Source organism: Vigna unguiculata, chromosome 3 (assembly GCF_037176805.1).
Source record: "Vigna unguiculata cultivar grain cowpea cultivar isolate G323 ecotype 2 chromosome 3, ASM3717680v1, whole genome shotgun sequence".
NCBI lineage: Eukaryota > Viridiplantae > Streptophyta > Magnoliopsida > Fabales > Fabaceae > Vigna > Vigna unguiculata.
Window position 1 is genome coordinate 58,617,158 of NC_140794.1, and position 144,179 is coordinate 58,761,336.

Sequence of the window (144,179 nt, forward strand, 5' to 3'; positions counted from 1 at the left end):
TTCTCAACAAAGTAATTATATATGATAGATATATATTAAAATTAGACCAAACATCTTGATCATCAAGAATCTCTGTTATTTGTTCTTTTCAAATAGAACCATCAAGAATATCTGTTATTTGTTCTTTTCAAATAGAACCCGCATATGTTTTAGATTTAGCAAATACAACAAACAAATTTTGACATTGTGTTTAGATGAAATATTTCAACAATGCTAAGAAACTGAAATGCATTGTATTTGAATTGCTTGCAATTAAATTTTCTTCATTTTATAAATAACTTTTGGATAAAGAAATTAGAATACCTTACATTTCAAAATGTTGTTGGGTCGATCGGGTCATCCGAATCGTTAGGCATACCCGACACGTTTAGGTCTTTGAGTCCTCCCCACACCCGTAAGTCGCCCTGCCTGCTCGACCCGTGTGGGACATCGAGCCCGCCTGTCCTATTTGGGTCATCGAGTTTGTCCCACCCGTTTGTGTTGTCGGGCAGCCCAAAACATCTAGGTCGTAGGGATCGCCCAACTCGTGTGGGTCGTCGAGCCCGCCTGACTTGTTTTGGTCGTTAGGCCTGGCCGACCTGTTTGTGTCGTCGGGCTTGTCCGACCCGTCTTGGTCGTCATGCCTGTCTGATATGTCTTGATGTTTGGGCTCGTTCGACCTGTCTTGGTCGTTGGGCCCGTCTTGACCTGTCTCCACTTTTGTAGGAAAACATCATATCGGTCTCTTTTTATATGCGTCTCAATTTGATCCTATTATTTTGAAAAGTTTGATACAATCATATCCTTTATACTTTTCGTTAGTACTGTACTAACAATGTTAACCTTGTTTTTTTATGATTAACATGATATAATAAAGATTTCTAAATGAGAGTTTTTTTTTATTAAAGGTTTTGAATTTGATTATGTTGGGTCTTTTAAGAGAGGATCACTAAAGAGATACAACATCATAAGCCCAACGCACACTCACACATAAGGGAATGACATCACTTTTAACCAAAAACCTTTAGGTTATAGGTTTATAGGGAGATATACAACATCACTTGGATTCCCAACCCTCAAGTGTGAGTCTTTTCACATTGGTACTTCCATCTCATGTGGAAGCATTTAAGCCACAAGTGCCTCTTACTTGTATCGTCGTTCATCTTAACAAAACATGCTTACCTGACCCACTGTCAGGAAGACTTTCGATACAGGGACTCGTCTGAACCGGTCACCATACGAACCTTCCTTTCTGATACCACTGTTGGGTCTTTCAATAGAAGATCACTAGGAGATACAACATCAATGAAATATGAGTCTAACCCATATATAAGAAATTGATACCACTCTTAACAAAAAAATCTTAAGACTAGATTTATGGGTCTTCAGAGCGACTAACACTTGAATTCCCAACATATTATAACATATTAAACATTAAAATTACACTTAATTTGAATACATTATTTTAATTCTCAAAATAATTTTTTCAAAATCTTATAAATGGCTTCGTCGGAGCTTGCATTATTGGTGCAATATACATGTTTGTATAGTAAAGAATAAATGTTAAAGTGTTGAAAAAGGGTAATGTGGTAGGAAGTAGAAAGTTTATGAATTATATAAAGGACCTACACTGGCAATGCGAAGGTGTCTCTTTCAATTAATACAATGTAGAAGGCAAATTTGTTGAATCATCCACTGTTTTTGTACCCAAAAATGGTAGGAGCAAATGGCCAAATCCAACTCACACCAAGCCCTGCAACATCCAATTAGTGTACCTAAAAATAGTATAGCTACAACATCACTCGCATCATGCACCTGTCACTATATATCATATCGCAGTCAAAATCGTATCAACTACTTCTTAACTATTAACCCTATTCAATCAAACACATATCCTTGCAGAAAGAGGAACCCATTTTAAAACAAAAAACATTCCTCATCATTCATATCAAACAACTCAAAAAGAAACAAAAACTTACTCATACACAACCTGCCTATTTAATACCAAACACATTAGTACCACTAATTCCTACTTTTTAGCCCCATAATTCCTCATTTTGAACAATTCGATCACCTTTTTTTTGTTGTCTTCAAAATTATATTTTAATATCCTAACCACTTTCTATCATTAACATTCTTTTATTTTATTTGTAAATTGTTTTTTTCTTTATATTTATAAATAGTACTACATGTGTCACCTTTTTGTGCTTTTTTTCTTCTATTTGTTAAATTTTCTCACTCATACACACCCACAATTGAGCCGTAATTTTTATTTCACATCTAGACGTTTTATTCACAAGAAATTTAAAATTAGTGAATGAAGAATAAAAATATGCAAAAAATTTACTTACAATTTAGAGACCTAGCTTGTACAAAACAGTTATGAATACTGGCGTTAGTGGGAGCGGTTTCTATCAAAACGCGACAATGGAGAAAAGTTTTCAGTACGATTATAATTGTGACTTATAAAAACTTTGATGTTGACGTGAATAAAAAAAGATAAAATATGGTAATTAAATAAGACTTAAATTTATTTTTATTATTTATCAAAGATATTGTTTTTCCTATAGTATTTTTTAAATTATATATAATTAAATGAAGTCAAGCTTTTGATTTTATCCTCGTCTGGGCAAACAAAACCCAAATCCGTGAACTTTTTTCGCTCCTGAAATTGAGGGTCTGACCTTCCAAAATAAATAATTATTGGATTAGGACAATTGTCAAAAGAACATGATTAAAGAGATCAACATGTATAATTAGATAAATATTTAAAATAGAAGTATATAAATAAGTGATTGATACATGCACGTGGGATTCTTTTGAAAAACACAAAATACAAAATAATATAATGAAGTCATTTTCTCATAATGTGACATTACACTCCTCATGTAATTGATTATATAAAATAATCATGCATATATTTGTTTAATTTAACAAAATATTAGAAGTTAAACAAAATAAAATTTAAATTTAAATGGAGGTAGTTCTTAACCACCACTATGACAACTTTATTTCTTAGACCTAGAGAAATATAATTATTTATAAAATAATATTTAATAAAAAGGACTAACGGAAATTTTAACTTTTATATGATAAAATTTATATAATACACTATAAAAAATAAATTATTAAATATATTATACGATAAAACTTATTAATAATATGATAGTATAATAAATTACAACAATTTTTATTTTATTAATTGTGTATTACATTAATACTATTTTTTTAAAATTAAAAACTTTATATTAATATAATTTCATTTAATATTTTAATTAAAAATATTAATACAATAATTTTTTTAAAATAAAAAACATATTTTATATATTAATATTACAAATATAAGGAAGGAATTGAAAGTATGTATAAATTAGCTCCTAAGACATAGATTTACAGACTAGCTCCAAAGACATCCACTTTTGTTTTTTAATTACATAGTAATTCAAACAAATGTGAGTAGAACTTGATTGAGAATTATTTATCAATTTAAGGATGTAATTGCAAATTTAAAGTTTACCAACATAATTTAAAAATATATATTTAAGAATTGAGATATAAAATATATTTGACAAACTAATTGATAAATTATTTAGTTGCTAAACCGATAATTGATGTTGATAAACCAATTATTAAGTCATACGTTTCAAACTTTTACGATTGACTTATATAGAATTATATTTAGAAAACAAAATAATAAACTAGTTTATAAGTGCAAAATAACATTAAGAAAGTAGAATTATATAAGTTTGATATAGAAATAAACATTTTTATTTAAAAAAAAAAATATATGTCATTTATAACTATAAAATAAAATAAAAAATTGAATTCTTATTAAATTGTGTAGGTTTGATATAGAAATAAACATTTTTATTTTAAAAAAAATATGTCATTTATAACTATAAAATAAAATAAAAAATTGAATTCTTATTAAATTGTGTAGGACCTTTAATTATTTCTCTAAAAGTTGTATATATGTTTTATTATTTAGACAAACCATGCTCTAATAAATATTTATCAAATTTAATTTTTATATATTTTTTAAAAATTTACATTTTTTATTTCACAAATTGAATTACTGTTACATTAATTTTTTAATTTTTATGTCAATTTTTATTTGTATTATCGTTTCTTAGTTGAACTTGCAACGCTAAATATTTTTTTTTAATTTAAATTGTTAGACATTAAAAAATAAATTAATATAATATATATATATATATATATATATATAATGAGCATAAAATTGAAATAAATGATAATAGACTAAAAATGAAAAACAATAAAAATTAAATTAGCATATAAAAGAAATACTAAAAGAAAAATAAATCAATTTCAAGTTAATAATAATTTAGTAGATACTTCATTAGTCTTAAAAAAAACACTATAGTTTAAAGTGAATTATTCTCATGTAACTGAAATTTGAAAGTTGTGTCGATTGCTAATATAGTTTTTTCTCTTAGTCTTTTATTATATTAGAGGAAAAAATAATTATTTAAAAATATTTAAACACCTTATTGAAATGAGAACTAGATGGTTTATCATGATTAGAAATTACATAAATAATAAATTATTAAAACAATTTATTCTTAGACAACCATATATATATATATATCACTATCATTTTAAATGGAATAGAGCAAGAAAACAACGCATGGCCATTGGTGCTTGACCTTTCCTTTTGAACCACATGGGTCTCTACTGTTGATGCAACTTCTCAGTGAAGCTATATCATTCCTCTACTTCATACCTTATTCATTTTTGGAAATTTATTTATCATATATAAATAAATTAACACTGTTTCATTATTATATTTTGGATTTTTCTTTCTTTTCTTTTAATCACATTTATCATATTTATTACGTTCATCTAAACTTCAAATATACAAATATTGTAAAAATATTTATTAAATATCTTATATTTATAACATGTTATAAAAATACACACATGTATAAAAAAAATTAATTTTTTTCAACTTTTCGGAGATTGAGACTATATGATGATTGTTCTCTTGACAAAAATATATATGAATATATTTTTTGTTTTCTATTTAGTGTTAAAAAGTTAAAGTCACTACATTGTACATTTTTTTAAAGAAAAATGCTTAAAGCTTTAAAAATCTTTAAAACATTATAATTTGTTAGATATTGATGGATTTGATTTATTTTTAGAATTAAATATCTTAAGAGAAATTATAGATTTGAAAAATGACATTCTAAATTATGTAGAATAATAGATTCTTTTCCAAATGCATATTTTAGTTACTTCCATCCAAATTTTTCAAAGTTAAAGATAATAAAAGCTTATTTAACATCGTCAATGTCTCAACAAATATTAAATATATTAGCTTTATTATCTATTGAAAATGAAATATTATAGAAAATCAATTATGAAAATTTAATAAATAATTTTACATAAAAAAACTTGAAAAATAAATTTTAAATAAAAGACATATTTTTTAAATTTATTGTAGGTCTACCAAACTCTTAAGTCATTCCTTATAATAGTTATAACAAAGATGTTAGTTGGTCAACTTTATATAAATATAATCTAGTATGTCTTTTTGTCCCGTATGTTTCATCACTTTTTCTTGTCCAACACACACAATAACTAAAAAGAAATAACTTTCAAATTTTGAGACTTCTATTCTATTTTTCATTTTTAAACTTCAGCATCTTATCATTGCTATCATTTGTCTTCGACAATTATTTTCATTCGGTAGGGAATTGGATTATCTGTAAATATCTAGTTCTAACGTGATATTTAATTTAACATATTATTAGTATTATTATTGTAACAAATTCACATAAAGATATAAAATGAAATTATAAGGTTGGTCTAGTGGTAAAAGTTAAAAGAGAGTGAAAGAAATTTTGGGTGCAATTCTCTACATTAATATTTAGGAGATATATAATATTGGTTTGAATGGTTTGGAAAGAAAGGTGAGAAGTTGATAATGTCAAATTAAAATATATATAAGTGAAGGCAAATTTCTTAATATTATTTAAATTAGACTTAAACTTAGTTTGTCACTTTAGAAATGTCATACTAAAGAACAAAATTCCTTGCTTGAAGATAGTATAACTAAGAAAATTCATTCTTTTATCCACATCTAAAAATCCTACTTTTCTTGCTCCCTTCCTTATTTCATCCTTTGAGGTGTTTTTTATCGACAATTCTATCATCATACTTAATATTAGAACATGCAGTATTACATTTGTTTTCGGTAATTTGAATAAATTTGTGAAAGAAAGGCGAATTTTTGTAGAGAAAAATAAATTGTATGACTTATAAAAAATGTATTCTTAGTAATTTCTTTAACAGTAGAATCGATTCTAAGTGGACAAAGCGTCGCCTCTACCAAAAACATAGAAAAGTAGATGAAGCAAGTGTCTCTATTTATTATTATTATTATACATTTTATTTTAAATCATTTTTGTAACTAAAAGTAAAATATTAATCTTTTATTTTTATCAATTAAAATATTTTTTTTAATTTTCTTTTTTAGTTTGAAAAACTAATCACATTATTTACTAACTTTAATATCTTATATTTTTGTTTCTTATTATCCATCCTTTAATTCAAATAATTCCACTCATGTATCTCTATTTTCTTAAATTCACTCTTCAAAAATTCATCTTTAAAAAACATAAATAGGAAAGATTAAAAGGAAAGCATGAAGCAGCAATTTTGATTACACATCTGCACATGCTGCATTTAAGAAGGCATTTATGATGATTATTTAGCTGCGCCATTAATGATGCCAAATAATTGTATTATATGGTCCAATTGAATTTGGCTCAACTTTGCGGTCTGTGGCCTATGAGTTGATTAAAATTAATTTTAATAAATTATTGAATTATGTCTTTCAACTTAAATTTGATAAAAAAAAAAAAAAACAGTACATTGGTAACAAAATTAATGACGAACATAAGGAGTGCCAACTGTTTTGTATCTCTACAAAAATTAGTTCCACAAATTACAATCACAGACATAGTCTGAGCTTACTCCATAAGGTTGTTAAACCAACTCCAAAGAAAAGCTTCCCTCTCATTGTTTGTTTGTTTGTTACAATGATCCAACATAACAGAACTGCAAAAGGATGTGATTGAATAAATAGTACAAACAAAGATAGTGCAGAATTGGAGTGTGTCTGGTATAAGCAAGCATGGGGCTGAAGTTGTGGTACAGTGGTGATGACAGTAGAGACAAGTTTTTTATGATATTTTTGACCTAAAAAAGTGTGCAGAGGGTGGTAGGGGTGACAAATAGCACGAGTAGGCGTGGAGCGGTGGAGCCAAATAGGCACTATACATCAGATGTAGCCTTTTGTAAGAAGCAACAGTTTTGTATCAACTAAAAGCCCTGTTAGACCAAACGCTGTTTACGGTACCTGCAAGCTCACCCTAAGATGGATTCAACTCACTTCCTAAATTCTATCAAAAGGACAACTTTTTTTTTTTTCTGTGACAGTTTGCTTGTGCATGCTGGGGATTTGATTGATGTTATCAATGTTTTTTTTTTTTTTTTTAACTTCAAGATCATATTTTCGTTTAAAAGTAATTAGATAGTATATTATTTCTAACATTTATATAAATATTGAGGGTACCGGAAAAAAAATATTTAAAAGACCGAGTCATTGTACAAGTTAATAAGGTAAATTACATGTTTAAACAATCAATGGTAATTAAGTCAAATTTTAGAACGGCCGATTCATCGAAAATCAAATTTGATGAGAATCTATGACTATTTGTTGTCAATACTAAGAAGAAAAACGAGAATAACAAAATAGCAACTTATCTAGAAATATTTATGTCATGTCAATTTTAAGGTTGTGTGTTTTTTTTTTTTTATAAATTAATTTAGGAAAAGAGAGAAGAAGATATGGAAAAAATTAAAGAGTAAAATTGGTATTGTTTCATTTAGGAGAATTGGAGGTGATTTTAGAATTGATTAGAAAGTGAAGTTTGTGAAAATTTGTGATTGAATTGATCGATGTGATATTAAAAATTAATATAAAATGATATATAAAGGATTTAGAATTATTTTTATAAATTTTATTAAACGATTTAAATTATAAAAAAATGAACAATACAATATATTTGGTACAAAAATAAATTTAACATTTACATATTGAATATATATGTACGAATTAATTTATTTAGATGGAGATTTTATTTTCTTTTAATAGTAACAGAGATAAGTTGGTATTTTTTTCCTACATCACCCTCTAATCTCATCATGTATAGCAATATAACATTTCGTAAGAATCTTATTAATCTTTTATTGTCATTCCCCTCCATCATCGTGAAAGGAACTTGTGAAACACCTCTTATTTCTCACTTCTTAATCCTCTTGCACAATAAATATGTGAGAAAGAACATAGTGTAAAATCGTTAAAGTTCTAAGATAGTTATCCATAGTTTTAATTTAAATCTTGTCGTTTTTTCAAAAATGGTAAGAAAATATTAATAGTTTAATTTTATATTTTACAAATATGACAAATTGAGTAATATATTATACATTTTAAAATGTCACAAAAAAAAATAATGATTAAATAGTGTTGATTGTTATAATACCACTTTCGTTGATTTCTGTTATAATTTTTTCTTACTCTCCATGATAATTTATTTTTTTACAAGTTACTTTATTATTCTACATTATTTGACCACATTTCCACCTATCATCACATCCACCTTTTGAATTTAATCACCTTTATTTCTCACTTCATTCATTATTGTTACATTTTGTTCTTCATATCTACTAAAAATTCCAAACAGACAAAAACGTTGAGTGTTGTATTTGGTATTTGTGGAAGTCCACAAAAGAAAACAATTAAGTTCATTAAGTGTCTGAGTGAAATTGGTGCATGAAGTTAATAATTTTTACATCAAATTAGTGCTTTATACATTGAGACATAAATACACCCTAGTTAAAATTGAAAAAGTAGTGTTTGCTAACTCTATGAAGAAGAACTCGGATCAAAGTAATTTAGTTATTAAAAGGAATAGGAAATTGATCGAGATTAAATCTCAAACAATAAATAATATATTTTTTAATATTAAAATTTGGTTAACAGATAATTCAATTTTAAACTATTATTTTTTTTAATTAATTGTTTTTTTAATTCTCTTTATTTTTATATAAAAAGGAAAAAAATTAAGAAGTTAGTTTAGAATTTGATTTGACTTTTTTTCAATCAATTTCTTCTTAATTACAACTAAAAACTAAATTTTGATTTTAAAAAAATATTATTTATGTAAATATTTGATACTTTTAAAGTAACTTTAGGACCGAAAAAAAAGACCTTTATAAAATTACATTATATTCAAATTTTAAAATAGAAATTCACCTCATTATATTAGTAACAGAATAAAAAAAAACATTTTATTTTATTTACATTTTTAATTATATTAAAATCATACATAAGTATAATAATAAGTTAATAAATTAACCATGTATTTAGTGCAATTTATTTATTTTAATGTTAAAATCATAATTTCTTTAAAATATACTTTTTAAATGTTTTTATAAGAAAGTTTATAAATTTATAAAGTTTTTTTATATTTGTAATTTATAATAATTAAACAATTCATTTTTATATTTTAAAATTTTTAAGTCTAATTTTTGAATTTTTTTTATTTAATTTTTAATCAATACAACGCTCTCAAATAAAGTAAATGGATGTTACTTAATATATATATATATATATATATATATATATATATATATATATATATATATATTTATTAAAAATATAATACATTTGAATGTTTATTTAATTAAAACTAAAAACAGATTAGCAATATTTTATTAAAAATATAAAATTAGACAGAAAAGAGATAAATTTAATTACGATCTCTTAGAAAAATTAAGAAATTTAATGGCCGCTAATTTTATTTAACTTTAGTCTATGTTTATGTTAAATGAAGATTTTATTAAGAAATATTTAAGAATATGTATAATTTTTCTTAATAATAAAGAGTAAAATAAAAATTTTGTAAATGAAATTCTACATAGATCGAAACAAGATATGATGTACATAATAAATTAGAAAAACTATATTAAGAACTAAAATGAGTAAAAATAAATAAATATTAAAATTGAATATTTAAACATGTACAAAAGAGAGCAAGCATAATTTGGAGGCTTTTCCCTCAGCTTCCAAGGATTTTCTGTGCACTCCGAAATCTTTCAAATTTATACACTATCCATTAGGTAAAAATTAATTACAACACTTTTTCTCATCTCTAATGTATTTACAGGTTCTCCACACCTCCAAATTTAATTTAATCTCTACCCTCGTCTCTTTTACTTATTTCAAAAACTCACCCAATTCAAAACACATTTCACAAGAATCGGATTCGGAGAACCGATCGAAAAACCCAACGCATCTTGAAATTCGTTTTATATGATTCTCATATTACCAATCAGGTTTACATTTATTTTTTTAAAATTTTGTTTTACATTTTTTATATATTTATTATCTTTTACCAATTATATTTTTTTAATAATATTTTTGGTTTAATTATATTTTGAACTTATTTATGGTTTTACTTAATTATATTTTTGTTATATTTTTATCTTTTTGTTATTATGGTTTAATTATATTTTTGTTACGTTTTTAATTTATTATTTTTAAGTATGTTTAATTTTTTAAAATTTTTTGTATTTGTTTCGGATTTAAGTTTTCAATTTAATATAATTTAAATATATAATATAATTTAATATATGTTAATTGAAAATCAAAATCCAGTTAACATAGTTTTTTAAAATATAATTTTAAATAAAATTTAAGAATTATTTTAATTAATATAATTACTTTTTAAATATTTATTTAAAATAAAATAAAATAAATTTTATTCTTTTAAATTTTATTTTAATAAAAACTCAAAAATAATTTATTAAATATTTTAAATAATATAAGTAAAATTTATAATATAATTTAATGTATCCGGTTAACATATTTTTTTAAAATGTTTATTTTAAGTTAAAATTTAATAAATATTTTAGTTAACATAACTATGTTTTAAATATTTACTTAAATTAATATAAAATAAAATAGACTTTATTACGTTAAATTTTAATTTAATAAAAACTTAAATAAAATTTATTAAATATTCTAATTAATATAATTTAAAAATCTTATATAATTCTTTTAAAAATATACTTCAAACTTAAATATACGGAAAATTTACTTTTAAATTTAAATATATGAAAATTTTTAAAATATATAATTATTTTTTAAAAATTTATTTTAACTAATATAAATTAAAATGTATTTTATTATATAAATTTTTAATTTAATAAAAATTTGAATAAAATTAATTAAATATTTTAAATAATGTAATTAAAATTTTTAATATAATTTAATATATGTTCATTATATTTGGAAATTCGAATAACATGATTTTTTAAAATATTTTCTTTAAGTTAAAATTTAGTAGATATTTTAGTAAACAAAATTATCTTTAAAATATTTATTCAAATTAATATTAAATAAAATATATTTTATTTTTTTTTAATTTTAAATCTATTAAAATTTAAATAAAATTTATTCAATATTTTAATTAATATAATTTCAAATTTTCATATGATTTAATATATGTTAATTTATATAATTTAATATATGTTGATTGAATTTCTAAATCCGGTTAACATATTTTGTTTTAAAATAAACTATTAAACTAAAATTAAGAAATAATTTATTTTATATTAAATTTTTAAGATATTTATTTTAAATAAGAAAAAGTATAATATATTTTATCTTTTAAAATTTAAATTTAAAAAAAAAAAACCAAAATTTGTTAAATATTTTAATTAATATAATTAGATTTTAAAAACAGGTTAACATATTTTCTTAAAAATATTTTTGAATCGGAATTTTTAATTGATTTAAAAAAATGTTTCAAATTTTAAAATTTAGTAATTTATGTTTCAGATGTCAAAATTTGAAAAATTGATTAATCAGACTTGAAATTTTGATACATACAATAAATAATGATTTAAGATACGAAGATCAATACATATAACATAACGGTAATAATAATTACTCAAGAATATATTTGGTATCACAATAAAATTTGAGGGTGCAAAAGAAAAGTTGGAGACACAGGAAGAAACTCCGAATAGATAGACCAAAAGAAACCGAGCAGAAAAAAAAGAAAATCTCTCATTGTAACTCTTGGAGGCCCAATTTTTTTTTTTTTTTCTTTTTCCAATGTGAGTTACGATAACATAAGATTATTGAGTATACTTTTTATTATAAATTAAAATACATATTTTATAGTAAAATATTATTACTTTTTCAAGTAATCATTTTTAATTTTTCTTTTCTTGTCTCATTCCGTTCACCAGTTATGTTTTCACAAATTATCCACTTAATTGATAAAGAAAATCTTTTTAATTATATCAAAACACTAGAAAAAAATATCTCATTAACAATAAATTTTGTAAAAATTATTAATTATTAAAATAATCATTATTATGAATAAAACATTAAAATTGATTTCTAAATTTTGGTTTTTAAAAAATTTAGAAACCAAGATTTTAACTATCAAAAGAAATTAGTCACTAGACATTAGTCTCAAAATATTTTACTATCAAGAGAATTTGTTTCTAACTTAATTTCTAATTAATTAGTAACAATTTTAGTGACCAATTATAATTTTTTATTCATAATAGTGACTATTTTAATAACTAGTAATTTTTTATTTTATAAATTAGTATTTAAATTGATCATTGCAGTGACTAACAACTTTCGGTCATTAAAATTGGTTGTTAGTTTTCTGTTTAGAAATATTTTAATATAATTTAAAAAATAAATAATTAAAATAAAAAATATATTGTTACTTAAGTTTTCATGAACTTTTAATTTGAAGGGTTAATGTTATTTATGGTTAAATACTATATTTTTTTTATTACAATTTACTCTTGTGTCTCCCTTTACTAGGTATGAATCCCACTTATGTGCATGGGAAAAGACACAACAGAGATAACAAAAAAAACACTAGAGTTTTCTTCAAAAGTGTTCCTATTTTCTTCTCTATATTATCTTTTAAAACAATTGTGTTCATAAGGTTCGGAGATCCTTCTCTGCACTCGATTGATCTGATGGGTTGTTGTATCTTGGAAGAGGAACGCATATGATTTTTGATAGAGAACTGATTAATATTTATTAATTTATATATATGTCTTAGTACTATTATTGCTGTAATAATAATTATTATATTATTTAATTTATTATTATTATTATTATTTGAGTAATAATTTTTATAACATTTTCTTGTAGTGAAATGTGTTTTTTTTTCTTTTATCCTTATTGTTATTGTTCTTGTATGGAACCGAATTGCCACAAGAGTCTTTAATCCTTTGCGTCTTTTCTTCGCATAGCTCTGCTTAAACTGCTACTTAGCCATGCTTCTGGAGGGTGGGTACCTGCAGATACTTTGTCGCTCAAGTTAATAATACTTTAAGTTAAGGTTTGTGTAAAGAATGAATACAAAGATAACCCCTCATTACCTGCAGATACTTTGTCGCTCAAGTTAATAATACTTTAAGTTAAGGTTTGTGTAAAGAATGAATACAAAGATAACCCCTCATTACCTTCTTTGGTCACTGAACCTCCTATTATATTACCTAATTCTAACTTTGACTTTATTACCTTTATAATTGTTTTTATTCTTTCATAAATACGAATAAACCTCATGAGTACCTATCGTAACTGCCACTACACTTACTTTGGCCCCTCATTTGCCAATATTCTTAAATGCACTCTTACACTCTTATCCCGTATGGGATGTAGGTATGTATGCTTGAGGGATGTACATTTGAATGCCTGATACTTTCTCATAACTTAGGCTGGGATGTAAGTCTATATGTATGAGAGATGTATATTTATATGCTTAATGGATGTACATTTATATACCTGGACCCATATGTACTTACCCATGACTAAGGTCGAGATGTATGCATCTATACCTGAGTCCATACACACTTACCCGCCAATGTGTTTTTGTCTTGGTTGAGCCAAGATATTCTCGGTTCCCGCTGAGTTATTGTTTACCATCTTAAATGTCTATATCTTATAATCTCTGTTGTCTTTACTTTTGTTACTCATTTATTTTTAGTCTTTTTTTTTCGAACAATAATAGTTATAGTTTAATTAATAATGTTAATTTGAAATATAATTTACATAGTAGAAAATGACAGAGATATATGTGATTCTTTTTCATTGCCTTATTTCAAATTCTATAATTCGGCACCTGAGAACATTTCAATTCAAGGAAAGCTAAAATTTGTGCACACTGATATTCTAACCTAAAACTTTTCCCTAGGACTTTACAATACATGTCGAAACTCTTGTTTCATCATATATGTTGCTCTTATGAAGACTATTTTAATATATAATAATATACCATTAAATAATAATAATAATATAAAATTGTGTTCATATATTTATCAATCTCAAAAGGGAAGTCAGAGAGAGGAAGTGAACGATCTAGAAAAGATAATAATAAGAAAGAAAAAAATTAAGTTTAGAAAGCAATAAAAGTAATACAAAATTAAGGATAATTAGAAGGTTATTTAAGAAAATTATTTCTAAATTAGGGAGGTATATTTATTGAATATAGGTGTAATATATAAATAAATGTTAGAGCAGTGTTTGGATTGATGCTTCAGAATTTGAATGAAAGGTAACCATGAATGTGATTGGTGAATTTTCATCACAACAAACTTGCTTCAACCAAAAACCTTGAGGTTTCTCTTGTCCAAACCTGTGAAGGTGATCAGGTACTCTTTGTTGCCCAACTGAACCCTTGCACACATTACAATTCCAATTCTCTTTCCATTTTTACCATAATCTTCTTATGCCCTTTCCTAATTCTGTGAGACTTCATCAGTGCATGCAAAATTGCAAATGATAGTTATAACACACTGATTAGTATGCTTTAGTCTTTAGTGAGGAAAATCTGCTACCACATTACTCTGTTGCCATCTTGTTTTATTTGCTGATTTTCCTAAGACTTTCCGTTCCTCTGACCCTGTTCTTCAACAATGTCAGACAGGAACATTGTTCCCCCAAGATTCTTTATGTTTTGTGTCGTGGTTATTGCTACGTTACTTTTGGTTCTATATTCCTCTTTCCTCCTCCACCTCAGCGACCATTCATTCATTCCCAGATCAGTCTTGGAGCTTGTTTTTGTCAACAACACATCACATGATTTCAAACCCAGTTTCAAGAGGGAACAAATTACACCCCCTCCCTTAAATTCTCAAGGTTCAAAAGTTCAGCCACAAAGGTGTCAACTTTCTAATTCAAGCCAGAAATCAAATTCTCCAACACAGATGGGGAAGATGGCGTGTGACACAACCCTTGCTCTCTTAAGGGTGTTTATGTATGACTTACCTCCAGAGTTTCACTTTGGGTTATTGAATTGGAAGGAAACCGCGAACCAAACATGGCCTGATGTGAATAATCCAAAACTTGTCCCTCCATATCCAGGTGGGCTTAATTTACAGCATAGTGTGGAGTACTGGCTCACTCTTGATCTTTTGTCATCAAACATTGCGAAAGTTTTTAGGCCTTGTAGTGCTATTAGAGTGCAGAATGCAAGTCAAGCCAATGTGGTTTTTGTGCCCTTTTTCTCATCTTTGAGTTACAATCAACATTCCAAAATCCATGGAAAGGAAAAAGTTAGTATCAACAAAATGCTGCAAGAGAGATTGGTACAGTTTCTAATGGGGAGGGAAGAATGGAAACGTTCTGGAGGGAGGGATCACGTGATTGTGGCCCACCATCCTAACAGTATGGTTCATGCAAGAAGAAAGTTGGGTTCTTCCATACTCGTGCTTGCAGATTTTGGTAGATACCCTTCTAAAATAGCAAATATTCAGAAGGATATAATAGCTCCATACAGGCATCTAGTAAACACTACACCGAGAGCTGAGTCAGCTTCATATGAGGAACGTTCTACACTTCTATATTTCCAGGGAACAATATATAGGAAAGCTGTGAGTTTCTCTTACTCTAATATTATCTATTTAATGCATGATTAATGCTTTAATGTAAAAAAAAAAAGTTTTAGTATTGAGTTGTATAGATTTTTGTTGGATGGCAGTTTATGCTTAATTTGGTAATTGATCCATTGTGTGATGCAAAGGACAGCTTATAAGCTGATTTGAAAATGGCTATGCACTTTGGTCCATTAGTTTATTGTTTTTTCATTAAAATGCATAGAAACATTCACATTCACATTAACTGATACTACTGAGTTGAATAAAATCCAGTGATACTAATGTGAATTAGTTAATCAGTCGCATTCAAATAGAAATTCCAGGCACAGGTAGGATCAAGAGGCTGCTTGTGTTAAAACTCATCTGCTACGTTAAGCTTTTTCTTAGAATCGTAGCAGCGAGTAATGATGTGATTTATACTACCTTTCATCGTATTATAAATATTCTTGTAACTGATATAAATCTACCAGATGAGTGTTTATTCATTGTAATGCATTTGATTATCATGGTGAAACTCTTTAGGGAGGAGCTGTTCGTCATGAACTATATTACCTCCTCAAAGATGAGAAAGATGTGCATTTTACGTTTGGAAGCACAAGAAGAAATGGGATTCAGCAAGCAAGCCAGGGCATGGCCTTATCCAAATTTTGCCTAAACATTGCTGGAGATACCCCCTCCTCTAATCGCCTCTTTGACGCCATTGTGAGCCACTGTGTACCTGTGATCATTAGTGACAAAATTGAGCTACCATTTGAAGATGTTTTGGATTACTCAGAATTTAGCTTATTTATCCGTGCCTCAGATGCTGTGAGGAAAGGCTACCTGCTGAATCTTCTTCGTTCAATCAAGCAGGAGAAATGGACCAAGATGTGGGAACGGTTAAAGAATATCACACAACACTTCGAATATCAATATCCAAGCCAGCCTAGAGATGCAGTGAATATGATTTGGGAGGAAGTTGCACATAAGATACCTTCCCTACAGTTGAATTTGCATAGGAAAAATAGATACCAAAGATCTTAGCTTCCTGTCATGACCTCTGAATGCCAATCAAGAACCTATGAATAGGAGACTCAAGCACTTAGTTTTACTTATTTGCAACTAACATGCTTAGCTCCCTCCTTCCCTTGTCACAAATTTTCACGGAATCATTTTTTATCTTCTTCATGATTGTTGTTTTTCTTTTAAATTTTATGGGATAACTGAAACGAGATAAGGTACCAAGCTCTTTCTTCCTTCAGATTTTGTAAAAAGACTCAGAAACAATGATCTAACTGTCAAGTATCACAGCAAAGAGGTAAGTCTTAATTTCATTCACTTACCACGTACTTTTTTTCCTGATGTGCAAAAAAGTTAAAGGGTACAATATAATTTTCAATTGGAACTTCATCTTAATTTTATTTATTTGATGCAAGTATGGAATATGCATAGGTCATATGCAGTAGCACCTGATTATGCAGGAAAGAAAGTCTCCAAATTAAGATAAATTCTCATGTACATTGCAAACAATCAACATAACAAATAAATGTTTTTATGTACATATCCGATGTTACTTATTTAATCTGTGTGCCACGTGCTCGTGTTTTGATTGATTGTGCATATAATGATGTCTCCTAAATAAGTGGAAGAAAAAAAGGATAAACATCAGTAGAATGTAAGAAAGCATATATATATTCTTCTTCCCAAGGGGGCAAGATAAAGATGCACTATATTCAGTATTTGAGGACTAACAAGATCATTAGCTATCCAGCTATTGGTCAATTCCTACGATTGCTCTACTCTATCAGAAACAAAGCTGGCTCAGAGATTTGTTCAGCATTTCAGCTGCGACTTTTCAGCTGTCATGTAGACAGACACAAGGTAGAACTGAGAACAAATACAAAAAGAAAACGTAGTAAACCAACCAACCTTTGTAGAAACGGTTAAGAACGCAAAGAAGATTGTTTTGTCTTTGCATTGGGAATTCTCTTGTCATTTCTCAACATAGCAAAGGACAGAGCTGAAGCAGGTCAACTTCTGTTGTGAATTGGGTCTGGTCCTTTTCTAACTGTCCTTTTGTTGGAGTGATAAGGATCAAAGGTGATGGAAGGAGCAGGTGCCAACTCCACCTTTGATTGCAAATCCTCCACAGCATAAACACCCTTCAAGACACGAAAACTTCTAACAAATGGCAAAAGTCCCTGGTCCCATCTGAGAGCAAGATCTTTGCTTCTCAAGCCAGAAACCTTAAATGGCTGAGAAGCTAAAATCCAAACACAAAGCAAAACAAAGAAGCCTCTGAAACTCAAAAGGCTCATGTTTGTTCGAGTCTAGGTAGTGTGGTATGGGAATGTGGGATAGAAGAAACTTGTATTAGAAGCAAAGAGGAGATAGCTAGGTAATGTTTTGGCACAGGAAGTCCTCTATTTGATGTTAGTGATTGAAGGAAGTAATGTTGTATGAGAGTTGGGAGAGTAAAAGCATAAAGCATGAGAAGGGTTGAAGGAAGTTTTAGATTGAGCCCAATGATAAGCATGGCAATAGAAGGTAATATATAAGGGTGTTTAAGAAGACACTGACAGGTTTTGAATGAAAGTTAAACGGACAATAGCCTTGGGAAGCCAAGAATCTTTTCCTTCAGTTTCCCAGCATTCCTATCATTTGCCATTCTCTTTTTTACCAACTAAGTCTCTTCAACACTCTACTTTACTAATCGGCCACATCACCTCCACCTGCTGATGTGTCCATGAAAACATTTCTTGTCCAATCATAAGTTTAACATTCTGGTTATATAATTTTTTATTATAAAATTTAAAATACAGAACCTTAAATTCTAAAAATAAAAAAAAATATATTTGAAAATATGTAGTAGAATATTAATTAGAGTCTGACTTTTATCAAATTTTTACTTAAGATATCCTTTGTATGATTAGCTTTGCAATAAAGATGTCATTGAAAGTTAAACAAGATTCTTTTTATAATTTAAGATTATATTAAGTGTTCGGCCTTGTCACAAACCAAAAAATTTTATATGTTTTATTTTCTAAATTTTGACATGTAAACAAAAAAATCAACATAATTAGGTTAAAAGAATTATGTCTATTCATTTTTAAAGTTTAAGGATCAAAATATATTCACGTTTCATATATTGACAAATTTTAATCTCACTATGTTCATTCATTTTTAAAATTTGAGAATCAAAATGTATCAAAGTTTTATACATTGACAAATTATAATTTAACGTCAAAGTTCACGGTTAAAAACATATTTAACCCCGTACAAAATAATAACTATATAATTATAAAATAAAAAATTTATTTTGTAATAATAGCTATTAATAAAAAGATTTAATTATTCCTTTGATCCTCATTTTTGTATGAAAATCTCAAATTGGTTCCCCAATTTTTAGTTATCTAAATTAGGTTTTGATAGGTATTCCGTGAAAAGATCACCTGAGACATATAACATCAATAGACATGAGGTTAACCCACACACAAGGGATTGATACCACCTTCAACCCAAAACCTTAAGACAAAGGGCTTATGGGTCTTCATCATGCTCAACTTTATTATTTTTTACTTAATGTGGAACTTAGACTCACATGAATTCCCAACAGGTCTATATTGATATTTTTATTAAAATTGATTTTTTTGTTAAATATTTCTAGAATTACTTTTAAACTAGCTCTATTTAAAAGTATTTTTAACAAAATTAAATTTATTTAAATTTATATTTTATATTGAACTTTATTTAAATTTTGTTTTAAAATTTTACATTTATTTGTATTGATGTTTAATTACATTATACTTTAATATAGTTTTTTATTTGAATTTATAATACACTGACACATGATTTCATCTCTACGACATCACATTCTCAATGTTATATACAACCATTTGATAACATGTTTTTAAAGTTAACGTGGTCATTAAAAAAAGATAATTATTTGTAGGTGGAGAAAAATGATACTGAGTAATACTTATAGGACTAAAAGTATATTTAAACTACTTTAGCTTAGCTTGTGTTTGTTTCTAGGAGTGGATTTAAGTAAATTTGAAAAGAAAAAGAGGTGAAAGTTTGATTGTTTGGATTAAGGGAAAGATTGTGAGATTTGAAAAAAAAAATGAGACCATGAATGACAAAAATACTCGTATTCATGGGTATCTGCAACGAATAGATGGTATTCGCGGGTATTTATTATCCATGGGTGGTGGATAGTGGGTATTCTAATACTCGTTATAAACGGGTCGAGTGCAAGTATCACACTATCCGTACCTGCGAATATTCGTTACTCGCAAAAAATTAAAATTAACATTAATTTTTATTTTATTAAGTTAAATTTAACTAAAATTAAAATTTAATTTATATTTTATTTCATATGTTTTTGGTAATTTCTTAAAAATTTTATTTTAAAAATTTTAATTTTTTTTTTTAAATATTCGCGGGTATCCACATGTACCCGCGAGTTTTACAAAATTCATGGGTATTTCTTAAACGGATACCCCCATAGGTAGCAGGACAGGTTGCATGTGAATTTTTTTGATGTGGATAGCCACTATCTGTACTCGACCCGACCTGTTGTCAATTTAAAAGTTTATGAAAATCAATGGGTAATGTGATAGATATAATAGATTAAAAATAACAATTTAATTGATAAAAATATAATATTATCAGTTTACCTTTACATATAAAAGTAATTTCAGTTAAATTATAAATAATGTAAATTATACTATAATGAAATATGAGTGATTATTTAAACTGAAAGAAATCAATAATGATAAAAATACATTAAATTAAAATATAATATAATTTTTAGAATTTAAGATGAAATAAAATTTGGGGATTAGTTTAAATAAAATTAAGTAATAATTTCACATTATAAAATTATTTTAAATTGGGAGGTGGTTGTTTAAAATTAATATAAATTCAACCGGGTAGTTTTGTTATAAACATTTTTATTTAGATGAGAATAGTTTAAATAAAACTGTCCACATTGAGAATTGATAACAACATCTTTTGTGTGATGTTCAAATAACACTCCAAGCACATACTAGATTTACAAATTTATAATATTTTAACAAAAATTGTATTAACAAATTTAACCTAAACATAAATGTAACTTTTAACTAATTAAAAATTTATTAATCTATAATTAGTAGAGCACTAGCAAGTTACAGTTTCAATACTTTAAATTAAAATATAATTAATTAAATTTGTTATAAAAGTGAAAAGTAAAAAAGTAAAAAAAAAAAAAGACTAAATGATAATTGTATGGAGAGTGAATTGATTTTTCGTTTAAATATCGTCACTGCAAAGAAGATTACTTTCTCCCCCACGAACACGATAGGCACATACTATATAGGAAATTTATAGAAACAAAGACACTTAATGATTTTTTTTTTTCATTTATTCAAATGACCTTAAATTAGGAATCACCTAAATTGAAGAAATTATTTGTATTTGGTTTGTTTGTTATGTTAAGAGAGGTGAAGCGAATTAGAAGATGACATGAGCACTAGAAATAGCAGGTAGAAGAAGTTGAGTGAGTGATCTAGAATGGTAATGCAACGTAGACAAGAAAGGCATTAAAAGTAGAGCATTTTGGGAGAAGGTGAGGAATACCAACCATTCCAAATAAACATAACCAATAACTGTCTTTTTGTGTTCCCACCACTATCTTTAGAATTCCAAGCTCTTCTCTCCATGCACAAATATATTGCAGCCCAATGGAATATTCCTTTATGCTTTTTTTCTCACCAAAACTCTCCATTCATAGGGAGTTTAAACAAAACCTTTGTTAACTTCCAAATATCACCGATCATCACCCTCGTTTTTTCTTTTTATATATTACAAATTTATGCTTCCAATAAACAGGATAATTCACATGTTTCACCACCCTAAGAGGAAAAAGGAATCAGTGAGGGAAGAATAGGATCTTGTTCTAAGAACATGGTCAATTACTTAGATCCTCTTGTTGACCCACCACTTTAGAGCAATGTATTAAAGTAAAAGAAGTAACTGACCATTGTTTAAGGAAAAGAGAAAAAGAAATAAATGAGTTTTTGCTTTACAAAATAATCCTTCACCGTCGTCAGTAACAGCTTTTCAGTTCCATCATCACTGCTAATATAATTGCTATACACCTTATAACCATGCATATGCTTCTCTATGTTTCATCTTTTCATGGGTTCATTATACTGTAGTTTATCTTAACCCTGTGCTGAAGAGAATAGACTGTAATCACCACTTCTATTTTAAGAAACCATTTTGAAAACCAGACATGGAGCTTCTATATATCGCCTGAAACTTGTATGAAAAAATGCTTCTGTCGAGTCTTGGCTACAATGCAACAGACACGTGGTCCCTAAGGACTCAATGCAGTGACCCAAAATAAGTAAATAACCAGAAATGAAAGCACAAAGTAGGCAAAAGCAAACTGAAATTGGTAAGGAAAAACATCTTATTAATGTTGTATAAATCTGTCAATAGTGGTCCCTGTCCCCATGGTTGTCTCCTATTACTACAACATTGACTACAATGCTTGATCAACAAAAGGATAAAGATCTTTCGCAGTGCTCCATTTGTACTAATTCTTAGATATATATCTTAAATGTTAAGGAATTGGTAAATACTCGAAAGCTAAACTGCTACACATAAAAGAAGATAGACCTTCTTCTGGGGCAGATGGTCTTAAAGTATGACAGAGGAATAGAGTAGAAGTGCAACCTAGGGAAACAGACATTAGAACATGAAAAACTAACAGAAACAGTGATGCAGAAGAAAACAAAAAAATTAGACAGATGCTACTGCTACGAAGATATTTTGAAGTTAGAAGCACCATCGACTACCTAGTTTTCCTCGTTATGAAGTCTTGAGAACTTTGCTATAGTGGCAGATTTAAATAATTTTCTTAAAAGATGGAAAATGGAAAGTGTCAGAGTATTACTTAATTTCCCTTAGCTGCTTTGAGACCAGAGGATGTCCGCAGTAGACAAAAGACATTGATACTTAATGGTAACGGGAGGAGTGTAAAATAATACTCGCATTTTGCATAGCAATATCGAAGTAGATTACGCACTTCCAACCAAGTTTGACATGATTGTTGTGTAATAGCTATAAACAAACTTAGTATAGAAGCTTCTACCACGAACTGTAAACAACAATGGAGAATGCGCAAACAACACTTAAACTCAAATTACATGAAAGACTTCACAAACAAAACAGATGAAAGATAACGGAAGAAAGAATTACACAAAGAAATAACATGAAAGTGATAATAAACTTCAATCTGTCTCCAATACAAAGTGAATAGAAATTACAACTCAAATTTTTCATTTCAGGCAACTCTTGCTCAACTCTTCGGATTTTTAGTATTGTTATTATTATAATTGAATTACAATTCTCAGTTAAAAATAATTCATTTTACATGTTTATTTTTATTCGACATAACGTTGACAATCCAATTATTCTAAGTTTCACATTGAATATCATATAAATAAAAAAGTTTTATAAATTCATTATTTAAAGATTTTTCGGGTGTGTTTGTTGTACCTTCTATCTTTTGTTAAGATTTAAGTTAGAGATGATGTTTATATGTGTTAAATTCATGTATCCTTAGGTAAATTCTCTTAAAAAGACTTAGCACGTAACTAATTTCCATTAAACACCTGTGAACTTGATAACAATAAAATGATATTTTGCTAAAAACTTGAATCTTTTGTTATTTGTCTCATTATTGTTGTATCTCTTATGTTCTGTTAAGGTTTTGGGTTAAAAGTGATGATGATCTTTTATGTGTGTTAGATTTATGTCTCTTTAACTTATCTCCTAGGTGAATTCCCTCGAAAGGATCCATCACATGACTATTTTAACTAACTTCCATGAAACACTTATGAATTTGGTACTAATAAAATGATATTTCGTTGGAAACTTGAATTCTCTCTTGTCTTATTGTTATGATATCTCCTATGTTTTGTTAAGGTTTTGGGTTAGAGATGGTGTTAATCACTTATGTGTGTTGGATCCATGTCTCCTTCTTGTATCTCTTAGGTGAATTCCCTCAAAAAGACTCATCATGTAACTATTGTAACTAACTTCCATTAAACACTTGTGAATTTGATAGTAGTAAAATGATATTTTTTTAAAAACTTAATCCTCTCTTATTTCATTGCCTTCTTGTCTCATATATATATATATATATATATATATATATATATATATATATAGTATGACTAGCAATATATGTATAGATATGTATTTTAATACAAGCGAGGAAAGTCATTATAATCAATTCCTTCTCTCTAATTAATTATTTACACTATGTTCACTTGAGGGTATCTACTTTTTAGAGGGGTGAGGATAAATGATTTGGTAATTGAAGTGTTCATTTGTAGGGATTTAAGGGAGAGGGAAAAGAAGGAATTGAAGGATTCCATTATTTTCCCATCATCTCTCATATGCAAAGATTTGGAGATGATTTGTATAAGATAACTCTAATGTCCTCCATTATTTATTTATTTCATTTTCTTAATTCAAATTAATTCACACACATGTTTTCTTAATTTATATAAATTAATGACACAAATCATCACTAATAATGTTACATAATTATGATAATAATAATGTAAAAATATGACTTTTAAAATTAGGCTTATAACAATAATTAATACCCAAAATTCTACACTATTTATAAAAAAAATCTCAACATGTTAATATGTTGTATTTTATTATATTTTTATTAAAATAATTTTTTTTCCAATTTATTTATTAAATATTTTTATAAAATAAATCTAACTCATATAAATATAATTTTAGATTACTTCTAATATCACGGACAATTTGATAATCTTGTTTTTCTTTCAATTAAACTTAATTTTTTAATCTATCACATTAATTAAATCACTCACCAACTTTTGCTTGTAACTTGAGTAACTTTCACCTTAAAATTACTCACTTCCATCTCGGATCCTTTAAGTGAACAACACAAACTTCACCCTCAAATTTACTCAAATTCATTATCTTTCTCTCTCAAATTAATCTTCATAAATAAATACACCCTTAGTCAACAATCTCACCTTGAATTTTGATTGACAAGTATTTGAAATACTATCTTTACGTTTAAAAATCCTATTGCAACATATCAACTTAGAATCCACGTGTCTACAAACTAGATTTTATATTGTTAAGATAAAATAAAGATAAATTGACTTCTTCTCCATATTCGAATCCAATTTTCTCCTTAATTGTAAGTGTAGAGAATATATTAGAAGATACATACTCTAATTCATCACCGACAATTACTAAGTATATGAAATAAACTTGATACATCCATACCTTTTAGGACTCTAATTGTTCTCCTCATTCTAACTTTAGCAATATTCATCACCTTGATTTCCCAACGTTTTCACCCACAAAAATCCATCAATAATTACAAAATACTAATTGCACGTTTTTCAAACATAACATGAATTAAAACTATCTCATAACCTTAAGTTTGATAGAAAAAATGTTTAAAATAATACGATTGATGTTTGAATATATTAAAAAATATGTTATTAAAATGAAATTTATTCAGATAATACGAGACAAATATTTTTTATTTATGTTGTTGATTAAATATTTTGACGAGAAACATTGGTTATTTATTATTCGAACTAAATTTGGGTGAAACCAGTAAAAGAATGAAGTTTAACGTAATGGAAACCAGATTTTTAGTAATGCAAAAAAAAAAATGTTCAAGGAGGCCAATTCACTACAGTGAATCATATTTTATGAGTATAAAGAGGTATTAGTCTTAAGTTGTGGATTAAAGCAGCACAGAGATAGAATTTTAGAGGAATAAATTTTGGGTAGAAAAATGAAAAAAAAAAAAAAAAAAGAGGGTGAATATAACCATTTAATTTTGTGGAATGGCCAGAGGACCGAATTTAAACAAACTTAGGCCCAGAAAACAACAGTGAGGCCCAATTGGTTGGCCTGTGAACAAAGAAAAATTAGGTCATTCCTCCCGCTCCCAATTTTGCTTTTATGAAGTTTTCAAACTAACAAGACCAACAGCCACGTTCGCACACCATGGCGGAACCGGAAGTTGTCGACCCCATAGCCACTGACGCCGCCGTAGATATGGCTGTCGATAGTTCTGAACCCGCCGCCGTTGACTCAGCATCGAACGGTGAGCCCAACCAGAAGCGGAGTAGGGAGAACCACGATGACGAAGTAGACGGTATTTCGAAGAAGCAGAAGGTGGAGGCAGAAGAGGAAAGGGAACATTTGAACGGAGAGGATGAAGAAGAGAAGAAACCCTCGGGTCCCGTGAAACTGGGTTTCATAAATTTCGCCTCTTCCGTTGAAATGTTCGATTACTTCAACAATCTCCTTCATACTTGGCCCTCTTATCTCAATCTTAACCAGGTAATCCAACACTCGTGACAGAATTCGCTTTTTTATGTTTCCTATTTTTCTTGGATAAAAAAAATCGAATTTTTAATTTTTCAGTGACTACTGCATTTCAAACATACTGTGCTCTTACTTTGTCTTATATGGGTTTTGATTCATATGACTCAATATAATATGAGTGAGCACTCTGTTCCTTGCTTTCCTCGAAAGATGTGGCTTCATACATTTTAGTCTCTAGCACATCAAATGGCAAATATATTTGAATTGAATTAGATTGTGGTGCATTGTTAAATACAAACAAGTAATCCATTTAAAACCTATTGAAGTTGTCCAATCCATCAGATTTATCCTAACAAGTTTTAATGAATAGATGAGTGTTTATATATGAAACATCTTTATGCTAAGAAGGTGGTGTGGCTACACAAAAAGTTACTATATTGGATGATTTTTAGCTGAGTGCCAAGGGAGAAAGAGATTACGCAAGACATTGTTTCTTCAGATTTGGTTAAGGCCTTTGTTCTGTTTATTTATCATGTTTGGCTGATCGAAGTCAAATAGTTTCAGCAATGCACTGAAAACAGTTATTTTAAATAATGCATGGCCATTTCAAGATAGAACTGCATGCAAATGCATTGTCAATCTTAAAATAGAATGTTGCCTCAGCTATGTTTGTTGATAAGCAGTGGAAACAACCTTGAATAAACTATGGTTGTTTTTGGTGGCAGTATGAACATGCAATGTTACTGGAATTGCTGAAGAAGGGCCATACAGAGCCCGATGAAAAGATTGGTGGGGGAATCCGAGTTTTCCAAGTCCGCAACCATCCTAGGTGGAAAAGTAGGTGCTTCTTCCTCATAAGGGATGATGAATCTGTTGATGATTTTAGCTTCCGCAAGTGTGTAGATCATATTCTTCCCTTGCCAGAAGAGATGCAAGTGAAAGCTGATGCAAACAGGGCATTAGGAGGAGGAGCAAAAAATCACAGAGGAAAGAGTGGTGGTGGGAAAGGTGGGCATGGCCATGGGAAAAAAGGAGGATCTAGACATTGAGTGCAATGTGAATGTTGGTCTTTGTTGTATTTTAGGATCTAAATGTTCTTTGTATCCTTTACCACCTTATTTCATGATTCCTACATTAACTGTATACTTCAGAATTCATATAAATTACCAGCTTATTTAATGATTCCTAGTTATATTTTGCATAATTAAGCCAACAATGCAAGTCCTAGTTGTATTCTTAGGTCATTTATATTTGCAGTAAAAGGGAAATTGGAAAAGGCAAGGAAAGAAGGAAATAAAAGGAAAATCTTTGTTCATTGGGGACTAAAGATATTTGTCCCTTGATATTCTAAAATGGTTTCTATATATTTGATGAGCCTATTTCACTTGATTACATATTATACATATTTATTAAATACAAAATGTATCTCGATCTTTACATGTATGGTTTACACATTTGATTACTTTTTTTTTCAAAGTCCATGTGTAACACCATATATATCTTTTATAAAAAAAAAATAATGATTTTACATAAAGTACACCATTTAATCAAGTTTTTTATTATTATTTCTTTTTTACAATACGATACTATGAAAAGTTTCATATTCTATTGGTTTTATCCTTTTTTCTCCTTCACCAACTACAATATTTATCATTTTAAATGTAAAACATAAAAGAGATATATAGGATTTGACTAGTATGCACTATCGTAATATTTCGTAAAGGAACAAATGAAAAAAATAATAATAGATGTATGTCTTAAACATATAAAAAATATTTAATATTTTTCATCAAATAAGCACCTAAAAAAAAAGAAGAAAAATATCTTATAATAGAATTTATAAGATTGATACGAGTGAATAAAATAACAGTAATAAATTTATTTGTTCGACCCTGTAAAGTTGAACCCCTCTCTCTCAAATTATACTTTCTTAATATTTTTATCACCAGTTAATTATGCCAGTTTTTTTCTTATGCTAACCATAAACATTTTTCATTTATAAAAAAAATAAAATAATACAGAATGAATATTTTAAGAATTAATTGAAATTTATTTGATAATGTAATCATTTCTAATAAATTGATCTAATTGTTGATGAAATTAATATGTAACGTGTTAATATTTAAAGAAAGCTAAATACTAACTTGAATTCCGCATTTAATTTGACGATAATTTGAGATTGAAATATAATTTTCATTTGAGGAACTTTCTATCCACTTTTTCGTGAAAAATATTATAATACTTTGGTAATAAATTAGTTTAATTAATTAACTATATAATAAATTTGAGGTAATAAAATTCAAGCTTCTATATTTAAGTTAGAATTGAAGAAAGCATAGTGAAATATTTTTTACATGCCAATCAAACAAAAGTTGTGTTCAACACCATTTTCAAGATAATTAATATAAAAATAATTGTATTTACTGTATATGATAAATGTGATAAATTGTTATTGAATCATAACGAAAAAAAGGTATCGTAAATTCGAAGTTTTTACACCTAAATTTCTTTCATTTACGTGATTAACCGTGTATATAAATATGATTAATTTTATTTACAAAAATGATTAAAAATAAATAAACATGTTACGCAGACAAATGGTTCATAATGTTATAAAATTATTGGCTATCATATATAATTAACTACAAATATAAAAAAGAAAAAAGAATTATATGAAAGCAGCTATATTAAGTAGTTGTCTACTTCGTAACAGTTGGGGGAAAATAATTAGTGTTTTTCTTCTGTCCGTTACAGCTCAATGAATATGATATAACTGGTGAGTTAAATTCGTTAGCCTTCAGTTAGAAATTAATTAAAACTGTAGAATAAATCAATGAATAAATGAATTAGGGCATTCAAAAGGTAAAAATATATAAGCAGCTTTGTATCATTAATTATGGCCTCAAATCAAATATTATTAGTAATGATTATTGGTAGATGGAGTTGCAGAGAGGCAAATGATTATGATTATTGCTTCATAGTAATTTGTTAAACTTTCAGGTCCTTCTATTGCTTGGAAGAAAACGGGAAAACGTGCAGCATGCAACCATGAATATGGCCCAATCACCATCATACTCATGATTTAATTCAACATCATATCAATTACTGCAAACTCAGCATGCCTAATCGCTCATTCCCAACCAAATTTTGTTGAAACTGACTGCGAATTGATAATTGATACAAACATTTCCAGAACTTGATTAATTATGAGAGTCTATGTTAAGAAACCCTTCATGCAGCCACTATCTACTATATAGCTATAATATCTTTTCGATTTGTGCATAGAGAACAAACAATATTCATATAATGCTGCTAAAAAAAGAAAAAAGAAGGCAACAAAATTTAATTTTTCATCTGATCCAAAGGTTGAGATATTGAGCATTTAGAACCCTTGGATATTTATGCTGATAATTAAATTGATCTTGTAACTCTCACAGGCACACTCTTTACCATTAAAATGCATTCATGCACACAAGACGGCGCACATTCTCCAAGCACTTAATTGCTTCCATTTGTTACAAATGATACACTATCATCATCATTATCATCGTCATCAACGACGTCGTAAATTCATATCCATATTTCTTATATATATTGCTAACTTCCTTTCATATTCCCACACTGTTACATTACATCCCTTTGTTACTTCACCATGATCATGGATTCTCAGCCTCTTATGAGTTGGAGCTCTTATTATCAGATAGAAGAAAATCCACTTCCATTTACGTGTCAGTTTTCTTACAGGTAAACCATTCTCTTCTATACACCTTCCCATGACGAAATGTTAGCATGTTCGTTCACCTTTTCAATTGTACTTATTGGAATACCTTTTTCTCAGCGAAAACAGCGAAGTGTATCCTCCTCCTCCACTACACGATTTACCCATACAAGACTACCCCGTTGATGCCGTTCCTCTTATGGAGTTCTACCCTTCGGATCCTTTATACGAAACACTCGCCATCGAACCCACACCAACCCTGCGAGGTTATTATATACACGTCGACATCAACATCATAGTTTTTATATTTTACGATGATGCTACTACTACTATATTACTTGTCCTTATTTAGATGTTGGTTGTGTTGTTACAGCAGACTGTGATTTTTATGATATCGATAAGGGGCTTTCGGTTTGGAAAGAAGTGAACGCTGTGTTTGATTCGGAAGTCGATATTTTATTTCGTAAGAAGGATGAAAGTGGAGGAAGTTTGAAGGAGATGATGGTGGATGGTGGGAATGTTAACGAAGAGAGAGAAGAGAGAAGGAACCCTAGCAATGGCAGAAAGTTATCTCGGAAGACCATATCTGAGTACTTTTACATGCCAATAACACAAGCGGCCAGAGAACTTAATGTCGGGCTGACACTTTTGAAGAAAAGGTGCAGAGAGTTGGGTATCAGAAGATGGCCCCACAGAAAGCTGATGAGCTTGCAAACTCTGATAAATAATGTACAGGTACGTACGTTGTGTTTGTGATGTGTACGTTGTGTTTGATTATTTACTACACTTTATGGTGATAAAAAGAGGGTATAGCTATTTCCTAATTTTGGGGAATGGGGTGTGAGGTGCAGGAGCTACTGAAAGAGGAGGGGCCGGAGAGTGAAGAGAAGTTAAGATTTGCCATTGAGACATTGGAAAATGAGAAGAAACTTTTGGAGGAAATGCCAGATATTGAACTGGAAGATAATACAAAAAGACTTAGACAGGCATGTTTCAAGGCCAACTACAAGAAAAGGAAGCTAGGGCAGAGGGAACCACAGTGTTCTTCTTGGAGTGGCGCCATGTCAGAATATAATAACGAAAGTGAAGAAGAACTGGATATAAAGTATCTCATTTCTCAGTTAGCTTAAGTATGTGTAAGTTTCAACAATGTTATGAATGGAGTGTGGTTGGTTTCGTTTTTTTTGTTTGTGGAGTGGCATGCAGATGTGAGTATTGCGCTTCATACAACTCATTGCAAACGTATATTTAAAACTGTGATGAGAATATTTAGATCTTTCTGTGGGTAATGTGTTTGGATAATGTTTAGTAATGGCATTGTCGAAAGTAGTGAGTTATTTTGTGTGGTCTTAATTTGGAGTATGACGTTGCTCTGATAGAATTAAGAAGGGCACAGAGAGCAACATATATAGATGTTGTTTTCTATGTCCACCAGTACCTACAGTGTATGAATGCATGTGTGGATATTCTTGATTCTTCTGTCCATTGAAAAGATTCATTTGAATGTTTACGAGAGAAAGAGAGAAATGGTATAAATACACTGTTTATGATAAATGGTATGAGATTATTACCCAATACAATCATAAGAGTTGAAATAATGTGTCAATAAATAATAAATCACCGTTATAGTAGTATATGCTTGGTTATTTTCGAGGGAGTTATTTTCACACTGCTTGTGCATTTACTCGCAATAATACTCCTTTGGAAGTAAGTATATGACGATTTCTTCTAAGAATAGAATAAAAATAAAATGAATTATGTTTATGTCAAATTTAAAATCAATTTGAATACTTAATTTTTATAATAAAAAAAATTAATTCAATTTCATTGAGTTTGTAATTGATTTTAATTAATGAAAACGCTCAACTATAAGTAAACGGAAGTAAGATTTTTCTTCCGAAAAAAAAAAACAAATAGAAATAGGAACTGGTTCATGAAGGTATAAAAGTCTCTTTCTTTTTTCCTTTTTCCTGAAATCGTGATTTCCTTAAGCAAGGAATGTAATTTGTTACGAAAAAAATAAGGATGATGAAATATCATAATATAAATTGTATCCGTTTCCTATATAGATATGATTGTACTTGATCCAAGGCAAAAGCTCCCCGTGCATGCAATTTTTTTTTTTTTTAGATTAGGAAATCGATAGATTTGAAAACAAATTATGACTGGATAAGTTGTGTCATCTTCATCGATTTTATTGAGAAAGCGTGTTAGGGTAACACGATTCAATTTATTTACTTTTGTAATTTATTTTCAAATCCCTATTTCAATAATTTTTTTAAAAATTGCATGATAATGATGCTTTTGTCCTTAATCCATAAGGTTTTTTCATACGACAAATTGAATAGAGCTTCTCAACTTCATGATAAAATGTTTATTATTTATTATATATTTTTTCCTTAACTTATAAAATATAGAAACACATAATCTGATATTATCCTTTAATTTTAAATTTATAGAAGGTTAAAATCTATCATCTTATTTTTCTTTGATAAATACAGTTATTTACAACAAAATCAGTTAACAAATATTTTTTTTTTTAAAAACAGTTAATAATTATGTTATAAAAGGTAAAATGGAAATAAATTATGTACACAATAAAAACATATATTTTGTATATATATTAGCGTAAAGACGGACCTCTGTTATGATAGGGGCTCTCCCAATATTTTTTCCTTTTTTTTATATATATATTTTAAGAAAATATTTTTATATTTATATAAATTTAGTTTAAAAAACTTTTTTAAAATTTAAAAATGAAGTTTTGACTTTTGTTTGTAATTTTTTTTTTACTTTTTTATTTGATTTTTTTCTTTTGTATTTCCATCTCCTATTTTCTTTCTTTTTTTATCTTAATTTTCATCATTAACTTTTTATTATTTTTAAAAGCAAATTGCACTATGACGAGATTAAGGAGTTAAACAATATTTTGAACTAAATCATTTTTTCTTTTGATTAAGTTCATTTTTTATTTTTTTTCTTTCGAAGCTATATGTTTTATTTTTTGTATGTAGTTTTTCTATTCTCTAGGCATATCTCTATTTGTTAGAGATTATAAAATCATGCTCTAGTTATTTATCAAACTCTTTATTGTATAAATAGAGCTATTTTAGATTTTGAAGTTGAGTAAAGGAAGAACAATATTAAGAATATATATTTTAAAGTAAAGAAAGCTAATCATTTAGAAGTTGTTAATTTTCTTAAAATATTGATTCTTGATTTTGATATTTAATTTGAAATATTCATAATTTTATCTTTTCCTACATAAGACGGAGGTTGAATTTTTAGCAAACACTATGATAATCTATATAAATATTGCAACAAGTTTTAGTTCTGATTAAATTATTGAAGATTTTAAGTTATTGAAAAACGTAGAGGAACACTCTCATCAGAGGCACCTTTTGTTTTTTTTTTAATATATTATTATTGATGATAAAATTTATGTTACGCTTTCACATTATATATATATATATATATATATATATATATATATATATATATATATAATATGAAAACTTTTTTTTTAATTAGAAAAAATAATCTATATATAAAAAATAATCAATGGTAAAGACATAAATTATTTGTGAATATTTACGATATTATAGTAGTAGGTGATGATATTATAATATTACTAAATTAATATACAAGATAAATTTATATTTATTAAAAATAAAGTGAAATAGATATAGAAAAAAATAAAAAAATAACTTTTGATAAATAAAAAAAATAAGGAAAGAAGATAAATAGTTTTATAAAACACATCTAAAAGCAATTGTTAATTTATAAAAATTTAACAAAATTTAACACTATTGCAGTTGACCGGTGGTGCTGTTGTTACTGGTACAACGTTGTGCTGAACACTATAACCAAAAGATTAGGAGAATAAGATTAGCGACATAATTTGAAACTTAACCTCCTAGGTTAAAATGTCATTAGGCTACAATTAGACATCCTGAAAGGTAAAAACTCACTAAGGACATGTAAATAAAGCATGTAAATAAGGTATTTAATATTTTTAGATCATCTACACTTATTATAACACATAAAAAGTATCAAAAGGTTACTAAAAGATAACGGATTAGAAGATTAAGAAGAATTGTGTGATGACAGGTTAGAAGATAGAAGATTAGAAAAAAATAGTGAAATTAAAAATATATTTAATCTTATAAAAAATATTATATTAATTCCAATTATATATATATATATATATATATATATATATATTACTTCTTACATTAGTTTAATTCAACAAGGAAGTAACATTGTTTTAAAATAATTTTTATTAAGTGAACTTTTATATGTTAACTAAGTATATTTTTACATTTATTTGATATCATCTTTTTTAAAACCAAAATAATTAAATACAGTAATTAAAATAGTATAAATGTACATAATAAAGTTTAGGATTAAATATGTTTTTGTCCCTTAAACTTTTAGTAAATCTTAAAATTAGTCAATTTCGAAACTTTTAACTAATTTAGTCTTTCATCTTTTGAAACACGTGGATATAGTCCTTTTAATCAAATTTTGTTAAGTTTATTTGATATTTCAAACGCATTTCATAATAGTATTTGATTTAACATTAAAACAAAAATGTGTCAAATAGTATAAACAACTCAAATATAAACATAAAATGCGTATGGAACATCAAATAAACCTAACAAAATTTGATTAAAATGACTAAATCCATGTATTTTGAAAGATGAAGAACTAAATTAGTTCAAAGTTTTGAAATGAACTAATTTCAAAATTCACTGAAAGTTAAGGAACCAAAAACATATTTAATCCTATATTTAATAAAGATAAAAATACCCTTTTAAATTTTGAGACAATAACATACTGTTACAAAACAAGGACTTTGAAATTTTTAAAGTCTCTACTAAAAAGAAAAAAAATTCAATTAAATCTCAAATTGACACTTTTACTGTTCTTTCTTTTTTGTAACATTTTTAGATGTTTAACACTAATTTTTTTGTTGGTTTTTCTGATAATTTATACTTTCTTATGTTGTTTTTTTTAGATGTTTAACACTATTTTTTTGTTGATTTTTCTGTTAATTTAAAATTTCTTATATTTAATTATATTTAATTTTTAGCAACATTAAAATATAGTTATTTTATTATTTAATTAGTTTTTAACTTTTATTTGTGAATATTTAATAAAATATTAAATACAATGTACAATATTTATGAGCATTTTTGTCCTTTAAAGAAAATAAAGTTGCATTAATAATTAGGCTTAATACCAAATTTGGTCCTCTAATTCTATTCAAATTTTTGAAAAGACCCCTAATTTTTCATTTGTTCAATTTAGTCCTTCAAATTTTAAAATATATTCAATTTAGTCATTTCCGTTAAACTGACGTTAACGCCGTATCCGTACAGTGCCACGTGTCATGTTATTGTTGACTGTGCTTGTTTCCAATTTTGTCTCCTTATTTATAATTTTATCCAATTTGGTCTTCTTTTTTCTTAAAATGAAGCAATTTGGTCCCTCTCAAATTTGAGACAAAACTACTAATTAAACTTAATTACAACTTATATGTACATTTATATATACATGTTAAATTTTTTTAGAAAAATTTATATATCAAATCACTCCATCTAAATATTCAAATTATTTTATTTTTACATTTTTACATAAAAATAATCCCTATTTAAACTTATAATATTTAAAAAATATAAAAAAATGTAAATATAAAGTGACACTTGTAACGCTACAAATATTTGTCACATTTAACATCTAAAAATTACAAGTGTCACTTTACATTTACATTTTTAATATTTAAAAAAAATTATAAGTTTAAATAGAAATTTTTTTTTACGTAAAAATGTAAAAAAAAAATAATTTGAATATTTAGGTGAAAAATTTGATATATAAATGTTTAAAAAATATTTTATCATGTTTATATAAGTTATAATTAAGTTTAATTACTAATTTAGTCTCAAATTGGAGAATGACCAAATTGGATCAAAATTATAAATAAGGGACTAAATTGAAAACAAGCACTGTCATGTGACAATGATATGACACATGGCACTGTACGGACACTGTGTTAACATCAATTTAATAAAAATGACTAAATTGAACATTTTTAAGAAATTGAGGATTAAATTGAACAAATGAAAAATTAGGGATCTTTTTAAAAACTCGAATAAAATTAGAGGACCAAATTTGGTATTAAGCCTAATAATTATTACGTCAGATTTTATTTAATATCACACTTACTTGTGTACTTTTATAGAATCCAATGTATATTAATTATCCTTAATCAGTGCTCTTAAGGCACTGGTTAGCAAGACTCTTAAAAAAAATTTGAAAGGATAAATTAACCATAATGACTCCCACAATAATTAAGGCTTGACAAGTGACTCTCTTCTTTCAAGATCACTCTAATATCAAAATCCTTTTAGAATTACGATATTCTTCCGATCATAATAAAAATAAAAATGAGGAAGGAAATCAAATCAAGTACAACAAACATCTCAGAAAATATTATGTAAAAGAAGACCACATAACATATATTATACTTCCAAATATTTGAACATAATATACAAGTGTCACACATTGAGTATCTTACACTCCACACCCGTTACTAGGAAATGAATGTAGTTAGTTTAGTTATAAACAAAGTAAAAGACAAACCAAAAAGACTCATACTTAGAGACAGATCTTAGTATAGGTTTAGGGGGCTCTCCCCCATTTTTTTTTCTATGCATGTAAATATATATATATATATATATATATATATATATATATTAATTTTAATGCAATTGCTACTTTTAAAATTTTTATATATTTTTCGTGTTAAATATGTTTTTAATTTCTGAGTTTTAACGTAAAATTAAAATTCGTCTTTATCTGAAATTTTAATATAGTTTGATCTCTAAATGTTAGAAATGAACGGATATAGTTCTTTTAACCCAATTACAAAGTTTTTTTTTAAAGTATATATTTGAGTTGTTTATACTGTCTCACAGGTTCCAATATCTGATGAAAAGTATGTTTAACACATAAAAAAAATTAACGTAATTGGATAAAAGGATTATATCTATTCATTTTTAAAGTTTGAAGACTAAAATATATCAAAATTTTATATAGTGACAAAGTTTAATTTTGCGTCAAAGTTCATATACTAAAAACATATTTAACATTTTATCTTGGCACCCCTTAAGTTTGGTCTGAAGATCCACCAGTCAGGGGCGGAACTACATTATGACTTAGGGGAGCCACGGCTCCCCCATTTTTTTTTTAAATTTATATATATATATATATATATATATATATATATATATATATATATATATATATATATATATATATATTTTAAATTATATTTATATATTATTTATATTAAATTTATATTATGAAAAATTATAATAAAAGAGAGAGAAAATAAAAAAAATTAATGGAGACATTGATTTATAAAAGATATTAGGTTTTTTTTTTCTGGCTATAAGATCTTCCCACCATATAAATTGTCATGAAAGTGTCTGAAGAGAAATAAATACAAATAGATAGAGTGGGAAATAGAGGTTGAGAAACACATAGATTGGAATTGAAGTATACATTCTTCCATGATCTCTCACATATCAAGGTTAATATCTTTTTATGAGTAATATATGTTAAATTTATGATTCTTTTTAGGATGTTTTTCCCAAATTAAGTTTATTCCAAATTAATATAAACCCAAATTATGATTCTAGGGATTCTTTTATGAAATTGGTAGGAACCCTAATTATAATTTTTCCCAAATTATTATAACCCTTAATTATAAAATTTAGGGATTTTGTGTTTTTCGCTGCCTATGGTAAATTTTTTTTTAAGTTTTGAATTTATACAGTGTTGCTTATTTAATTAAAGTGGTATGAGTTTTGTTATGTTTTGCAATGTGATAATTGTGATTTGTGAATATAAATTTTATTTTTTCTAGATAGGCGAGACGTGATGAATTTATATTAGAAAGATTATGATAAAAATAAAAAAATTGATTCTTTTTTTTAAAGAGGAGGGTTTGTGATAAAGATGAAAAAAATGCATTTACATTAACTAAACTTGAGAAATTTCATGACAACCAAGAATTCAAGACAATAAAAAACAAATATCTAAAGTTCTTAGAATTACATATAATGAATTTAAAAATTCATTAGAACGCGATTCGAGCAAAACTGTCTCAAATTTGACAATATCACCAAATCAAATTGATGAGGTACGATCTAAAATGGTATTCATGGTTCGGTATCACGATATAATAGTGAATATAGTAATATCTTTTTTTTTGAATTCCAATATTATATGTGTTTGTTTTAAATAGAGAAAATGAAGAAAAAAGATGAAGAGCTTTTTTTTTAACTAAAATAAATTATATTTAACAAATCTAATTTGGCACTCTTACAATTTTTGTCCAAGTTCCGCCACTGCCACCACTGCTCATACTCGTATTCAATTCTAATATAATTTTTACAGGATAAACCAAATTTTCTAAATATATTTAATTGATCATTAACAACAAAAGATAATTAGTCTATATTTTGCAAAGTAATTTAGATGTTAACCAATGATTGTTTTTCCATACTCAAATGAAAGTCTATTTATAACATTGTGACAATTAAATGGTAAGGTAAACTTGTATATATATTTTTTTCACAAATGGAAAGACTACCATGTTAAGTGGATTTTTTTTTTCAATGATTCAAGGGTTGATAAAGAATGTAAGGATCAATTCCTCATCACAGGGACCACATTGATTATTACTCAAATAAATAATTATATATATATATATATATATATATATATTAATACAATATTAAAAGTTTTAATATAAATATAATTAAGGTTTAAAATCTATCCAAAAAAATAGTCTTTTATAGAAGGAAAAAAAAAATTGAACTTCCCCCTTTATAATTTGAAGGGTTAAATATGTTTTTGTCTCTCAAGTTTCAGTAAATTTTAAAATTAATCATTCTTCGAAACTTGATACTGATCTAGTCTTTCATCTTTAGATATGTGTTCCATGATAGTATTTGAATTGTTTACACCATTTGTCACACTTTCACTTCAATGCTAACTTAAATATTATCATAAAATATATTTAAAATTTATTAAAATTTAAGGTGCAAATTCATATTTAACCCTAATTTTAATAATATTTTCCATAGATATCGCCTGTTTCACTCTTCCACCCTGAAATTTCATTTCAATATCGTTTCTTTTTCCCAGTTCTTTTGGCCGTTGGTGTTGTAGTTTGTTGGTGATGATCACTGAAATTATCTCAAATCCATGTAATCGGAGGCCACTCTATTGATTCAGCGTAAAACTCAAACGTTGAGCATGAAATGGCTCTAGAACCCGTGATTTCTGCCATAAAATTTGTTTCCCAAAAGATCCAATTGCTCCAAATCCACGCTCACATTATACGCACAAACCTCATTCAATACTCCCCAGTTTCTACTCAGTTCTTGTCCCGTATAGCTCTCTCTGGTCCATTGCAAGATGCGAACTATTCCCGCCGTTTTTTTGAGCAACTCGCCCACCCCTTGGTTTCTCATTACAACACCATGATCAGGGCCTGTTCCATGAGTGATTCCCCACGAAAGGGTCTCCTTTTATATCGAGATATGAGAAGAAGAGGCATTGCTGCAGACCCTTTATCGGCTTCCTTTGCTGTTAAGTCTTGTATTAGGCTTCTGTATCTTCTTGGAGGGGTTCAGGTTCATTGCAACATATTCAAAGATGGGCACCAATGGGATACCCTTTTGCTCACCGCTCTCATGGACCTGTATTCGCAATGCCAGAGCGGAGGTGATGCGTGCAAGGTGTTCGATGAGATGCCTCAAAGGGACACTGTTGCTTGGAATGTCATGATCTCTTGCTGTGTTCGAAATAATAGGACTCGGGACGCTTTGAGTTTGTTTGATGTTATGCAGCGTTCGAGCGATAAATGTGAGCCTGATGATGTTACTTGTTTGCTTCTTCTTCAGGCTTGTGCTCATTTGAATGCCTTGGAATTTGGTGAACGAATTCATGGCTATATAACAGAGCGTGGTTATGGTGATGCTCCCAACTTATCTAATGCACTCATCTCTATGTATTCACGTTGTGGTTGTCTAGAAAAGGCTTATGAGATTTTTAAGAGAACAGGAAATAAAAGTGTGGTTTCATGGAGTGCTATGATATCTGGTTTGGCAATGAATGGATATGGGAGGGAAGCTCTTGAGGCATTCGAAGAGATGTTGAGAATTGGCATTCAACCGGATGATCAGACATTCACGGGTGTCCTTTCAGCTTGCAGTCATTCTGGAATGGTTGATGAGGGAATGTCAGTTTTTGACCGTATGAACAGAGAGTTTGGAATAACTCCCAACGTTCATCACTATGGGTGCATGGTTGATCTCTTGGGCCGTGTTGGCCTGCTTGATAAGGCTTATCAGCTTATTATGTCAATGGTAGTGAAGCCAGATTCCACAATATGGAGGACTTTGCTTGGGGCTTGTAGGATTCATGGCCATGTTACACTTGGTGAACAAGTAATTGGGCATTTGATTGAATTGAAAGCTCAAGAAGCTGGGGATTACGTTTTACTTTTGAATATTTATTCTTCAGCTGGACACTGGGAAAAGGTAGCAGAGGTGAGGAAATTGATGAAAGATAAAGCCATCCAAACAACGCCAGGTTGTAGCACAATCGAATTGAAAGGAGTAGTACACGAGTTTGTTGTGGACGACAGTTCACATTCAAAAAATCGTTTGATTTATGAGAAACTGGATGAGATTAATCATCAGCTGAGGATTGCTGGTTATGTTGTTGAACTTTCATCTGAGTTACACAAGATGAATGACAAAGAAAAGGGGTATGTGCTCTCACATCACAGTGAAAAATTGGCTGTTGCTTTTGGGGTTCTTGCAACTCCACCTGCCACAACACTGAGAGTAGCCAGTAATATCCGTATATGTGTTGACTGCCACAATTTTCTAAAACTTTTTTCCGGGGTTTACAACCGTGATGTATTTCTTAGGGACCATAATCGATTTCACCACTTCAGGGGAGGGCACTGCTCATGTAACGACCATTGGTAGGGAAATTATATACAGATGATAAAATCCGCCGAGTGTTACAGAAATGATCGCAAAAGGCAACTAAAATGTAGAATGGCTAACTTTGCTGCTGGTTATTTGTAGAAACTTGGTGAAATATTGGCTTAATTGAAATGCAACCATTAAATACAAGTGGACCTACCAAACACCAGGGGCCTGCAAAACATCAAATCTGCTATCCTGCAAATTTGTTGTTTGTTGGCATGAGAATTTTTGTTTTTAAGCTTTTGGAGAACTTTTTGCTTATAATGAAGGTCAATTGATATAGTACACTGAGCTACAGTCATTTGACCTAATACTATGGTAGGTTCATCCTGTATAACATGAAGATTTTTCTTGACATTGGCATTCCTCGAAGTGCTGACAAGGTTACAATCCCTGCTAACTGGATCAACTCTGACGATACAGCTTTTGTCCATTCAAAAAATATATATCAAAGCAACCTGTTAATGTCAAATAACAATTTTATATGCACTCCATTTAGATAACAGCATCTGACAGTTTTTTCTCATTTTTTTTAGTTAAAATTGCTCTCGTACTTCTGGCTAGTGACTTGAGAAAGAATATCATAAAGAATTTACTTGATTCTAACCAGGTAAGATAACTAACCGCGGACAATCTTGATCATGAAAACTATTTTAATAAAAAGAAATTACAATGCAACTCAAAATTCACGAGTCCAGGGATTAAAAAAACACCTCGTCATGCAATTATTTTCAAACTGCAATCTTCTATAAGCCAGACTATTTATATCCCTCAACTAAAGGGCCCATTTATCCGGTATCGATGACCGAAAAGTAAACTGCATGTTCAACTAGGCCAGAGCTTGCCTGGATTCTAAATGATTCAATGAAAAACCAAAAGCTGGTCCAATGCCGTATTATTCAAACATTTATATTTCTCCGATTCTACATTATAATGGTGACATCTTGGGAGATTTTTATCAAAACCTAAGCTTGCTATAGAGAACAGAGATGGAAGCTCCCTCCCGTTCTACTAACAAAACTGGAAGTAGAATTGACACTACGGAAAATTTGAATCCTAAGTTCTGGAAGCAGAAAAGATGCTACAACAAATCCGCAACCTAATTTCTCGTTATATTTATGCTCAAATAAATTCATAACCCAAGAAATCACCGTTGACAAAATGAAGTTAAGCAGTAACAGCTTGCTTCTGAGCGAAAGCAATCCCCTTCTCTATGCTGGCCTGGAGTTCTGGCTTAAGTGCTTCCAAAGCCTTCTGCTCATAGTCAGACAACCCTTGGAGGTCAGATGGAATTAAAGCCTCGATACCTTTCCTACCAAGCTTCACCCTGGAAGCAAAGAATGGAAGGTCAGTCAAATCTGATTGCACAAATGAGCACTCGTACACATCCCCATCTCCATCAAGTGCACGCAAAGACGATTCGACAAATCTAGCAGCTGCATATGCCATTGACAAGGTAGCAGACCCAGCACCTGCCTTTGCTTCCACAACTTCAGTACCAGCGTTTTGAATCCTCACCGTCAGCTCCTCAACCTCTTCATCAGTGAAACTCGCTGAGGGTCTTGTCTTTGACAAGAGTGGAAGAATGGTAATCCCGGCATGGCCCCCAACAACAGGGACATCAACATCAATCAGCTTCAGGTTTTTCCTCTGAGCCACAAATGTGTTTGCCCTCACAACATCCAGTGTGGTAACACCAAAGAGCTTTTTAGGGTCATAGACACCCTTCTGTTTCAAAACTTCTGCAGCAATAGGCACAGTAGAGTTCACAGGGTTACTGATAATTTGAATAAAAGCATCTGGGCAATTATCCGCAACAGCCGAAACCAAGTCCCTGACTATTCCAGCATTGATGTTGAATAGGTCATCACGAGTCATGCCGGGCTTCCTGGGAACACCGGCAGGAATGACAACAACATCCACACCATTCAAACAATTTGCCAAGTCAGAAGCTCCAGTGAAATCCCTGACTTGTGAGGGTGTGTTGCAGTGACTGATATCAGCAGCCACTCCCTTGACATTCGCAATATCATAGAGATGCAGGTCGGAAACTAAAGGGGACATCTTGATAAGAAGCGAGAGCGGCTGCCCAATCCCTCCGGCAGCCCCAAGAACTGCAACTTTGTACGAAGCTTGAGGCTGCAACTTGTAGTTGAAATTCTGGTTGTTTTCCTTCTGAGCCTTGGATGTAAAAGATGCCCGCAGAGCAGAACCACTTTTGTTACCTAAGAAAGAAAATTCTGACTCACATCTCACAGAGGACATAGCCTTGAGGCCACAGAAACTCTTCAAAGGATTTTGCGAGTTGAATTTCATCCCAAAAGACCTTGATTGAGGAAGAGAGCTTCCTCTTTGGCCAAGGGAACCGGTGGATCCAACAGTGAAAGTAGCTGCAGGTGCCGCTGCCATCTCAACCTGCGATACAAAAAAACGGCACGAGGTCCGTTCCATTAACCCACAGAAACCTGTTTGAAAACTAAAAAACACCCAAAGAAATAATAAAGCACAAGATTTATTTTCCAACAGATTTCTGTAAGCTAAACCCTAGCCCAACAAATTATTCAATATAAGCAAAAAGAAAGCAGGTTGGAACCTAAAAGCTCAATGAAACGACATGCAGCAAGGAAAGAGCTGAAAAGTAGCATGCATGGTCGAGATTAGTTAATGAGAGCATAATTTGGAAAGAAATTCCACATTGATAACAGAAGCGAGAAATGAAAAGCAGAAAAGGGGAAATAGAAGAGAATCACGCATGAACAGATCTGGGATGGGGGTGAAGGATTGAGATCTGGCGGAGAAAAAGAGAAAAACGTACCTGGGAATGAACGGTGATGAGAAAGACGAAGAGATTTAAGAAGCAAAGTTGGGTTTGAAATCTCCGCCTGAGGGATTGGATTGGTATGGATGGTGGAGGAATGCAAACACCAGCCGAATGCCGAATATATATACACACTCTACCCTTTACCTCACCAAACGCTAAAGAGAAAATTACTCTACTCACAAAACGCTTCTTCACTCTGCTGCCACGTCCTTGCATCACTCTTCTTATTTTACCAATTTTTTTATTTCTTTTATATCAATTATTTATGTATTAATTATTATTTTAATCTTATCAGTTCAGTTTATAGATTCAAAAATTAAAATGTATTTTTAAAACTCTTTTTAGTTTAACTGACATTCAAATTGTATTTTTAATTCTAAAACACAAAAATATTTCATTATTTAAGAAACGGCTAAAATCTTTTTTTTTTTTGTCTATTTCTAATTCTTTTCGGAAATTGAATTACAGTCTTAATTTTTATTTGGTTCAATTGAATTTTTGAAGAAGAAAAAAGATTTAAAGCTTAAGAAATCAACAATGGATTCGTTTTGATAAATAATTGCTTATATTTTTTCACGGTATCACCTAAGATAAAATTGTTTTTTACCTATTATTCAAACAAAGCATTAATAAATCCCACTCAACAATGTTTGATTTCGTGCTAGGAAATGGTAGTTTCCATTTAAGAGCTAATAGATATTATCGTATGCATAACATAATGGGTAAATTCATAACTATCCTTAACTTTAAAAAATTAATACTCAAAATTTATATTAAGATAATGTCTTAATTAATAAATACTTTTGAAATTAATTTCTATTAAAGATGTTTCAAGGTACTAAATTTCTGAATTTATTTGTGAAATTGTTTTAAAAGGTCATGTAATTAATTAAATTCCTAAATAGAAATTACGTATAAGTTGTGGGTATAAACTCTTCCGAGAGTATATTAATTATATAACTAAATCCAAAGTTGATAAGAAAAAATTAAGGCTCAATTATATATTTATACTATGTTTATTTGTTTTGTTTTATTTAATCACATTATTGGTAAAAGTTTCAAAAATGCATTGCTTGGTGATTGGTATCAAATACACGAAATCTCATGTATTAGAGTACAAACTTCGACGCTTGAATACAACCAAGAGGTAAAGGCCACACATGGTTAAAAGTATATATAATCAAAATAAGAAAAATTTGAGACATGTTGCGCTTATGGTTACATCACTGGCATGGACATATCATTAAATTTAGCCTCAAATCATTTTCCTAGGAATCAAAGCTTGATAATCACAACGCTCCTTTGCCTCTTTGGATCTCTCCGATTTTGGATTATTAATTAGGTGCAAACGTTCTGTTATCGGAGTTGCGTGAAAATTCAACCCTTTTTGCTTAAACGTACATATATAGTTATGATATGACTTAATCATAAGGAGACGATGTTCGCTAGGAAATACATAATGCAAAAAAAGAATTATAAATGTATCGGAGATAGAGAGATAGAGAGAGAGAGAGAGAGATGATGACTCATGCATTAAGTTTGTTCATCTCCCTCCTTATGGCACTGGCCCTAACTAAGCTCCCAATGGTGTTAATGGCCAATTTGAGATCTTCCAGAGGATTCCCAGGCACCACTGTCTTGTACAAATAGCTATCAAAGGTCATCTTCTGCACATACTCATCAGCACACATCTCCACAAACGCTTCCCTCGCAGGGTTGGACCTGTAAAACACCTTCTGAAGCACATCCAACACCTTGTAAGTGGGCCAATAAGTCTTATCCCACTTCTCCAAGTACTTCCTCAAGTCCCCTTCTTCCACCATCCTCTTCCCATTCTCTGAACCTTCAACAATTGCCTCTGCACACATTCTACCACTCTTCGCCGCAAAATAGATTCCCTCTCCGGAGCATTTCGTTACGTACCCAGCAGCATCGCCAACCAGAGCCACTCTCCCCAACAACCTTCGCGGCCGCGGATGTTCCGGGATAGGGTGGGCCTCCACTCTGATGATCTTGCCTCCCAAAATCTTGTCTTCTGCTCTCTTCCTTGTTGCTAGCTGGAACTTCTTGATGTCTGCCTTGTGTGTCACAGTACCGGTGCCAACGGCCACATGGTCACATTTTGGAAATACCCACCCGTAGAAATCCGGAGAAACATCATCGCCCACGTACATCTCCGCCAGGTCCTCGTAATACGCCATCTTATCATCCGGAATTTTCACCCTCTCCTGATAAATCATGCAATCAAAACCACACATAACATTAATTACAAGGTTGCAACACATATACAGTGCATCTTCCGCCATCGTAATGCATAAATCAGAAGCAACTACATTCTTTTTTTTTTATTAAAAAAAAGGAAATTACCAACTCTGAAGAAAATTCCCTACATCCCAGAAAAGAAAAACAGCATTCATATGTAAGGAAAAAACTTTAATGTAGTTTCTTTATTGTTATTTGTTCTGTTCTTTCACAACAAGTAAACATCTATTTAGTTTCTTGAGTTTTTCTTTCACAACAACTGAATCCATTACTTTGGCATCTACTAGACAACTCGATGAGTAGCTTTGGCGTGGTTCAATAAGATCATTAGCACTGGAGAGCAGATTTACTATGCTTCTGGACAAAATTGATTAACTTGACAATGTCAAGACCAAATTGACTATAATGGTGCCAATTTTAGAAACCAATTGACAGTTTACAACATGAGATTCATTTTGGTAATGACAAGAACCAAGAAGTTATAAATTCATCACAAGAAGTTATAAAGTCCCTTATAATTCTACAACTCTATGCAATGATGGTAAAAAAATGTGTAAAAGATGAAGAAAAAATATAGCAGTACCTGAAAGGCGATGGCGTACTCGTATTCACCAGCATCAATAGACTTGGCGACTTTAGAATTAGCGCCATCAGCACCAATGACGGCGTCAACTTCCAAGGTACGCTTCTCACCAGCCCCGCCGGTTTTGTTATCGTAGGAAGAGTAATGAAGAACGTAAGGGCTGCTGTTATCCTTCGGAATATCCATTTTCATGAACAGCCCGTTGATGATATTTGCCCCATTCTCCTTCGCCCGCTCTCTCAGGTAAGCGTCCAGCACCTCGCGCCGGACCATGCCTATGTACTCGTGCGGCTTAAGCGTTCTCCCGATGTCCACCGCCACGTTCGACGGCGATATCATCTTCATCTTCGTCACGCGCCGGTCAATGATGTCCAGCGGCAGGTCGAACTCCCCCACCATGCACAGCGGAATGGCTCCCCCGCACGGCTTGCAGTTGTCCAGCTTCCGCTCGAAAAGGAAAGTCTCCACGCCGCCCTTCGCCAGGGTCTCCGCCGCCGCGCCGCCAGCGGGACCACCACCCACCACCGCTACTCGTAGGTTCCGCCCCTGCAGCTTCGGGCTGAATTTCCCGGCCACAATCCTTAACTTTCGGTGAGATGGCGGGAGTCTTGGCTGGGCGGCGAAATGCGGTGCATCCGGCGAGGTTTGCCGGAGCCCGACGAAGGTTTTGAGAGCAATAGAATTCATGGTGAAAGAGTGGTGAGTGAGAGTGAGACAGTGAGAGGGGTTTGATTTTTTTTTTTTTATGTATGTGTGTTTGTTTGAGGGGATACGTTTGGGATTTGAGGTGATTTGTGAGCGTTGGATGGATGGAATTGACGGTGGCGATTTGATGTGGATAGATTTTAAGATGATGGTTTGTGGGAAGTGTTCTTGTCTTGGTGTTGGGTATTGGTTTTTATTTTGAGTGGCTGTCATGGTGCCACGTTATAGGGGAGAGTGGTTGATCTTTAATGCTCTCTTAAAACATTTCGTACTGTGCTTCGCACTTCATTAACTTGCTCCTGTTTTGACACGTCATCCTCACCTCACTATTCGTCCTTCAAAGCTAGCTAAACGTGTCACGTGCGAGAAGCAGAGTTTGTGTGAGTATCTGTGTTCCCACTTAATTTTGCTCCGGTTACTTACAAGTATGGAAATTAAAAAAAAAAAAAAAAAAAACATTTTATAATACGCTTTATAATAAAAGAAACTTCTTTTCCCATTTTTTTTTTCTCTTACCATTCTTTTCCTCATTTCACAAATGTGCTGTGATCTATAAAATGGAAAGGAACTTTTTGACTCTTCTTCTCTCCTACCCCATTTTCGCCTGGTTAAGCAACACAACACCCTAGTTTGGGTACCGTTTCCTTTTTCTTTTTTTTTTTTGTGATTTTCATTTTCTATTTATAACTCACAATATCTTGTGGTGAGTGGTTTTGGTTTGTCTTGCTTTACTCTTTGATGTTCTTTTGAGCTAATTTTTCTATTTCCCCAAAATTTTAGGGAATTTCTTTGGTTTTGACAATTCTTTCTGGAGTTTATATGAATTGCGAGTATAACAGGAATTTCACCGTCGAGTTTTATTTTCTATTATTTGTTTATTTACTGTTGGTCTTTTTCTCTTCATATATTTTATTTACAAATTATGTTATTTATTTATCATAACTCAGCCATTAGTTTTTGTGGGGAATTTATACTAGGTGTGGCCAACTACTTGGAGTTTTATGAAGTGCCCAGAAAGGTTGCGTTTTTGGTTTTTGTACTTCTTTACTTTCATCTTTTCTTTCTTTTTTTCATCACGACAAAATTTTCTATTTTTATTCTTTTATTTTAACCTTTTTTATTCATATGTTTTGAGAATTTATTTTATGGTCTTTAATTGCACATTCAAATTTGGTTCATGTCCGCTCCTGTCAAATCATAATGAATTTGCTTAGTTGTATATTCAATTTCATACTCTTTTATGCACAGGCAAACGTGTTTGTATAAAGTTATGTTTGTGCTTGATAATTGTCTCGCAATCTAAACTCGGTTTTATATTTTACTATCTATATTTCACTCTATTATTTATATTTATTTTTTGATGCATTGGGTTACGTTATTGTAATTAAAATTTCATTGTTATTGATATGTATGTTATCGTCTACTCATGGAAGTTAACAGGGCGGGTAAGGGACGGATAGTAACTCTTCCATGTTTTATCAGTTGAATAAATATTCGTCCCATATTCATATCTATATTCATCGGGTATCCGTTATAGGGGTATCCGCCTATTTTTTTCATAAATTAAAATAAAATTGTCAATACCCAATTTCGTATGAGTGAATAAATTTATTTTCAAAAAATAAAAATAAAAGTAAAAAATAAGGTGAAACAAAATTTTCTTTAAATATTTTCAAACTTTAATTTTAGAAAAAAAGAAAGAAAAAAAAGAGAAAAAAAAAAGGAGGAAGAGCCTAATTTGTTATTAATTTTTATGAGCCCAATAACTCAAATATTGTCTACCTTTGTTCTAATTAATAATAATATAATAATAATAATATAATAATAATTAGAAGCAATATCTCTTCAAATAGTAAGAATCAATATTATTAATTAGGATTAATTTTGTACTCTGATATGTTATTGATGATGATGGATTTTGTGCTCTGATTTGCTGCGAGTTGATACTCATAATTTGCTACTATCATGACCAAAATTTCTTCCTTATATTGTTCGTTACAGTTAAGGCTGAGATTGTGTTGATATTGCAAGGTACGCACTCTTTGTCATGACCGAAGAAAAATATTCTCTACACTTCTCTAATTCTTTCCCATCATCACTCTCACATACACACCTCATTTTTTATCTCTCTTTAAAAAAAAAACATATCGAAGGAGGTAGAAAAAAAAATAATTTGTACACTCTCTCTTTCTCTCTCATTACCACCTATACATATCCATCTCATTTTTATCTCTCTGAAAAACAGAAAACACAAAAATATTAGCAAATGAGACAAAGAATAAAAATAGAGAAAAGGTGAGGAAATATTGAACATTTTTTGAGGTAGGTCACTGCTAGTTGCTTTTTTTTTTCTTTTGATTTATTTTTATCAATTTTTATTAATACTTTTGAATCATTAAAAATATTTTTTCTCATTTCTTTGATGTATGTTCGACTGCTCGCGTCGCATGATACCCATTCTAGACTTTCGTTCCTTATTTTTTTTTTAAATATATATCAAACTAAGAATCAAAGATAGTTTTCTTTGTTTACTCTTTAATATTTATCTGGGTGCTCACGTCGCAGTGACATTCACGTTCACTTTTAAATAATTTTGAAAAAAATATGAAAAATTATAAAAGATTAAAAGAATCAAAGATTAAAAAAAAATTATTTTTAATGTCTGTTTGGCCTTTGGCGTTGTGTGACACCAATATTAACATAATACTAAAAATTTAAATAAAAAGGTTTTCAAAATTGTTAAAAAAATTAAATCATTTTTCAAATATTTTTCCAAATAGTTTTTCATAAAAAACTACGTAACCCTGATTCATTCTCCATTGACATGGAGATACGTTTAATACCTTCCCTACGCGTAACTGACTCCCGGACTTAAATTCTGGTTTTTCGTAGATCTTAGCTTTTTTTGTATGGTTTTCCATAGTTTCCTATAATAACTATGGTGGCAACTCCAAACTCTATTTTTACAAATTTTAATTTTTGGTTTATTGTCCCGTCGCGATTTCAGTTGCGACAAAAATAAAATAAAATACATCATTGTCATAAATTTTAAATAAAGTTCGTTCAAATAAACTCAAGTTCATACAAGTCCAAATAATTATAAAAGTAAATATAAGATGATGTTCAATACAATGGAAATTCTTTAATTAGTGATTTGATCAACAAACTCACTTTCTCCGATTGATTCATGAAAGGAGAGAAAAGAGTGTCAATGGATGTACTTGGAAGAAGACAACATACCAATACTTGAAGCTGGAAGGATGAAGACAAAAGTTTCACGGGTACGGGTAGCCACAGGTACGAATACTATGATACCCGTACCCGCCCCATTAACATGCGGGTATCAAAAATACTCGTACCTATGGATAACGGGTATCCATTTTTAATATTCGTTTCTTATCCGTTGCGGGTTTTATCCACGGATATCCACAGATACAAATTTTTTTGACATCCATAATCCTACTTCATCAAATTAAAAAGTAGAATAATTAATGTAATTAAAATTTATTTTTCAATTAAAAATTAATATAAAGGTGCAACCTAATTAAAAATTAAAATAATTAATCTTTTCTAACCACAAATTTTGAATACACAAATACACAAGAAATTTTTATTTTGTCTTTATAATTTCATTTCAATCATCTTTATATCTCTGTATTTTATTATTTATATTTTAAATATTAAAATTGGATTAATTTCTACCTCTACTAAAAATCAATCACTACTTTATTAGTAAACATTCCTTATTTTTCCACTAGTAGAGTAAAGAAAAACTCTAACATTTTTTTTTCATCCTCTCAATATACCGGAAAACATACATCCACATGCGAAAAGTACTTGTTGTCTCCTACATGCTTAATTTTGATTAAGGATCGACAAAGATTAATTTTATTGTTTGTGTTTGGTGATATATATTATGTTTAAATAAAAGCTAAAGTCTACAATTCTTATTATAATCCTACGATTTATAATTATATGAACACAATTTTTTATGATTATATGAACACGAATTTAATAACCTTGATCGTAATATCTTAAAACCAAATATAAGATGATATCCCAGGACTAAACAGTAAAAAGACTTCAATTAAGTTTGAATATCGTATATTAAAACCTTCTTGAAGGTCTAAAAATAATTGCTCATAGAAAAATTGATGCATTTGAAGATATGATATAAGAACTTACGAATAACTTGGAATAATCATACACTATATATGTATGTGTGTTATTTTTTTTTTTCTTTCCGTAATTTCATTTACTTAATATTTTTATTATTAATTAAATTTGATTATTGTTATACTAAATTCAGGTGCAAATTCTTTTTGCATAAATAGATATTCAATTTTGTTCCCTCTACTAAGTTGCATAAAATGTTGTTGCAAAGTTAAATTAGCGTTATTGTAGTTTTTTTTTTCTCTACTAAGTAGTATATATTTATTTGAATTAAATCAAATATAATGGTTTAACATCAAAATTAGATCAAATTACAAGTTTGAATTTTTTGTTGATGAAATCTCCGATTATGAAAGATATTATTAATACTTAATAAAATTATCCCTACTCGGATATAAATCAGTTGTCTATATGAGACAAATTACATAAATTAGTGAATATATTTGTATTGGAAAGGAATATGATTTATTAAAAGAAGCAGGTGGTTTAGGAAATATTTGGTGAGCATGGTTTTTTGGAATTGGAAGTGATGATGATGGTAGTAGTAAAAGTTGTGATGTAGTTATTAGAATTTTGGGATGAGAGGTAAATTATTGAGTCTCACATCTGCATAGCTATGTAACAAACAAATATGCCTCATTGCTATTTCATTCTAATTTTGTGATGTTTCCACGTGAGAAGGTTCAGGTCTCTCTCGTTTTAACATAATCATGATTACACACGTGGAAGCTGACGCGGAGGCGGTTGCAAATGTTAATCGGTCTCTGTTCGTAAGATTTCCTACAGACAAGTATATAAACATTGCTGTAATAAAAATATATTTGTAAAATTTAAATTAACTCTATTTTTCAGAATTAACTTAATAAAATGAAGGATAATAGGTTTTTATTATAAAATGAAGGTATATTCAACGGTGTTCTCTGAAGTTTCGAAACCACCTTTTGGTGTCAAGAAGAGTTCATACTGATCACGTTCCTTGGAATGATGACACTTATAATCAGGCCATTTCTTCCAACACCCCCATAATTCTAATTTGCACCTCTACAAATTTCAAAATTTCAAGTTTATCCTCATGAAAATAAATTCATTATGTTGGGTAATTAGTATAATGGTGTTGGAGTTTTTTTTATATATTTGTGAAGGTTCTTGTGGTAGCTTGGTGGAGGCGGGTTGTGGTGGTTGGTGGCGTTGGGCGTTCGCGTATATGTATGAATTCATAGTATAGGATTTTCAGTTTTAATTTTGGGTTGTACAATTTAAATATATTTTTTATTATACAATATAAATGTCAATCAGAAATTTTTTAGTTCTAAAATATCTAATTCGAAATATAAATTTATCCAGATGAAATAGTTCAACAATTTAATTTTTTTATGAGCAAAACAAACATCCTTAACTAGTCATGCATGTGGATTAGTGTGGTAGCAGTGCTTAATTAGTGTCTCATCTCTGTCTTGTAGGGATGGCAACGGGCGGAGTGGGGATGGGTTTCGCTATCCCATACTCATCTCCGCATAAAAAATTCATCATCATTCCAATATCTAAATCCAACGGGTATCAAATTTTTGTCTCATCCCCATCTCCACCGAGTAACGGGTATAATCTCGTACCCATACCCGTACCCGTGTTCTAACTATTTTAATATTAATTTTTATAAGAAAAAAAATTACGGTAAAGAAAACATAATATTATCAAATATTCAATATTATGAGGCTCGTTGTTTCTTCCATATCAAATACTTTGAAATAAATTATAATTGTTACATATTAGATTAGAAAACCAAATAAAATTTCATGAGAACCAAAACATTTATTAAATTTGCAAATTATAACATTGATGAAACTTAGTTGATAAAATTAAAAAATATTTCAAAAAAATATAAAAGGAAAACAAATATTCAAATTAAAATATATTTTAAATGTTTGTTTACTTCAATTTTTTAAATTCTAATGAATCTCTTTTTTTATACACTAATAAAAGTTATAATATATCACTTGATCAAAATGACACAAAAAACAAATAATAAACATAATAATAAAATTTTGACATAGATTTTGTATATTTTGAACTTCAATATATGTTGGATAGTGACAAATAAATATTCATAGAAATTACATTAAATTTTTATATTGTAGTAAGTAAAAGTTATTTATACAATTAAAGTAAAAAAATTACAGTATGATTAATAATGAGTTATAAAATAAAAAATAATTAGATAGAATATATCGAAATATTATTCTACATGATGAAAATAAACAATAAATAAAAATATTAAAAAACTAACAAATATGTGTTTTAGAAATAATTTAAGAGACTATTGAAAGAAATTGCACAAAGAAAATCAAATGTATAATTAAGGTATGATAAGATGAAAAATACCTTAAAGAACTAATTATTAAATTATGTTTGAAGTGGTTAAAATAAAATAGAAATATCATTAGTGACAAAAAAATTTGTCATTAAATTACAAATAAATTAGTAATTAAATTGGTCACTAAATCAAGTACCGATTCGATCATTGAATCGATCACTAATTTAATCACTGATTCAGACAATAAATCAATTACTACCACCAATGACAAAAAATAGTGACTGATATGACTTAATGACTAAATCAGTCACTATTTCATGTTTTTCTTGTAGTGAATTATCATATACTATTCATAAATATCATTATATATATATAATATATATATATATATATGTATATATATACATACATACATATATATATATATATGTATGTATGTATATGTATGTATATGTATGTATACATATGTATGTATGTATATATATGTATACATACATATACATACATATATATATATATATATATATATATATATATATATATATATATATATATAACTTTAACCACATCAAACATAATTTAAAGTGAAAAAGATTACAGTATGATTAATAATGAATTATAAAATAAAAAATAATTAGATAGAATATATTGAAATATTTTTTTACATGATGAAAATAAACAATAAATAAAAATATTAAAAAACTAACAAATGTGTGTTTTAGAAATAATTTGAGAGACTATCGAAAGAAATCGCACAAAGGAAATCAAATGTATAATTAAGGTATGATAAGATGAAAAATATCTTAGAAAACTAAGAAAATTTTTAAAATATCAACATATATACTCAATGGTTGAAAAATAACGAAAATTATTTTAATGAAACAAAAGTTTTTCAAATTAAACAAATAATAATAATAATAATAAGTAAATAATTTTTGTTATATTACCTTAAATTGAGAGTATAAACATTTTCATGTGAAAGAAAAATATATAATAAATAAAAATATTAAAAAATAATATAAATATTAAAATGTGAGGCATAATTTTTTTTAATTAACATGCATCATTTTAACATAATTACATAAATGTTATGATAAGATAAAAAATATATTGGAGATGTGAATGAGCTTCATGACAAACCAAATAATTAAAAGAAATAGAATATATATATATACATATATATATATATATATATATATATGGTTACTTAATTAATTGTAAATATTTTAATAATTTAAACGAAAATACAGATATGGCGAGGACGAGTATTATGGCGGGAATATGTACATCCTCATACCCAACTGAAAAAAGTCGGAGATTTCCTATACCCATACTCATACCCAGTCAAAACAGGAACAAGTTTGGACAATACCCACAAGGACAAGTTTATTTGCCATCTCTATTGTTTTGTCTTGACATCACCTAAATTTATCCATAGTAGCTTAACCAACATTATTAAAGTTAGAGTGAAATCTAATCACATCTGATCACTACAAGAATTGCGTGTTTTTAGCATATTTAAATTTGCGTCCATCAACGGACTTCATTAAAGTCGGCCCAACCCACTCTACAACAATTTAAAATAAAGTAAATTATATTAGATTAAAATCATGGGCTCAACACTATTATCAATACCTTTTTAAAAAATATAAATGTTTAACCACAGAAACGTTTGTTAAAATAAGAAACAATTAAACGCGCACTCAAACTCAAAGAGTACATTAATCTTGTATTTAAATTAAATATTTAATAAACGTTTCATTTGAAAGAACCGTTTCATTTCCCTATATCATTTTTTCCCTTCTTGCTCTAAATCCCTTGTTCTCTTCTCTCCAATTACAAAATTACACGTTTTTTTTCTTTTCAATTTTGCTCTAAATCTTTAGTACTTTTCTCCAGGCAAACACATTATCTCTCAAAACAGGACCTCTTTGTGTTTTATCATTGAACAACTTATACAAATTCCGTGAGGGACGATCATGACCGGTACTGATGCGGGAATCAAAATAATATATCTAAAATTTATATATTTAATTGTTATTTTGTTGGATGTTTTATTTTTAGAAAAAGAATATATTTTAAGTTATATTTGATACGGACCCATTTTAAATAAGTTTTTTTGAATTTCATCTCTTTGGCGGTTAATTAGATATTTTCGTATTTGAAGACGTTTTTCTGGATCACGTTCCAAATAATTAATATAAAACCATTCACCTATAATTCTTTGAACCTTAAGAAGGACTCATCTGATTGAACAATTGGATCATTAGTATCATGTTTCACAATATCTGGAAGAGTTAGATTTGTCTGTCATGTTTCCATCTTCACGGGATAGCTTCCCTTTTATCAATTTTAAAAAATAAATTTATTCTTTTATTCTTCATCAATATACCTATCAAACAAATAAGACTAAAAAATAATTTATCATAATCTAATGAAAAATTAAGAGATTTAAATATTAGAAGAAAATTCAATGATAATAAAACTACAAATAAATCCAATTATAAAAAAAATACACAGTATAATATTTTTTCTTCTATGTTCATAAAATAAAGAATTAATATACAAGAGGTTCGTTAAATAAATTATTAAACTAATATTTAACTATCAATTGAGATATAAAAGAATTATAAAACTAATGAGAAACAAAAATAATAGATTTTTTTTCTCTTCAAAAACCCAACCCAAGAAAATATGTGAGAATGAAAGTCAAGCCATAATGGAAAAAAATTTCTTGATAAATTTTTTTATTTTTTATTATGTTTGATTTTATATTTTATTATTAAAATTAATTATTATATTTAATAAAGAAATAAAATATTTGATTTAATCATCATTAATTTGTAATATATTACCTAATATCTATAATATAAAAAAATTAAAATACCTATAATGTAACAAAAAAATTCAAATTTTTTGGGGGGCCATGCCCCCTAGTTACCACAATGCTCTGCCATTGAGCTTTGCAACCATGGCATCACCAAACAACCTCCTCGCTTCTATTGTGGCGAAATCTATGTCTTGTTCTCGCAAAAACTTTTGAAACAACATGGGGGAAATGTTATCGCACAAACTTTCAATGTTCAACAAATTGAAAAACTTTAACAAGTTCACAAAATTAAGCAAAGACTTTGGAGAATTAGATAATAAATTGATAATTCAACATTTCATCATATTCATATTCGTTATTTGACATATACTATGTATTTTTCAGATTTTAGCTCATTTAAAAATATATAATACTTGTCTTTTCTAGTTGTACAAAAAGTTGGAATGTTCATGCAAAAGCCTAGAGGAGAAGTAACCGATGTACACAAGTACAATTTTTATGTGGGCCAGCCTACGCAAGTTGTAGGCTTGTAGGCTAGACTTTTGTGAGCTAGTGGACTCAAGATCTCGGTCTGCCCTGCATTTTTTTAGCTGGTCTATGGATCGGCCCGCTAAGCCAAGTCCACATTGTCACCCCTAATCATGAATAACTTGTTTACGATATCTTGTATGGACTAACATCATAGCTATTTGTCTATCATTGCCTTAAAATGTATCACCACTTGTTGTAGTCATAACTCTACATATTACATATTAATAAAAAATACCACTAAATACACTTTTTTTCAAAATAAAAAAAAATTATATTTTAAATTAATTCAAAATATACTTTTGAATAAGATAATGCATTTTGGATTGTATACAATCCAAAACCTATTTTCAAATTGAAATTACATTCTAGTTTATTGAAAATATATTTTCAAATTGCACAATTTAAAATTCATCATCCAAAAATTTGTTTTGGAGTACATGATATAATCTATAATGTATATAAGTTTTGAAAAAGTATTTTGGATTTTACTATCTAAAATCTTCTTATAATACCCAATCCTAAATAAATAACACAACATGTGAAAACGGAAAAAAATTACAAAAATCCAAGACGGTTCCTGCTACAAACAAAGTGTTCCGGTAGTAGTAGCTATCAAATAAAAAATTAAAGAGGAGTCAAGAAGAGGGGATGCATGACTACTGCTATGGAAGAAGAATAAGATGAAACGGGGAAAAGGAGGAGTTTATGTTCATATTATATATAGGGTAAAATGGTCATTTCACCGCCAAGAAGGTACATACTAAAATTGTAGAAGTGTAGGAAGAAATGGCCCTACAATCAATGCTTATTTTTTGGAAATTGTATTGATTAACTTGTTGATTGTGATTAAAAATAAACTCAGGTGGATGGGGTAATTATATGAGAGTATGAGTTATTAATTATCAAGTTCCTCTAAAAATTGTGAAGGTGGTGAAGTTTGGGGAATGGAAGATGAGCCGTTTTAATTTTAAGCATGAAAAATGTTTTTTTATTTTATTTATAATGAATGATTGACATGTATGCAGTGGTAATCGTAATGAAATCAATACAGTAGGACTTAAATTTTAATAGAAATTAGATGGAGAAAAAATAATATCAAAAGCACTAAAACAATCTCCAAATAAAATAAGATACAAAATATTTTTTTATATTTCTAAAATCATGTGAAAATCATTTTTAAATTCGCTAAAATATCTTTTTTACTCCTAACACAAACAATGTTTTTAAAAACAATTTAAGTTTAGAACCTAAAAACTAATATTATGACTCAACTGGCCTTAATTTTTAGGATAAAATAATCTTTTAGTTTTTAAAGTGGAAAACATTATTGTATTAGTCTCTAAAATTTAAAAAAATCATGGAATACAAAATAAGTTCTTAAATTTAATTTTTTTATCGTTGCTTTACCTCTTGAATACATGTCTTGTCATGAATTTAAAATAATTATGTATATATTTGTAAGTTCGCATACTGCGCGTACTTGTACCCGTACATGTACATAAGTGAATTGCGAATTATGTGAGTATGTTTGGTGAAACCTTGAATCATTCTTTTTACATTGGTGTAGGAATTAGAGTTCCTGCTTGCGTTATGGGACAACATTTGTTTTCCGGTTCGGTGAACTTACCATTACAAGTTACTTACAACACCTTGTTTGTTGAGAATTCAATGTGAAATCTCACCCCAGATTTCAGGTTGCAACATTAACAAACTCTTGACTTCACCATTCGTTTCTGATTTTACTCTAAAATCATATGGGTAGTTGTAGTTGCTTTGAATCAATAAAAAAGTTGGTGTATCAAACCATCTACTCCGGGTTTTTGCATGCTCATGACATTTTCTCTATGTTGCTGCCAAACTTTTGAACAATCTCATCGCTCCAAATTAAAATTTCAAAATTCCCAGCAGATATAAAAAACCAACCCAAATGCTTAATGGCCATAGAAAGCGTAAAGAAGCATAACTTGCTACACAAACATGGACTTCAATCTTGCATTAGTTATTGTGCTAATCACCTTTTTTGGAATTGGTCTTGATGGATGCCATAGCAAGGTTGTGCAGTTCATTTTTGGAGACTCACTCTCTGATGTTGGTAATAACATGCATCTCTCCAGAAGCCTTGCTCAAGCAAGCTTGCCTTGGTATGGCATAGACATGGGAAATGGGTTACCTAATGGAAGGTTCACTAATGGTCGCACAGTAGCTGACATAATAGGTAACCCTTTTAGTTTTAGCATGCATGCACTTTGCAATCACTGAATATACGAGAACCTAACCCAATTGGTATCAGCATTTGGGTTGTTGAATTCTCAGAAAGAAAATGATTTTTGACTACTAAGTTTTGACAACTTTCAAGAGAGAGTTGTCAAAATTTAGGAGTGAAAAAATTATTTTCCATACTAATAATACTAATGTTGTACATTTCAGGTGACCGTACTGGCCTCCCTAGGCCTCCTGCATTCCTGGATCCATCTGTGAGTGAAGAAGTTATACTAGAAAATGGTGTGAACTATGCTTCTGGTGGTGGCGGCATTTTAAATGAAACCGGTGCCTATTTTGTGAGTGTCATGATTCATACACTATGTATCTTACAGGCTTTATGCAAGTACATTCGGATGAAAATTGTGCTTCTTTTGCAGATCCAAAAGTTTTCCCTGGACAAACAAATTGAGCTATTTCAGGGGACACAAAAGTTAATCAGAGGTAAAATTGGAAAAAGCGCCGCTGACAAGTTTTTCAAGGAAGGTCGTTATGTTGTTGCTTTAGGGAGCAATGACTTTATCAACAACTACTTGATGCCAGTTTACAGAGATTCATGGACATACAATGATGACACATTCCTGGACTACTTAATAGGAACATTGGAAAGACAACTAAAGGTTTACTTAGTTTATATATATATCCTAACACAACTTTTTTCTGTGTCTTTTTGCATCTAATGATTAAAATGTTTTCAATTATGGTATGTTTGTGTTTAGTTACTTCATAGTTTAGGAGCACGACAGCTGGTGGTTTTCGGGTTGGGTCCAATGGGCTGCATTCCCCTTCAAAGGGTGCTCAGTACAACTGGGAATTGTCGAGAAAAAGCGAACAAACTGGCTCTTAGCTTCAACAAAGGTGTAAGCGAGTTAGTAGATGACTTGGGGAAGCATTTTCCTGATTCAACCTATAGATTTGGAGATGCATATGATGTTGTCAACGATGTGATTAGCAATCCAAACAAGTATGGTAAGTAAATATGTTACTTTTCTGACAAACAGGATTCATACATCAAAGCACAGTGCATAAATCATTGGGATTTCGAACATCTAAAGCTTTCACAATGATCAAATTATTGAAAATTGAGCCATAGCTTGTGTGATGACTGCTGAGAGTAATTTACATCATAGCTACGTTTGCTTTGTAGGATTTCAAAACTCAGACTCACCATGTTGTTCCTTTTGGAATATTCGACCCGCCCTTACATGTGTACCTGCATCAAGTCTGTGCAAAGATAGAAGCAAGTATGTCTTCTGGGATGAGTACCACCCCACAGACAGTGCTAATGAGCTTATTGCAGATGAACTCATCAAGAAATTTGGACTTACGAATTCTGATCAAGGGGATGCACCTTCACCAGCTCCTGATGTTGCTCCATCTCCAGAAGACCAATGAATACCAGTGTCCCAACATAATAGTGCGTCTTAATAATCACACATAATTTCTTGTTAGAAAATAAGAACGAAACTTTGAATTTGTCCTTTCATTTTGCATCACACATGTAACCCACTAGTTAAGTGTTTAATTCTGTATTCTCTTCTTTAAGTTGAGGTTTTTAGTATCTTCTGTTGCAGCCATTTAAGCTTTCTATTTTACTATCGTAAAAGGTTTCATATCTTTCAATCTTAAGAAACATACATAGAGAGATAAAGTACAATATACTGAGGCAGTTGAAGATTGAAATAATTTTGTCACGGACCTGACATCAAGAGGGTTCTCAGATAATTCTCAACGACTGTTATGAGTGAAAGACCCCAAATGACTGAAAAGCATTAGCACTAAGGTGTGCATTTACGAGTGAAAACTTACTAGCACCTTCAGGTATATTAATCTCTTTCACTCTAATCGAGTTTATATTACTCAAAATTTAAGTACTAATCACGATTAGCTAATTGCATCCTCCAAATTAAGCTTTAGCTTGCAAAGATTGTGTCTGTTCTGTTGACTTCATTTACTTTCCATTCAGACTGCTAATGCTTAGCATAATGAGCTATTGCTACCAATTGATTTGGTCAGTAACAAGGAAACTTTCACAGTTAATTTGTTGACTATGTCATTAGTTTAGTATCTTTGGGTGCATCTCTGACGTTTAAGCAGACGATAGAATCCATATATTAACTCAGATCAACCAAAGTGCCAAACGTATTCTGAGACCGAGATAATTTTTCATTGCCTCCTATTCCATTTCTCGTTCCTCACATGGCACGGCACACAACTGAACAACGTCATAAAACTCCTACTTTTGAAAGCATGCAAATTAAGAGCACCACTTTGGATGACAGAAGATTCTGTAGATTTGGAAACTTTTAGTGTGGAAATTAATCTTGTAGCTTTTGCTTTAGAAGAAAAACCTATCTGGATTATAAAAAATACAGCACTCAGTTTATAATTCTAGGAATCAATACACAACATTAACGTGGACCTGTTTCACATACTAATGTCTGTGATATTTTATTGCAGAGAGATTGTGTATCTTCATTAGAATATGGTCTCTGTGAAACATCCTGTTATAGGCTTACACCTCCAAGACTTGTAATTTTTTGGTAGCATTACTTTATGCACATCAAGTATATTAAAATCAAATCTCCATACTTACGTGCAATGTACAGATACGAGTCTCTGATCTTATGTGCTTCTACTTAATTCTTCCACTAACTTCATATGTCACAATGAATATTATTAATTGGCCTTAAACTTTTATAGGATATGCTCGAGAAAAGGCGTATAGGGGAGTGGTAGACAAAACTATGTCCCCATCAACATTATTCATCGCTTTCTACGCTGTTCAAATGTACTTAGTGGCCAACTAACTTCATTACTAAAATTAAATAAACAATTTGGATTAGTTCCGATTTCACTTTCCAAGAACATGGTTATGCAATCCCAATCAACTTGCTCTCGGTGGACAAATGGTTATTCACTTTTAAATCTCCATATTTCTATTGTGGACAAAAGAAGGGCCAAAAAGAAAGCTTATACGTCTGTTTAATGCTTAATGCATCGCTAACTCGTGAGCAACTATTCACATAAACCATTGTTTATTTGGCGACTTAATATTGGGGTGGAGGGTTTTGGCACCATGAACGATCCGTTGCTATGCTTCCGAGAATTACTTTAATTGCATGCATGTAGTGTGGTATTACCAAAATAAGAAAATAAAATCTATGTACGTTTTCTTTCTGCATAGATTTATCAGTGGTTGGTTTTTGTTTCCACACGAATTCTTTGGGTGAGAACCCTTTAGAATACTTGCCACTATTTTGAAGACAAAACCGGTGAAATACAAATTTTGTAACTGTAATGCACAAATGAGCTTAATGCTCTTATCAGTTGAATAACATAAATCTGAAATTCGTATACATGGGTAAAAAAGCAGAATTTAACGAGTTTAACAGACACGCGAGTATAAAAGTGTTCATATTCTCGGTTAATCAGAAATAATCTTTGTCATGACTCAACAACATAGAAATTACTACATATGATAATTTGTGATTACGTAACAATATACACGACTTCTGCATTGTGAGTGCGTGTATTCTTTATTCTTGGCTGTAATCATACCAAAGAGTGGGGATGCAAGTCTTTTTAATCCATTAATTCTCTCATCATACATAACATAATTGCCTCCAGAGTTTACCAATTATGGCTACTTATATAAGATTGTACTACACAGAAAGCTACCTACACCATTTAACACGCTATGGTGCTTTTGGAGTGTGACGACCATTAGGCCCTGATGGGGAATAGTCAAGGAGTTCCAACTCCATCCTCTCAGTAATGGTTGGTTCCTCCAAGTGCCAGTATTTCTCATTCATAACCTGTTTTTGAATAAAAGGAACAATATAAGCTCATTGGCATGATGTCTGGTTAAAAAAAATGCTTTACGTGTCTTAAACAACATGGGAATAAGCATAAGATATCAAAGTGCACACCACCTTGTGGCTGTTCTCCGGTGTAAGACGAACTTTGGGGCTTTGCATAATGTTTTCGATTCCTGCTTATATAAACAAGCCCTTTGTCAGAAGATGAGAGAGAACTACAACTCTACTAGAACAAAATTAGAAGTCATGTAGTAGAATTTACTTGTAACGGGTATTGCTTTCAAGCACATAAGATGAGAAAGCCCGAGAAGAATCACGAATAAACGAAAGAAAGTGCCTGCCATCTTGTATTGCATTTGTCAACAGCAAATTCTGGTGTGGCTTCCCATTTGCCAGTTCTCAATATATACTAGTGCACGATATTTTTTCTGGATGTTATTTTAACATGGAAAATCCATTATGGAGGAGCAATCATGTTACCAAAGTCAAAAAGGTGACAGCAACCCATTATGGAGGAGCAATCACGTTCCACTCTTTGTAGAGCTTTTATCAGCTTGTGGCGTTTGAGAAATTGTTGAATGGTCCAGAATCATCATGTATCTGATTCTGATGAATTTCTACATATTTAAAATTTTCAATTTACAGTAAAAGAATAATGTGTGTTAAGCAGATATTAATATAAAGCATAATGATCCTGAATCATGTTATAATTAGTATTGAGGCGCAGAGAATTGTTAGGTGGAGATGAAAGTTATATTTTAAGTGAAAATGGAGCACACTATGGAAGTGGAAAGATGACACAGAAACGTTGGAGAAGTAAAACCTGTAGATTAATCGAAGTCAAAGGCTAGTGGGAAATGCAAAGGGCAGATTAATTGAACTGTACAGAGACAGAACAGGTAGGTACACCCTATAAACTCCCAACGGAAAACACCACTTAAACATTTGAGCCTTATGTATTAAGTAAAAGACAAGTGACATGTGATGTTTGAAACTCAGATAAAGCAGGGCCTTAAACAAAGACATAGATAAGAATGACATGAATTCTTAGAAAGGTTGACCCTGTATCAGGTGCAAGTTTTCTGAATTATAAACAATTTGTGTGTCTTCTAGAGTTAATTTGAGGTTTATTACCCCTATTGTTTTTGTGTGGACAAAGTGTAACATAAGAGTAAAAAAGCAGTGGTTGCACATTGGTTGGTGTTGCCGGGAGTGGAAGTCATCATAATGAAGAAGGTAGTCATGTGTTATTGCTAGGGTAGTGGGAACAATTTTCTCCACTAATCTCTGAAGTGGCAAGCAACTTTGCTACCTGTAGACCACAGAACCTCTGTTGCTACACAGAAAAACTGAAGCTATAAAAAATTCTATTTTTATCAACTTATTCATTTCATTTCTTGATGTTGTCGATAACTTCATGGGTGAGTTTTCTTCTCTAAAGATTCTAACATACTGTGAGAGAATTGTACATCTTCACACAACTTAACATATGCTTAAATAGAATAAAGGAACTTTGATTATGTTGAGTGATTCAGTTATAATCAAGAATTTAGTCTCCATGCTCTAGGAGGATCTTCACAAACACTTCAAGCTATTCTTTACCTTATAGTTTATTTGTAACTAAGAACAAATCAATTCTGACATTTTAATTAAAAATAAACATTCCAAAAATAATATATGGTTCATGATAATAGTCTATATACACATCGCAGTCATATTAACTTTTTTAATTAATTTAGGTAAAATTAATTTTAGTCAACTTTAAACAAATCAGAAACTCAATCTTTACACTATATCAATTAAAACAATGTTTATTGGCTAGATTTTTCTTTTGTCCTCTCTGGCTAGCTTTCTCCGACAATTTCCAAAAAAATGTCAACCTTAGTTCTTTGTTTTCAAATATGAATAAAATATCAAGAGTACCTAGAGTTATATTCGGGGGGGAAAATTATGTCTTGACACTTTACATGGAATAATAGCAAAATAAATGTTTTACACTATAATGTTGATTTCTAAGCTCTTCTTTTAGTGAGTAGCCAAATAATTTTTTAATAAATTAATCTATCACCAGCCATAAATAATATTAAAGAGAGATAAAAGGAGTAGAAAAGAAACATTCCTTCTTTTATTTTTATTTTCCTATTACTTTCCTTCCATCTTCACAAAAAGAATAGTGGTATGGGCCTTGGCCCAATGAAGAACTTAAGCTTCAGCTTTTACTTCATGCACTCCCACAATTTCTTTGTACACTCCTTCATATTTTCAAAATGACCATTTTGTCTTTCGAGAATGTGACTTTCAGATTATATATTCTAGAAACTTTCCGAAACAAACTTCTGACTTCGGAAATGAGATTCTTGAAACAATATTTTTTAAAACGCATAAAATACATTATGAAACAAACTTTCCAAAAAATAGTTTTCCAAAACATTTATACTTGTTTTTGAAACATATGAAATATATTTCGAAAAAAGTATTTTGAAACGAGTTTTCACTTTTTTTTTTCTTGCTTTGTGGCGTTCTCTCTCCCTTCGTCAAGTGCAGGAATCAATAGTTTTAATCTTTTAATAATGGGGTTGTGGGCTTGTTTATTGGGCAATTGCTTCCTTCTTCTCAAATTCAAAATTATTTCACATCCTAATTATCAATATCCAGCTTGTATACTTTTAGTTACATATTTTTATCTTAAAGTTTAGATTATTTTATATTTAGTTCATGAATATCTACACTATTGCTTTCATTATCACGGATAAACCACTCATGCGTTTAAATGTTGTTTTCCCTATAAAGAATAAAGCAAGGATGGATAAATAAATATATCCAAAATCATGAAAAAAAAAACAAAGAAACTTGAGTTGTGCAATGACCCTTCAAAATAAACTCAAAGCATTTCATAATGCGGATATTTCTTCACTATTCTAGACATAGTATGAAGAAAGCATATTTCTGGGAAAATATTTTCGGAAGGTTATAAAAGACATAATTGGTAAATTATTTCGAGTGATTCTAAATTTTATGTTTTCAAAAGAAATATTCTGAAAAATAATTTAAATTATTTTAAAACATATATTTTATAACATCTCATTTAACGATCTAAACCATCAAATTAAAACATTTTATATTTGATAACTCACAACATAGAACTCAAACATATAAATATAATATCACAATCATCCCAAAAAGTAAGATAAACTAAAATATAATTTATATATAAAACTATCTAAGAGTTTTCAAAAGAAAACATAACTCTAAACATTAATCATTTCTCTCTATTTGAGTATTTAAATGGTTATCAGAGCATTGTGATAACTATCAAGACAATCTCCACTTCAATGCATACACTACCACAATTTAAAATTAATTCTCCTTGAATTAGTATTAACACATTTTCAATCTCATATCATATATCAATAATTCATACAAAATTTCAAACCTTCCAAATCCAAAATCAGCCAATATCCAAAACAGATACTGATACACTCGCTCATCGAACAAGTCATCACGTTGGGTGAAAAGTACCTTCTCGACCAACAACAAACTGCTCGTCCAATGAGTATTTCACTGGGGCTCCAAAGGAAAATATTTTAATTTAATCGCCCATTGAGTAAAGGCTTGCCCAACAACTTTCAAATCAATGAGCCCCTGACTTGAAACTCGCCTAGTAAATATCATAATTCTACAAAATAGAAATTATGCATAACTCTACACTCCAAGAACATTTCAAAACTTTCCTCAAGACCTCCAGGATACCAAACACAACTCACACTCAAGTTTATATCAAACATTTATACCAATTGACTTCAATTACAATAATAAACACCAACATTTTCACACAACATCATTTAGAATTTAGATTCATTAATTTTCACACATCAAGTACTATTTTTCATCTCCGATACCAAAAATCAATCACAGTACAATTAAGTTTACAATTCTTAACATGTTCATGAATTAAAACAGTGAAATTAGTTTCCCTTACCTGTGAAACAACACCAACACCCAAAGAGAGTACTAATCCTCTTTCAAACCTAACAGAGTCCACAACTCAACCTAGGAACAAGTAAATGATCATGGAACATCATCAGAACCACTGATCAGTGAAAAAAATATGAAAGAAATACAGATGACACATGCAAGTTGAAATTCTTTCACATGCATAAAAATCTAAACTACTTACGAGAAAAGAGCAAAAATGGTTGTAGAGGAGAGATTTTTAAGGAAATAAAAGGTTTACAAATAATAAAATTCGTTTATAAAATTTCTATTTATATTTTAGTATGTTTATTCTCACATATTTCTTGATAAAAGAAATTATTATAAATTAATTTTATATTATATAAATTTTTTATGTTATCCGGAATCCTTATTTCAAAAATTGAAAGCATTTTAATTTATTTTTTAAAAGTACAACAATTTGAAAATATGTGACTAGATTGGGATAGGAAGATGTGTTAAGCAAAATTGGGTTGCAGGAAGCAATATTATTATTGTAATTACACTTCAAAATGGGTAAAGGAGTTATGGTTCTTTGGACGAACGGAAAATGTGGTTAATCTAATGTACAGTATTTAGAATTGAAAGATCTTTTTTTTTTTTTTTAAAATAGGGAAAGGCCTAATAGGTTTTTGGACAATTGGTTAAGATTGCTTTACATAATACGGCTGTTTATTCCTGCAGCATTTTTTCTTTTTACACCCTCCTAAATTCATATATTCTAACTTTTCTCTTATAAATTTATAATAAAATATGAGAAGTCTACCTTGTCACCTTCAATGTTGAATCGCTGTTCTCAAACCTTCATTACCTCCTTCCGATCGGTGGGGTGTGTGACGTTTAGGATGCGAAAATATTCGTGTATACGGGTTTTCTCAGGAGAAATTCATTATAATTAAAAAATGATATTTCAAACAAGTATCGCAATTAACAAATATCGGATAATTTATTATTTGTTTATAATTAAGTGGAATGCAGGTATTATACTATTATATATATATATATATATATATATATATATATATATATATATATTATTAATCAAAAATAAAATAAAAAAATATTTTATTAGTTTAAATTTAACTTAATTTACAATCGATTTTATATGTCTTTGTAACTTTATTTAGATTTTATTTCAAAAAGTTATATATTTTTTAATATCTGCAAGTATTTATGGATATCTATGAGTTTTTTATAAATAGCGGGTATTTTTTAAACGAGTATTCGACGGATAACGGGTTAGATTTTCTATTGCGCGTCGAGTAGCAAATAGAGTCTATTTTTACTCGACCCAATCTGTTGTCATCCTTGATAATGTTTGAACTTTTTAAGTAGATTACAGATTGTATAATCCATAATGTATTACCAGATATAAAATCATGTTTTGGATTAAACATTACGGAACATCTTTGTAAACATATATTTTAGATTAAACAATCTGGAAGACCTTTCGGACCACGTAAATATTATTGTGTTCCAAAACGTGTAGCCCATATATACATTTTTTTTAATTATTTTATATTTCAAAGTGCACAATTTAAAATATGAAATTTGTATTTTAAATTTTGAATTATATATCTTAAAGCGTTTTGGTAGTGGAGGAAGAATATATTACAGGTAACATCAATTGTCCTGTGACAGAGGTCAAGTGGGTCAGGTCACTATCGAATCGTAGCGTTTGGGCGGCTTATGTTACACTCTTAAGTAGAAAGAGTTACGCCCTGATTAATGATTATAACTTTTGGTCTAGTGATAAACGCTCTCATACCAAACATCAATTGTCTCATGGTAGAGATCAAGTGAGCCGGATTACAATCAAATCATGATGTTTAGACTTGTGTAACATTCTTAAATACAAGTAGTTATGTCCTGACTAATATTTATAGTTTTTGACTTAGTAATAAACACTCATTTTAACATAATCAACTACACTTTGATTATATTATTATAAATAGCTTTGTGAGTAACCCATCTTATATGATTAAGGAGAAAAACCGTAACAACTTAACAATTTTAAATGTGATTAGTCTAATTCACTTATATATATATATATATATATATATATATATATATATATATATATTAATTAATTAAAGATGGGTTAAACTATCGAATATGAGATTTTGAAACTTTTGAAATTATTCGTAACAAACAAGCTACAAATCTTCAACTCCTTTTTGAAGTTTTGGAGATGAATATTGGTGTCATTTCTAAAACTTTTATATTAATATAAACATTATCTTAAAATATAATCCAATATAAACGCACTCTAGTTACTCCTCACATGAACAAAGCAAAAGAAAAGGCCAGCAATATATGAATCACAAGTTTCAACTTTTGACAAGCCCTTGCTAACGATTAACATATCATTTTGTTTTGTTCGGAAATTGGAAGGAAGGGTGTTACGGATAATTCATACATGCAATCTTTACAAAAGACCTTTTCGGCTTTTGTTATGTTATTATAAGAGACAAAGAAAGAATGAGTCAACAGCAAAGATATTTAGTATGAAGTTAAATAATGAAGTTATATATGTATATTAAATGTTGTGTTTTGTATAATGAAAGTTTTTGGCAGTTTATGTATACTTAAAGTGGCTTCAAATGAGCCTAATCCTGAACCGACCACGCAGCCCCTTGCATTATCAAAAGTATTAATTATTGTTGATTATATTTCTTTAATTCTTGTGCTCCTTAATTACGTGTACTACCACTACAACTACTTTCTCTTAATATATTTAAATTCACCACTTAGAGCGACACGCGTTTCTCATCCATAAAAGTAAACCCAAACCAGATGCATGGAAAGTGATCCATACGTGCCAATGCATCCGACACGTGTCTCACCCACGTGCGAATTAATTTAATATTTTAAACCCCTGTTCAACTCTTTAATTGAAGAAAAAAATGGGTGAAAAATACATGGAGCTAACGTGTCTAAGGAGGCACATCAATCTTTTTCCTTTGGCCCTTTATATTATATAACGTCTTCAACTTTTAGTTCAGCCACAATATTCTCTCTCTTGTTTTTCAATGCTCTGCATTAAAGTCTTTTTTCCCACTGTTCTTTACCTTGTAGTTAGACAACACTCATCCATTTGCTTCCAAAACACAGTTCTGCAATTTGTGGACTGTAATTTAGCTTTTAACGGACAGGCAAGTTTGTTGAGATAACTAACCACTATATGCTTGGCCTGCCCTGTCTTCAGAAACTAGGTTAGGATTTTCCTTACCAATTAATCATAAAAAATCAATTTTAAAATAGTTAAGTATTGGACTTTAAATTTCAAATCGGTGCCAGAAAAGATAGAATAATAGATTTAACGATCATCAAATTTTATTAAGAAATATTTTAACTCATAATTCTCATACTTGTCAAAGTGAGTCAACCCAATTTTATTAAGAAATATTTTAACTCATAATTCTCATACTTGTCAAAGTGAGTCAACCCAATTCACACGGGTTGGTTCACCACGAATCAGGTTAAAAATGAGTGAACTCAACCCGACTCACTTTATTATGAGTCAAAAATTTTATAACCCGACTCAACCCATCACGGGTTGGTGGATTAAGTGGGTTGGCTCATCAACCCACAAAAAAATTATTTATGTATTTATTTTTAAGTATTATTTAAATAATTTCTTAAGCAATTCATGAGATGACAATCACAGTAGAATCAATAACCAATATCTTCATCATGCTCACCACCAATATATAATGAATTATTTTTAAAAAAGTGTTCATAAAATCCAAGAAAATATGGTTAATACTACACATTTTCTATCATGCTATTCAACAAAATATAAATAAAAAATTACACATTTTTGTCATGCTAATTTAGAAAAAAAAAATTATAAGAGAGTTGATTGAGTAATTTACTATAAAAATTATAGTTAAATATTAAAATATCAACGTATATAACTTGACAATCAAATTAATTAAACATTCAAAATATTCAAATATTATTTAACAACATTTTAGCATTTAAAAATATGAAATTGTGAACCTATATAATTAGGGGTAATAAATAATTATTTTAAAGAAAAATTAAAAAACGTTATATAAAAATGTTGGTGGGTTAAATGGATCAACCTACCCTCAACTCGACTCAAACCCGTTTAACCCGTGGGTTAAGTAAGCCGGATTGAGTTTAACCTACTTTTAGAAAAAACTTAATTTTTCTCAACTCAACCCAGCTTAAACCCATGATGAACCGAGTTGGCTCATGGGTTGAAATTTATTTTGACTTATCTATTTGTCAGATATTTATACTCACTTATATATTATGAATAGATCTTTATTTTTAGTTGAAGTGAAACTTTTAACAAAAATCTTATTCGCTTTTAATAAATATGTTTTAATTTAATTTCATAAAAATTATTTATAAAGTAGAATATGTATTTCATAATTTAGCTTTGTCTCTAGTTAAAAAGAAGTCTGATAACAAATAGTATGAATGAATTTCATTAAAATATACGTTTATATCATTTTAGTAAATAAATTTATATTTAACTTAATTTTATAAAATAAAACATGGTTTTAAGATAAACTTGTAAGAATTGAACTATTTGTATTTGATATGAAATTATTAATTAATTAAAATTGGTTTAAATAAACAATTTTCATAGTTAACAATTAAATGTTATATTAACCATTTTAGTTTATATTCTATTACTGATTACAATTATTTTAAATATATCAAATTTTAAAAGTGATATTTTATTATAAATCATTTAAACGAAATATATTATACAAGCATTGTAATATTTTATTCTTGGAGTTGGTCTGTTTAGTATCCCCTGTTTCCAAAAACTGAAACCAATATCGTAATTTAATCTTATCTTAAAGTTAAAACATTGGAAAAGAAAATTAAATCACTTGCATTAATGGGAAGGCCTTCTAATTCCTAATCTTAACTGGAATATTTACTATGTGGTCTTTTCAGGTGACTTTGTCGTATTCATTTTTTTTAGATTAAAAAAAAAAGATAAAAAGTAATTAGTTTTATATTTTATTTAAATAATAAAGGACTCGAGGTAAAAGTAAATAATTTTTTATAAAAAGGAAAAAAGTAACTCATGACACACTTTATTGTAAAGTTAAAGTGGTCCAGAGAAGAAGAAAAAAGTACGAGTTATCATTGGCTGAATTGTGTTACTTTTAAGTAAAACAAAAAAAATGAATCATTAAATTTAGTTAGAAGTTGATATAATTCTCTTTTGTCAAAACCTAATTGTGTCATATTAAGCCTTCAAAAACACTCGAACTGATTTATTTCAAATTGAAATATTTTAAAAAAAAAATTACCATTTTCTTGGTTTATATTTAGTTTAATTAAAAAGATGAAGATTCAAGGCCTAAATTGATTTATCAGCTAGTTGAGCAATGGTGGTTAAGCTAACTATAAGTAAACTAATTTCTATTTTGTTTTGGTAAAACTAATTAGGTTACTGAGTCATATTACAGTGAAGATGATTTTCAAAATAAACACAGCAAATCATATCAGACAGAGAGGTTGATGATTTATTTTTCATCAAATTAATTACAACGAATAGAGAAACAACCTAAGTGGTTGGAATTTTTATTTGTTAGTATAGAGTTTCTTAAAAATCGTTCTATTGGTGCTGAAAAAATTACTCATGTTTATATGAAAGTGATGCACGTGTTTGTTTAAGATGATTTACTATTAATAAGGAGAAAAGAAATTAAATGATTTATGGAGCTCACATTATCTTCATAACAGTATATTTTTGGGAGAAAAGACATTTGTCACATGTAATTTCACTTTTACTCTTATCATGTTATTATTATATTGTCTACCGGAATTATACATTTCAGGGTAAATTCATATAATATAATTGAGTATGTTAAGTATAATTTTTTAATAATAGTTAATATTTAAGTGATATATGTTTTTATTATAATAAAATAAATACTTAAAAAAATATTAAACTAATAAATAAAATCATTTAAATTTGGTATTGTTAGAATAAAATAATCAAATATAATAATAATAATAATAATAATACAGATATCAACATTGATAAAGCCCAATAATTTTTAAAATAATATTAATATAAGATAAAATTATAAATAAATAAATTATTAGAAAGAATATAAATTGACACACGTATGACATTATTATTAGATAGAAAACATTATTATTGCACACGGCAACACAAAATATTATACATTTTATAGGGTGGATTTAAAATAAATGAGTCAAACCCAACTCACTTTATGGTAAGTTAAAATTTTTACAACCTGACTCAACTCAATACAGGTTGGTGGATTAAATGAGTTGACTCGCCAATCCGTATAAAAATTGAAAAATAATTTTTTTTGTCATTTTTGAATATTTAGTTTTTCTTAGCTTTCTTTTTGACACTTTTAATGTTAATTTTGCTCTTATCATACAAAGAGGATAAATAATTCCTTTGTCTGGATACATAACTTTTCAAATTCAATTAAAGTTATTAGTTATTTAAATTCAAATTAGAGGTTTTTAAAATTTAGGGGGTTTTGTAGGTTAACTTTTAATTCGGGTCAAACTTGCATAACATGTAGGTAAAGTGAGTTGAATCCCTTTTCATCCATAATCGGTAAATTTTGTTTTCTAACCCAACCCGATTAGAATTCATGGTGAGTTAGATTGACTCACGGGTTCGACTCACTTTAACATATCAGATTGATCAACTATTGTGAATGATCTTCAAACGTTATAAACACTTCAAACAATATAGAACATAAAAGTCTCTCATCGTATATTTTTTTACGTACAAATAATTAGTATTTATAAATAAAAATGAGTAAAATAAGAATAAATTATAATAAATCTGACTAAATAAAATAGTATTTTATAATAAAATTAAAACATTTAATCCATAAAATATTAATAATAATAGGATAATTTATTTATTTATTTTAAATTATGTTAAATATTTTATCTTGCGAAATAACTTTGATTTGCTATTATAATTTTTTTTTTATTTTATAATGATTTTTTATTTAAATTATAAATTTCAATTGGACCTGGAATTATGTTTATTTTTTAATATAAAACACTCTATATTTTTTTAAAACTATTAATGTATATTTTTTAGTTGATCACGTAGGGATATAATAGCCTGAATGCAACTCTGACTATCTATATATTCATTTCCAAAACAAACATTTATATCTATCACGGTCTCCCTATAAAATGTATGTTATATCTTCATATTCATTGAGTAACGAGTTTATATATGCACGAGCTTACACTTGCATTATTTTAAACATCAACAAAATAATTTTCTTTTAAAAAATAATTACAAAATAAAAAATTATATTATCAATAATTCAATGTAAAGAAAATACACATTTTATTTTTTTAATGTCAAATATTAAAAAAATTATTATAATTGCATAAATTTAAAAAAAATATCAAATAACAATTTCATAAAATAATGCAAGTGATTATAGAAAGAGTAAGTAATTACCCATAATTAAAAATTCACAATAGTTACATCATTTATTGTTTTTTAGGTATAAACCCTCGTTACATCATTGATCTTATTTTAAAATCTCAAATAGATATTCAAATTCTAAGTCGTTCCAATTAGGTTATCATTTTTGGAAATGTGTTTCAGTTTGACCTTGTTCATTAATGTGGTACCGATGTTAACTTCGTGTTGTTACTGGGTATAAAAAAAATATATGGATACTCGCTTGACAAATATCTGTACAAATATAAATATGAATATTAAAACTAATATTTATCTAACCAGTAGGATAAAGGAGAAATATTACTTTTGTCTGAATGTGAATATTAAACTTTATTTTTATAAGTGTCGGAAAGAACAATAGTAACGAGATCGATATAAAAAATCAACTAATAATTTTTTTTTTAATATTACAAAATTAAGAACCAAAGAGAAAATAATTATTTTGTTTATGTTACATAATAAATTCGAGTTATACATAAATCAATACTTGAAATTGATAATCATATATTTTTACATCATAAAAAAAAACAACAAATAAAATATAAAAAAATAAATAAAAATACCAAATGTATATATTAAAAATAATTTATTTTAATAAAATTAAGATTTATAATTTCTAAAATGTAATGCATTATCTTAATAAATTTGCATAAAGAGAAAAATATATTGTAATTAAAATGCTGCTAAAAAGAAAAGTACATATAGATAAAATTTATAAATATTGAATAAGTCAAACAATTAATACATAATAAATAAAATACAATATTAATAAGTTAAAATGTTGTAATAATTTAAAATAAACCAAAAATAAATATATACATATTCATCTTTCACTTTATACCTATTGAAAATATTGTATTATTTATATTCTATTCACACGATTTTATTTTCATCCTAATTACATGATCTAATCATCAGTATTTTTTTTTCACTTTTTTCATTAATCCAAAAATCACGTTTTCCATTATTTTATTTTTTACTTTTTAACACAAACAAAGCAGGTATGTGTATAAATGAATTTGTAATACCAACTTTTTGGTGACAATAATATCAACCTTTTTAACAGATAAAAGGTAAATAATTAATCAGAACAAATATAGCTATTAATGGATTGTTTTTCTGAAAATATATAATACTTTTACTATAGTGTTTGAACAATTTTTGCAATGAACGGTAAGAATCTTCCTAACATTGAAAAATCAGATTAAGCTTCTATATTTGATTGGCATGGAAGTAAGTACATGAAAAAAGAAAAGAAAAAGGAAAAAGATGCCAAAAGAAACGTCTTTTTCATTATTTCCATCATTTTATAGACTACCGCTTCTCTTTGTCTGCTTTTGCCAACTTGATGAAAAGTTGTCAAATTAAAAAAGTGAAAACATTTAAAAGCATTTCCTCAAATATTAAATTAGACTATTTTAGCAACTATGAATCTACATAACTTTTTTCAATATTAATTTTGTTACTAATTAAAATTTAATATTATACTCTCAGGAAATAATTACATCAGCATGGTCTTTTAGGTATTTATTATATGAGGTATGATTTTATATATTTCGATTTAGTATATTCTTAAATCGAGGAAGTCAATCTAATTTTATTTTAGATGCTTAGTTATTCATTAAAGTTATAGCCAAAAGGGTAATAATTCCAATTAGATAAACCACGGCGATTCCTTAAATTTCTATATTCTAAAAATATTTCAATTAATTTCAATGTTTTATTTTAAATGTCTCTTCTTCACCACGTCTTTTCAACTTCCATCATAACATTGCCGTAAAAATTATTGAAGTAATTAACATTAAATTTTGCTACTCCAATAGGTGTTAGGCTACTAATTTTGTAGATATTAAACCTAACACCACACAATTTTCTTAGTATTAACATCACATGACTTAAAAGTTAAAAATATTTTATTCTAAAATATTAATCCAATTATAGGCATATTAAAACATATCAGATTTATCGGTCGGCCCGTTAATCCGTCAAACAAATGGTAAATTAGGTTAGAATTTCAATCCGTTAACCCACCATAGTTTGACTTGTCTAACCCGTCTTGGCTTGCCAATCTCTTTTTATATTTAAAAATTAAAAATAAATAAAATTTATATATTATATATATATATATATATATATATATATATAATTTATAAACAAAAATTTAAAAAAACAAAACAAAGTTGCGGGCCACCCTTCGGTCCACCTTAAAATGGGATCAGTATTCAATCCATTTTGTTATGACAGACCCGTTCGATCCAATTCATTTTTGATGCACAAAAAACGGAACGAACTAAAATGGATAAAACTATCCATTTTGACATATCTACTCAATTGATATCAGATTTACTGACCCAATTGATATTGGTGGATCTGCCGACCCAATAATCTAACACAAAAAATAATATTTGTAATTATTATGACATTCAACACAACGTGTATTATCCAAATTATGTTGTTCTAATAACACAACAATGCACAATATCCATAAAATTAAGGTAAAAAATTAATATAGAAAGTCAAATATTAGATACCTACTTTTAAATAGACTCATGAATTATCCGATCAAGACAATTGGTTAAGGGTTAGATCGTTTGGTTTGGTCTAATCTATATTTAAAAAACTATTCATCTACTTAAAAATTAGAATTATATAGTCAAAATATAAAAATATAATTTATGATTGAATAACAAATTTTCGCAAACAACAAAAAATAATAATATTTTTAAAACATACCAATATATAATACAAATCACCATAATACGTTCTTAATATTTTTTAAAGTTATTTCAATAATTTTTCAAGGGCGTATTTATACATGGTAGAATATTAAATTGGGACCTTTTTCTACAAGGCATAATATCTAACGCTTTTATATCTTCAATCTATTAAAAAATATCATATCTAAATGTGTGTGTGGTTCAATATTTTTCAAAACATAATTTTAAAATAATTTTGACTATAAAAAAAGTTGTTTTGGAAAATTGTATTAAAATATGATACTGAATGGAGAATGTAAGAAAGGAAAAGAAGAAAGGAAAGTGGTCCGTCCATTTAGCGAGGGTGCTTCCAATGACATAAAGCCACGTCATGAAGATTTTTTAGGCAAAAGTGCTGACATAGGAAAAGAGAGGGTGCACGCAAGGAGTGTGCTACCAGAATCGAACATGGCCAAAAGAAAATCTAATAGAAGCCACAAGAATTCGTGGCCAAGAATTGAAACCTAGTTCTGACGTGGCATCTCATTCTGCTTTAATCGGATCAAAATCCTATTCGTCGTGTTTCCACTGACACTTCGCAACACAATCACAACCCAAACCAAGTAACCAACTCGCTGCCATCTCCCACTTTTCGATTCGATCCCCCCAAAAAATGCACGAAATTAGAGATCCTGCAATTAGGCTCTTCGGCCAGAAGATCCCCTTCCCTGAAGATGTCGACATAGAAGAAGAAGAGGAAGAAGATGAGAGTGGTGATGGAAAAGAGGAAGAGAAAGAAGAGGATAAGGTATGGTTTGTAGTGTGTCTCGGAAAATTGTTTTCAGAATCAAAGCAACGTTTTTTTGTAACGTACACACAACACCCTTTCCTTCTAATGCTAAAACCTCTCATGGGTCCGTTTTGTCTCTTCGTTTTTCCTTTATTTGCACACATCACAACAACCTACCTCCCTACTCCTCTGCTTTTTCAAAGTTTTCATTTCTACCTGAATTTTTACTCCCCCTGTTGTTTTTCAATGGAAAACTTGTACCCTTCTGTTAATTTTTCTCAACTCCAATTAGAAATTGATTTAATGAAAGTTCCCAATTTGCGAAATTTATTGCTAATTAGGTAGTTTCAATTCAATGTTCTGGAAGTAAATTGGTCGGATGTTAAAAGAATTTTTTTTTTTTAATTTTCAATTCCAAAATTGGCTTATTTCTGTACAAACTAATAGGTTTAGTGACCTTGCTAAGAATTGAAGTAAAATTCGTAGACAGCAAACTTTTCTCGTGTTCTGATTTTGTTGATTGTGATTAATTTTGTTACGTTGTTTTTGTGGAACATTTTGAGGTTTGAGTGGTGATCTGAACAATCTACCTAATAATTTCAGTCAACTCTGTCCGTGGAACAGGAACATCACTGTTTCTTTTTCACATCGACTTGTTTTATTGTTTCAACTCTGTGTGCATGTTTACTTCATTGTCCTGCTTAAAACCAGTGTTTTCTATGGGTACAGTCCCACTCCCACCCAAATCTGTGCTAGTAATCCGTTATATGGCTGTAAGGTTCTCGTTTTCCTTTCTGTACCTTTCTTTGCGACGCAAAATTGATGTTTTTTCGCTTGGAACATTCAGCTAACACCTCACAGCTAAATTATCTACATAGTTCCTTGAGTTCCTGCATCAAGTATTTTCTTAGCCCGTGGAATTGTTGTGTTGTGTATTCTGGAATGTAAGAACACGGAACTTTATGCTGCATAGTAAGAATGGTTCGACTAGAATTTTTCATTGATCTTGCTTATATTTTTACGCTATAAAATTGCACAGATACTTACTTACTACAAGATCGGCTTTTTAAGGTTTTTCCACTGAAAAATTAAACATATCTTCTGAGTATGGTCAGAGTTTTTCAAACTTTGGTTTTCTTTTATGCAATGTTTCTTCAAAAAGACCACTTCCTTATACTTTTGTTTTTCCTGTTATGGATGTCATTTCAACTAAAAAAATTGTGAACATGTATATCTTGGTTTTGTTTATGCAATTCAGAAGCATTAATTTTAGTGAGCAAAACATTTTTCATATTATTAGGATGCTGGAGTTGAAAATATTACTGAGGAAGAGCCAGAAGCTGATCTTTCCCCGAGTGCAGGAGAGACTAAAGATTCAGTTACATCCCCCGAGGCTATTGTGAACCCCAAAACACCCTCCATAGAAGAAGAAACAGCAACATCAAAAGCTGACAAATCAGAGAAGGAGCAAGGCGATGCGGCTAACTCACAAGAGAAAACTCTGAAGAAACCAGATAAAGTGCTACCATGCCCCCGCTGCAAAAGTATGGACACTAAGTTTTGTTACTACAACAACTACAATGTCAACCAGCCACGTTATTTCTGCAAAGCTTGTCAAAGATACTGGACTGCAGGTGGCACCATGCGGAATGTTCCTGTGGGGGCAGGGCGGCGGAAGAACAAGAACTCTGCCTCGCATTATCGCCACATCAGTATCTCTGAGGCCCTTCAAGCAGCCAGAATTGATTCGCCTAATGGAACTCATCTTTCAACTTTGAAAGGCAATGGTAGAGTTCTCAGCTTTGGATTAGATGCACATGCACCCATTTGTGATTCCATGGCATCTGTCCTCAATCTTGGAGAGAAAAAGGTTCCCGATGGCACAAAAAACGGGTTTCATCATGGCTTTGAGGATCAAAGACTCCCAATTCCTCGCAAAAGTGGGGAAAATGGTGATGACTCTTCGACTACATCTTCCATTACAGTTTCAAATTCCATGGGAGAAAGTAGCAAAAGCACCTTCCAACCACAACCGGTGCTCCAACATCATGGTTTCCTTCCTCAGCTTCCGTGTGTTCCTTGGCCCTATACATGGAATTCTCCCGTTCCCCCACCTGCCTTGTGTCCTTCCGGATATGCCTTACCATTCTATCCTCCTGCTACATTCTGGAACTGTGGAATGCCAGGGAATTGGAATGTTCCATGGTTTTCTTCACTGTCATCTGCTTCAAACCCAAACTCTCCGGGCTCCGCTCCAAACTCTCCGACTTTGGGGAAGCACTCGCGGGACGGAGACATGATTAAGCAAGACACTTTGCAGAAAGAAGAAGCTTCAAAGCCAAGAAACGGGGGTGTTTTGGTTCCCAAAACGTTGAGAATTGATGATCCAAATGAAGCTGCAAAGAGTTCTATATGGGCAACTCTAGGAATTAAGAATGAGTCAGTGAATGGGGGAGGTATGTTTAAGGCATTCCAATCAAAGAAGGACGAAAAGAGTCGCGTTGAAGCCTCTCCTGTGTTGATGGCTAACCCTGCAGCTTTATCTAGATCCCTCAATTTTCATGAGAACTCATGAATCAATGGCACCTGTTAGAAGTCCTTTTTGCAAGGTTAGTCACTTCTTGTGTATCCAGCAGAGACGGTGATCATCTTTGAGTGAAGGATTATTGACTTGCTTCGTTGACCTTGTACAGAAGAACCGAAAGGGTGGAACTCTCTGATTTCCTCAGCAAACATAAATGGACGGCGAGGACTAATTTTGTCTTTATTTTATTTGACATTATGAATAGAATTTATATATATATATATAGGTTCTTTTTAATGTGGTTAGTTTGATGAGTTTGAGTTCATGTGCATGTATAAAAATATATGTGAAGTACTGATCTTTTAGCCCAGAGATGGAAAAGATCTTTCACGATGTATAAAAATCCAGATATTGTACATGTTTCGGTACTCAGTAGAAAAGTTAATGACTTTCGGAGTATTCCACTGTCTGAACGAACAAAGACAGATATTTGTTATCCGTAAATTGGGGACCAAAAACTACAGAACTAGGAAGATAAGCACAGGCAATACGATGATAAAAGTAATGGATAGGACACTCTTCATTGTCTTGTCATACTATACTCCTGCATTATACATGTCAAGTACCTTCATATGCTGTCAAAATAATCACCATGCTGACATATATTTTAAATCATTAAAAAATGACTAATATCACAACAAAATGTTCCAGAAAAGAAAAAAGTAGCTTTTACACTGATAATAATCTGTCATGTTATAAGATAAAATGATCTTCATTCTTATACTTGTTTATACTCTGTAAATTTGTTCCTGCAAGAAAAATATTAAATAATTGTGTTGGACTGTAATAAATAATTCTCTTGGACACTAAAAGGATCTCCAAGTAACATTAATGCTGAACCACAAGAATGATTTATCTAAAATTCTTTTGCTTGGTCTTTTAAACTTTTCTAAATTTTGAAGTCAATACTAGAAGCTAATTTACTATCAAAGTTAACACTACCCCCCATTCCACGAATAGAGTTCCCACCTATTACACCTATGAAGAACAGTAATAAGATTAATAACTTTGAAACAATTTTCCTGAAATGACTCGTTGTATTCGTAAATACATCACCTTACTTTGAATAAAAAGAAGATTAAGCAGTTGATTTGAGATTGCGTTGAGAAAAATAAAATTAAAAAATTAAAAAATTAAAAAATTAAAAAATAGAAAATTAGAAAATAAAAAAAAATGGAAAGTCAATTAGAAAATATCACCTCAGATTCTAATAGAAAATTGTCAAAATCTAGATGTTAAAAAATTATTTTCCTATGTTAAACTTAAAATTTAAAATAAAATATAGAAAATAGTTTTGAGATGATGAAGATGAGTTGTGATACCCTTCCTTACCTAATACTAAAAGCATGAAACCTTGAGTTGAGATCCTTTTGTTGTTGGCAGCCAACTTTTTTTGACTTTTTCTCTTTTTAATTCCCTTTTACCCTTTCCCTCTGCAACACCAAGAAAGCAATGCCTCTTTTCTTTTCCTCCATACGTTGTCACTGCCAAATTTCAATCATCAACTCAAACCCAAACACAATAAATACACTTCTTTCTTCCTTCCAACTAACCATGGCTTTTCAATAACTACATTTTTTATAATTATTTTCACTTTCTAAAAGTTTTTCTTTTTAGTTTCACCAAAAAAATTATAATAATTACATTTTTTCCTATGATTTTTTTTCATTTTATTTTAGAATCGTTCTTGAGGACTATATGTTATTATTTAACGGACTTATTGAGCATGAAATGCATGTTTTGCATTTTTTTTATTTTCATTTTTTTATGAACGAATAAGAAGAAAGTGCCAAAATACGCATGAGTTATGTTATTACATTGAATCTCTACTCAATTATATTATCAAATGTATTAATTTGATGTGATATATTTAAATCAATAACTTTCAAAATAGAAAAAGTGAATAAATACCTAACTAGGCTAGAAGATAAGATAGACTTTTCTTTCTTCGCTAAAATGTTCATGTCTTAAATGTTTTTGTTTGAGTTATTTCCTATTGTAATATTTTAGAATTCCACATGGGATGTTATAAAATGTTTTTCAACATCTCTCACCTATCTTTCAATGTTTGTAACACAATAGCCCAATTTGATGTAAACAAAAAAAATCACTCCATTACAACTCACCTTTTTAACATCAAACAATAGCAAGAACAATCATTGAAATTTTTTCTTGCCTAACTCAGCAAAATGGCAGTGAGAATGTTTATAATTGATGAGAAATCACAAGTTAACATTTTGATATTCAGTTTGGATAATAATATCGACGTCATATCTAATAAAGATGAAAATGTAAATAAAAAGTCATTGTATTAATCCTTACATGTCACTTCACGAAATCAAAATTGAATTTTTATAAAAAAATGAAATCAAATAAAATATCACAAAAGAGAAGATGTAACTTTTTTTTTATCAAAATTGACATGTCTTATTGCATTGCATTGCAAGTAGAGATGTCAACAGGACGAGATGGACACGAGTTTCGCTATCTCATACTCATTTCCGTAAAAAAAAATTATCCTCATCCCCATACCCAAACTCAACTGGTATCAAACTTTTGTCTCATCCTCATCCCCATCGGATAACGGGTATAATCTTGTACCCATACCTATATCAATTTTCTTACTACTTCAATATTAATTTTAATTAATTTTATAAAATAATAAAAAATTATGGTAAAGGAAACATAATATTATCAAATATTCAATATTAGAAGGATGGTTGTTTCTTCGATATCAAATACTTTAAAATAAATTATAATTGTTTACATTTTAGATTATAATACCAAATAAGATTTCATGAGAACGAAAACAATTATTAAATTTGCAAATATTAATGAAACATAGTTGATAAAATTTAAAAATATTTTTTAAAAAATATAAAAGGAAAACAAATATTCAAATTAAAATATATTTTAAATGTTTGTTTACTTCAATCTTTTAAATTCTAATAAATCTTTTTTTTATACACTAATAAAAGTTATAATACATCATTTGATCAAAATGATACAAAGAACAAATAATAATCACAATAAAAGTTTAAAATAAATTATAATTGTTTACATTTTAGATTATAATATCAAATAAAATTTCATGAGAACCAACACATTTGTTAAATTTGTAAACATTAATGAAACCTAGTTGATAAAATTTAAAAATATTTTTTAAAAATATAAAAGGAAAAAAGATATTCAAATTAAAATATAATTTAAATGTTTGTTTACTTCAATATTTTAAATTCTAATGAATCTCTTTTTTATACACTAATAAAAGTTATAATCATTACTTGATCAAAAATAATACAAAGAACAAATAATAATCATAATAATAAAATTTTAACATAGATCTTGTATATTTTGAATTTCAATTATGTTGGATGGTGATAAAAAAATATTCATGACAATTACATTAAATTTTTATATTGTAGTAAATAAAAATTATTTATACAATTATAGTGAAAAAATTACAGTATGATTGATAATGAGTTAGAAAATAAAAAATAATTAGATAAAATATATCCAAATAGTATTCTATATAATGAAAATAAACAACAGATAAAAATATAAAAAAATTAATATTAATATTAAAAATATTAAAAAAATTAATATTAAAAACAAATAAAAATATTAAAAAATAAGTTGAAAAATATCTTAGAGATCTAAAAAAACTTTTCAAATATCAACATATATACTCAATGGTTGAGAAATAACAAAAAATATTTTAGTAAAACAAAAGAGTTCTTTAGATGAAACAAAAACTAATAATAATAAGTAAAAGATTTTTTTTATATTACCTATTAAACGAAATGTTTGTGCTATTAAATAATTAAATTGAGAGTATTAATCATTTTAATGTGAAATGAAAATATACAATAAATAAAAATATTAAAAAATAATAGAAATATTCAAATGTGAGACATAAATTTTTTTTAATTGACAAACATCTTTTTAACATGATTACATAAACGTTATGATAAGATAAAAAATATAATTGAGATGCGAATGAGTTTCATGACAAACTAAATAATTAGAAGAAATAAAAAATAATATATATATATATATATATATATATATGGTTACTTAATTAATTGTAAATATTTTAATAGGACGTGTATTACGGTGGGAATATGTACATTCCCATATCCAATTGAAAAAGTCAGAGATTCTCGTACCCATGCCCATATCTAATCAATGCGGGGATTTCCCATCAAAACGAGGACAAGTTCGGACAATAACCACGGAAATGAATTTGTTTGTCATTTCTAATTGCAAGTACATAATTTGTATAGACAAATTTATGTCAATCTCTTTAAATTTCACATAAATTCTCACTAAATAGTTTTTAATATCCACTAGTAGTACCTTTAATTCCTACTAAATACATCATCATTTCTCACCATAAGAACATGGAATGATTCCCTTCTTATAGACTTATATTTTCATATGACTATTCAAGATCTTAATTAAAAGTATAATAAAATTTACATAAAAAAGAAGAAGACAATATTAAATTGACCTCCTCAATATCATATCAATTTCATTAAAAGAAATATCTTACTTGTTATAATCATAATTGTCGTTGTTACAATAATAATTCTCTTAACAACCAACTTCTTATCCTCAAAATTTTAAAAAACAGAATGTCTAACAATGGAAGTTATCAAAATTATTATCAAATATCAAAGGTTATAAATAACCAAGTACTTCTATCTATATTAATATGTGCATTGTTTTTAGTGTTGGTTGTGCTTTATGACTCTCTTTAAGTTTACTTTAAACAAAATATCAAATAGATTGACAAATATAATTAAGTTTTATTGCAGTTCTCATCACATCATTAGCATAACTATAAAATGATTGTTTAACACCATTTTTAGTCATCATAATATAGTTTACTAAAACTATAATTGAAGTAAAAAAAACATGTTGAATCAATATGTAACTTACTAAAAGCATAATAAAAATGTTCTCAACTTCTATCAATTATAATCTGTACAATAATCAAAGTAAAAACAATTGTTTATTTATTACAAAAAAAACTAAATTTGAACATAATTAAGTTAATTAATTGACATATAAAAGGAAACAAACAATACAAAATAATTATAGTTATATTCATATAATTTTTATGATATTGTACTTTGTCTTTCACTCAATATGTTATTGTCGGAATAATAACTTAAAACATAAATACATTCTTTAAAATAAAATACGACCATGAGTAAGGTAATATATATATATATATATATATATATATATATATATATATATATATATATATATATATATATATATATTGCAAAAGAAACAACATCATAGATCATGCAAATATATAAATATCAACGACATCAAGAAGTGAGAAAAAATTGTTCAAAACACTAGGGTTATTATATAGTGTCAAAAGTTAGTAGAAAGGTACTTTGCACAATCTATCGAAGTTTAAGCAATGTCAAGTTTTAAAAATTGGTGAGATCAAAGAGGTCGAGTTGCATAATATTTTATAGGAATGATGTACATATGTATAAGATAGACAATTAACTCGTTAGAAGTCGACTATTTACCCCTAATAGATGATTGGAAGAGATAGAACATGACTATTTACCCATGTTAAGCAAAGAGAGGATATAATATAGCTAACATCGATTAAGAAAGAATAATAAAAACAAAAGGATTAAAGCAAATAAAAAAGAATTACAAAACAACAACCACTATATGTGTAATGAATTTTAATTTTTGAAGACACGTGTCATTATTTAACTGTTAGTCACCAAAGAAAGTTTTTCAAGGACAATTATACGATAGTTTGGCTTGTAACTTGTTTAAATTTTAAATTTACTTTGTATAACTATCAAATGAGAGTTTAGAAAATATAAATAGGTTGATTTTGTATTTTGCAAAGATGACAAATTGTGGAAACAATACATACATTATGAGAAGTGTCCATAATAGGAAAAATGGTTAATCTAATGTTGGTTGGTGCAATTTGGGTCACCACTCTCGTTAATTTACTTTACAAATTCCTTTACTTTCTTTGATAATTTAATTTTTGCAATCTATTTGGTGTTATTTACATTTCATTGCCATTAGTGTAATCCATTTGTTGTCACCTACATGCACATCATTCTTTGATTCACCACCATCTTAATTCATATTTCATTCTTTATGTCTTCATTCCCTTTTCACTATTATAAAACATCTAAAAAATGAACAAAAAAAGGATTGTGTTAGCAGATCATGCACAAAATCTTAACCAAAACTTAAGTTAAAAATTGATTCAATTCATTAAGTGTTTGGTGAGATTAATCCACAACATAAGTAATTTTTACATCAAATTAACATTATATGTAGAAGTTTAAAGTAAAACACCATAGTTAGATTGAAAAACAAACATTTTTTTTTGTGAAAAAAAAAAACTCACATTGAATTGATTTAGTTTAAGTAGTATTGATAAACTAACGATCAATAATAAATCCTCGAGAAACAATGGCTAATAACTATCAATTAAATAAACCTATCAAGGATTAGACGTTTTTAAACTTGATACTAAAACATTTTACGTACTAACAAAGTATTAAAAAAATACTAAACAATATAAATAATAACATATACACATTTGTAAATACATTTTTTAAAACTAACAACTATAAACAAGTCAATCTAGGGAATCTAATTTTGTAACATACATAAACTTGAATTCTTAAGTCTATATAAATTAATAACTTTTAAGCCGACATATCCAAACTACATAATCTATAAATATTAAAATTTAATGCAATTGAAAAATATCAAGAAACTACTAACACGAAATTGTGATCAACGGAGGCGGAGCCTTTGTGTAGTGAAGAAAACAATGGTTGAGATGATAGAAACAATAAGTGGTGGCACAATCTTTTTCTTAATATTTACATTCCCAAGCATTCAAACTCCTCATTTTTTTTTCTTACATTCTTTTATATTTGAGTACGCTCATTTCAAGATTTGTACTCAGTTTTCGATATCAATCATAAAAGTCGTCAAATATTGGAAATCAATTCCAAATATATATAGATAAGAGTGATAATGTAAACTTGGCTCGACAAATCAATAGGCCTATAAAAAGAATGAATCAAGATATTAAGCCTGCTGACTCACATAAGCTCTGCTGACTCACATAAGCTCAGTTCGCATAACCCGTAGTCCATGTAAACCGGCTTGTAACCCACATAAAAAAGGAAAAAAATTAACTTACTTATATATATATTTGTTACTTTCCTTCCGTATAAATGTTCCAAATTCTTATATGAATGAAAAAAACAAATGTTATATATTTTGAATGTTCTAAAATTTGAATAATACATCATGTATGTCAAAATACGAATATGATAAAAATATTAAATTATAAATTTATCATCTAACTCTTCAAAGTCTTTGCTTAAATTTGTAAACTGATTAAAATTTTCTAATTTGTTGAGAACATTGAAAGCTTTATCATAAAAATTTAAAAATAAAAACGGGTTAGCCTGCACTTATGCGAAACGAGCCAGCCCAATCCACATTTTGCATACCAAGTGCAGAATAGGTAGACCAAGTGGAGAACAAGTCTAAACGGGTCGGATCAATCAGCATTACCATCCCTAATAAAAGATATATCAAGTTATTCAAGAGACGTTACTTCTTATTTTAATAATTCATTTTTTTTTGAAACATAATAATTCTAATAAATATCACATGACACACCATTTACTAATTTTAAGGTTGTCCAGACATAGGAATCAAAAACTATGATTTAGACGAAGAGACAAAGTTTCCATTTTCAAAATAAGGTTCAGAGACCAAAATCATATTTGTCCCTAAATTTAATTTGAAACATTAAAGAAAAAAGTAATAATGGCTACACAGCTTATAAGTACAACAAATTACACAAATGACACGACTCATTACAACAAAATATCAATTAATTTCAGTCGGCAGAAGAAAGTGTATTCAAAAGAATATAATAAAAAGTATGTTAATGACAATTTCCTACCATACGAGATTCATTGCAATCAAAATATACTTTCGAACAACATTAATATAATAAAGGGTAGTAGCTATGCGAGTGCCACTTGCCTCATAAATCATGCTTCTCAAGAGAAAACCATTAAGTGTTGTGGAAGAAGAGAGAATAATGAAAAATGCCATCACTTTCTTTGCAGTTTTAACTTGTCTGTACACAAATGAAGCCCCAAGATCTTGTCAGGATGAATAGAAATCAATCACATAATAAATTAATATGGAGAAAAATGTTCATTGGATTCTACATCCCCCAGAATCGGGTCCACGCCGGACATTGCCATAGGCAGACAGTTCAAGAAGATCCATATCACGATCTGTGAAATGCATCATTTAGACTAGTTAATAGATTTTGAATAACTACAAAAGTTAATACAATTATTATAGTTGTACCTGAAACCCTGCAATAAGAACTCTTTTGAATAAGTTCAGCTTTGGAGATATCTGTTCGGTTACCCTTTGAACGATTAACTGTTGCCTGAAAGTCATGGATATAAATTTTTAAGTGAATCAAGGGAAACTTTCAAAGCCTCTAGCCTGGTTCTCACTTCCCTTCAATAAGGGACAAAGAAATGGGAAAAAAATAAAAATAAAAATCTTACCTGTAATACTTGACAGTTTTCCAGAGTGCTCTCTCCTCCCTATATTTTCACAAAAACACCCAAATGAAGAATGAGCAAAATGAAAATTAAAACCAAGATGTATTGGAAAACAACTTAACTATGGTCCTCATATTTGGAGGATCGCATAAAACTCACTAATAAAGTTTATGGTTAAACTCAAAATTTCTTTTTCACTTTGTTATTGTTCTTTCTTTCCCCACCATGACACTAATTAAAATCCAGTGACATATTCAGAAAAATCAAGTCTAGAAGAAACGCAGCAAAGACTTAAAAAGGACAACCCGTAACGGTAATTTCCATTGGAGTTGCTTTTCCTCAATCGACATGGGAATATGTAATACCTAAATTATGCAGTGCAAATAAAAGTGCAGAGTAGGGTCTTCTCCTCAGACACTTTGGTACAATACCACGTAGGCATACAAGAATTCAAAGAAATCCAATTGTTGAGACGAAAAACAATAGAAATTGAATTAAGAAGTGAAAATAAAGGGTAAGACCTTAGAGTAAGGGACAATGTGGTCGTAGTCATGACAGAGACAACCAGGGCAACCTACGAGCTTGCGAAAGACAGTATTGCCGAGGGCGTCCCTGCGCCAGCGGTCGGGGTCTCGTCCTTTGACCTTGTCTGCCTTTTCCCAGCATTTCTGCTTAACGCTGTGAGGGAAGCTCCGAGGGTTAGGGTTAGGATAATCGTGTGAGAGAGAGATGACGTCATCATCGACGTCGAGGAGAGTGGCAGAGGGTGATGTACTTCGTTTGGATGAAGAAGAAGATAACTTAGACGAAGAGGTTCTGGATCGGTCCTTCAGTGGTGACGAAGACCTCGCCCTTCTTCTTTCTTCTCTGCTACTCGAATCAGTAGCATAACTACCCTTCATCTCTCTTAGCCCCTTTTTCTTCCTTATCCACTATCACAATTTATAAGTTAGGGTTCTCTTAAAAATCATATACATAACTCTTTTTAGGATAACTTACAAATAAATATACACTTATCATTAAAAAAAAGAAAAAGCAACCGAGTCTTTTTTTTTTACTTTTTTAAAAATAAATAATTTATTTTTTTTGCAGAAAATAATATTTTTTGCCATCGTTTATAGAAAGAAAAAACTTACAAACCACTTGTTAAAAAATAAATTATGACACATTTTTAAGTGGTAACTTTACAACTTTTACTTCTAAGATAGTTGTCGTAGAATTTTGCTAATTTATTACAATAATAACAGAATATGCTTAAAAGATGATCTAATATTTTTATTACGATGCCAACGCCTAAATTTAATTTTCTTATAAAAAAAATAAATGTCTTACTTTAGAGATTAAAAGGAAACAGTCCATCTTATCTGCAAATATATTTGAGAGCTACTTAAGTTTTTCAATAAAAATTAGTGGTTAGGTTTTTTTTTTATGATAAATTAAATTTGGGACCCTTGTATTTTTCAAAAAGATGTTCCTTTTCACGTTCCTCTGTTTAAGTCTTGCTTAAAACTAAGGAAATAGGGAAAAAAAAAAAAAAAAGACAAAGAAACGAGTTTGTTTTAAAACGTGGTCTATTTTGGAAGTGCATGAGGAGGAAGACGTGGAGACATAAAGGTTGAAGAGAAAGAGGAAAATGTGTTGGTTTTGTTGGTAGAGGAGGTGTTTGTTGCATAGTGCCAACGATTGGGGTGTCCCAAATCTCACCCTTCATATTCATGTTATGAGCTTGGTTGGTTTCCCAAACTCTACCCACCGAAATCACAGCTATACCTTTCATCTTCCAACAATTTGTTAGCTCCTAGATTTCATATCCAGCTTTCCTTCTTTCTCTCTACTCGCCATCTCTCATAAACAAATGTTGCTCTCATTCTTTAGTTACCTCACACCTTCACCTCTTTTTTTTAACATTTCCATTCACTTCCCTCGATTCTTTTCATACACGCTCTCTTCACTCTCTCAATAAGGTTCGTTTTTTTTTTTAACTCTATCACAATTTGGATTTCCTTCAAATATAGCATTGCCCCTTGCTCTTCAACTTTAATTCTTTCTCTTCATATTTCGGCTAAGTTTTTCTTTCTCTGTTGCATCCTCAACCTGCTTGCTTTTTTTAATGGCTTCGAAACTTTTTTTACCAGATGGGGTATTTAAAATCAATTAGTATGTTGTTACATCGAAACATGTATTGTCAAAATTTGGTTCAATTAATGATTGTGCCAATATTTGGGGCGAGGGTATATATATATAAGGCTAAATGTGTTCACTCTTAATTCTAAATTTGCAGGATGGGTAGGGTTAAATTGAAGATAAAGAAACTAGAGAGCATAAGCAATCGGCATGTAACTTATTCAAAGCGTAAAAGTGGAATTTTAAAGAAAGCAAAGGAATTGTCAATACTGTGCGATATAGACATTCTCCTTCTCATGTTTTCTCCCACAGGAAAGCCGACATTACTACAAGGAGAGCGCAGGTAATAATAATGAAAAATATTTAAGTGGTGTTGAGAATGCTGAATGATTATTGTTGTGAGTGCGTTGAACATGTATGTCTGAATAGAACAACTAACCAAGAACCTTGTTATGATATTTGTGCCTTTCTATGAGGAAAAAACCCTGCTTGCTATAACAAACATTGTATGACATATAACACCCAACTTCAATGGTTTTTTTGTATGTTAAAACTATGTTGTATATAAAAACACACTATCTGTTGTAGGTGCAAATAATCTTCTAGGAGGATAATGAGATATTGTTAGTTTTATGGAGAGGGCAATTTAATACTGTATATGATCTTTAATAAGAGATTACTTTCGTACTTGAAATTTGAAATCATTTAGTATTATATTCTTTGGACTGTAATTGTTTATTGGATAAAAGAACTGGAGTCCAACTTTTCTCAGTATGATTAGAATTCTTTCCATTTGCTCCAGAGGTCTTGTTAAATTGAAAGCTGTATATCAAAACATGAGTGTGTAAATTTGTAAGTTATTTTTTTTATAGTTTTTGTAACATTTATTTATAAGCATGACATTCTCTACTTAAAACTATTAGATTGGTTGGTTTCGTGCAACTTAGAAAAAAAGGATTCTAATCTAGTTGCAAGTGTTTCAAGTATAACTAGTTCCTAGTCAATCCTTAACTTAAAACAGTAAATTAAAATAATGTCAAATGTAGATGAAATAATTGAACAGCTGAAAAGAAAAAAAACAACTCAACAACTCCAACACCATAATAATAACAACAAAAGTCTAATTATACTAAGATTTATGTTCAATATATTTGATGAGTATTATGTTGGTTTTCAAGGGTCCTAAAACCGTTTTCCTCTAACCTGACTTCATCCAGCAACTCAAGTATTATATGAGATATATTTATGTATATAATACAGTTTAATATTCCAAATGGTATAAAGAGACAGAACCATAGTATTGTTGACTAGCGAGTCCTTGTTAACGCCCATATTTTTGTATTTACTGTTCAAGTTTATGATTTATTTCTTTTCAAGCTAGAACCATGTCCAAATAGTTATGTTAATTTTTTTCACAACGTGAAAGAGACTAGATGCATGGAATATTACTAATAAAAAAATGCACGTTTCAGGACTTCAAATGTAAAATAGTAAATTCATTATGATCTTTAACAATATTGAATATTGGTTATTTAATTTCAGTAATATTGAGGAGGTTGTTGCAAAATTTGCTCAACTTAGCCCACAAGAAAGGGCCAAAAGGTTTGTCAACCGTTTTTGTGAAGTTTAATCGTTTCTTATTTTTTATTTGTTAGTGATAAGGAAGCTAATGTACTTTCTTGTTTTATTGAACAGGAAAATGGAAAGCCTTGAAGTAAGAATACCCTGTTTTTCTCAAACATGTCTTCTACATACATTGTTTTTGTTGTGTCAAATTTATATTTCGTGTTGTCTGTACATTTTGTAATGTTTAGAATTCTGATTTGGTTTTGTAGGCTTTAAAGAAAACCTTCAAGAAATTGGATCATGACGTAAAAATACAGGATTTCTTAGGTTCAAGGTAAGTTTCTATGATCATCAATTTGTCAATGCCTTTTACATAAAGCTTTCTATAGTTTCTCAGTTTTATCTTTTCTACCTTGCAGCACCCAAACAGTGGAGGTACAATTTCTTCATAGACAACGCAATGTTTAATAATAATGTCAGAATCTTTAGTTAGTAGTTGAGCAACCAAAATGTCATGATCTGTGTGTAGGAATTATCTCATCAAGTGAGGGTTTTACAAGCTCAGCTCACAGAAGTACATCAGAGACTGAGGTGCAACTTTGGAGCTTTTGGTTGTTAAAGTATTTCTTTTTCTTTTTGGTTTTATAAGCTCTCTTGTTGAAATATTATTCATTTGACCTCTTCAGGTTTAGTGTTTTACAATTAATTGGTTACTTTTATGCCTTATATATCATTTTCTTGTGCATTTGAACTTTGACATGTTTCTTTATGTTCATACTCACGTTCACTTGTCAAAATTATTAGAGATGATGTTGTAACTTTTTGATGTTTTTAAATCTATTTGAGATTTGAGTTTTCTGTATATAAAATGATTTGTTATAACATCGAGAGATCAAATATAACAAATTATAATTGAAAACACTGTTCTATCCCCTTACCTTAAACAAAACACTAGCATAGTTATGATGTTGAGTTCTATTAATATTTGATTCGTTACTAGAATGTTATAAGTTGGTAAATAGTATTACAAAACGAAGGCAATAGTAGTTAATACTATTTTATATATTATGCATCATTTGTATTTTGGCAATGGGTAAGAAAATCCAATCAAATTTCACATTTTGTATGATTTTCTACCAGTTCTGAGTATGAAAAACAACTCCTTAACCATTTTGTTCATAACATGTACTTTGTTTAGGTCAAATAAGTGAAACCATTATACTCGTTCACCTTTCTTAAATATCTAGATTTCCATGGTTATAGAAATTGTAGTAGTTGGATTTGAGCAATTCTTATACATTAACATTCATCGAACTTCTACTTGATTTTTTCTGTGATAACATTAACACTATCATAATACGAACATGATACTGCATGAAATTGATGTTGTCATACATGAGTTATGGGTCATGAAAGAGTAATAATCATTAATATTGTGTTTAAATTTTCAACATTTTAGCTATTGGAATAATGTAGAGAAGATCAACAATTTAGAGCATCTGAGGCAAATGGAAGAGTCAATACGAGAATCAATCAATCGAGTGGGCCTGCAGAAGGTAGGACTTTGTTTCATGTAGAATAGCCATATTGTCATGTCATCTTGAAATGACCACTACACCAATCCATAAATAACTAATGTCAACATGCTTTCTGAAATTAACAGGAAAATTTAGGGAAGCACCAACTCATTTCACTTGAATGTGCTAACCAGGTAGTAAATGCTGTATTTTCTCTTTGTTAATATTTCTTCTTCTACTTTTCAATATATTTATTTGGTATATTGCTGCTTTGTAGTTACAGGAAGGGATGACATTACCCTTGATGATGGCAAGTCTACAAGAATCTCAACCGCTGTCTTGGCTTTTGAATAATGATAATCATCAATTGTTGTTACCAAGTGAACCAAAATTTCTACCATTTAGGTGGGTTAAATCATGGTTTATCAGATTTTCTTCCTAAGATTGACTTATAGCACCTTGTGATTCATCTTTCAATGTGGTTACTGGTTTTATTGTGTAACATACAGTGATAATACCAATAGAGAAGCCGAGTGTTCCACTGACATTTCACTTCCAAGCTATTCAAGTTATATCGGAAACAACAAACTTGAAGTTGGTAGCTCTCCCCAAGTGACTACTTTGGGTCAAGGAGGTGGTGCAATGAACGAGTTAAATGGAACCACATACTTAAATGTACAACGTTGTGACCAATTTGCGTTTCCTCCTCCACAAGATATTGAGGAAGCAAAACATTTACCAACATTAAACAACAAATCAAACACCGTGGATTACCAAGTTAACAACTTTGATCTTTCCGGTTCACTATTTGAAAATGGACATCAATTTTGGAATTCTGCTTCGGGGTCTTGTGGTATTGCCATGTATAATGAGAACGGCTACCACAGAGTGAGCAATCCTTTTATGTTTCAATGATTCATATGTTTCTGGTAGATTTTGAATTTGCTTAAATCGCTCAAATGGGCATTAAGACAACTCAAACAAAACATAATATTTATTGTGTTTCAATTCTTTATGTTGCATTTACTCTCTACTTTTCTTTTAGACAATTTGAGTTTAGGTTGTTTCTAATGTCCTATATGTTCTGCAGTAAATCACTGACTCAACTATTCATGCTAGCCTTTTTGGAGTGACGAGGTATCAGTCGATAAAGTGATGACAAAATGGTTGCAAATTATGTCTTCAAAAACCAGATTAGATTGTCTCTCCACCTATGAGGTCAACAGGGTTCGTAAGAGTGGACAATATTAGTTGTATATATTGTAAGACTTGTAGGATGCAGTTTGCTCACACACCAGTATTAAATTCACTAACTCTTTTACCAGTAGATTTTTGGAACTGATTGATCCAAGCTGTAAATTTGAATTTTGTACAAAAGTTACTTTAAATGGTCTTATAAATAGTTTCACAAAGTGAAAGTTTACTTGTTCCTGGTTCCCTCAGCACACATACAATCTTTTATCTAAGAGCATACTATTCAGAAATCAAAGTTCCAAATCACTCACTAATATTGTAATGGTATATGAAGAACTGTGCTTTAATATTTTTATTGAGATTTCATGTTTGAAGTCGAGTAAAAAATATTAGAAACGAACAAAATATTAAAGATAGTGAGTTAAACTTCTCAATCAAGACTAGTCGTCTTATTTTGCACTTTTAAGATAAAAGAAAAGTTTTAAACCAGCCAACTTCTAAATTTTTTCAGTCTGGGCATTTCCATAATCACAGTGCGACTACATTTGGAATTTTAATTTATTACTAACATAGGTTTTAGATGAAGATGCAAAGAAAATAAACATTTTGATTCACGTTGATAAATTATAACATTAGACGATGGTGGAAAATAGTTCAGTAGAGGTAATTTACAAATATATATATATATATATATATATATATATATATATATATATATATATATATATATATATATATATATATATATATATATATATATATGAATATAACCACATCATCGTTAATTGAAAAAATTCAATCCATATTCACCAGAAAAATAGCATTCAGACAGAAAAATCTAACTTATATTAAATGAAAAATTATAGTGGTATACAACAATTATAATAACTTCTATCAATATTAATAAAAAAAAGTCTGGTCAACATTGATTAACAAGTAAAGATACCAACATATTTAAGTTTTAGTCAAACTAGCAATGTTTCGATCGGAATCAAACGAAAAAATTCCAAATTTGAAAATGTTAAAATTTTAAAATTCTTACTTTCAACTAAATTTTGAAAATTTTAAATGATAAATAATTCAAATACCAAACATTTTAAATTGTTTATAAAAATAATAATTCAATTAAGTTTTAAGTGCTTCGTGTCTTTATTGTTTAATTTTTCTTTAACCGGATTATTATCTTTTCATCTTGTTTTCTTATTTTTATAGATTAAAGAAATGTATAACATAAAATAATATTAAAACAATACAAATTATTATTTTACGACTCAAGTATGTAGATCGACCACAATATATTTTATTAATTACGAAACCTTATAATTTTTACACGTAAATGAAATAAAATAAAATGAAAAAATAATATAACAAACACGTCATCTATTAAACGAAAAAACTAAATGATAATATTCAATTGAAAAATAAAAATAATTCAAAATATTTAAATTTATAACAAGCTTAAACTTTAATTAAGCCATCAATAATTTATTCTGTGTAAAGTTTCAACCCAAACATGTATCCTCTCATCACAAAATCAAGGTTATAACACGGTAGAAAAACATTCATTGAAAAAAAAAAGTTCAATTTTGGAAAACATATATGAAAAAATGGAGATGCGGGGTATCGATCCCCGTACCTCTCGCATGCTAAGCGAGCGCTCTACCATCTGAGCTACATCCCCATTACATTTTTCTCATACATAAGCTTATAAATATTCTAAACATAACACCACAAGAATTACCAATAAAAAAAATATCGCCCAGATTATACTGTGTTATTTTTATATAATTAGTACTTATAATAATTATGTTTAAATGTGTAAATTGTACTCTGTATTTATAATAGACAAGTTAAATTACAATATGAAGTTATTTTTAATTATTGATAATTTTCTAGATTGCTGAAATTTAATTTAGATATGAATAAAAAAAACTTGGACACAACTAAAAAGTTTACTTGATAGAAAACAAATATTATTTTAAGAATTATTTATTTTATTATCAAGTGTGATAGAATAAAACAAGATAGGTATATTTATTTTACTGAAATTAATTAATTAATTGTTTATTTCTGATAAAATTGTTTTTTTATCTGTAATTGTTTTCAAATAAATGGAATTAGAAAATACTTTAAAATGATAATTCATCTTCCGTATGTTTAATTCTACCATAATTTTCAACATTATTTTCACTCACATTTATTATTATTATTATTATTATTTATTATAAATTTATATAAAAATTTTCAAAAATATGATAATCATCACCACTATTAATGTTATCACGATGGTCATGGCGATCATAATTTATTATCATTACAATAATTATCAAAGTTTATTAATATATTATATGAGTATATGATGGAGGTAGTATATAGGGATGTCAAAAAAATATGCATATGCGGATATCAGCATATAAAACTTACAATGGATAGAAAATTGATATGGAAAATGGATACTCATGGGTTGTTTTTTATCAATTGGTTTTAAAATGCAATATCATTTTCTTTTTAAATTGTCATTCAACATTAACACTATTTAATTGGGTTATTTGAACTTTGTTTGAAATTTATGAATGTTATGTATTATATTTAATTTCTTAAATATTTTTTAAAAATAATTGTAAATACTTGTGGATATTAAAAAAATATGCAGGTATTCGCACAGATATGAGGACGGGTACGGGATGAATTTTTGTCTCGCGAATAGGGTACGAGGGAGCTATTACTCGTACCCTACCTGCCCCCATTAACATCCTTAGTCGTATCGAATCAAATAAATAAATGTAGTATTTAGAAAGTGATTCTAAAGTCGTCTCCTAGTGACCAATGCATTCAATTAAAGGTTCCAATTACAAACACAACACCTAAAAAATGGGGGGGGGGGGGGGGAGTTGACAGATTTAAAAACAATTTCACATTTAGAAACTTAGTATATGAAAAATGCATTGACTTCTTGAATCAAATACAATCCACTATCATAGGCCACAAAAATAATTCATTTTCTTAAAATCTCAATCCACTTGAACATAACTTACTAAGTGAATATTACAACCAAATTCAATACGCAATTAAGTCGCGCATACACTCATTAATCTGTGACAGCTCATCTACATTCATTAAGCATGAACACAATCAACTCATACCACATACACTCAATATGAGTATTGAGCATAAACAAAACAAACAAATCATCAAAACACATATTCAATGGTGAAGATAAAACAAAAACAAAAATAACAATTATAAAAACGAAAACCTCAAAGCCTCACTACTTTATCTTCAAGAAGTCAATACACATAAATTAGCAAGCCATAGAAATGGAGTTACAAAGCAATGCATAACAAAAATACTCTATGGAAAGTCATAAACAAAGTAAAAAACAAGAATAATCAAGTCAAAATATCAAACCATAGGCTAGGTTATGCTCCAATATGAAGAAAAACGTGAACAAACGGTGATTCCTTCAATAGGTCTCTGAGGAGGCTCAAAAAACGTAAAATCCAAGTGCAAAAACGAGAATGTCATGTTTTGAACCCTAAAACCCTAAAAAACTCGTGGTCATATCACCACACATATGTAGATCTGGTTAAATATATTTTTGGTCCTTTTATTTTGAGTGAAAATTAAAATTACTTCTTCTTTGAAACCTTAAACTAATTTAGTCCCTCAACTTTGTAAATGCATAAATTTAGTCCTTTAACCAATTTTTATTAAGTTTATTTGATATTTCAAATATATTTCATTATAGTATTTTTATTTATTTACAAGGTTTGACATATTTTCTCTTCAATGTCAGTTGAGAAACGCGTTTACAACGTCAAATAAACTTAAAATTTTTGGTTTAAATGACTAAATTTACACATTTGTAAAGATGAGAAACTAAATTGGTTTAAGGTTTCCAATAAGCACTAATTTCAATTTTCACTAAAAGTTAACAAACCAAAAACATATGCAGATCTACAAAAATGTCATTTTGGTTCACATAATTACAAGACTGTCACTATGGGCTCAGATGTTGCTGGGAACAAAGGCTGATATGGCACAAACGACATGGGACTATTCTCTTCACAAAAATAAAAATCCAAGTCCAAAAGTACTTCACAACAAAATCTAAAATTAATTAAGAAATGAAAATTAGACCAAGTAAACCCAACTTAGTTAAAAATTCGAATTATTGACCCAATGAGGTTAATAAATGAAAATGCACTAATAGTGAACAATAAAGACCAAACATTCCTCAAGGTGGATAGAAAAAGATAAGAAAATAGGGAGAAATAATGACTTATCAGTATATCAAACATATAATAACACCAATATTTGTTTTATCTTATTATCATTTCATCCTACTTTTATATTATTTGTTTGATCAAATTTAGATGAAATGTTTTTAAGGTCGATAACAAGGTTTTCAAGAGCTTTTGTGAGAAAACTTCAAATTTTAAAGAGAAACAAAGGAAATTCATTTGCAAAACACTATATAGCACTCAAGTCGACACGAGTTTAAAGAGATTACAAAATATGAGTATAGTGACGAATGAGAGAATTGACTAAATACTTCATATGATAATGTGTTGTATATTTACTAACTTGATTTACACGAACAAAATATGTTACTTATAAGATTTTTACTTATTGTTTCATATGAACATATTTTTAAGTTGTCTCGGTAATAACATTATCTTTAATAATATTACTATATGTGAATATCTTGTGGTCTTACTCTAAATATATTGGATTTCTTCAAATATATTAGAATTCAAGTATATTATACTAAGTATTCAACTATTTTGGATGGAGTAGATAGGTAAGTTTTTTAAGCTTGAAATAATACTTTAAATATTCTCCAACAGTACTTTCTTATACAAATCAATATTTTAAAATTAAGATCATTCATAGGTTTAAATTTAGTTTCATTTGAACTTTTTGTTAGTAATTTTGGGTCATGCATATATATGATACATAATTAAATGTGTTAGGGCCATTATTTATAAAGCCAAATAATAAAGTGATATGACTAAATTAAAGATTTGGCTAAAGGCATATGTCATGAAAATAAATATTGTGTGAGACTAGTTAATAATTTCTAATTTGATGAGGGGCCAAATTAGAAATACTAAAACTTAAGTAATTCAGTTTATAAATGGTCGTGATCCCCTTCTGAGAGCACACAGGGAGTCATAACTTGTGTCAAATGAAATCTTAGAGTCCATTGACTTCACAAACTTTGATGTTTGTGTTGAATGCATTAAGGGCAAACAGACCAAAGCGAAGAGATTAGGTGCATATAGAGCTTCAGACGTCTTAGAGTTGATTCATACGGATATTTGTGGGCCATTTCCTACACCTTATTGGAATGGTCAACAATACTTTATATCATTCATAGACGATTACTTAAGATATGCATACTTATTTCTTATACATGAAAAGTCACAGTCTTTGGATGTGTTCAAATCTTTTAAAGTTGAAGTTGAAAATCAACTCAACAAAAGAATTAAGTCTGTTAGATCTGACCGTGGTGGTGAGTACTATGGCAGGTATGATGGATCAGGTGAACAGCGTCCAGGACCTTTTGCCAAGTACCTAGAGGAGTGTGGAATTGTCCCACAGTACACCATGCTGGGCTCACCCAGTATGAATGGTGTAGCTGAGATGATAAGGATATAGTAAGGAGTATGATTTGTCATTCCACCTTACCAGAGTCACTATGGGGAGAGGCATTAAAGACGACAACTTATATTCTAAACAGAGTACCAACTAAAGCAGCTACTAAAACACCTTATGAGCTTTGGATTGGGCGAAAGCCTAGTCTAAAGCATTTCCATGTGTGGGGTTGTCCAGCTGAGGCAAGGCCTTATAAGCCAAATGAAAAGAAATTGGACTCCCGAACAGTAAGTAGTTACTTTATTGGTTATTCTGAGAGATCTAGGGGATATAAATTTTATGATCCCATATTAAAGACAATTTTTGAGACAGGAACTGCTACATTCTTTGAGGATATTGAGTTTGGGGGGAAGAATCAGATTAGAAAATTTGTTTTGGAGGAAGAATCGGTAATAATTCTAGAACCGATTCAAACAATTACTTTTGATGAAGTAAGTTCGAAACCTCCACAAAACATTGCTGATGAACCCCATACTCAAGATGGTTTGGTTGTTCGTGAAGAACAAACTCAAGATCCTCAATAACCTATGCTTCATGAGTCACACCTTTGCAGAGATCCATGAGAGAAAGGAGAAGTGCCATTTCAGATGATTATGTTGTATTTCTCCAAGAAAATGAAGATCCTAACAATGGTGTGATGGAAGATGATCCAATCACCGTCCGTCAAGCCATACAGGATCCTATTTCAGAAAAATGGATTAAAGCAATGAGGGAAGAGTATAAATCCATGCAAGACAATAAGATTTGGGAACTTGTCCCATTACCAGAAGGTGTGAAACCCATTGGTTGTAAATGGTTATTTAAGACCAAATGGGATTCTAACGGTAATGTGAAGAGGTATAAGGCTCGTCTTGTAGCTAAGGGATTTACTCAAAAAGAAGGGATTGACTTTAAAGAGACTTTTTCTCTAGTTTCATCAAAAGACTCTTTTAGGACAATTATGGCTCTTGTTGCACATTATGATTTGTCGCTTCATCAAATGGATGTCAAAACGGCGTTTCTCAATGGTGACATTGACGAGACAATCTATATGGTGCAACCAGAAAATTTTGTGTCGGGAGACCCGAAGAATATGGTTTGCAAATTGACTAAATCCATTTATGGACTAAAACAAGCATCCCGTCAATGGTACCATAAATTTCATCAAGTAATTCTCTCATTTGGCTTCGAGATGAATCTTGTTGATGATTGTGTGTATCACAAGTTTAAGGGGAGCAAGTTTATTTTCCTGATCTTGTATGTTGATGACATTCTGTTTGCCACTAATGATATAGGCATATTGTACGAAACTAAGAAATTTCTGTCAAAGAATTTTGAAATGAAAGATCTTGGTGACGCCTCTTTTGTATTAGGAATTCAGATACACCGAGATCGATCTTGGGGTATTCTAGGATTATCACAAAGGAGCTATATCGATAAAGTTCTTAAAAGGTTTAGCATGCATGAATGTAAATCCGGGGATACTCTAGTTGCTAAGGGAGACAAGTTCAGTCTCAATCAGTGCCCAAAGGGAAATTTAGAAATTGAGGAAATGCAGAAGATTCCTTATGCGTTAGCTGTAGGGAGTTTGATGTATGCCAAAGTATGTACGCGTCCAGACATAGCATACATAGTTGGGGTTCTAGGCAGATACTTAAGCAATCCAGGAATGGACCATTGGAAAGCAGCAAAGAGGGTCATGAGATATTTAAAGAGAATAAAAGGTTATATGCTCACATACAGGAGGTCAGACCAGTTGGAGATCATTGGGTTTTTCTGACTAAGATTTTGCAGGATGTCAAGATAGCTTAAAATCTACTTCAAGTTACATTTTTATGTTGGCAGGTGGTGCGGTTTCTTGGCACAGTGTCAAGCAAACCCTTACAGCTTCATCCACCATGGCAGCAGAATTTGTAGCATGCTATGAGGCATCTAATCACGAGATATGGTTGAGAAATTTTGTCACAGGGCTGAAAATTGTGGAAAGCATTGAAAGACCACTTAAGTTATATTGTGACAATAAATCAGTTGTATTGTATTCCAACAACAATAGGAGCTCGACTAAGTCGAAGCACATCGACATTAAGTTCCTAGTTGTTAAAGAAAGAGTACAGAGTGGATAGATTTTCATAGAACATTTAGGGACAAACTCCATGATTGCAGATCCTCTAACTAAAGGACTTCCACCCAAGGTCTTTCATGAGCATGTTGCTCACATGGGTGTTTTACAGTTTGAGGAATCTGAGGTTTAGTGAGAGATAGTTATTTTTATATGTTTTATGTTATATGTTTAATTTCTTGTATGCATACATTAAACTTTCAAACATATTTGGTTATTTATATATGTGGTTTTAATTTTACACTTTGTATATTAAGTTTTTTATATTGATCTCATTAAGTTAAAGTTTGGACCAGTTGAAAATAAATGTGTATATACAGATCACCTTCACATAATTTTTTATGCTACACATTTCATGATGAATCCATGTCATTTGGTTGTGTCAGGATTAAAGATCATTGTTGGTTTTAGTTGCGATTGATGCAATGAAAAACTGGTTTGGTTCTACATGCTGATATAATCAATGGACAAGACTTTTGGAGTATGCTCGAGTAATATAATGGCAATTTTGAGCTCATAAAGTCTAACACATTTATAAGGTTGTAAAGACATATATATTTGTGACCAGTGGGAGATTGTTAGTAATTTTGGGTCATGCATATATATGATACATAATTAAATGTGTTAGGGCCATTATTTATAAAGCCAAATAATAAAGTGATCTGACTAAAATTAAAGATTTGGCTAAAGGCATATGTCATGAAAATAAATATTGTGTAGAGACTAGTTAGTAATTTCTAATTTGATGAGGTGCCAAATTAGAAATACTAAAACTTAAGTAAATCAATTTATAAATGGTCGTGGTCCCCTTCTGAGAGCACACACATAGTCATAACGTACTCTTCCTGTTTCTTTCTCCCTATCCCCATCAAGAGAGAAAACCAAAAGGAAATAAAGGTGCTTTACAGGAGGAAGATCACTGTATCATTAGTGCTCTCTAATATTATCTTTACACTTTCACTTTACTTTAGACCAAAGTCTAAGCCCAACATATTTTTTATTTTATTTTTATGATTTAACCTAGACATGTCAAAGTGAGTCGGATTGAAAATGAGTGAACCCAACCCGGCTCACTTTCTGGTAAACCAGAAATTTTGTAACCCGGCTCAACCCACCACGGGTTGGTGGGTTAAGTGGGTTGACTTACCAACCCACATAAGAAAATTTTGTTTTTAGTATTTAAATATTTAAATAAATTTTTAAGTAACCCATGAGATAACAATCATAGTAAAATCAAGAACCAATGTTTTGATCATGGTCACCACCAATATATGAAGAATTATTTCCAAGAAAGTATACATTAGTCTAAGAAAGCATGACTAATATTACAAATTTTTTGTCATGCTATTCAACAAAATATAAATAAAAAAATTATACATTTTTTTCATGCTAATTTAGAAAAAAATGTTTATAAGACGGTTACTTGAGTAATTTACTATAAAGATTATAGTTAAAGATTAAAGTATCAACATATATATAACTTGACAATCAAATTAATTAAACATTCAAACTATTCAAATATAATGAAACAACAAACTAGCATTTAAAAATATGAAATTGTGAACAAATATAATAGGAGTAGTAAATAATTAATAAAAAAATAAAAAAAAATTAAAAAAAATTAAAAAAATTAAAAAAAATTAAAAAAAAATTGTAAAAAAATGTTGGTGGGTTAAGTGGGCCAACCCACCTTCAATCCGGCTCGAACCCGTTTAACCCATAGGTTAAGTGAGCCGGGTTGAGTTCAACCCACTTTTGAAAAAGTTGAATTTTTCTCAATCCAACCCGATTCGAACCCGTAGTGAACCAGGTTGGCTCACAGGTTGAAACCCATTTTGACATCTCTAATTTAACCCCATTTCTTCAACTTTTTAATTACGCCAAAAATGTGGCTTTTGCTTCTCATGCTTCTTTTTTAGTTAATTATGTTTTTTATTTTTAATATATATATATATATATATATATATATATATATATATATATATTTTGAATACCCATTAAAATTATGTTTTCAATTGAGTGTTGAATAATACCTGTAAATTATGTTATATGCTCAATTCAAGTGTCCATTCCTCCGTAAGTTGTGTCAAGTGTGACATAATTTTGGAAATTTTTTTAATTTTAAACAATTATGAATACCAAGCATCTTTCATTTTTTTATACGGACATGATATGTCATGTATTTATATTTAGAAAAAAATATTAAATAACTTAAACAAAATATTTAATTTATTAAATAATCAACTTAAAATAAAATGATTAAATATTATAAAAAAGAATATTACATTATAATGTGAAATGTTATTTAAACTTTAAGTTTTAAAACAGAGTAAATTCACCATTTTTTTTTGTTTTCGTTTTTTCTAAATATTTTTTAATCACGATAATCTATCAAAATGTTAAATTTGAACTAAAGTAAAAGAGCTCTCTAAACTTCTTTCAAGAGTGTAATTTTATAACATTTTTCAATTTTGATTAAGATACCATTTTAAATTATATGCACTAAAATTTTCACAATTCATTATTAATATTTAAATGAAATTAATATCGAAAGAGTTTTGATTTGAGTAAAAAGTATAAAAATAGTTTTGTATGTATTAAAACTAAACCTACTAAAGCTAACAATTCATACAAATAAATATTTTAAAAAGTAATAATGAATGATAAAAACTACAATTACATTTTTTTTCTTAAATTTTAATAGTGAATTTGTAGGTTAATAAAACGCATTCATCCAACGGTCAGGATTTAATGAGAGGAAAAGGAACAAACTGGCTGTGTCACCTATACCCTAATTTATACTACCGCCTCTCTTTCTCTCTATATATACGAAGCCATTCGCCTAAAGCCCTAACATCCGCAGCGGCAGCGATATTCGTCAGGGTTTCTTCTCTGTCCATCTCTTGCTTGTTTTTTCTCATTAATTTTTTTTCGTTTCAATTCACTTGCTTTCAAATGCTGTGTGCCTATGATGGTGTTAAATATACTCCGAGATTTATTTCTATGATATAAACTTCGATCTGAGGCACTAGCTTTATCTTCCTCGATGATTCATACAGTGAAATGTTTTAATGATTTTGGTAACTGCTCGCGGAGATAAAGCTTCTGTTTTTATTTTTTTTGTATATATATTTGTTATTATATTTGGATTGCAATTGTAATGTTTTTGCCCCAAGTTACTGCGTGCCCTTGTATGGCTTATGATCTAGCTTATGTTTTCTTGTGATAATGTTTAAAGTCTGTAGTCAGTGACTGTAAATGGTTGTAGTCATACGCAGATGACGACAAAATAGACAGGGACATCAGTACTCCAAAGGAGAATGTTGACTTCGTCTAATGGGAATCTCTCTGATGCGTTATTGTGTTTTTTCTTTGTTTTTGTGTAATGTTTTTAAGTTAGTATTTCAATGTGTTGTTTTTAGAACCATTGTAACATTTGCAAGTGACGATAACTTAGACAGGGACATCAGTACTTATGCTAAGGATGGTGATTTGTCTTTGGGAATCTCTCCGATGCACAATGAATTTTCATGATAATGTGGATTGTGTTAACTAAGTCACATATGGTTGAAAAGAAATATATCTATAGATGATGTTCTGATTATCTAATGTATTCTATAAGCGGTATTTTTCACTTTAACTGAACTGACGAGGAATGTGTTTACTCAAATTATATTTGCTGTAACCCGATCCTAGAGTAGCGTCTTCTAAATATTGTCTGTTGGTATGTAATGTGTACTAATATGTTGAATAATTAATCTAGTATTAATTTGGCCAATGATGTACTCATTTTTACGTATTATCAGATGTGTGTGTGATGATATCTTAATTGTCACTACCTCTGAGGCCATCTTTTTGTTTGGTTTTCATGTCATTCTGATTTTAACACCACTTTTTGATTGGATACGAATGGATTATGTTTTAAATATTGATTTTGTTTGTAGTTGGTTAATTTGATAACTTATATCTTGTTGCTTTGTGTTTTAATCTCTTTTTACGGTCTATTTAGCGATTTCGCTTAAAAATTAAATCATTTTGATGACTGCCTAGTAGACAATTTACCGACCCCCTTGGTATTGTTTCAATGGATTTTTGAGCTGGGGTTATGAAATGACCTCTGACTCGGTGGTTCATGTTATTGACCGCATCTTTTTGCTCTCTTAATATTGTTTGTAATTGAAAAGCTTGTTTGCGCCAAAATAAAAGCTTCCTTGGCCTGTAAATTAGGTTTTGTTGTATGTATTTTACAAGCCTGATGATTGCCACTAAGAACGGAGATTTGAAGATGCTTCTGTTGAAGTTAGATTAAATTCGGACTCCAAAAGCATCTTAAGAAATAGAATGTTTATATTGGTGTTAATGAAGGCTTGTAATCTATGTTAAGCTCTTATTATGTAAGGCAAATGGTTATCTTAAATGAAAATCTTTTGTTGTTGTGCTTTTGGAATATCATTTTGAATATTTGGAGTTAGTGTTTTTTAAATCTAAATGACTTTTGATTTGTTATGTAATTTTAAGTTTAATTCCTTTGAATTTGTGTGGTGTATGCTTTATGACATGTTTTTATATAGACTAACCAATTTTCTGGTGCAGAATGTCTTAGCGAATTTCTCATGATGAGTTCTAACCTATGAAATATTTGAATTTTGCTTTTCCCTGAAAGCAATCGTGATAATGGGGAAAGGCCTACTTTGTCTTAATTTGGCTTTCCAATAATTATTGGTCATGATCTGGCACCGAGTACCGAGGAAGATGGATTTGAGAGTTTCTATGGTGTTTGAAACAATTAATATGCAATGAAATTCAAGTGATGATTTACGGGGTGAGGTTAGCAGAGAAAAGTAAGCTAGGCCAATTTGAATTGACGAAAATGTCCTTACCTTTGCACACACATGGTTCTTGTTCGTCTTCTTGATTCTCCTCTCTCACTTCATGGAGGCTATAATGCCATGTACTTCCCTTCCTATTGTCATGTCTCTCTCAACCCCAAAAAACTACGTGTAGATCCTCCACTACAACTCTCACGCAGACACCACAGTAACGTCACAAAATAAATTTAATGGAACAATCTTTCAACAATTGAAATAAGAATCGGACAAAATGAATTTATTCTATATTATGGTTTAAATAATATTAGTAATATAAATATTTTAAATAATATACATAATATTTAAAAACAATATACATAATAATATATAAATTATTACTTAACACAAATTATTTTTTTTCAATTCCATTTTATTTTAACATAATTTCCTTAATTTCATATTTTATTTAAAATATTAACTCGTATTTTATTTTAGCACAATTTATATTAATTAAATTTTATTTTAAATTACTTTTATGATGGTACTCATTTAATTTTGTACATTAAAATATTTTTTAATCTATGAAATCTTACATTATTCTATAACTTTCATAAATTTTCATCTCAAATTTTATTCACTTAAGTTTTTGATACATTATTTTAAATTACTTAATTTAAACCATGTTATTTTTTTTAACATGCCATGTTTTTCACAACATTGTTATTTAACAAAATTCATTGTTAATCAAATACTCGAGTTAATCACTAATTTATTTTATCTCTCTTTTTTTAAACATACATCAGTGAAATTAATCGTTAGCATCGATAAACTTTTTTGTTTTGTCAAGAGTTAAAATACTAACAAAAACATTGTTTTTGTATTTATCTAACATGCCATTATTTCATTAATCTTTTATCTTTTAGAACTCATTAATTGTGTCAAAATTGAAAGCTATGTGTTGGTGAAAAAATGGGAACAGTTTTTTTAGGTTTAGCAATGGTAACACATAGTAATAACTGCAATAGAGACATTATTTTAATTAAATAATAAAGAACTTCGAACTTTATTAACATGAATTAAACAAGAGAGATCTTTGACGCCTAACTGGAAATAAAATGTAGGAATAGGGATCTCTACTGTATTATTCTGTGCAAAAGAATGAAATTGGAACAACACACTAAGTATATATATATATATATATATATATATATATATATATATATATATATATATATATATATATATATATATATATTATCTTATATAGATTTGAATAGGGGTTGGAGTACTATGTTATTTATATATATCTTTTTAGTTGATTAAAAAAAAGCATGAATTATACCATTTTGTATTTTAAGACTTGAAAAAAAAATGCAGCATGAGAACTATTGAATCAATCAACGATTGAATATTATCAAATAATAAATGAATGATGAAATTATTAAAGGTTCAATTCTTGATCAGCAATTGTCACTCTATAAAATTGCAACAGCATTTGAAAAAGTGAAATTCATTTTATATAATTGTAAAAATAAATGTCAAATGGTTTAACATTTCGTTGATTAAATAAACGCACCAATCGACAATGAATTCACGGAACAGTTAAGCCCAATGCCAAAAATACCTCAACCTATTTCTCGTCACACTGAATTTAAATAATAAGGCACCAAATTTTTCCAATTGTTTTTTCCTTATTCTGCTAGTTTAATTTCAACTGGCCTATTAGCTCAGTTGGTTGGAGCGTCGTGCTAATAACGCGAAGGTCGCAGGTTCGAAACCTGCATGGGCCATAAAATTTTGTAATTTTTTAAACCCAATTTTATAATTTATTATTAAATTTAAATTATGGTTCTGTATTAATTGGTGTTGGCCAACTGGTTCATCTGGTTTGAAGGTCGCGTTATTAACGCGAACGTTGCACGCTCGAAACTTACTGAGTCAACTATATCTAAGGTCTTAAAAAGAGTCTCAAATTTTGATTTTGTCATTTATGTTTACAAAGCCATCATTGGTGTGATCCATTTTTTATCCCCAAGTATTTTACTTAAATATATAGAAAATAAAGCATAATATTATTTACATGTATTTTTTTTTCCTAAGTAAAACTTGTAAAAATTTAAAAATAAACTATCCTTAAACACTGAATTAATTTTCACAAATTTTTAACAGTAAAAATTATCATAAAAATCTGATTTTGTTATTTATGTTTACAAAGCCATAATTAGTGTGATCCATTTTATATCCCAAAATATTTTACTTAAATATATTAGAAATAAGGCATAATATTATTTACATGTATTGTTTTTCTAAGTAAAACGTAAAAAAATAAAAAAATATCCTTAGACACTGAAGTAATTCTCACATTGTTTTAATAATAAAAATTATCAAAAACCTTAAAATAGCCGTGAAAAATAAAACTAAGTCAGATAAATAATTTATGTTTAAAATTCGCATATAATTAAAGTTATCTCAAATAATAAAAATAAAAATAAATTATTTACCTCTTTTTGATGTTTGTAACGTATTTATTTATAAGGACATTCAGAAAAAAAAATGACTCATGAATATTTTCTTTACTACGACCTGGTTTACGTGTGCGTATGTTTTATATTATGATGCTATATGCATTTATAGATAAAATATTAGTACAATATTGTGTCTATTGCTAAACACACATCCAATTTCAAGTGTCATAAAATTTAATTTCAATCAAACTAATATCATCAAAAAAATAAATCTAAATAGAAAATGTATTACACATTACATTCTGTAACAAAGTACAAACCAATATCAATATTTTTAGTAATAAACTTGATCTCACTCACGGTGTAGTTGGTGTTTCCAATTTTCCACTCTATGAATATTTGACTAGTTACAAAATAATACGTCATAGTAGTAAAATAAACAAATAAGAGATTAAACATATATTGAATCCTGTAGTTTAACCTTTAAAGACAAATTTTTTTATTATAATTTACTTGGGTTTAGGCAACTTATTTGTGACAACATTTTTTGAGGTTAGTAGTAGGTTAAGACATTTAGGGTGTTAACCTCTTTATATGTAATGACAATGTCCTAAATAAACTATATTATCTTTTTAGTTTCTACTTTTGAAACATTATGCGACACTATTCATAGACTCCTCCTTCAATTATACAAACTGTGGTATTCAATGTTGGACCATCTACTCTTTCCACCCAAAATTTCAAGAAATGGCAAAAACATAAAAACTTAACCAAGTAATTGCCACCAATCTCTATATTAAAATCCCAACATTAGTGGTTTCTATGCAACTCCATTAGGTATTAGTCACTTTCTTGTTTACAACTCTCACAATTTTTCCCTTACCAATTATTAGGGAATGTTGCCTTTAATCTACAAGTTATCTAAACCAGGTGTTAAAAAAGCTAACACAAATTTATAATCATTTAGGTTTTGCCATGAGTCATCCAAAAAATTTTCCAGAACAAAAACATAAAAAGATTATAAAAGTAGCATGTTCATAAGTTTGCCTAACCCACCAAGCCTATAAAAGGTAATGAAAATGACAAAGGAAAAGAAAAATGCATTTTCTATTTCAATGATCTGCTTCGCTGTTCAAATCAAGTGTGATTTTATGTTTGTTTTATGATTCACTTTGGACTTATTCTTATTTTCAACACCTAACCCTCTTCATTTCGTCACACCATTGGTTATTTCGATATTTATGTAAGCTGCTTCATCAAAACCAACAAATTAGCATCCTACTTTTTCTTTAGAGAAAAAAAAATTAATATACCAAAGATTTTTTTCTTTTTCTTTTATGGTTTGGGCCAAAATGCAATGAAAATGTTCAAATTATTTGATGATCTCTTAAAAAATGCCTTTAGAACACTAATGAAAACCACAATACATAATAATAAATCCCCATTATCTGGGAAGCTTGTGACAAATCATGAAAATATCAAAAATTTCAAACTCCACATATAGCCGAATTTTGCGTTAATTATAGGATAAATGTTTGACTTTACCCAGTGTTGTTGGTGTCAGTTGGTTTTGTGTAAAGTAATATTCGGATTTAATTGCATATTTTGCCTCTTAATTAATTGTAATATATTACAAATTTTCGTTGTTGAAATATTAATTTTGAATTTGTTTAGACAATTTTTTTTTTTTATGAAAATTGGTCTAAAAATGTAAATACAATTGCTTTTTATCCATAACCTAAATAAAAACTTAAGCATAAGTTGTTTTGTAAAGTTTATCTAAAATTTTATTTTATTCTTCTTCTTCTAAAAGTATTTATGGAAATACTTGTTCCAATAAACTATATGTACGATTCTCTACATATTGACTTTTGAGCAGTTTCAAGTTTAGTGAAAAGTTGTAGTGTGATTCCATTTTCAGATGCTGAAATATCGTCAAGTTCTATTGGATGAGACCACGATAATGGACCAAGTTAAATAAATTTAACAAGTGTTTATGAAATAAGCAATTTCAAAAATCATCACCAATTTACTAAGTCAATACAACTTATTACTCAAAAATATAAAATTTTAAAATAAGCATTAACAAAAATCACAAGACACTCGTAATATAATTATAAGTTATATATATTTATGAATGATAATTCCATAATTAAACTGTTTTTTTTGTCATCAAATATTCCCATTTTGTAGGGTTGGTTTGGTGTTAGTGACTAAAATTTGTGTCCTTGGATAACCTCAAAGGTACATATATAAGTGTTAAAAGTCATATAATGAATGATATTATTGGTGATAGAAACATTATTTAATGGCTGCGAAGCAAAGATACGCTACAATTCTCATTAAATAAATATTCCACAATGCCATTTAGTCAATGCCATTTAATCGGATCAAATACGAATATTCCCTCTTCTTCCCAATTCGGCACTTTTTCTCAAAATACATTACCTTTCTTTGCTACCATTTTTAAAAGATTAATTATTTTTTACTTTTTAGTTTCATTTCTTAAATTTTAAATAATTTGATTCGATTCTTTATTTTTTTAAAGTGGATTAATGATATGGTTTGTTTCCCTTCCCAACTTGTACTTCCTTTTGCCCTCAATCTCCTCCACCAACTTATGTCCTCATACACACAAACCTTCTTCTTCTTCCTTTTCCTTTTCATTATTCTTTCACTCAATTCTTCTTCTTTTTTATGAAAGTGTGTTAAATGTAGAATCACACCCTTGCCATAAAGACTATTACAGAGGGAGTTTCACTGGGGAGATATAACACCAATGAGACCCGAGCCTAACTACATAAGAAATTGACACCACTCTCAACTCAAAACCTTAAGGCAATGGGTTTATGAGTCTTTATTATTATATAGTGTTTTACCTTCTCATTTCTGGTCAATGTGGGATCTAGACTCACACTTGAATTTTTAACAATATTGTCATTAAAGATTAACGTTTCAAATGGACTCTAAGCCCAATATCTAAAATCAAATATTATTAACATTTTGCACTTATCTAAAGATCGAAATTCACACTATCTTGGACAGACATAGTCTTCAGGTTCAAGTCTAAATTTTGTGTACTAATTTAAAGATTGAGATTTATCGTATCAGACATATTATTTTTTAAAGATTAAAATAAAGTACGAAAAAAAGAGTTTTTTTATTTTGTTTGAGAAAAATGAGGGTTTCTTTTTATTATATGTGTTCTTGGTATGAATATATATTACGAATAAAGGATTGAATATGGATGTAAATGGAGGAAGGGGAGGGAAAAAAAGTAAATGTTGACTCTATTGAAAGAAGACTAAGGAACATTACACATATTAGCTTAATTAATAATTTAGTTTTTTTTTTCTTTAAGAATTCTGGGAAAAAAGATAAATTTAAATAGAATAAAATAAAAATGAAACGCAAGAATAAAAGTACATTGTTAACTTCAAAAGTTAAGTGTAATAGTGGACATTAATTCATTATTTTGATTTAACGTCTCTAATTCAAAATTGAATGTGAAACTTTTATTTTATTTGGAGTCATATGTTTTACTTTGATTTTTTGTATATTTTTTAGTTGACTAAATTTCAATACATTTTGAATAAAATTAATAATAAGGTTTATTCCATTAAATTAAATTAACGTTGACACTATTTAAAAATTATCACGTTTTTAAATTTTAATCTTTGTTTATCTTAAACCTCTTATATCTTAAAACTCTTATGATGTAACATTTTCAAATAACCTTAAAATTAACATAAGGGAAACAACTAAATTATTTAATTTAATAAATATTGAACTTAGTTCAGTAAAAAAGAAATATAAAGATAAAAAATGAACTATGAACCTAAATATAAAAACTAAATTACTAAATCATATATATATATATATATATATATATATATATATATATATATATATATATATATATATATATATATATATATATAAACAAACTAAATTGATGAGGGTGCCATGTGAGATTGATGTTGAATATTAACTATATTGAGTTTAGTTTTAGCATATAACTATTTTAATTACTTTAACAACCTAAGCGACTAAATACAATCTGAGGAACAAATTAAAAAAAATATGTAAACTGATAAAATACAATTAATATATTTTAGCCTTTTAAAAAGAAATTTGTTCCCCTTCAATCTTACATGGTGTGAGAAGATTAAATAAAGGAAAGTTCAATAGCTGTAAAATGTAATTTAAAAAAATTTATAAATAACGGAGAAGTTCAGTATCATTAATTTGAAAAAAATTAAATATTTGTAGTTATGGTGAATAATTAATTTTTTTACTAGTAAATTAAAAAAAAGTTATAATAAATAGAGAGAGAAAAAATAAACATAATACCTATGTATAAATTTATAAAAATTACAAATTTTTTCTAACTTCATTACTTACAAGTGAAAAGAGACTCGATACATGTAAGTGATACTTTTTTCATAAAAAAAATTATAAAATACTAATTATTGTTATTAGAGTTAAATATGTTTTTGGTTCTTTAACTTTAAGTTAATTTGAAATTAGTTCATTTTGAAACTTTGGACTAATTTAGTCATTCATCTTTCGAAATACCTGGATTCAATTATTTTAATTAAATTTTGTTAAGTTTATTTGACATTTCAATCGCGTTTCATAATAGTATTTGACCTAACATCAAAATAAAAATGTTTCAAATAGTATAAACAACTCAAATAGTATAAACAACTCAAATACAATTTTGAAATACGTACGAAACATCAAATAAACTTAACAAAATTTTATTAAATTGTCTAAATGACGTATTTCGAAAGATGAAAGACTAAATTGATCAAAAGTTTAAAATGGACTAATTCTAAAATTCACTAAAAGTTAAAGGACAAAAAACATATTTAACTCTTGTTATTATTATAATTTTAAAATTAAATATAAATAATATTTTATTATTTATTTGTCCTGTATATATTTTTGTAATAAAAAAGTTTGAGTATAAAAAAATTGTCAAATAAAAAAACGATTAAGATTACAGAAAGATTGATAAAATAATTATTTTAAATTAAATTAATTTTTGTTAAGAATAAAATTGAAAGTAAATGTGGAAAAGAAAAGAAAGTCTTTTTGTAAGGCCCATTAAAAATTGGCTAAAAATACTTTCTGCCCTAAAGTTAGTAGGTTGTCCTTGTAAGTGGGCCTAAGGCCGGCCCAACAGATAAAGTCATTAGGTCTGCCCTAAACCTAACATTTCTTCCCATTTTCAGAAAAATTGTTGTCCTTGCCTTGAGCCGCAACCACCTTTTACTTCTGCTAGGGTTCCAACGTTTTTCAGATTCACGTTTAGCTTGGCCATTGTTCTGCTCACGTAAGTACTCTTTCACCTTATCGCCTCTGTCTAGTATAGTTTTGTAATCACAGTGGGAAACTCTGTACTAACTCGTTTAACCCACTGTTCTAGTTTGCGAGTCGGGTTCTAGAGCTGCTGTGCTCCTTGATTCAGTGTCGAAGTCCCGTACAAACCCATTTCCAGGTAGGGAAGCTGAAACCTTGCTCATATGTCCTGTTTTCTTCGTGGTTTGGTTGTCTTTTCGAGTTGGATGGTTGGTATGATGCTATGCTGGTTTGAATACATGAATCTGTTGTGAATCTGTTGTTGTATCTATTGTTGAGTTGGTACGAGGGACTGTTGCAGAAAAACAGTGGCGAGACATGCTAATCTCGCCCAGGTGAGCCATTCTCGCCTAGGCGAGACGAGCAGGGACTCACCCAAACCCTAATTCACGAAAGTCCGCCCAGGCGAGCTGCTCAGTGTATTTTGAGCGAGCGAGTGTCTCGCCCAGGCGAGAGGGGTCTCGCCTAAGCGAGATCCCGCGTGGTTTTCCTGATCCCCCTTTCGAGCCCTCGCCTAGGCGAAGGGGACTCGCCTGAGCGAGCATGTCTCGCATGAGCGAGATCCTTCGGCCTGAGCGAGGTGCTGGGCGAGGCAGGACGCTGTGTGATTGTTTTCTTGACTTGGTTGGTGAATGTATGGCTTGACTTTAAGTATTATGATGAGAGTATGAGATAAATGAGTATGCATGTGTGGGGTAAATCATGATTTGCGAATCATGGGTTGGTACGATTTTAACATGAGAATTGTATGAGATGATTCATGAAATTGAAATGATGGGTTGGTATGAATTCAACATGAGACATGAAAGGGTTGTTATTAATGTGGCATAGTAATGAGATGAGATGAAGTTCCATCTTCTGGACTCTAGAATAAAGAGTTGGGATGGCTTGGTTGAGGATACGAAAGTGATGAATCATGAGAAAGTGTATGTATATAATTGTGTGTATGCATGAGGAATCTGTATGCTGATTTATGAATGTTGGTCTGTGTCAGCGTGTAATTCCTTGGGGCCTCTAGGTGAGACCTCCGAGGTTGCGCTTCAGTGATCGGGACGTAATCCCATGGCCCTTGGTAGTGGGTGTCCATGGTGGTGCCCCATCTGTATAACTAGGTAAGGATTCAAGGTAAGGTCGCATCCTGACACTCTAAGGGGTCAGTTAGTCTCACTTAGAGCGGACTGACTCCTGTGGTGAGAGTAGCAGGAGGTCCGAAATTCATTAAGGGCTAACCTTGTGGTGAGGGAATATTGATCCATTATAACACTTGTAACACATAGCTCAGGGGTGAGCAGCTCGGGGGTGAGCAGAGGTATCCACCACAAGTGCAAGTGTCCGCTGAATCCGACCAAGTTATACGTATCCAGATGGGTCGAGTCGAGTCGTAGTGTATTGTTTGGAAGGTCGTAACATGCTGGTGTGATGTATGTATGATGGACTGTGAATATGTATCTAACTCCATTGATGTAATGATTTTTGGGCTCTAGCTTACCCTACTTTCTTTGTTGTGTGATCTGCTGTGTGGTACTCTCTTTTGCAATGATCATCAACTTGTTGGTGTGAGCAGATGCGAGGAACACCCGTAGACAAAGGGGGGTGGAGATTTCGCTGCCTAGTCCGCGTGGACCAGTTTATATTTTCGTATGAGTTTATTTAGGGTTGCGACCCATATATCTGTTCGTCCTTAGATTTATGTACTTTGGTAATCTTTTCCTCTAGTTTTCTTTTGGGCATCGTGGTGTGCCATGGGATGTATGGAGTTGAATTTAAAACTCACAGACCGCGCTTTGATGTTATCTTTCCCATAACATTTCTTGAATTTCTCGTGCTTAATTAAATTGGGGTGTTACACCTTTTATATATATATATATATATATATATATATATATATATATATATATATATATATATATATAAGTATGCGTTACGTTCATACGCATGTTTGTTATTTTTTTTTATAATGTTAAAAATAATAAAATTGTTACTGTTGTTAATATTATAATTATAAAATTAAATATTATTAATCTTTATAATTTTTAAAAAATTTTATTTATTTATTTTGTAGATTATTTTTTAATAAATAAATAGTTAAATATAGATGAAATTGATAAAATAATTATTTTAATTTAAAATAATTTTATTTAAAGGTTAAATTTTGAAAAAAAAATGTGGACATAGATAACTATTTATTGTTGAATTAAAATATAACTAATGAAGAATTAGAAAATGTATCAACGAACTAAAAGTAAGTTTATATTTCAATTTAGTGCATAATATAGTTAATATATGGTAATTTTATGTGTACGTGTATATTAAATATCATATCAAGCGCTTACCTTGTAAAAGTAAGAATTATATATTTTCTGAAAAACTAAAATTAAGTTTAAACTTTAATGCTAATATTTGTCATCAATTTAACCTGTTTGATAATCTAACCATTGAAGTATATATATAAATATTTTATCTAATAACTTCTCACAATAAGTTGAATGTTACATTTTAGGTTGATAATTAGTTACTCTCATCTGTAATTTTTAGTTTACAAGATTTTGATGACTCTTCCCCAATATTTTCGTCTTTTTGACTTTGACTACCATTAAAATATAAATATCTTATCATATCCCTTAACTTTATTTAATTCACAAATAATAAATATGACAACTATGATTATTGAAAAATTGTTTACTTTTTAATTGTGCTGTACTTATTAAAGTTATATTTAATAACAAGTTTGTATTTTAGTTTCTAACTATAAGTTTACGTAATTTATTTACGAATATGAAAATAATTAATAAATATGAATAAGACAACAAACATATAAAATTTTCGATAACGTATATTTTTATTTGAAAAATTTGCATTGCATTAAAACAATCCAAACATTAAAAAAAAAAAAAAAACTTTTAGTGATTATTAATTATCATACGTTTATGCAGTATTAATAATAAGGTATTTTAAAATAAATTCACATTTACATTTTTTACATTAAAAAATAAATTCATAATTACTTTAAAATATAAATCAGGAACTTAATATTTTTTTTTCAAAGCTACAATTCATCCTCTATATAATAAATTCTATCATAATCATTTATTTTTATCCATTATAGCTCCTATGTCACTTTTACCGTCAGATAAAATAAATGTCATAAGTAAAATACCTTATTGCGTCAAAGTCATTCAAGCAAACAGACCCACATGAACCATTGAATCATACAATTCAAAAAATTCATACTCATTTACCAAAATTTCTACTATAACCACTTTTTCAACATTTGTTTTACAAATTTCATAACACCAATAGTAGCAACTACAAATTAATTTCTCTCATCCAGTAGTTTCACCCACACTTAATAATTACAAATCACAAACCAAATTCTCTTCCTCTTACAGTAGTCTTAACTTTCTCTACACAAAAAGAAAATCACCACCACTGCAAACATCATTCATTATAATTTTGTTTCTCTTGAAAAAATTTTCAAGTTATATCAACATTCATACACCAAAATCAAACCCATATTTATACTTCAACAGTAAAGCATTAATCTTGCAAAGAAAAATAGCTTCCCTTACCATATATATAATCTTGACCTAGCATTATTCTTTTCTCCATAAACAGCTCCACACATTAAAATACTCTATCTATACAACAAAATGCCCAAATGACGATTAAGACACAATAATAGGGTCTCAACCAAAGAAAATTTCATTAAGGACAAATGGAAGCAACATGCAAAGAAAAAAGGAACTTCCATGTAGGAGAAAATAGTTTGTTACATGTAAAGAGTAGGCTAAAGACTAGAAAAAATTTTGAATTCACCGTTAAGAGAAATTAAATGGGAATTTTGGTAGAGCTCTTCGTGTAGATTACTCTGGCCGTAATGAATCTTCAAAAGGATTAGAATTGAATCAGAATTGTATGGTAGGAAAAAAAGATTTTTGAAGAGAAAACAGAACTAGAGAGAATAAGGGTTTGTCTGAGAGAAGATGGATACCATTTTGGGTTCTCACATTTAATAGTTTCATATGGATAAAAAAAATGAATCCAAATAAAATTGAAAATATTTATTTATTTGATTTGCACTTTATAATAATATAAAATAAATCAAATTGAATCTCATATTTTTTTGTTTGATTCAATTAATGTTTAATAAAAAAATCAAATCAAGGCGATTGAAGCTTGTGTGATCTTTTTTATAGTTTTTCATTTTCCTCGTCTTTTAGTTTACGTTTGAATCCGATTAAGGAAGCTAAACAAATTCAACAAAGAATAAAGAAAGTGGAAAAATGTTATTCATATTAGTAAAAAGAATTGGGACATGAGTGAAAAATTATATATACAGTGACGACGGAAGAGATGGAGAGACCCAAAACAAACTTAAAAATGGAAGTCTTTTGTTTAAAATTTATTTTTTGAACTTTTTTCATGCAAAATTATTTATTAAATTGTCATAATTAATTTCATTTAACCTTTATATTTCAATATATAATAAGGCTAATCCATTTAATCTTTCTTGAGATATGGTTGAGACCGAAAATGTTAACATTATTCTATAAGTTATATATGCATTTGGAAAAGAATATATATTTTTTATATAATTAAGAATGTCAATTCATTTATCATTTTCCAAACCTATAGTTTATCTTAAGATTTTTAATGATGAAAATAAATAAAATCCATCACTATCCAACAAATTATTATGTTTTAAAGATTTTTCAAGGTTTAAGTAATTTTCTTGTAAAAATGTACAATCTAGTGATTTTAATTTTTTAACATTACATAAAAAAACAAAAAATATCTTTATACATTTTAAATTGTTCAAATCTATTCTAAAGTATATAATTTCTTTATTTACAATATATAAAAAGTAATCAACTCTAAACGATTCTCGAAAAAAACTTTAAAATTTAATTTTTAATATTTTGATCGATCGAATTGTTTCTTATTGTGTCTAATACATTTATTACAAAACTTAATGGTTGTAAGTTTTATATTGATACATAATGTTTAATAGTTTTATATGGATAAACAAAATAATCCAAAAAAAAATAAATCGATCAGCATCACATATTTTTGGGTTTGATTGAAATAATGTTTAATAAAAAAATATCAAATCATGGATATTGAAACTTGTACGATCTTATTCATAGTTTTTCACTTTTCTCGTCTTTTAATTTATGTTTGAATCCGATTAAGGAAGCTAAACAAATTAAAAAAAAAAGTCAAAATCAATGTTATTCATATTAGTAAAATAATTGGGAAATGAGTGAAAAATTATATTTATATATATAATTTGATAAAAGTGAAAAATTTGTTATGAGTTTTTTAACAGTCAAAATTATCTTAGATAATATTTTAAAAGTATTTTGTATTTTTTAATTTATTTATGAGTGTGACGTGAGTGTAATCCATAAAAATTTATCGAAAACTAGTCTCTCAAAATACTCATTTTTAATAAAACCAAAGTCACACGTATAATGTAAATTGTGGCATTTCCATTGACACATATAAAGTAAAATTACGAAAAGAAACAAAGCAATAATGTAGAAGTTGTTAGCCTTTTGCTTTCCTCTTTTTTTATTGACAGAGGAAGTCTTCAATTTTCTGATATAACTTTTTCATGGCCTAACCCTTTTTTCTTTACATTTTTTCCACTTCTAAGATGAATCAAAACACAAAAACTAACTATTCAAACACTATCACTTCTTCAATACATTTTACCTTCTAATGATGAATAACACGAATCAGATTAATTTTTCTTATTGATATAAAATAAAGTTTTATACTTTGTTTACTCTCATTCAAATGCGATGCTGCATTATTTTAAAAATATCACAATTTCATACATTAACGTCTTGAAACAAATACGTATACGTGGATGTCAATATCTTCTTTACTCGTAATTTGACTTTTGAACACCAAAATCTTTTTAATTTTTATTTTCTGAAAATAAACCTTAGTACATAGTTCCTTATTTTTGAAAGGTTTTTTGGCATCCCAATTTACATTTTTCTAACTATTGCTATCTTAATATTAGCACGTAGGTCTAGACACATCTCATGACTAATTAGGTGGGCATGCCCTCTTGTTGGCTTTGTTTTATGAAATAGAAACCAGTTAATAACCTACGACAGGCTTCTGTCTAAATATTTTTAGACTCAACAAAAAATTATTATAATCCTTTTAAAACATAATTCATATATATATATATATATATATATATATATATATATATATATATATATTTCTTTTTTTTTCTCAATTGTAAAAGTATAACCTGAATGAGATTACTAAAACAATATTTAAACAATGGAGATGTATTTTAAATTTCAAAGAAGAAAAATAAATAATAACCAAGTTCTTTTGAAATATATATTTAAAAAATAATCAAGTTTCAAAAGATTGCTCACAGAGCAAGGAAACTATAAATAAATAAGAGTTCTTCAAAAGAGAGCTCAACAGTGAGCCACATCCAAACACAAGTTCCAAACTACACGGCGACATCTCCATCATCCTGACGACCAGCAGGAGTTTTCACATCTGCTCACATCAATGATTTGGTGATCATTGTAAAAAGGAAAGAGCTAAACAGAGGAACAAACACCAAAGAGAAAGGGTACGCTAGAGTCAAATATTTCTTTTCATGTTATTGAGCAAGTAAATATTAAATCAGATTATAAACATACAAAGCACGTACCCAAATCATGCGATAGCAAACAAATGCAAGACCTCTAACTCAATTATCCAGATTATACTCTTGATATAGAATTCTAAAGGAAGTATGCGCCTGTACTGGTTTCTAAACTCTACAGAGTCTAGACATAAGGGGTTATCACCCAACCACACCCCAGGGTTAATCCTGTGATCATCTAATGCCATTATCCTGCCAAAGATTAGAACCTCCTACCACTCTCACCACTTAAATCATTCTACTCTATATGAGTGTGAATAATTATTAGAGTTCAGACATCTCCTATATCAAGGTATACACTAGCCACACCATCACTAAGAGTTTCCCTTGAAACTCTTTGATGCACAACATTCCACATGTCATCTCAAACATTATATCTCATACCAATGTCAAACCAACCAACCAATTCGTATTTCATTTCATTCCAAGCATGCTAATATCACATGAAACATGCATAATCATGAAATCATGCTTTTAAAAGTAATTAAATAAATCCACAATTGAAGTCACAGAGTATGAAACCAATCTGTCTCATACTCGCTCAAGCTAAGAGGTCTCGCCCAAGCGATAGGATCCCCTCGCTTAAGCTAGACACTCCTCGCCTGGGCGAGAACTCGTACAGAAAACATATGACAACATCATGAGTTCTCGCTTAAGCTAGACCATCTCGCTTGTTATCGCTTGGGCGAAATGCCTCGCTTAAGCGATAACTCGTGCAGGGGCCAAGGGAAGTTCTCTACTATTCTCGCTTAGGTTAGAGGGTTCTTGCCTGGGTGAGAATAACATATTCTCTCCTACTCCTGCATGCAACAATAGGAATCCATCCAGAAACACATACAACATATTCTCAAACAAGCACACGCATCATCCAAGCATCACAAACACGAAACCAAACTAAAACAAGCAAGATAAAAAAAAAAGAACATGCAAACTCTAGCTTCCCTTACCTGAAAAAGAGAACCACAGTGGAGGAGAGCTCTAACAGAAGTTCACCACAGTACAACAACAGCCTAAAAAGCTAAAAACAAACGCACGAGTACAAAAAATAAGACCTTGACAATGGTTAATTATGTGAGATTAGAGTTTAGGAACAAAAACAAATGGAAAGGAGATAGAGGTTTTATGCAACTTCCATGGAGGAATGACATTATGCTAGCTTGGGAATGAAACTTGTTCAAGCCCTAGCAGAACTTCTGTTGGAGAAAAAAAAAGAAAGTAAGGAAGGAGAGCTGTCTTGCGAAAAAGTAAGCAGAATGAAAAGGTAAGTAGCTGGAAGGAGTCTTGGGGTACTAAGTGGGCTGACCCTGGACCCTTTAAGAAGACCGGACTCAAACCTTATTAAAGGGGTTTACAACTTGTTAAAAAAAATTTAACATAATTAAATTAAAAGAAATATATCTATTAATTTATAAAATTTAAAAATTAAATTATATAAAATCTAAAAACATATTTTGTAACACGTAACACACATCTTGTCCTTAAGCAGCCTTATAGAAAGTCAACAGCCGAAAAAATGAATATTTATTGAATAGAGTAGTAAATAGGTGTGATTACATATTAAGATTTATATAATGAAATTGGGATAAAGCCATAGATAAAAGCTGAAAAAGTTAGGCAGGGCAATGAAAGAGTCAAATAATTAGTTGAATGGTTTGAAAGAAGAAGGAGGCAAGGAAGGGTTTCCACATAACACAGTCATCAATCAAATCTGAATGACATTTGCCTAACTTAACAATCTATTTATAAATTTAATCATCATTTCTGATTCACATTTTGGAGCAATGCCTTTCTTCCACATCCTCATGTCGGAACAGGAGAAACATCACCCACTCAATCATTTTATCTTATTTCTTTTTTCAAATTTACATATAAATTATTTCACTCTTTATTATTTACAAAACTTATTCTCTATTCTTCTCTTTTACTTTTGGATATCAATCTTCACTATGATTTTATGTTAGTAACTAAACTCAGTAATTATTAATTAATGTTAACAATCTTGGTTGCTTTACGATTCACTAGTTTTTAGTAGCTTGGAATAAATCAGTGGCTGTCTTAATAATAAATAAACATGGTGGTTAAACCTTCTCAAATGATAATTTTTTCAACTCAAATATGTTAACTGTATATTCATCATTCTTTTAGTTACCTAGTGACAAAGTGGTAAGCATCACACACTTAATTCTGAGATATTTAATAAGTAACATGTTGACATTTAGTAGTAATTCTGAGTCATAGATTTCCATTGTTTAGACTTTTCTGAGTTTTTGTAGTAAGGCAATAAAACTCTGCAGATTAAGTTGTGTTGACTTCTCAAAAATTTGAAAATATAAAAACTATATATTACTAACAACTTCACCTATTAAATGAAAAACTAAATAATATAATAATATATATAATGTCATAAATAATAATAACAATAATTTACTAACTTAGCTTACGTTAATTCATCACAGAGATCGATTGATATATAATGATTTTAACTTAATGCACAAAAGATAAAAAATATATGAAACACACGTAGATATTTTATATTATTAAAAAATACTAAATTATAATATATAAACGAGTGTAAATATTATATTAAAATTTTAATTTTAATATTAAATTATGTTCAAAGTTCATTTTCTAATATTTAATAAAAAAACATTTAAGTAACTAATTTATTAAAATATCTAAAACAATAAATTGCACTAGTCATAGTCATTATTTTTAAGCAACCCAATTCACTACATAATTTCTGGGTTAGAGTTTTGAGTGTTTATCAAATTGATGTAATATGCAACCCTATTTTCTTTGGTAATTAATTCAGTAGCCTTTGATGATATTTTATTAGGAATTAAACTCTTGTGACTGTGACTCGAATATCTAAATGAGTAGATTGAATACTACCATTAGCTAATAATTACCAAATAATAAATATTTTTTTACAAAATAAACATGATCATTATTATTATTTTTTTAACAAACGTTGTTTTAGATTAAAATAATTTAATTATATCTTTTCAAATCATTTTTTATCGTAAAACTGTTTATTTAACTATTTACAATAATAAACTAGTTATCTAAAAAACAATGTCTCACTAAGAGGTGAAAGTCACCTTAGTTACAATTATAGTACACAATTATCAATTTGGTAGTCAATTAATGAAAAAAAAATATAATTGTATGGTTTTAAAATTCATAGAATAAAGATTATAGAATTTAAAATTGAATAATAAAATTTGCATAATATAATTATCCCTTATCTTTAACTCTTAATTTTCCTTTTCTTTATTTTTCCCTCTCGCTTACATTCTATTTTGTTTTTCTAACTTTTATCTAATTGCATCTCTTATTTAACTAAATGCAATAAGAGATGACAAATAAATTTAACCCCGTAGATATTGCAGAACTCGTTCCTGTTTTGACGAAAAATCTCCGCATTGACTGATATGGGTATGAGTTAGAGCTGTTAAATGGGTCGTCCGGCCTGACCCGATCCAATCCACAACGAGTTGGTCATTTAGTGGGTCAACCCAACCCGACTCACTTATAAGCGAGCCAACAAAATTTCGAACCCGACCCGACCCACCACGGGTTGGTGGGTTAAACGGATTTGCTCACTAGTCCACTTAATTAAAATAAAATATAATTTTTTTTCTTAAGTCATAAATTATAATTCGTATTAAAATTTAAATAAACTTCAATACAATTTAAATATAATCCAAAATGATGTTAAACTCCAATACAAACCAAAACTAAAAATAAATAAATTACTATTTAAGATCAAAGCATTCTTGTCACTTATCCAACTCTAATATTAGAGTCTTGAATGGATAAATCCCACAACATTTTTATCTCTTGAAGCATCTTCTTTATCCCTACGTATTTGGAGTTGAAGCTAGGTTTCCATTTGTCAATCCACTAATGTGTTTGGTTAAAAAAACAACCCAACATTGCAAAGTCCAACATAATGTATGTGACCATACAGGTTGGTGGGCCAACCCAGCTCACCACGGGTTCAATCTGGATGAGCTAGGTTCTTGGTGGGCCAGGTCAAAAGTTGACCCGTACTGACATTTGTAAAAAAAAAAAAAAATCAATCCAACCTGAGTATGAGTATGCCGGGTTGGTCCATGAGTTCTGACCCACTTTGATGACTCTAGCATGAGTATGGAGACTTTTTCAAGTATAAGAATGAAGATGAAGATGTACATATCTGTCTCATACTCGTCCCCTTCCCTCCATATCATGTCTTCATTTAAATTATTAAAATACTCATAATTGTTTATAATCTTATTTGAGGTAATATATTATAAAATATATAAGATGAATTTAAACGTATCAAAAAACGGAAACTTTTAATACATTTTACATTGTTAACGAATTAAAATAGTAATTTTCATTTTCCATCTCACGACATAGAACCTAATTTTGACTTTATTACAATATGGAAACAATGAAATGGTAACTTTTTAATATGAAAAGTTGGTCAAGTGGTTATGCATTATATATTAGACAAATTTGCTTATGAAAGACCAATGAATTCACCTGTCATTCTGCAACCACCCTTGTCAATAATATCTCACACATTGATTCCCTATATCATCATTTACATATTGAATTTATGTAAATATGTAATCAAAATACTTTATTAATTAAAATGTTCTTTCCAATTATTGACAATAAAAAAGATTTGTAGTTAAAATATTTCGATTTCTAATAAATGATACTTAATGATGCTGAGAATCAGATTCAAATTAATATTTCTTTTATTATAGTTGGTGTGGTGATGAATAAACTATTAAAATAAAAACGTCTTCTTATTCTCCTTATTTACTTCTATGCTACAAACCAAAATCTCCAATTTAGAGAATTAATCTAATTTTTAAGATTTTCAACTAAGAACATTCTTTTTTGTATTATCATGTGACCATGTCTAACAAAAAAGAGATTATAAATGTCTATTTAATATAAAAATAATAACATGATAATTATAACTGTTTATTATATATTTAAAATATATTTTTTATATTTGAAAATATTCACTTATTATAAATCATAACGATATATAAATATATATATTTGTCCTGTATAATAAAACGTAAAATACTAATTTATTCGTGTCCTTTTGTGATTATAATGGTGATTGTCGTTTTATATCTTTTTTTTCTTTCATTATATTATCTGTTACTTTCATCTCTTCCTCTCTCTATTTTTTTTTTCTTAAAACATTTGCACACTATTAATTGCGGAAATAACACCTTCTCAAATAACAAACAACACATTTTGGTTCGTTCTTCATGTGAGCTCAAAAACTCTAAACTGACATTCATAAAAAAGTAAGTTTTAATTATTAAAGTTAATTAGTATAAGATAATCAATAAGAATTATAGTGAAAAATTATGTGTTTAGAAAATAATTTTAGAATATAATTTCCTCATCCATCATTTCGGCAAAAAGTAAGTAAAACAATCACGTTATGCCCGCTTTCCTAAAATTGAAAAATAATATTAAAATGATTTTCCAAAGCTTATAACAGCATAGAAAAATTAAAATATTACATTTCTAAATTTACATATACAAAAATATATTTTTAGTTTGTAAAACAAACACACTCGTAATTAGGAAATGTTTTAATTTATTCTCCTCTCATACCATATTCCAACCCTAATGCAAATAGACTCTTTCACTAACATTTTCTTTTCATTTATAAGGTTTGGTTTTCATGCCCCGTTAATGTAAAAATTACATAAATAATGCTTTAAATAAATCTTAATCTAAACATTTATTGTAAAAATAAACATTATTATTGTACACGACATTCTAATTATATATATATATATAGACTTTAAGACATTGTAATTAAAATTTTAATTTTATACGAGGATTCCCTTGTGTCTACATTTCAAAATTTCAATTTTATCCTTTAAAATATAATTATTTATTAAATTTTTGAAAATTGTTTGTTACTTTTACAAACTTTTTTATAAAACCGTTTATACCTGCTTCTTTTTCTTTTCCTATGTATGAACAGTTATTTTCTTATCTTTTCTGATATATTTCACTTTATTTTTAATTTTTAATAAATATAACTTTATTTTATATATCAACTTAATAACACACATATTTAAAAAATGTTTACACACAGCACCTTTACACTAGTATTTATAATACATGTTCGAACTTTATCTATTATGTTGATAATACGTTACCTTTGATACTTTCGTTAAGACAGAATTGTTGATAATAACACTTAAATTACCAAGTATTTATTCTTTATTATTCATGTATGATAAATTATTAAAATTGAAATATACAGTAAAGTTAACAATGAATATATATTTTTCTCTCATCTGAAGATGTAATATTATCATAAGCATCATAAAATCAATTCGAAAAGAATAATGTTTGTTGGAGTTGAGTTCCATGCATCACTGTTTCTGATTTGGCCAAAGACGGCGTTATAACGACACTAGTTTTTTGATGATCCAAGATTCAAGTACAGCTTTTTCGTTTGTCTTTCCCACAGTTTGTATGTCTCTTAATTCAAGGTTGTGTATTACTAATTTTCAAATTCAACATTGAACGCATAACCTAAGATTCAACTTTAAAAAAATAAAGTGGTTTTGCAATTGTGGATTTCTTTTTTTAATTCTTAAAAATCATATCTACCTCGGAAACTATTTATCTTATTGTTTCTTGTCTGTCCACAATAAATCTTGAAGACCATATTTGTAATTTCATTAGAAAAAAAAGTGATAACTGATTTTCAAAAGAAAGATGCAGAACGCGAGCTGGTATGATCTATTATTGATTGCATTAATACAGCTGGGAATATTATAGCTTCGCAGATACTCTTCCTTTTATTTTATGGCATGTATGTGTATATAAAACGAGTTTTTTCTTTTTTTCAAAAAAAAAGTACAGAATCTTTTTTTAAAAAGAACTATGTGAAAGTCTCAAAGTTCTCGGTGGAAAAACATACATTATCTACTCGCTTCATTCTAATCGTTCTTTCCTCTTCTGATTGTGAAAGGAAAAACTTAATATAATATTCACCATTTGCATAAAACATTTCTTTTTGGCCCCTTTACCACTTAAATCTCCCCATTAATTACCTAAACACACGTAAAACGTTTAAATTGAACCATTTATTTTAACCAAAATTATCATGATAAAATATAGAAAAATTATATTATAACTCTTATTTGTTAACTTTTATTTTTTACTTCCTGACGTGATTTAGTATGAATCATTGATTCATTCAAAAAAATAATAATGATGGTAATTAATCAATGATATATATTAAATCACGTTAGAGAACATACGATGAGAGTAAAAAAATGAGAGTGATGGTATCTTTATCCTAATTCCTAAAATATATATATGGTTTAGAAGGAGATTTATGTGCATTAGATAAGAGTAGAGTAGGTGTGTAATTAAATTTAGGGTTAAATAAAAGTATAGTTTTGTAGTTTATGAAAAGCATTTAATTATTGGAAGAGGGTTAATGGGAGTGAGATTTGAGTGTTTGGTGAATATGCAGTGGAGATGTAGATAAAGTAGAGAGAGTAAAGATAAGAAAAAGTAGGTAAGTAGTAACTACCTTAGCATGATGATGTATGGAATTTAAGGAAGGAGGGTGATGAGTGAGAAGAAAATGTTATGTGAGAAAAGTTGGAAGAGAGAAGTGGGCTTAGGCTATAAACAACCAAAGGAGGTTACCTTACATTCCACGTTTCTTCCTCCCTTCCCAAACACCAGTATTTATGACCCTCTTTTCCTATCTTTCCTTTCCCCTCACACCTTCCCTTTATCATCTTCTTCTAAATCCTTTTTCTTCACATGGAAAACCTTTCGCTGCTTTCTAAACAAGACGATCACATGGATTTGCCTCCGGGATTTCGCTTCCACCCCACAGATGAAGAGCTTATAACCCATTACCTCTACAACAAGGTCATTCACACCAACTTCTGCGCTCGGGCCATTGGAGAAGTCGACCTCAACAAGTCTGAGCCTTGGGATTTGCCATGTCAGTCTAAACAAATCAATCAATCCCTTTTTATCTTCATCTTCATCTTCACTTTTCTGTAAAATTAAACCTTCCAGCTTTTGCAGGGAAAGCCAAAATGGGGGAGAAGGAGTGGTACTTTTTCTGTGTCAGAGACAGAAAGTACCCCACTGGATTGAGAACCAACAGGGCCACCGAAGCCGGTTACTGGAAAGCCACGGGGAAAGACAAAGAGATTTTCAGAGGAAAATCTTTGGTCGGAATGAAAAAGACTCTTGTTTTCTACCGAGGTCGAGCACCCAAAGGAGAGAAAAGCAACTGGGTCATGCACGAGTACAGACTCGAGGGGAAATTCTCTGTTCACAACCTTCCCAAAACCGCAAAGGTATCTTCTTTTTCCCATCCTTTCTTTTTCTGGTTGGATTTGTTTTGGTTTCTCTGTGATTGAGGTTGTTGTTTTTTTGTGGCAGAACGAGTGGGTGATCTGCAGGGTGTTTCAGAAAAGTTCAGCCGGGAAGAAAACTCATATTTCGGGGATAATGAGGTTGGACTCTTTTGCCAATGAATTGGGTTCTTCCGCTCTGCCACCCCTTTCGGATTCTTCACCTTCTATTGGCAACACTAAACCGCTGAATGAATCGGCTTACGTGCCCTGCTTCTCCAATCCAATTAATGTTCAAAGAAACCAAGAAGGGGTCTTTGATTCCCTCAATAACTCTATTTACGGGGTTTCTTCAAATCCCTTGGACTTTCTCCCCAGAATGCCACCTTCTGCCTCCTTCTACTCATCTCAAGGTGTTCAGGCTGTGCCTAATTTGACGTTTCCCGGTTCTGTTTACTCTCTGCAGGACCACACCATTCTGAGAGCCATGTGTGAAAACAATGGTAATGGTTACAAGGCAGAGAGGGACATGATCAGTGTCTCACAGGAAACGGGTCTTACCACTGATATCAACCCTGAAACCTCTTCAAATTTTGATATGGGTAGGAGGCACTTCGACAATCACAATCATCCATCTGTTTCTGTTGCCCCGGTGGATCTCGATGGTTTGTGGAATTACTAAAAGTTATCATCAAATAGAAGGAAAAGTGAAATTAACCCTACTTTTGATCTAAAAGGAATAGGAACAAGAAGAGGCTGGGATGGGGTTGATGCTGTTGTTACTCTGTATAGATTTTATCGAAAAACATGTATTGAAACGTATATGATAAGTGTAAGAAATGTTGTGAAATTATTTAGGGTGGTTTTGTATTTAGACACTTAAGGCTTTGTGGCTGGCTGGTATCAGCATTTGCATTAGCATGGATTGAAAATGATGATGGAATGAGACTGTTGGATTAAGATCTAAAAATAATGATTGTGTGGCGTATCTTGTTGATCTTGCCTTTCTGGTTTGGATCGGTATAGTCCAGCTAATACTGAGACCAGGACCAAGACCAAGAGCTTCGTTCGGTTAATGTTTGAATTCAATAATAATATATAGTTTAGTTTTAAAATGTGGGGATGTACGGTTACCAAAGAAAATCCTGAATTCTCTATCTCTCTATTTGGACACACGTGCACGAGCATACTTTGACATAGACAAATGTTAACAAACTTATCTGCATTTACCTACTCCAAACCTCACTGTGCAAATCATGACTCTCAACTCCGAACTTCTCTTTCTGTTTACGTGCGTGTGTGTTAATGACAAGACACCATGATTCATTGTCAAATGCAAAAATTCAAACGTTTTACCTAAACATCTTAGCACATCACTTTAGTGGCGGTGTTCACGATTCACCAAAATCGTTCCCGTCTTTTTCTATATTGTTAATAAGAAGGACGAGAACAAACAACTGATATTCATCCTGCACAGTTTCTCAAAAATTAAGTTTAATTCCTAAGAAAGCGTTTCAGAATAGTAAATTTGATGGGTTTAGTTTGTAGAGAATGAACAAGTAAGTTGAGAACAAATTCTTTGTGCCAGTGCATCCTCCAACACGTAACATAATCCATGCATGACCAATGGCATGGCGACTGCAATAAAAAAAATCAAAGTATAAAGTTAAGAAGAAAATGTCATATGGGCTAATATATATAATTTTGGTTATTGTTCTAATTTTTTCAATCAAATTGTATTCCACTAAGCTATATTTATATAACTTTGATTCTTGGACACATATTTTTGTATGCTATGAGAAAAAGAAAAATAAACTTCTTTCGGGTGTGATTTCCTTCGTCATCTTAACTTCAGATAATCGAGACCTTATCATTATTTTGACTTATTATATTAATTAAGATTCTTTTATGCTAAAGTTGATAAGGATTTTTTCGTAATCATTTTCTTTTTTTCTAATGAATGTTAATTTTATTTTTGCAACCAAAGTTTTAATTAAAATTTTCTTAGTTAAAATTAGTAATGATTTTACCGTTAATTATAATAAAGTTTTTTTTTTTGTTGCCATTAATTAGGTTTCCTTGCAGTCATTGCATTTTTTTTAGCTGATATTGATTAAAAGTTATGTTGTCATCTATACAAGTTGTGGTATTTGTCAGTTAATATTATTGACAAAATTATTTTCTAATCAATGGCAACAAGGTTTTAATCAACATTAGTGAAAATATTTTCTTGTAAATTAAGATTTTTCAGTTGGTATCAATAAGAAATATTTTTAAATTGATATTATTATAAATTATTAGAATTGTTTTTTAGTTGATACTTCTTAAATTTTCTCAACTAATATTGACAAGACTACTTTTCGGAGAATATTAGTCATTTTTTTGTGGTAATCTATATAGATATTTTGGTTAATGTTTATTAAGATTGTTTTTGAGAACATTTTATATTATTTTATTTTTTGTAAAGAATGTTTAAGATTATTTTTTATATTGTTTAATTGAGAAACTGACAAAAAAAAAACTCTAATCAACAATTATAAAAATAATTTTGTAAAATATTACTTAAAAGTAACCTCAACCAATGTAAATTAATAATTTTATTTTTTTTTGCAAAAAAAAATGAAAAAATCTTGAGAAATGTTGCAAAAGATTTTATATTTGACAAAAAAATATCATTGACTAAAACTTTCGAAGTTTACTATCAAAATAAACTTGTGTACTTGAAAATAATTGATGTATTTTATTTAAATAAAAAATAAAATTTAGTAAATTTAAATTGTCTTATTTAAATAAAAATAGAAAATATAATAAATTGAATGTATTTTAATTGGTTAAAAAATGGTGAAAATCTTATCCTTAGTGAAACATGAAGGCTTGTCTGTATCTGTGATCATTTATTGTTTCATTCATTTGAATTTATGAATTGATCCATTCCTGATTCCATGATATGAATTCCGTTGTTAAGCTGTAATGGCATGACATGAGAGCATTGATCTTCTTTTTCTTATTTTGTCCAAAAATACAATACACCATCTCATTTGTACCATGTGGTGTTTACATTTATGTCACATGATAAATCCCCTCAAAAAAAAGTCCACCACTTTGAGTCCTGCACGTCTTCATCCTTAACTCCATGAAAACACTGCAATTTGTCTTTTTTATACTTTTTCTCTCACTCACTCTCATGCCAAATAAATACATTAATGTTAATATATTTCATTTTCTTCATGATACAACCACTCCAATCTTGTGAAAATTTTTAGGTCCCCTTCTACATTGCCCTGTGACTTGTTTAATTTTTCTTAGAATATTTCACTGTGGGAATGAGATTGAAATAAAAAATTAACTTTTGGAGGAGGTGTTATTAGTTTTGTGGCTCTATTCTGTGATTGGTGCAATTGTGGTATAAGTTTAGAAACACCAACTACCTTATCATCATCGTGGTCGTATATTAGTCAGCTATGCCCTAGGGCCTTCTGGGTCTCAAAATTAGTTAATTAAATCATGATTAGGTTGTTAAAAGTAAGACTTTCGCTTTCAACCTCAGTAAATTTTTTCTTCGTACTGTTTCTATTCAAACTGTGATGTTTTATTTTGTTCGGAAGAAATATTCTTGAAGGAGAAGGTTTAGAGAGATTTTCGTTCGGAATAGCAAAAATCAATAAAACCCGAATCCAATCAAATAAAATATTGATATTATCTTTAATTCAAAATTTTAAGATAATAAATTTATGAACTTTTATCTTTATTTATATATATTTATTGTTAATGGTGGAAAAAAAACTGTTTTGGTTAACAGAGATGCTTTTAGTGCGATTAAAGAAATGTGATTGCAAGTGTTATATTTATCTTCATTATTATTGCATGGTGACAGAAAATAAGTAAAAAAGAAATTAGGTGAGTTGAGGTTGAGGAAAAAAAAATGCATATCCGACCGAATGTGATCTAATTAGAAGTAAATTTTGAACATAGGATTAAGTTGGATTAGATAAGTGGATAATATTGAATAAGTAAAATTGATAATTACGGTGAGAATCTGACAATGAATTGAAATATTATGGATATTCGATCCGATCTAAATGTATATTTTAATTTTTATAAATTTGTAAATATACTTAAAATTTTAAATTTAATTTTTAATATGATTCTATTATGTTAAAACTTAGTAATAAGTAATATAAAATTATAGTTCATTACAATAGTCATTACTAAAACTATTGTGCATGCGTGTTTTTTCTTTTAATACTAAAAGTAAATATGTATAATATTTTAAGTTTTTATTAAAAAAAATTATCCTTTTTAAAATGATTAATTTAAAAAAAATGTTAAATGATAAAATAGTTGAATATAACAAATTTACTTAAAAAGGTAAAAATGATAAAAAATTGTTTAATTTAAAAAAATATATTAAAAGATAAAATTGGAAATAGAAATATAGATACAAAAATAGAGAATCCCTTTTATATGTAAGTATAAATATATAGATATAGATTATACATGTCATTTTATTAACTTAAAAATTCACTATATTTATTATTTATGTCATTTATTTAAAATAAAAGTAATTTTTTATTAAAAACATTTAATTTAATATAAATTTTTAATGTAAAATTCGATCAAATTAACCCATAATTAAAAAATCTGAATCCGATTAATCCAATAAATTAGATAATCAAATATAAATTTTAAATTATTAAATTTAAATTATATTAGATGAATAAGGTCAATTTGAATTGATTTAATTAGGGATGACAAAAATATATATGTCCGTATCTATCTGGAGATAAAATTTATGATGAATAATTGGTATCTACATATATTTATTATTTGTGGGTAACAAGTATTTTAGGATAATGATATTTTAACATATTTTTTTTGATCCAATTTTAACCCACTTTTTCAATCACCATTATATAATTTTTTTTGATTCTTTTTAGTGATGTGGTGTGAGGATTTAATGGTGATTGAAGTAGTCGGTTAAAAGTAGATAAAAAAAAAAAAGAGATTAAAATGTCATTATTCGATATTTTAATATTTGTTTATAAAGAGGTCGAAATATCATACTACTCATATCCGCGAATATTTGTTACTCACAAAATATTAAAATTAAAATTTAATTTATATTTTATTAATCTAATTAAAATTTTATTTAGATTTTATTTTTAATTTTTTTTAATATTCAAAAATATCCATAAATTTTAAATCTATATATATATATATATATATATATATATATATATATATATATATCTTAATAGGATATAAGAGAATAATCTCTTACTGCAAACCAATTTGATCGATCCGGTTTCCATGTTAGATCGAACTGGACTATTTGAGAATGAGAACATGAAAATTTGTTGTAGCATCCGAGGTTGTGTGAATGTGGTATCTGACAGAGTGACCATAAGGAGAATTGGGGAGTGGCACTGTGTCCCACACCCATCCCATTTTTTCTTCTTTCCTATATTTATTTCTTTTTATCTCTAATATATTATATACAATCAAAATCAACAAATACTAATACTTCACTTCATTTATTCTATTTTCTTAAAAAAAATCAAAAAATTTGTTTGAAGATTCTTTTTAACATCACTTTAAAAATATATTAACTTGATATATAAACTAATTTAAATTTATAAATATTTTTTTTCTTGTTATCTATAATATTTTATATAGAGTAAAAATCAACAAATACTAATTCTTCACTTAATTTATTCTATCTTCTTAAAAAAAATGTAAAATTTTGTTTGAAGATTCCTTTTTATCAACCTGATGTATAAACTAATTTAAATTTACAAATAATTGTTTTATTGTAAACTTTTTATGAAATAAAATTTTGCTTTTAATATATTATATAGAGAAATAGTCACATAATGTTGGAATAAGGTATCCAGACATAATAATTGTTTTAGTAGATAATTTTTCCCAATATATTCTTTGTGTAGTTTATATAATAATTTACACAATATTATTTGTTGTATTTTATATTTTTTTACTATTATGATATGCAGTAAATTGTATATAACATATAAATAAAAAATATTTTGTCATATAAAATTATTTTACAAATAGCATTTTTGAAAAAAGAGTTAGTTAAATTAAATCAAAATTTTAATGTTATCACGTAGAGAAAGAAAAAAGATAAATGAGATAACGACACGTTGTGGGACACTTCAATTAGATTTTTAACAATTAGTACAATTTTGATAAAAAAAAAAGAAAGAAAGAAGTTTTCTCTCTTTCTTGCCAAATGTCTCGGTACGTTCACCATATAGTATAAAAGCAATGTTTTCTGAATTTTTTATTAACACTTGAAGTGATATCTTTTAATGTTTCAGATTTTATCATAATTTAAATTCAATTAGGCTAAATATATAATTATATCATTCACGTATCATAGTTTAACATATTGAACATTATTGTGATATAATATAGAAGGAGTTCACAAAACTTACTTCCGTGTGGCAGTGCCATCCAAAAGTCCAAAAGGCAAAAATTGATTTCCATTATTGTGATTCTGGTCTTCGCGACCCACTCAGCCTCCAATCATTGTTCTCTCCACAAGAACTTTTTTTTTTTAATTTTTTTCTCATCAACAAATATTCACAAGCCACCGTTATTAATATCTAAACATTTTTAGTTGAAAAATGAAGAAACTGGCTTACCAAACAGAGATTACATAATATTTAATATAAATATTTTTGCAAATGAAATGCAAGAATTCCAAGAATGAAGGGTGATGGGGGAACTACGTGTATGGGATCATGTGGTCACGTGTCGCTATCATGTTTGCTAACCACAATGTTGATTCTTACTATGATTAGATAATGTCAATTATTTCACACCCATGAGGCCACTTAATGGGGTCTTATTATTCATATACTATCCAAATGAAGTAAGTGGAAACATTATAATAATAAAGGTAAATAATTATTTATTTATTTATATTTCAAAATTAATTAAAAAATGTCAATTCAGATTTTAAGAAAAAGTTGTCAAAATATCATTATTAGAAAATAAAAGATGCAACTGGCGAAGAGAAAAATGAGATATCCACGGGTGTAAAAAGCATATATATAATGAAAGTTAATCAAAAGTAGAAGAGTGAAGCAGAGAAAATGATTGCAGTGTGGTGTGGGAGTGAGACATTTGAAAGAATAAGAAATGATGTGGTTAGTTAGTAGATTCCCTTTATGCAAAAATGAAAGTAATAGTAAAAGGGGTGTGATTGAAGAAAGTGATATGGAGGCATGTAATTGGGTTTGAGGAAAAGTGAATGTGAAAAGGAAAAGATGATATAAGTGAGAAGCAGAGCTTGGAGAAATCCAATTGGGACTTCAATTGAAAAGGAAATTGGAGTTTTGTTTGGGAAGGGAATGGTGCCTCATAAGTGGACTCTTTTGGTGTCATTATTCATTACAAAACTTCTAGACGCATATGTGACAATTTTCTTTTGGTAAACTTTCATATGCTTGCATTTCTTCTTAGTCCTCTAAAATAAGGCCAAATATTTCTTTCACCTTCATTACACTACGCCACTCAACTCATAGGGTCAACTCTTAGGGAATTGCTTCCATCCACATCATATGGATATCACTACTATCTCCTCAAACTCTCCATGGGGCCTCGTATTAGTGGGTAAAACTTTGATGGAAAAATTAAAAAGGGAAGGAAATAGTAATTGACTTTGAATTTATTACCAAATATCCAAAGAGCCTACAACCATAGACGTTGTTTTCATTAGTCACACGTGTAAAGAAATAGGAAAGTGGTTTTAGTGAGAGTGATTAGATTTTTGTGAAGAAGTACTAAAGCATTATCCAATATGTGGATAATATGATATTTAATTTCCGTGTGAAAATACGTTGATAATCTCCTCTTTTTACCAAAAATTAAAAAAACGTCGATTAATTGGAACGCAATAAGAAAACAGGCGTGGAAATATATAGAGTTGCTTACTTTATTGGCAATTTCCAAAAGCTTAACTTTTGATCTCTTTGACTTGGATTGGAAATGATTCGAATTTGATAGGATGGAGATGTGCCTCCTAACTTTTGTGTTTTCTCAACCTTTTTGTAAACTCTTGAGATTAAGATATATTCTTCTCTGATAGCGACCTTTTCTGTTGAATTTTATTATTCTCCATTACTCTCCCATTATGGTATGTATGCTTCCACTACCTTCACCCACCAACGTTGAAATCAACAAACACTTTCTAAATGGCCTTTTTGGAAGGCACATAACATTGGGCTTAAAATCAAGCCCAACAACATTAGACAAGTCCAATCTTTAAGCATTTCAGTTATATTTTTCGGATGGACTGAAAAAGTTTACACCTTTTTTACAAGAAGCTGCTGGATCATGAATTAAGATCGCAGAGTGTGGTTTATAATTTACAGGTATTGTCTACCAGATGTTTATTGTTGTTGCTTCTCTGAAAACACTTATGAGATTGTAAACCATGAATGGTTTTGTTGCATTTTTTTGGAACAGGAAAATAAACAGACAATTATAGAATACGTTAGAGACTTACATTCGTAGTTTGTTTGTCATACACTAAACATATCAGGTCCGCCAGTTGATATACTAAACTTTCTGAAAGAATATTCAACTTAGAATAGAATGAAAATGGCTAATGTGATAGTTCCGCCAAGAATGATTGATGAAATGAACTCCACAGTGACTTTATAGGGAACATTCCTTTCTTTTTTTCTTTTTCTGCTGTAACTGAGGTCACAACTACCAGAATATCAGTGACTGAAAATTTGAAGTTCTCGTGCCTTGTAAAAGAGTAATATAATTTGAAGTCACAAATAAATGGATATAAGTTTAACTAATAATAAAAGTGCATGGAACGAGAATTAATAACTAATATTTAGCAATGTAAACAAAATTAAGAAAAAGTCATTTCTACGCAGTCAATAGCCCTGAAATAGTAAAGCTAATACCATGATTCTCGGAGAGAACAGTGGATACACAAATCAAAGAAATAACTCAATTCTATTTTACACCAAAATTTGGAACAATACATCATAGCATACATTGTATATGGATGGCCATAACTAGCGATAAGTATCAGTGTCTACAAGCTTAAGGCCCCAGCTCATATCCTCACAGTGCCTCACATACGGAACAAGTTCACCTGTGTCAGTTCCTCTCTTGGCCTTGCAATCATAGAAGGGAGGAGCATGGAAACATGGCTCCATTGACATGGCACGCCGACAGGGAGGATCTGGGGCTGTTCGGTTCTCAGGTTTGTACAGAATCCATGGTTTTAAACCTCCAAGCCCCTGAGCCACATAGCCAAAAGTAGACCAAGAGCTTGTAACCAACACATCAGTTAAGCTTAAGAGATACATTTCTGCCCAAGCTTTTTGGTTGTGCATCTGCTTCTGTGTTTGTTGATATCCTTCATGGCTCGGCTGGTAAACACCAACAACTTCTCCTGTCACCGTAGGGTATTCCCAATACATGTCTCTTACCTTTTCAAAATAACCAGAGCTTAAGGATGCCATCAACACCGCTTTTGACTTGGGACTTCCTGATGAATTGGTAGCATCCTGCTGATTGTTAACATCAGGCAAAAGTTTATGCTTGGAAGTACAAGCTAAGATCTGATCCAATACATGTTGAAATGGACCGGGTTCTGTGTCAAACACTCTAATTTGTATCCCCACTCTTTCATCGGCTTTAGCTAAATAAGCTTGATAGTATCTGGTAACAAGTCCCCACACACTGTTAGTGGGGTGGAACAGATACCTACCCAAGAAATGGAAAACTGTTTCTTTATTTGGGAAGAGATCATTCAGCTCCTGCTCAAATGATGGCATCAAGAATAGAGATGGGACAAAGTAATTATCTGTTTTCATCACTAACCAAGGCACTTCCTGGAGAAAATGTTGCTCTTCATCACAAAAGAAAAGCTTATCATGATCATCATAATCGTGGACTATGTGAAGGTAGACAAAAGAAGGAACATTGGAATTTACAACCAATTTATTTTTCAGCATTTTCCCATGACATTCATCAGATTTCTGACTGAAACTATTAAACTGAGCGGTAAGAGGAAAATCAGCAGGGAGAAACCAGGAAGTATCTGGAAATGGCTCACAAAAAAGATCAGCCATATCCACTCCAGGGTCAACCAGCAGAACACGGTTTGTGAGAAGAGCATAAAGAAATGCAGAAGCTAGGGTCAATATCCTATTCCCTAACCCACTAAATGAAATCCATACAACATATTTACAAGGTGAGGACTCCGTAAATTTACCAGACCTAAGTTGTTCCACTGTTTTGTTATAGAATTCAGTGTAAGGTCCACACTGTTTGTGTTGAGCTTCATATTTTCTTAACCTAGAAATGAGGTAAGAAGAAGGGTTTCCCGACAGCCCTTTGAGATGATACTCGGCTGATTGGTATCTGCTGAGACAGGAATTTTCATCAAATCCATCAACTAAAAGGCCACCGTGCAGTTTATCTCGAAGCAACTGAACAGAATCAGAGGTATCATTGTCCAAATCTACAAGTCATGAGAGGAAAAAGAAAAGAAATGTTACAACTTTAGCAATGCGATGGGATAAAAAGGTGAAAGCAGTTAACCCTTTAGCAAGGAAATGAAAAAGGTACCTTGAGTGATTTGAAAGAGAGGGGTGAGTGATGAGGGTTCGCGAAGTGCCGCATCTGAGGGAGGGTCTCGAAGAACAACGGAGACAGAGAAAATAACAGAGCAGAGAACGAAAGTAGCGACGAAAAAAGCCATCAAACGCATGAGTGAGAAAGTGAAGGCACATTTAGAGTCCAAATCGGAGTGTGAGAGTGGGAACTTCTTCATCACAAAAATTGGTGGTAAAACAGTGAATGAATGCAGCAGAGTACGAGTGAGTGGGTGTCGGAGCAGATAGAGTGATTTGGTTTAGACGCCGCAGACCATGATGCGATCGACATTAATTTGTTTGGTTGGAAAGAATAGTTTAATAACGTTGTAATTCTCTCAAAATTAGGATAATAATCTTACTGTTTCTCAAAATTGGATGAAATTACGGAAATGAACTGTCGGTGACACCTTTTTACGCCCCTTTTTCCCGTTACCGTTACCGACTCTGTTCTTGGAAATTTTCATTTTAAAATTCAAACAAAAACATAAATATGATGTCACGTGTTTTATTTTTTTCGGTCGTGCATATATCATGCGCACGTATTTATGACACCTACATCTTCGTTGTTCAAATAAAAAAAAATTATGCAATTTAAGTTAAATTTGACTTTGAATATTAAGATTAAAAAATGTTTATTCTAATTTTTAAATTTCGGAAAAGTATATTTTTAGTCTCGAGAGTTGAATGGTGTTGTTAAAAATGGTAGTAATGTGATCTTTGAAAATAGACAATATCAAAGGTTGGTAGCCTCGTGTTTTACTTTTAATTTCTTCTATTTGTCATCTTATTTCAGGATTGAAAATGTTTTCTTTAAAATTTAAATACTCAAATATTTTTTAAATTTAACAAGGTAAAAATGAGTTTTTTTCAAAAAAATTTTAAAAAATAACAATTTAAAATTTTGCTGGCGGCTTCTCTTCGTTTTTAGATTATTTTATTTTGGGGTTTTTGTCTTGTCTTTTGGTTTCTCTTCTAGGAACTCTCAAGTGTCTCATGTTTTTCTAAACAGACACACTCTTGAGTTTCCTGAAATTGATAAATTTGTGAAACCTGTTTTATGTTATTCTGAGTGCTAGATGACGGCGACAAGAAGAAACACACTCAATAGAAATTTATATTTTTTTTGTTGAATTTTTTTGTATTTTTTTATTCACAATACATTAATTATCATTAATTTTAAAATATATTAAAAAAATATTTAAAATATCAATATAATATATTTTTAATATTTAACCGAAAACAACACCAAAAAATTCGGTAAAAGTTTTGGACTCCTCAATAGACATTAACAATGGTGGTCGGTGATTGTTGAATAGTGAATTAACAAAATTATTCATCTCTTTTATTGGTATAATAAAGTCTCTATATGACTTGGTGAAGGAGTTTGAGTGTTGTTGACGATGATGATGATAAGAGCACGTGATGAAATAATTTTGGATTCAGCTTCAGGTTTTATTGACTTTATTGTTGTCATATTTTTAATAGGGTTCTATGTTTTTAATTTAACCTGAAATTTTTATCGATGGGATTAAATGGGTGAACAAATGAAATATGACAATTACATAAAAGAATAAAAAATAAAAACTCCATATTCAAGGTTACTTACTTTAGTTTATATTTTTTAATTTATCAAATCTATTGTATCATTCACTAACTTTTACAAATTTTTCTCTTTAATTCATCCAAATCATACAAATTTTCCCTTAATTCAAACAACTTATATTAACTCCAAATCCACGTAAATTCAGTTTCCCAAATTCACTCTTCTATCTAAACAAAGCCAAAAAGTCGTTTTCAATGACGTTTGCAGCTCTTTTTATTCTATGAAAAATCAAACAAAAATGTCAACAAAAAGATTCCAAATTATCTCATGAGATTTTATATCTTACAAATGCATCCCAAAATAACAACTTTTTTTTACTTTCACCATGAACATCAAAATGTTATAGTAAAGAATTTACGGGACCCATCAAGTAAAGCTCCCCCTGTATAATTTATAATTGGTTATTTCTTTTAAGGTCTTAATTAG

At 29.3% G+C, this 144,179-nt stretch overlaps 12 protein-coding genes, 2 long non-coding RNA genes, 6 other non-coding genes and 1 pseudogene across 24 annotated transcripts; 15 read left to right on the plus strand and 6 right to left on the minus strand.

Moving 5' to 3' along the window:
* Window positions 1-14,658: 14,658 nt before the first annotated feature.
* Window positions 14,659-17,058, plus strand: LOC114175985 (putative arabinosyltransferase ARAD1; annotated as a pseudogene).
* An 8,921-nt stretch (window positions 17,059-25,979) lies between these two features.
* Window positions 25,980-27,568, plus strand: LOC114175989 (protein EMBRYO DEFECTIVE 514). Its single transcript, XM_028060862.1, has 2 exons — window positions 25,980-26,379; window positions 27,090-27,568. Exons 1-2 carry the CDS (start codon window positions 26,041-26,043, stop codon window positions 27,411-27,413), a joined length of 663 nt encoding a protein of 220 aa, XP_027916663.1. The 5' UTR covers window positions 25,980-26,040; the 3' UTR covers window positions 27,414-27,568.
* A 2,454-nt stretch (window positions 27,569-30,022) lies between these two features.
* LOC114175527 (protein RKD4-like) lies at window positions 30,023-31,212 on the plus strand. The gene is made up of 4 exons (XM_085670480.1): window positions 30,023-30,108; window positions 30,203-30,348; window positions 30,456-30,811; window positions 30,928-31,212. The coding sequence occupies exons 1-4, from the start codon at window positions 30,023-30,025 to the stop codon at window positions 31,210-31,212; spliced, it is 873 nt and encodes a 290-aa protein (XP_085526606.1).
* An 8,038-nt stretch (window positions 31,213-39,250) lies between these two features.
* LOC114175984 (Pentatricopeptide repeat (PPR) superfamily protein) lies at window positions 39,251-41,515 on the plus strand. The gene has a single exon (XM_028060856.2). It carries the CDS (start codon window positions 39,418-39,420, stop codon window positions 41,155-41,157), a length of 1,740 nt encoding a protein of 579 aa, XP_027916657.1. The 5' UTR covers window positions 39,251-39,417; the 3' UTR covers window positions 41,158-41,515.
* A 505-nt stretch (window positions 41,516-42,020) lies between these two features.
* MDH (malate dehydrogenase) lies at window positions 42,021-44,171 on the minus strand. Its single transcript, XM_028060858.2, has 2 exons — window positions 43,976-44,171; window positions 42,021-43,575 (listed from the first exon to the last, which is right to left on the minus strand). The coding sequence occupies exon 2, from the start codon at window positions 43,567-43,569 to the stop codon at window positions 42,328-42,330; it is 1,242 nt and encodes a 413-aa protein (XP_027916659.1). The 5' UTR covers window positions 43,570-43,575; window positions 43,976-44,171; the 3' UTR covers window positions 42,021-42,327.
* Window positions 44,172-45,365: 1,194 nt separating this feature from the next.
* Window positions 45,366-47,553, minus strand: LOC114178019 (Pyridine nucleotide-disulfide oxidoreductase family protein). The gene is made up of 2 exons (XM_028063692.2): window positions 46,827-47,553; window positions 45,366-46,209 (listed from the first exon to the last, which is right to left on the minus strand). The coding sequence occupies exons 1-2, from the start codon at window positions 47,511-47,513 to the stop codon at window positions 45,508-45,510; spliced, it is 1,389 nt and encodes a 462-aa protein (XP_027919493.1). The 5' UTR covers window positions 47,514-47,553; the 3' UTR covers window positions 45,366-45,507.
* Window positions 47,554-47,692: 139 nt separating this feature from the next.
* Window positions 47,693-50,718, plus strand: LOC146887975 (uncharacterized). 2 transcript variants are annotated; one of them, XR_014993779.1, is made up of 3 exons: window positions 47,693-47,911; window positions 48,509-48,549; window positions 49,533-50,718. It is a non-coding gene; the product is annotated as an uncharacterized LOC146887975 (long non-coding RNA). The 2 variants fall into 2 exon arrangements; XR_014993778.1 differs by lacking the exon at window positions 49,533-50,718 and having other exon boundaries at window positions 48,509-49,045.
* Window positions 50,719-50,723: 5 nt separating this feature from the next.
* On the plus strand, window positions 50,724-52,600 carry LOC146887976 (uncharacterized). Its single transcript, XR_014993780.1, has 2 exons — window positions 50,724-50,828; window positions 52,386-52,600. It is a non-coding gene; the product is annotated as an uncharacterized LOC146887976 (long non-coding RNA).
* A 6,703-nt stretch (window positions 52,601-59,303) lies between these two features.
* LOC114176907 (GDSL esterase/lipase At1g74460-like) lies at window positions 59,304-61,196 on the plus strand. Its single transcript, XM_028062102.1, has 5 exons — window positions 59,304-59,591; window positions 59,804-59,934; window positions 60,016-60,255; window positions 60,355-60,604; window positions 60,783-61,196. The coding sequence occupies exons 1-5, from the start codon at window positions 59,354-59,356 to the stop codon at window positions 61,028-61,030; spliced, it is 1,107 nt and encodes a 368-aa protein (XP_027917903.1). The 5' UTR covers window positions 59,304-59,353; the 3' UTR covers window positions 61,031-61,196.
* A 1,843-nt stretch (window positions 61,197-63,039) lies between these two features.
* LOC114179250 (uncharacterized) lies at window positions 63,040-63,877 on the minus strand. Its single transcript, XM_028065517.2, has 3 exons — window positions 63,719-63,877; window positions 63,571-63,629; window positions 63,040-63,453 (listed from the first exon to the last, which is right to left on the minus strand). The coding sequence occupies exons 1-3, from the start codon at window positions 63,810-63,812 to the stop codon at window positions 63,334-63,336; spliced, it is 273 nt and encodes a 90-aa protein (XP_027921318.1). The 5' UTR covers window positions 63,813-63,877; the 3' UTR covers window positions 63,040-63,333.
* Window positions 63,878-78,153: 14,276 nt separating this feature from the next.
* LOC114178657 (cyclic dof factor 1-like) lies at window positions 78,154-81,401 on the plus strand. Of its 2 annotated transcripts, XM_028064683.2 has the most exons (3): window positions 78,154-78,436; window positions 79,719-81,027; window positions 81,112-81,401. In XM_028064683.2, exons 1-2 carry the CDS (start codon window positions 78,302-78,304, stop codon window positions 80,991-80,993), a joined length of 1,410 nt encoding a protein of 469 aa, XP_027920484.1. In that variant the 5' UTR covers window positions 78,154-78,301; the 3' UTR covers window positions 80,994-81,027; window positions 81,112-81,401. The 2 variants fall into 2 exon arrangements, with proteins under 2 accessions (XP_027920484.1, XP_027920483.1); XM_028064682.2 differs by having other exon boundaries at window positions 79,719-81,401.
* Window positions 81,402-88,894: 7,493 nt separating this feature from the next.
* Window positions 88,895-90,575, minus strand: LOC114176854 (HNH endonuclease). Its single transcript, XM_028062032.2, has 4 exons — window positions 90,151-90,575; window positions 89,633-89,671; window positions 89,424-89,508; window positions 88,895-89,347 (listed from the first exon to the last, which is right to left on the minus strand). The coding sequence occupies exons 1-4, from the start codon at window positions 90,529-90,531 to the stop codon at window positions 89,265-89,267; spliced, it is 588 nt and encodes a 195-aa protein (XP_027917833.2). The 5' UTR covers window positions 90,532-90,575; the 3' UTR covers window positions 88,895-89,264.
* Window positions 90,576-91,252: 677 nt separating this feature from the next.
* Window positions 91,253-96,270, plus strand: LOC114175117 (agamous-like MADS-box protein AGL65). 3 transcript variants are annotated; one of them, XM_028059874.2, is made up of 12 exons: window positions 91,253-91,593; window positions 91,911-92,096; window positions 93,296-93,355; window positions 93,449-93,467; window positions 93,589-93,653; window positions 93,739-93,754; window positions 93,849-93,910; window positions 94,779-94,875; window positions 94,983-95,030; window positions 95,114-95,241; window positions 95,346-95,724; window positions 95,927-96,266. In XM_028059874.2, exons 2-12 carry the CDS (start codon window positions 91,912-91,914, stop codon window positions 95,927-95,929), a joined length of 1,062 nt encoding a protein of 353 aa, XP_027915675.2. In that variant the 5' UTR covers window positions 91,253-91,593; window position 91,911; the 3' UTR covers window positions 95,930-96,266. The 3 variants fall into 3 exon arrangements, with proteins under 3 accessions (XP_027915675.2, XP_085527833.1, XP_085527832.1); XM_085671707.1 differs by lacking the exon at window positions 91,253-91,593 and adding an exon at window positions 91,634-91,769 and having other exon boundaries at window positions 95,120-95,241; window positions 95,927-96,270; XM_085671706.1 differs by lacking the exon at window positions 91,253-91,593 and adding an exon at window positions 91,634-91,769 and having other exon boundaries at window positions 95,927-96,267.
* A 1,368-nt stretch (window positions 96,271-97,638) lies between these two features.
* TRNAA-AGC (transfer RNA alanine (anticodon AGC)) lies at window positions 97,639-97,711 on the minus strand. The gene has a single exon. It is a non-coding gene; the product is annotated as a tRNA-Ala (tRNA).
* Window positions 97,712-106,748: 9,037 nt separating this feature from the next.
* On the plus strand, window positions 106,749-106,821 carry LOC114180065 (small nucleolar RNA Z267). Its single transcript, XR_003603639.1, has one exon. It is a non-coding gene; the product is annotated as a small nucleolar RNA Z267 (small nucleolar RNA).
* Window positions 106,822-107,060: 239 nt separating this feature from the next.
* LOC114179981 (small nucleolar RNA R44/J54/Z268 family) lies at window positions 107,061-107,147 on the plus strand. Its single transcript, XR_003603561.1, has one exon. It is a non-coding gene; the product is annotated as a small nucleolar RNA R44/J54/Z268 family (small nucleolar RNA).
* Window positions 107,148-107,224: 77 nt separating this feature from the next.
* Window positions 107,225-107,309, plus strand: LOC114179982 (small nucleolar RNA R44/J54/Z268 family). The gene has a single exon (XR_003603562.1). It is a non-coding gene; the product is annotated as a small nucleolar RNA R44/J54/Z268 family (small nucleolar RNA).
* A 252-nt stretch (window positions 107,310-107,561) lies between these two features.
* LOC114180012 (small nucleolar RNA snoR122) lies at window positions 107,562-107,638 on the plus strand. The gene has a single exon (XR_003603590.1). It is a non-coding gene; the product is annotated as a small nucleolar RNA snoR122 (small nucleolar RNA).
* Window positions 107,639-110,313: 2,675 nt separating this feature from the next.
* Window positions 110,314-110,387, plus strand: TRNAI-AAU (transfer RNA isoleucine (anticodon AAU)). Its single transcript has one exon. It is a non-coding gene; the product is annotated as a tRNA-Ile (tRNA).
* A 20,433-nt stretch (window positions 110,388-130,820) lies between these two features.
* Window positions 130,821-132,468, plus strand: NAC100 (NAC domain containing protein 100). The gene is made up of 3 exons (XM_028059653.2): window positions 130,821-131,134; window positions 131,221-131,498; window positions 131,584-132,468. Exons 1-3 carry the CDS (start codon window positions 130,948-130,950, stop codon window positions 132,175-132,177), a joined length of 1,059 nt encoding a protein of 352 aa, XP_027915454.1. The 5' UTR covers window positions 130,821-130,947; the 3' UTR covers window positions 132,178-132,468.
* A 7,879-nt stretch (window positions 132,469-140,347) lies between these two features.
* On the minus strand, window positions 140,348-142,456 carry LOC114179859 (galactoside 2-alpha-L-fucosyltransferase-like). The gene is made up of 2 exons (XM_028066337.2): window positions 142,122-142,456; window positions 140,348-142,014 (listed from the first exon to the last, which is right to left on the minus strand). The coding sequence occupies exons 1-2, from the start codon at window positions 142,324-142,326 to the stop codon at window positions 140,558-140,560; spliced, it is 1,662 nt and encodes a 553-aa protein (XP_027922138.1). The 5' UTR covers window positions 142,327-142,456; the 3' UTR covers window positions 140,348-140,557.
* Window positions 142,457-144,179: the final 1,723 nt, after the last annotated feature.

What these genes read in the sequence shown, in the direction of transcription:
- LOC114175989 (XM_028060862.1), top strand. Translation starts at nt 26,041, where the DNA reads ATGGCGGAACCGGAAGTTGTCGACCCCATAGCCACTGACGCCGCCGTA. An exon ending in CTTATCTCAATCTTAACCAG is followed by an intron (nt 26,380 to 27,089) that starts GTAATCCAACAC and finishes TTTTGGTGGCAG; the next exon opens with TATGAACATGCAATGTTACT.
- LOC114175527 (XM_085670480.1), top strand. Translation starts at nt 30,023, where the DNA reads ATGGATTCTCAGCCTCTTATGAGTTGGAGCTCTTATTATCAGATAGAA. An exon ending in ACGTGTCAGTTTTCTTACAG is followed by an intron (nt 30,109 to 30,202) that starts GTAAACCATTCT and finishes CCTTTTTCTCAG; the next exon opens with CGAAAACAGCGAAGTGTATC. An exon ending in TGCAAACTCTGATAAATAAT is followed by an intron (nt 30,812 to 30,927) that starts GTACAGGTACGT and finishes ATGGGGTGTGAG; the next exon opens with GTGCAGGAGCTACTGAAAGA.
- LOC114175984 (XM_028060856.2), top strand. Translation starts at nt 39,418, where the DNA reads ATGGCTCTAGAACCCGTGATTTCTGCCATAAAATTTGTTTCCCAAAAG.
- MDH (XM_028060858.2), bottom strand. Translation starts at nt 43,569, where the DNA reads ATGGCAGCGGCACCTGCAGCTACTTTCACTGTTGGATCCACCGGTTCC.
- LOC114178019 (XM_028063692.2), bottom strand. Translation starts at nt 47,513, where the DNA reads ATGAATTCTATTGCTCTCAAAACCTTCGTCGGGCTCCGGCAAACCTCG. An exon ending in AGTACGCCATCGCCTTTCAG is followed by an intron (nt 46,210 to 46,826) that starts GTACTGCTATAT and finishes ATGATTTATCAG; the next exon opens with GAGAGGGTGAAAATTCCGGA.
- LOC114176907 (XM_028062102.1), top strand. Translation starts at nt 59,354, where the DNA reads ATGGACTTCAATCTTGCATTAGTTATTGTGCTAATCACCTTTTTTGGA. An exon ending in CATTGGAAAGACAACTAAAG is followed by an intron (nt 60,256 to 60,354) that starts GTTTACTTAGTT and finishes GTTTGTGTTTAG; the next exon opens with TTACTTCATAGTTTAGGAGC. An exon ending in TAGCAATCCAAACAAGTATG is followed by an intron (nt 60,605 to 60,782) that starts GTAAGTAAATAT and finishes TTTGCTTTGTAG; the next exon opens with GATTTCAAAACTCAGACTCA.
- LOC114179250 (XM_028065517.2), bottom strand. Translation starts at nt 63,812, where the DNA reads ATGCAATACAAGATGGCAGGCACTTTCTTTCGTTTATTCGTGATTCTT. An exon ending in GAAAGCAATACCCGTTACAA is followed by an intron (nt 63,630 to 63,718) that starts GTAAATTCTACT and finishes TTATATAAGCAG; the next exon opens with GAATCGAAAACATTATGCAA. An exon ending in CACCGGAGAACAGCCACAAG is followed by an intron (nt 63,454 to 63,570) that starts GTGGTGTGCACT and finishes ATTCAAAAACAG; the next exon opens with GTTATGAATGAGAAATACTG.
- LOC114178657 (XM_028064682.2), top strand. Translation starts at nt 78,302, where the DNA reads ATGCACGAAATTAGAGATCCTGCAATTAGGCTCTTCGGCCAGAAGATC. An exon ending in AAGAGAAAGAAGAGGATAAG is followed by an intron (nt 78,437 to 79,718) that starts GTATGGTTTGTA and finishes TCATATTATTAG; the next exon opens with GATGCTGGAGTTGAAAATAT.
- LOC114176854 (XM_028062032.2), bottom strand. Translation starts at nt 90,531, where the DNA reads ATGAAGGGTAGTTATGCTACTGATTCGAGTAGCAGAGAAGAAAGAAGA. An exon ending in AAAACTGTCAAGTATTACAG is followed by an intron (nt 89,509 to 89,632) that starts GTAAGATTTTTA and finishes CATGACTTTCAG; the next exon opens with GCAACAGTTAATCGTTCAAA. An exon ending in TTCTTATTGCAGGGTTTCAG is followed by an intron (nt 89,348 to 89,423) that starts GTACAACTATAA and finishes TGCATTTCACAG; the next exon opens with ATCGTGATATGGATCTTCTT.
- LOC114175117 (XM_085671706.1), top strand. An exon ending in GAAGTACATCAGAGACTGAG is followed by an intron (nt 93,911 to 94,778) that starts GTGCAACTTTGG and finishes TCAACATTTTAG; the next exon opens with CTATTGGAATAATGTAGAGA. An exon ending in ATCGAGTGGGCCTGCAGAAG is followed by an intron (nt 94,876 to 94,982) that starts GTAGGACTTTGT and finishes TGAAATTAACAG; the next exon opens with GAAAATTTAGGGAAGCACCA.
- NAC100 (XM_028059653.2), top strand. Translation starts at nt 130,948, where the DNA reads ATGGAAAACCTTTCGCTGCTTTCTAAACAAGACGATCACATGGATTTG. An exon ending in TGAGCCTTGGGATTTGCCAT is followed by an intron (nt 131,135 to 131,220) that starts GTCAGTCTAAAC and finishes CAGCTTTTGCAG; the next exon opens with GGAAAGCCAAAATGGGGGAG. An exon ending in ACCTTCCCAAAACCGCAAAG is followed by an intron (nt 131,499 to 131,583) that starts GTATCTTCTTTT and finishes TTTTTGTGGCAG; the next exon opens with AACGAGTGGGTGATCTGCAG.
- LOC114179859 (XM_028066337.2), bottom strand. Translation starts at nt 142,326, where the DNA reads ATGAAGAAGTTCCCACTCTCACACTCCGATTTGGACTCTAAATGTGCC. An exon ending in TCTCTTTCAAATCACTCAAG is followed by an intron (nt 142,015 to 142,121) that starts GTACCTTTTTCA and finishes CATGACTTGTAG; the next exon opens with ATTTGGACAATGATACCTCT.